The 126417-nt window shown below is 58.3% G+C and overlaps 38 protein-coding genes across 38 annotated transcripts; 14 read left to right on the top strand and 24 right to left on the bottom strand.

The window, feature by feature from the left end:
* Nucleotides 1-5438: 5438 nt before the first annotated feature.
* On the top strand, nucleotides 5439-8192 carry PLICBS_001286 (E3 ubiquitin-protein ligase hrd1; the record flags this gene model as incomplete). The annotated part of the gene is made up of 4 exons (XM_018317659.1): nucleotides 5439-5462; nucleotides 5538-5642; nucleotides 5696-6395; nucleotides 6448-8192. 4 exons carry the CDS (start codon nucleotides 5439-5441, stop codon nucleotides 8190-8192), a joined length of 2574 nt encoding a protein of 857 aa, XP_018183184.1.
* Nucleotides 8193-9378: 1186 nt separating this feature from the next.
* PLICBS_001285 (glycogenin glucosyltransferase) lies at nucleotides 9379-11527 on the bottom strand (the record flags this gene model as incomplete). Its single annotated transcript, XM_065599784.1, has 8 exons — nucleotides 9379-9386; nucleotides 9721-9995; nucleotides 10060-10159; nucleotides 10250-10454; nucleotides 10519-11103; nucleotides 11184-11290; nucleotides 11396-11423; nucleotides 11495-11527. The coding sequence occupies 8 exons, from the start codon at nucleotides 11525-11527 to the stop codon at nucleotides 9379-9381; spliced, it is 1341 nt and encodes a 446-aa protein (XP_065455856.1).
* Nucleotides 11528-12956: 1429 nt separating this feature from the next.
* On the bottom strand, nucleotides 12957-14354 carry PLICBS_001284 (uncharacterized protein; the record flags this gene model as incomplete). The annotated part of the gene is made up of 1 exon (XM_018317662.1): nucleotides 12957-14354. One exon carries the CDS (start codon nucleotides 14352-14354, stop codon nucleotides 12957-12959), a length of 1398 nt encoding a protein of 465 aa, XP_018183187.1.
* A 1976-nt stretch (nucleotides 14355-16330) lies between these two features.
* On the bottom strand, nucleotides 16331-17346 carry PLICBS_001283 (uncharacterized protein; the record flags this gene model as incomplete). Its single annotated transcript, XM_018317663.1, has 2 exons — nucleotides 16331-17209; nucleotides 17281-17346. The coding sequence occupies 2 exons, from the start codon at nucleotides 17344-17346 to the stop codon at nucleotides 16331-16333; spliced, it is 945 nt and encodes a 314-aa protein (XP_018183188.1).
* An 883-nt stretch (nucleotides 17347-18229) lies between these two features.
* Nucleotides 18230-20354, bottom strand: PLICBS_001282 (ATP-binding cassette permease mdl1; the record flags this gene model as incomplete). Its single annotated transcript, XM_065599783.1, has 2 exons — nucleotides 18230-20308; nucleotides 20352-20354. The coding sequence occupies 2 exons, from the start codon at nucleotides 20352-20354 to the stop codon at nucleotides 18230-18232; spliced, it is 2082 nt and encodes a 693-aa protein (XP_065455855.1).
* A 1096-nt stretch (nucleotides 20355-21450) lies between these two features.
* Nucleotides 21451-22743, bottom strand: PLICBS_001281 (uncharacterized protein; the record flags this gene model as incomplete). The annotated part of the gene is made up of 4 exons (XM_018317665.2): nucleotides 21451-22229; nucleotides 22285-22485; nucleotides 22574-22665; nucleotides 22733-22743. The coding sequence occupies 4 exons, from the start codon at nucleotides 22741-22743 to the stop codon at nucleotides 21451-21453; spliced, it is 1083 nt and encodes a 360-aa protein (XP_018183190.2).
* Nucleotides 22744-23601: 858 nt separating this feature from the next.
* Nucleotides 23602-24439, top strand: PLICBS_001280 (uncharacterized protein; the record flags this gene model as incomplete). Its single annotated transcript, XM_018317666.1, has 3 exons — nucleotides 23602-23644; nucleotides 23711-23922; nucleotides 23981-24439. 3 exons carry the CDS (start codon nucleotides 23602-23604, stop codon nucleotides 24437-24439), a joined length of 714 nt encoding a protein of 237 aa, XP_018183191.1.
* Nucleotides 24440-24839: 400 nt separating this feature from the next.
* PLICBS_001279 (uncharacterized protein) lies at nucleotides 24840-25301 on the bottom strand (the record flags this gene model as incomplete). Its single annotated transcript, XM_018317667.2, has 4 exons — nucleotides 24840-24901; nucleotides 24953-25013; nucleotides 25072-25156; nucleotides 25297-25301. 4 exons carry the CDS (start codon nucleotides 25299-25301, stop codon nucleotides 24840-24842), a joined length of 213 nt encoding a protein of 70 aa, XP_018183192.2.
* A 676-nt stretch (nucleotides 25302-25977) lies between these two features.
* On the top strand, nucleotides 25978-28492 carry PLICBS_001278 (uncharacterized protein; the record flags this gene model as incomplete). The annotated part of the gene is made up of 2 exons (XM_065599782.1): nucleotides 25978-26006; nucleotides 26059-28492. 2 exons carry the CDS (start codon nucleotides 25978-25980, stop codon nucleotides 28490-28492), a joined length of 2463 nt encoding a protein of 820 aa, XP_065455854.1.
* A 209-nt stretch (nucleotides 28493-28701) lies between these two features.
* Nucleotides 28702-29886, bottom strand: PLICBS_001277 (uncharacterized protein; the record flags this gene model as incomplete). Its single annotated transcript, XM_018317669.1, has 3 exons — nucleotides 28702-29168; nucleotides 29238-29791; nucleotides 29864-29886. 3 exons carry the CDS (start codon nucleotides 29884-29886, stop codon nucleotides 28702-28704), a joined length of 1044 nt encoding a protein of 347 aa, XP_018183194.1.
* Nucleotides 29887-31893: 2007 nt separating this feature from the next.
* On the top strand, nucleotides 31894-32946 carry PLICBS_001276 (uncharacterized protein; the record flags this gene model as incomplete). Its single annotated transcript, XM_065599781.1, has 7 exons — nucleotides 31894-31896; nucleotides 32058-32114; nucleotides 32177-32192; nucleotides 32382-32507; nucleotides 32579-32649; nucleotides 32712-32853; nucleotides 32912-32946. 7 exons carry the CDS (start codon nucleotides 31894-31896, stop codon nucleotides 32944-32946), a joined length of 450 nt encoding a protein of 149 aa, XP_065455853.1.
* A 1213-nt stretch (nucleotides 32947-34159) lies between these two features.
* Nucleotides 34160-36791, top strand: PLICBS_001275 (clathrin associated protein complex large subunit; the record flags this gene model as incomplete). Its single annotated transcript, XM_065599780.1, has 3 exons — nucleotides 34160-34169; nucleotides 34233-34356; nucleotides 34433-36791. 3 exons carry the CDS (start codon nucleotides 34160-34162, stop codon nucleotides 36789-36791), a joined length of 2493 nt encoding a protein of 830 aa, XP_065455852.1.
* A 753-nt stretch (nucleotides 36792-37544) lies between these two features.
* On the top strand, nucleotides 37545-38671 carry PLICBS_001274 (uncharacterized protein; the record flags this gene model as incomplete). The annotated part of the gene is made up of 3 exons (XM_018317672.1): nucleotides 37545-37604; nucleotides 37684-37773; nucleotides 37874-38671. The coding sequence occupies 3 exons, from the start codon at nucleotides 37545-37547 to the stop codon at nucleotides 38669-38671; spliced, it is 948 nt and encodes a 315-aa protein (XP_018183197.1).
* Nucleotides 38672-38936: 265 nt separating this feature from the next.
* Nucleotides 38937-40216, bottom strand: PLICBS_001273 (uncharacterized protein; the record flags this gene model as incomplete). The annotated part of the gene is made up of 2 exons (XM_065599779.1): nucleotides 38937-40070; nucleotides 40130-40216. The coding sequence occupies 2 exons, from the start codon at nucleotides 40214-40216 to the stop codon at nucleotides 38937-38939; spliced, it is 1221 nt and encodes a 406-aa protein (XP_065455851.1).
* A 2286-nt stretch (nucleotides 40217-42502) lies between these two features.
* Nucleotides 42503-44522, top strand: PLICBS_001272 (signal recognition particle core component; the record flags this gene model as incomplete). Its single annotated transcript, XM_018317674.1, has 2 exons — nucleotides 42503-43245; nucleotides 43322-44522. The coding sequence occupies 2 exons, from the start codon at nucleotides 42503-42505 to the stop codon at nucleotides 44520-44522; spliced, it is 1944 nt and encodes a 647-aa protein (XP_018183199.1).
* A 660-nt stretch (nucleotides 44523-45182) lies between these two features.
* Nucleotides 45183-49524, bottom strand: PLICBS_001271 (uncharacterized protein; the record flags this gene model as incomplete). Its single annotated transcript, XM_065599778.1, has 2 exons — nucleotides 45183-49045; nucleotides 49137-49524. The coding sequence occupies 2 exons, from the start codon at nucleotides 49522-49524 to the stop codon at nucleotides 45183-45185; spliced, it is 4251 nt and encodes a 1416-aa protein (XP_065455850.1).
* A 2004-nt stretch (nucleotides 49525-51528) lies between these two features.
* PLICBS_001270 (putative metallocarboxypeptidase ecm14) lies at nucleotides 51529-53190 on the top strand (the record flags this gene model as incomplete). The annotated part of the gene is made up of 1 exon (XM_018317676.1): nucleotides 51529-53190. One exon carries the CDS (start codon nucleotides 51529-51531, stop codon nucleotides 53188-53190), a length of 1662 nt encoding a protein of 553 aa, XP_018183201.1.
* A 169-nt stretch (nucleotides 53191-53359) lies between these two features.
* On the bottom strand, nucleotides 53360-54193 carry PLICBS_001269 (uncharacterized protein; the record flags this gene model as incomplete). The annotated part of the gene is made up of 4 exons (XM_018317677.1): nucleotides 53360-53447; nucleotides 53517-53691; nucleotides 53756-53913; nucleotides 54159-54193. 4 exons carry the CDS (start codon nucleotides 54191-54193, stop codon nucleotides 53360-53362), a joined length of 456 nt encoding a protein of 151 aa, XP_018183202.1.
* Nucleotides 54194-55819: 1626 nt separating this feature from the next.
* PLICBS_001268 (uncharacterized protein) lies at nucleotides 55820-57838 on the bottom strand (the record flags this gene model as incomplete). Its single annotated transcript, XM_018317678.1, has 3 exons — nucleotides 55820-56610; nucleotides 56682-56861; nucleotides 56938-57838. 3 exons carry the CDS (start codon nucleotides 57836-57838, stop codon nucleotides 55820-55822), a joined length of 1872 nt encoding a protein of 623 aa, XP_018183203.1.
* An 899-nt stretch (nucleotides 57839-58737) lies between these two features.
* PLICBS_001267 (uncharacterized protein) lies at nucleotides 58738-60205 on the bottom strand (the record flags this gene model as incomplete). The annotated part of the gene is made up of 3 exons (XM_065599777.1): nucleotides 58738-59869; nucleotides 59951-60046; nucleotides 60111-60205. The coding sequence occupies 3 exons, from the start codon at nucleotides 60203-60205 to the stop codon at nucleotides 58738-58740; spliced, it is 1323 nt and encodes a 440-aa protein (XP_065455849.1).
* A 987-nt stretch (nucleotides 60206-61192) lies between these two features.
* On the bottom strand, nucleotides 61193-65190 carry PLICBS_001266 (structural maintenance of chromosomes protein 1; the record flags this gene model as incomplete). The annotated part of the gene is made up of 5 exons (XM_018317679.1): nucleotides 61193-61210; nucleotides 61271-61948; nucleotides 62009-64949; nucleotides 65009-65102; nucleotides 65160-65190. 5 exons carry the CDS (start codon nucleotides 65188-65190, stop codon nucleotides 61193-61195), a joined length of 3762 nt encoding a protein of 1253 aa, XP_018183204.1.
* A 2166-nt stretch (nucleotides 65191-67356) lies between these two features.
* PLICBS_001265 (uncharacterized protein) lies at nucleotides 67357-69006 on the top strand (the record flags this gene model as incomplete). Its single annotated transcript, XM_018317680.1, has 1 exon — nucleotides 67357-69006. The coding sequence occupies one exon, from the start codon at nucleotides 67357-67359 to the stop codon at nucleotides 69004-69006; it is 1650 nt and encodes a 549-aa protein (XP_018183205.1).
* Nucleotides 69007-69755: 749 nt separating this feature from the next.
* PLICBS_001264 (substrate-specific activator of APC-dependent proteolysis) lies at nucleotides 69756-70898 on the bottom strand (the record flags this gene model as incomplete). Its single annotated transcript, XM_018317681.2, has 1 exon — nucleotides 69756-70898. The coding sequence occupies one exon, from the start codon at nucleotides 70896-70898 to the stop codon at nucleotides 69756-69758; it is 1143 nt and encodes a 380-aa protein (XP_018183206.2).
* A 4028-nt stretch (nucleotides 70899-74926) lies between these two features.
* On the bottom strand, nucleotides 74927-76157 carry PLICBS_001263 (uncharacterized protein; the record flags this gene model as incomplete). The annotated part of the gene is made up of 2 exons (XM_018317682.1): nucleotides 74927-75431; nucleotides 75490-76157. 2 exons carry the CDS (start codon nucleotides 76155-76157, stop codon nucleotides 74927-74929), a joined length of 1173 nt encoding a protein of 390 aa, XP_018183207.1.
* A 915-nt stretch (nucleotides 76158-77072) lies between these two features.
* On the top strand, nucleotides 77073-77704 carry PLICBS_001262 (N-terminal acetyltransferase; the record flags this gene model as incomplete). The annotated part of the gene is made up of 2 exons (XM_018317683.1): nucleotides 77073-77241; nucleotides 77301-77704. The coding sequence occupies 2 exons, from the start codon at nucleotides 77073-77075 to the stop codon at nucleotides 77702-77704; spliced, it is 573 nt and encodes a 190-aa protein (XP_018183208.1).
* A 1961-nt stretch (nucleotides 77705-79665) lies between these two features.
* PLICBS_001261 (uncharacterized protein) lies at nucleotides 79666-81201 on the top strand (the record flags this gene model as incomplete). The annotated part of the gene is made up of 1 exon (XM_018317684.2): nucleotides 79666-81201. The coding sequence occupies one exon, from the start codon at nucleotides 79666-79668 to the stop codon at nucleotides 81199-81201; it is 1536 nt and encodes a 511-aa protein (XP_018183209.2).
* A 1019-nt stretch (nucleotides 81202-82220) lies between these two features.
* On the top strand, nucleotides 82221-83525 carry PLICBS_001260 (uncharacterized protein; the record flags this gene model as incomplete). The annotated part of the gene is made up of 5 exons (XM_018317685.2): nucleotides 82221-82257; nucleotides 82438-82549; nucleotides 82609-82958; nucleotides 83013-83450; nucleotides 83503-83525. The coding sequence occupies 5 exons, from the start codon at nucleotides 82221-82223 to the stop codon at nucleotides 83523-83525; spliced, it is 960 nt and encodes a 319-aa protein (XP_018183210.2).
* Nucleotides 83526-84966: 1441 nt separating this feature from the next.
* Nucleotides 84967-87818, bottom strand: PLICBS_001259 (uncharacterized protein; the record flags this gene model as incomplete). The annotated part of the gene is made up of 4 exons (XM_065599776.1): nucleotides 84967-86026; nucleotides 86094-86123; nucleotides 86229-86250; nucleotides 86303-87818. The coding sequence occupies 4 exons, from the start codon at nucleotides 87816-87818 to the stop codon at nucleotides 84967-84969; spliced, it is 2628 nt and encodes an 875-aa protein (XP_065455848.1).
* Nucleotides 87819-88931: 1113 nt separating this feature from the next.
* Nucleotides 88932-89366, top strand: PLICBS_001258 (uncharacterized protein; the record flags this gene model as incomplete). The annotated part of the gene is made up of 3 exons (XM_018317687.1): nucleotides 88932-88959; nucleotides 89019-89158; nucleotides 89220-89366. The coding sequence occupies 3 exons, from the start codon at nucleotides 88932-88934 to the stop codon at nucleotides 89364-89366; spliced, it is 315 nt and encodes a 104-aa protein (XP_018183212.1).
* A 5839-nt stretch (nucleotides 89367-95205) lies between these two features.
* Nucleotides 95206-95658, bottom strand: PLICBS_001257 (uncharacterized protein; the record flags this gene model as incomplete). The annotated part of the gene is made up of 1 exon (XM_018317689.2): nucleotides 95206-95658. The coding sequence occupies one exon, from the start codon at nucleotides 95656-95658 to the stop codon at nucleotides 95206-95208; it is 453 nt and encodes a 150-aa protein (XP_018183214.2).
* Nucleotides 95659-100678: 5020 nt separating this feature from the next.
* PLICBS_001256 (uncharacterized protein) lies at nucleotides 100679-104101 on the bottom strand (the record flags this gene model as incomplete). The annotated part of the gene is made up of 4 exons (XM_065599775.1): nucleotides 100679-101317; nucleotides 101374-101896; nucleotides 102093-103934; nucleotides 104013-104101. 4 exons carry the CDS (start codon nucleotides 104099-104101, stop codon nucleotides 100679-100681), a joined length of 3093 nt encoding a protein of 1030 aa, XP_065455847.1.
* A 3311-nt stretch (nucleotides 104102-107412) lies between these two features.
* Nucleotides 107413-108154, bottom strand: PLICBS_001255 (60S ribosomal protein L12; the record flags this gene model as incomplete). The annotated part of the gene is made up of 5 exons (XM_065599774.1): nucleotides 107413-107426; nucleotides 107495-107819; nucleotides 107877-107997; nucleotides 108056-108089; nucleotides 108151-108154. 5 exons carry the CDS (start codon nucleotides 108152-108154, stop codon nucleotides 107413-107415), a joined length of 498 nt encoding a protein of 165 aa, XP_065455846.1.
* A 1024-nt stretch (nucleotides 108155-109178) lies between these two features.
* Nucleotides 109179-111561, bottom strand: PLICBS_001254 (GTPase-activating protein S23; the record flags this gene model as incomplete). Its single annotated transcript, XM_018317692.2, has 5 exons — nucleotides 109179-110312; nucleotides 110373-110849; nucleotides 110911-111205; nucleotides 111269-111399; nucleotides 111469-111561. The coding sequence occupies 5 exons, from the start codon at nucleotides 111559-111561 to the stop codon at nucleotides 109179-109181; spliced, it is 2130 nt and encodes a 709-aa protein (XP_018183217.2).
* A 1780-nt stretch (nucleotides 111562-113341) lies between these two features.
* Nucleotides 113342-113997, top strand: PLICBS_001253 (uncharacterized protein; the record flags this gene model as incomplete). The annotated part of the gene is made up of 3 exons (XM_018317693.2): nucleotides 113342-113521; nucleotides 113600-113903; nucleotides 113966-113997. 3 exons carry the CDS (start codon nucleotides 113342-113344, stop codon nucleotides 113995-113997), a joined length of 516 nt encoding a protein of 171 aa, XP_018183218.2.
* A 575-nt stretch (nucleotides 113998-114572) lies between these two features.
* Nucleotides 114573-115659, bottom strand: PLICBS_001252 (40S ribosomal protein eS1; the record flags this gene model as incomplete). The annotated part of the gene is made up of 5 exons (XM_018317694.1): nucleotides 114573-114716; nucleotides 114802-115303; nucleotides 115408-115433; nucleotides 115507-115591; nucleotides 115646-115659. 5 exons carry the CDS (start codon nucleotides 115657-115659, stop codon nucleotides 114573-114575), a joined length of 771 nt encoding a protein of 256 aa, XP_018183219.1.
* Nucleotides 115660-118175: 2516 nt separating this feature from the next.
* Nucleotides 118176-119118, bottom strand: PLICBS_001251 (uracil-regulated protein 1; the record flags this gene model as incomplete). Its single annotated transcript, XM_065599773.1, has 7 exons — nucleotides 118176-118249; nucleotides 118302-118387; nucleotides 118433-118462; nucleotides 118517-118679; nucleotides 118727-118754; nucleotides 118859-119014; nucleotides 119074-119118. The coding sequence occupies 7 exons, from the start codon at nucleotides 119116-119118 to the stop codon at nucleotides 118176-118178; spliced, it is 582 nt and encodes a 193-aa protein (XP_065455845.1).
* A 1361-nt stretch (nucleotides 119119-120479) lies between these two features.
* PLICBS_001250 (uncharacterized protein) lies at nucleotides 120480-120799 on the bottom strand (the record flags this gene model as incomplete). Its single annotated transcript, XM_018317696.2, has 1 exon — nucleotides 120480-120799. A coding segment is annotated over one exon (320 nt), but the record flags the coding sequence as incomplete, so codon positions are not given.
* A 2735-nt stretch (nucleotides 120800-123534) lies between these two features.
* Nucleotides 123535-124356, bottom strand: PLICBS_001249 (uracil phosphoribosyltransferase, synthesizes UMP from uracil; the record flags this gene model as incomplete). The annotated part of the gene is made up of 4 exons (XM_018317698.1): nucleotides 123535-123586; nucleotides 123636-123652; nucleotides 123714-123868; nucleotides 123999-124356. The coding sequence occupies 4 exons, from the start codon at nucleotides 124354-124356 to the stop codon at nucleotides 123535-123537; spliced, it is 582 nt and encodes a 193-aa protein (XP_018183223.1).
* Nucleotides 124357-126417: the final 2061 nt, after the last annotated feature.

Raw genomic sequence — 126417 nt, 5'->3', positions numbered from 1 at the left:
CAACCCCCCCCCCCCCCCCCTCCCTCCATCTTCCCTTCTCCCTGGGCAGGCCCCCCTCGCCGGCTTTAGCCTCCAACTCTGGTTGAAGTCGGAACGCAAGACCCCTAAAACGCCACTTCAAGAGAGCAACCCCCTCCCCAGCCCCGTAGGGCTTGGGAGCCTGTAATGGCGGTACGAGGCGCCTTTTTTTTTTTTGTTGTGGTGCCCATGCACACGCGTTCCCTGCACCCCCGCCCTTCCTCCTGGCATGCTTCAGGGCCGCATTCGTCGCCGGACGTGCGTCGATGACGGTCCAGGCTCTTGTGAGGCTTGCGGATTTCTCCGTGGGCCCCCAAAGCTCGACCAGAGTTATCGCCAACCGGGGCCAACGAGAGCATCGTTGAGAAGATGCGAAGCCACGATCCCTCTCGTCTGGGTCCCCACGGGCCTGCAATGCCCCAATCTCGTTTCTCGCTCAGGCGGGAAGAGTTCACAGGGGACCGCGCCCTCTATTCTAGCTGTCGGTGCTCCGAAACTCGGCCACTGAAACAAGTATCATCGGCGTCGTGCCGTTGCCTCGCGGTACGTCATGTCACATCGAAAGTGCCAAAAGAGCTGGCGCAGCCTCTTGATGCCAGGTGCGAGGCTCGCTGACTTCATGGCCCTTTCAACGATTCGGCATTTCCACCCACATGGCCTTGGCTCCTGGCACCTAGCATGACAGAGAGATCTACTAGGGAGGGTTGGCCGGGTGGTAGGCCAGCCACGTGTTCTGGGTCTCTTGCGTGACACCAGTGCTGTGGTGCCTGTCTGGTGAGACGACGCGATACCACGCCCATCGGAAAATGCGCCATAACCCACACTGGGCTTGCAGCACTCGTCCAATGTCCCCTCACGTCTTGAACCAGATGTAAGACTCGTTCGGTTTGAGTCTAGCCGCCGAGCTCCCCGGGTGACGTTGGCGCTGGGGTCTGCCTGGCATCGGGGGGGGCGTCGATGGTTCCGAGATTATTGGGCCATCCGAGATGAAGCCACCCGAGCCAGAGGGTGTGCGATATTGATAGAATTGGCCCATTTTGCTCGTATGTCGATGCAGAGTCAAGGGTTTCGGAAAGATGCTTGGGCCGAGTGGGCTTTCCTGCTACCTGGGACGGCACACCGGTGGGTGGCCAGTGGTCACGATGACAACCCTGCCCTTCCCGAGGGTGGAAGGGGGCGAACGCGATCGAGACCGTGCTTAGTTGATTTCGCAGCCCCAGAGGTGAGGTCATGCTGAGGCACAGGTGTTCTCATGGCGTGTGCTCGGAGCTGTCATATGCCTCTGTCAAAGTTTCAGGCTCTGATGTGAAGGGTCACGGGAAGCATGCTCCTGGTGGAAGTTGGCGATGCTGCTCGGCAGTTCCATTGTTGATCTGGCAGCTTGGGGGCCATTGCGCCTTGTTTCGCGGTCCGTTGTGGATTACATTTGGATAACGGAGCTCTCCGAGATGCAGGCAACGCGCTTGTGCATCCCAATTATGTGCCATTTGCAGATGGGCACCCAGAGGGCCTTCAGCAGGACAAGGGTCGGCAACACTCACAGACGACAGTGACCTGGAGAGGCAGGCAAACGCATAGCATGGTTAGGGACAACAGGCGGCTTCACCAAGACACGACGAACAAGCGCAGGTCTCCCGGCCCCCGCTTCAGTGTCGATTCCTCTTTTACTCTGGCTCATGTCACTGGCCATTCCTGTTTCTCTCCCCGTTGCAGACCCAGGCGTGTCAGATCCCTGGCGGAGAATTTGGGACGTGGTGGAGGGGGCCCAGCGGGCGGTCCGTTGGGGGCCGCAGGTCAACGTTGAACCTTGGGTATTTTGCGTGCCCAGTGGCCGGCCACGATCAGAAAAGGCAGAAAGTAAAGCCCGATGGAGCCCGCTTCGGGGACCTACCAGGACAGGGCCCCCTCCAAGGGTGGGCAAAGGGCAGCGAGGCAGCCCTGAGAAGTCTGCCTCGCGGGGCCCAAGTCTGCCATTGGGCGCCTGCGATCGAAGCAGTCTTTCAGGGTTGCCGTCCACTCTGGAACGAACTCATCCACTGTCGCGAGGCCCGCGATCGCTTGACGTGCGTGGGCTGCCCGCGTACCTGCACCACCCACCACTGCCACCCACCCACGGCGGTGCCAGCATCTGGGGACCACTGTGCACTTGATGAGTCCCCCTCCGACGCCAAGGCATGCGAGGAGGTCAGATCTGACGGGAGACAAGCCAGGGAGACACTCATACGGGTGCATACTGACTGGACACAGAAGCTGCGGTAGGCGGCCCCTGGGTGCCCCCCGCCACGGAGCGGTAAATTCGGTGACGATTGCGCGTCGCAGGCCGCGGCCGTCGGTCAATGACAATAGGTACAGTATATACACGCACGATGCTGTGCGACGCGGAGTCTCCAGGCGCACGGCTTGGGCGTCACGGGTTCTGGAGCGTCTTCCCTTCGGGCTGTCGGTGACGCCGGGGCAGACCTGTTCGCCTGCAGGACAGGCAGGGCTGGACTCTGGTGAGGTCCCATTTGGACATCCAGGGGGGGGGGGAGGGGAGCATGCATCTCGTTCTCGCAAAAAGCAGCGACCGAGTCGACTCGTTCCGGTCTGCTGGAAGGGCATGGGGGCGTGTGCAGCGGCGCCCGCACATGGCCAGGGGCCAGGGCCAGACGCGGAGGCAGCAAGCCTCGTGGATTCGTGGATTCGTGGATTCGTGGATTCGTGGATTCGTGACCACCATTGGCAACCTGTCCATCCACGAATTTGATGCAGCTCACGGGAGTTCTCGCAGCTATGCCGAGTGCCCCTCGCCAGCAGATCTCCTGGTCCCTGGCATGGTTACAAGCACACCGTGTCCATGAGAAGCAAAGCTCTCGCACCCAGGACCCTGCAATGCCATCGCGAACCCGGGACAGTCGAGGTACAAGGACTCGTTCTTGTGCATCGAGGCCACCATCAACCCTCGAAGCGCCCTCCCCAAGGGAGTTCAACCAGGACAAGGTGGTGGTAGACGGAGCAATCACGAGCCGGTGGTGACCTCCAGGCCTGGTGGGGAGACGGCGAGACGAGCGCCGTGCCGTGTCCGTGGCCGCTGTCAACAGACAGGCCCCCTTTCCGAACCTCCGTCAACAGGGGACATACCTCCGCAGACATGACAGCAAGTGTTTTGCAACTGTTGATTAGACTGTTCCGACGGACATCGCACTGCGCGTCCACCACCCCAGGCCTGACGTGCCGTGCGTGCCTGATTGCAGTGCTTTCGTGGGCAAGCACCTACAAGTCATGATCCCTGCAGCACATCATGGCGGCAGCCGGGCGCCTGCGACCACAGCACTGACCCAGGAGACGGCACGCCAAAACCCCCCCTCGCCGCGAGCTCGCTTAATTGCGGAATCGCTTCCGCGAGACCTGTGCTCCTCTCCCCCTGCTTTCCTGCCTTGCCTGCACGGCATTCGCGGCATTGCGGCACCGCGCCATCGCGGCATCGCGGCTCCCGAGCCAGCGGCGCCCAGGGCGGCCCTTCATCCATTCCTTCAACCACGAGTTCCTCGACAAAGGAAAGCGTCTTGAGGTTGCTTGGCGGTTGCACCACTGCCAAGACAGTATCGATCCGAGCCGCTGGCTGCCCCGGTCCTCATCACGTGTGTGCCGCGCGCGCGTTGCGACGCCATCGCGTCTGGAGGACCTCGAGCAGCCCGCTCGTCCGCCCCCGATTGACGGACCATTGATTCCATCTGTTCATTCCTTCACATTAGGCTCAACTTCACCGGCAGATGTGCTCCGCGTCCAGGCTTGCCCGTGGTTCGTCCCAGGTACGAAGGACGAGGCGCCGCCGTGCGATCTTCGGTGCGCGGGCGCCAGGGATGCCTCCATCGCTGCCAAATCCCCACGGCCCCGCTCCAGTCCATGTGCTAAGTCAACTGCTGCGTTGTGGTCGCTCCGTGCCGCGACGGCTTCTGGTGGCTCTGCTCGGCGGCCTCGCTGCAGCTGTCGCCGGGCGCGAGCATCATGTAACCGTCCGGTGAATGTCTGCTTGCAGGGTTTCGTCCGTGGCCGTGTTGCCTGCAGGCTGCTCCAGGCGGCCATGCGGCCGAGGCAGGTTGCGCCCGGATCGGGCGAGCCGTAAGAAAATCTCCATGCACGCTGTCGATGCCTGCCGGACTCTTCACCCCCATCTGGGGTTGCCTGATGCACTGCGTCGGTCGGTCGGGAGCAGCGGAGGCGATGCAACCACAGAATGCCCGTCGGCATGCGCGACGGAGAAAATATGCAGTGTTTCGGTGAATGACTGCCTCGCTGCCGTTTTGCTCAGGCAGCGATGTACCTTTGCACTTTCACACGGCGAAACAAGGCCGGGGGGCTGAGACGCATCGCGATGCCCGCTAGAGGTGCAAGGCGTACAGGGTAGGGTGCCAAAGCCGTGATACTTTGCGAGTCCTTCACTTCTGCGTGACGGAAAGGCTCGCTGCAGCTCGAGCCATTGCACGCCGAGGCTCTGCTGGTTCTGGATGACACTTTTCAAGCGGCGTAGGGGAAGTTTATCGGCCAGCGCGCCGATAATTTCTTGCCCATCTGTCAGGCGTGAGTCGATCATATTTAGTGTTCTGCATCTAGCATCGCACAAACACGGCGTGTATATGCACTTCCGGATCTGTTTCGACTTGCCCACTGAGGCTAGCTGAGACGATGCGTGTTACCATCAAGTCCTGCGTGGTGAATACTGGGAATGGGGCTTTGGGGTTTTACAAGGGAAAACTTCAATGGCGGGTGGTGGTCTTGACGCTGCTGGCGGGAGGTGAGCTTGTGTGGTCGGACGGACGCACCTGCAAGGGCCCACATCATCACTCTGATACAGCACAGAACAGGAAATGGAAAGTACTTGTAGAGCTTAGGATACCGCTGCCGGACCTGTTCATATCACAAGGGCCCGGTGGCCTCGGTAATGACTGACAAGGAATTTCGTTCGGGTATGGCTTCAATTGTTGCGCACGGCACGGTCTTAAAGGCCACCCAGATTGATAGCATAATGCGTCGTAGCTCAAATACTCCAATTGCGGCGTCGAAACGACCGTATTGGCTGCGTGATATCTCGCAACGCAGTTCATGTCATCGTTTTGTTGGTACCGTGGGCGACTTTCTCGGCGGGAAGCGGCGGCTAAATGCCGGACTGAAGTCCAGAAGTTGAAACGGCGCGGCGTCACGTGCCGGCAGCTGTCCACCCCTGCGTCATCGTCGGTTGGTCATCGTGGCGTACGTACCATAACGTGGCATCAAGATCGCGCCGAACCAACCCAAGGTACAGACGTTCAACCCTCCCCAAAGCAACCCATCCACGTACGGCTGCTCGGTGAAGCTTCCGCTCCGAAAAGATGGGCATCTAAGGGCAGAGCCCGATCGCTCTCCTTTCTCGCGAACCCTACCGGCTGCTTCCAATGCCCAAGATGCGGCTCGGCTGGTACGCCGGGGTACGTCCCTCGCCCAACGGAGCTACAGCTCGACTGTGGCTCTTTGCATCTCTGGGCGCTGACCGACTGCTCTAGGTCTCGACGGCCCTGGCCGGCGGAGTGATTGTGTCCGCCTTTCAGCAAAGAGCCAACTTCTACTCGGCCATGGTCTATCTGGCCCAGAGCAACTTCTGCCTGCTGGTCCGTACAGCACTGCCATATTGTGTCGCCCGAGCTAACACTGATAACACCAGGCCTTGGTCAACTTTACGCTGCTCCTCTACAGCAGCTTCATCTACGGCCTGACGCGACTATGTTATGGCACACTTCGAGCAGTCGAGGTCGAGCAGCTGACGGAGCGGGCTTGGTTCGCAATCACCGAGACGTGCCTCGCCATGACCATATTCAGGGAGGAGATAGGAGCTTGGTTCCTTGTCATGTTTACGGCCCTGGTGACAGGCAAGGTCTGGGGCTGGATAGGTGATGGACGAGTGGAATTTCTCGAGCAGCAACCGCCGCCGAACCCACGTCTCTTCCACCTTCGCCTCAGCGTCTCTCTCACCATGAGCTTCCTATACGACGTCTGGATCCTCCGATACACCATCAACAGCGTTATCCAGCAGGCACGTCCAAACATGATGGTCATGTTTCTCTTCGAGTTCGCTGTGCTGGCCACCTGTTCCTGGCGCACCGGAGCTCGATATATCCTCTCACTGGCGGAACAGAACATTATCCAGACGCAAACTCGTAAGAGGCTACTTGAGCGAAGACAAGAGGTTCGGGAGCGACGCGAAGCCCTCATACGGGATCGGGAACTGGCTGCTGCCGCCGGGCAAGACCCACCGACCGACCAGGAGCCACTCCCGAGCGAAGACGACATCGACGAGATGGACATTGAAGTTCCAGGATGGGCTGCCAAGGGAGAATGGGTCTTGTGGCTCGATCTTTTGACCGGTGTGTACTCCCGCCACCTGGCCACCCGCCGCCTGGCCGCTAACTGAGGCAGACATGATCAAACTGGGCATCTATGTCGCCTTCTTCGTCATGTTACTCACCTTCTATGGCCTGCCCATACACATCATGCGAGACTTGTTTATGACGTCGCGAGACTTTGTTAAGCGACTCAACGCGCTCTTGCGCTACAGGCGAGCGATTCAGGAGATGAATCGTTACCACGATGCAACTGCCGACGACCTTGCCCAGGAGAACACTTGCATAATTTGCAGGGAGGAGATGCGGCCCTGGGATCCGGCAAGCAATCCGGGTGCCATTGACCGAATACGCCCGAAGAAGTTGCCCTGCGGCCATATTCTACATCTGGGCTGCCTCAAGAGCTGGCTCGAGCGACAACAAGTGTGCCCGACCTGCAGGAGCCCCGTCACGGCGGATCGTCCACGTGGGCCTCAACAACGCGGAGCTGGTCTTCGGATACAGTTTGGAGGCCGGGCAGCGGCGAATGCTGCTCAACAGCCCGCCGGGGGTGCCCCGGCGCAGGATGGCCAGGGGCGTCCCAATGAAGCACCACAGCCACCAGGAGGGCAGGGCCCCAGAGTCTTCAATCTGGGCCCAATCCGACTCGGGTTCGGAGCCAACGGACAGCAAGTTCGAGAGCTTGCTCAACAGTTCGGCATGCCGCAGATTGCTGGTAACCAGGCAGCAGCGCAACCGACCCCGACTCCGACGCAGCAGCCCCAGGCTACGTTGGGAGACAACCTCCAGAGTATTGGCAGTCTCATCCAGCAGTCAGAACAGATGGTCCAAAGGGAAATGCAGCGCCTGCAAGTTGCCCAGCAAGAACTTCAGGTCGCTCACCTCCTTATGGCGGAGTTGCAGCGGTTGCAGCAGCGCCGGCAGCAACCCCCGGACCAGGCGCAGCCACACGGCTTGGCTCCGAACCTGCCTCCCAACTTCCCCTTCGCCGGCGCACCACAGTTTCACATGCCCACTCCGGGTGCTCCTGGGCAGTTTGTCGGGCTCCCACCCTTGCCAGGCATGCCGGCACGAACGGGTAGCCCGCTCTTGGCTCGATTTGCGGCCCCGTCTGCGAATCCAGTCGCTGTTCCAGCTGGCAGTCCAGACCTTCCCGAAGGATTAGCTCTACCGGCTGGATGGTCCTTGGTGCCTCTGCAACGGACGGACGTGGCGACGAGCCACACGCAGGCCGCTCCGCAGACCAGCGACCCTGCAATGACCGCGGAAGGCGTGGGCGCGAGTCGAGGTCCAGACGTCTCGTCTAACGAAGCAACCGTTGGGACGTCGATCTTGGCCCAAAGTAACGACTCTGGAAGCAATAATGGACCGGTAAACTCGATTCCAGGTCAGGATGTGCCTTCGACTGCGGCGACGGCCGGCTCATCACCTTCTCGCCCTCTACCTGATGATTCTGCCGCGTCCACGACTGACACGGGGACTCAGGCGACAGGGCAGACCTCTGGTGCCGGCTTGCAGACGCCTGTCGTGGCGCCAAGCCCTATGATGCCAAATTGGGGCGGCTCAGCACAGCTCTTTAACAATGCGAGATCTCTTGATCCAGGCGAGAACGCACACTCCCAGGCACCTGCCGGTGATGATATGGCTGGTCACAACGGACACGAGAAAGAGCGGTCCGATGGCGACGAGCCTGCGATAGCTTCTCCCGAGACCCGTGGCGATGTGGGCACTGCACTCGTGGAGGATCAATCCGCCGGCCCGTCTGTGAAGGGCAAGGCAAGGGCAGTCACGGTTGAGGAAGCCCAGGACGAACAGGAATGAGCATGTAGCGCACAAAAGACTTTCACTGCAGCATCGGGGGGAGGCATGTCTTTCTTTCACGGCATCAGATAGCGGCAAGCTTGTACGTGTCACTGTAGTATTATCATCACACTGCGAGGCGACGTTGCGTCCCTTTGGCGGACGCATGTATCTCCGCTGAGCCAGTATTTCCCGTGACACGCTCAGTCTCTTATGTGATACCTGCCCTGTTCTGCTATGCTCTCCATGTCCCCGCGATAGACGCAACGCTTGCGACAAGTCGGTGTTCGCTTCTGCATAATACCTTTGCACTTCCAAATAGGCCAGTCAGTCGCCTTGCCAGGGTACCTCGACCGACACCGGAACATCGCTTGATCCAGACACGTCAACAATCGCAAGGAAACGGGACGTAATGTTCAAAGATCAAAACATCGCTTCTTATATAGTACACCGCCACAACTAGTTGTTGGGCCTCGCTCGAATGCGAGCACCCTTGGCGTCTCCAAATGACGAGAACAACAAAACGTACAAGCGGAAGAGCAATGGCGGAAGAGCACAAAACTAAAGAAACGCAAAGAAGGCATACATGAAACAATCGGGCTGCGAAAACTCATCCGCGCGCTGCAAAACTTCGTAATGTGGCTCAAAAGGACATCAGCCTCAACTACCGTTACTTTCCTGATCTCCGCGTTCCGACTCCGCCTGCAGACTTGGCAAAACATCTGTGCCTGCCCCGCCTGCAGCCTCGGGTGCCCCGACGCCCTGCTCCAGGCTTGCCGGTGAAGCCCCTTTGACCGGGCGTGGGCTCAAGACGCTCGGCGGTGGTGCCTGTGCGACATAAGTAGGTGATTTGGCGGTCTCAGACCCGAAAGGTAGCGGCCTCGAGGGTATCTCGCGACTCACTTCGCCCTCGGGCCCTCCATCACTGCCAAGCTTGCGCAGCAGCGCCTCGGACTGCTGCTTCGCGAGCTTCTGAAGCTGCTCAGCTGGGTCCTTGTGGTGCGGTCTAGGTTAGTAAGGTTGCACGGGCAGTCTGCAGGACTCCATCGTCTTCCATGCACACATACCCATTCAGCCTGTGCCGGCACGCCAGGGGCCTCGGGGAGCTGCTGTTCCCTCGAGTCAGCGGCCCCCGACTCCGGCGCATCGTCACCCCAAAACGATGGGCGCCGGATGGGTGCCGGAGTCACAGGTAAGCTCGGCCGCTCTACTTCGCTGGGGAAGTCAGTCAGTTTGAAGGTGTGCGGTTTCGCTCCCCTGCGGCTAGTACCGCTAGAAACTGGACTGAGGATCCCGCCAGAAGTTGCGGCGGCGGCGCCTCCTTGGCTCCTCCCTCGGCGATGCTTCTGGAGACCTTCAACGTAGCGGCCGATCCCTGGAACATCATCCCATGCATTAAGCCGTGGAAACGAGGTCCAGGGATCTGCGGGTACAACGTTGGCAGCTGGGGCCAAGCCAGACTGTGACTCCCCTGGGGCTCCCGAAATAGAAGACACTGTAGAAGACGTCTCAGTTGAGGCGTAGACACCAGGAGCGGTGCCAGTCTCACCAGCGATGCCTTGCGACGATTCTTGTGTCGCCGGAGCAGTCTCCGGCTCTTCGCTCGCAAATGCCCTCGATGGCTTGGGCTGCTTAGTTTCCCAGGGGAAGATGGGCTGGAGTGGCTGTGTCTGTGGCGGCTCTTGAGGAACCTCGTACCACATGTTCTTAGGGGGACTTGGATACCGCGCGGGAGGGACAAAAGGCTTCACGTCCCTGGACATCTCATAATGAGTCGAGGGGAAGTTCAGAGCCTCAGGTCTCGAGTCCGCAGGAGGCGGTTGCCTGAGCAGGAAACCCATGTCAGCAGAAGCTCGCCAAAGGGGCAGATGGGCTCGAAAGGTCTAACCATTGAGCGTCCCAACTGTTCATGGGCACAGGGGCTGGCTCAGCCTTTGGCTGGGAAACGTGCGGAGTCACCTCAGATGACACCTGGGCCGGCTGTTGCTCTACGGGAGCCTCAGTAACGATCGTCCTGGCGTCGCCGGGAGGGTCGCACAAAGGGGGCAAAGGCTCTGTACTACCAGACGCGGACGCACCGTACGGACGTCCCGACGAGGGAGCCCGAGGGCTGCTAGTAGTGCCATGAGCCTGAGAGTAGTCAACGGTGCCCTGTCCCTTTGGTCCAGGGACGTCTTCGCTGGGGCTGGGCTGAGTAACTATAACCTTGGGCTGGAATTCACCCTTGGTGAAGTATTGCACAAACGTGGGTGACGGCTGTTGTGTCTGGTGCGAGGATGTCTCCTTGAAAGGGGCTAGTTAGCATTTGAGCGCAAAGTTGCATACTTGCGCTGGTGGGAATACTCACTGGCACTCTGTAATGACGGTCGTAGACGGCCCACCACCTGCCAACCATCTCGTCGTAAGGCGCATTGCCATGAGGAGCATTGCGGCCGGCGAGCCACGGCTTGTTGGCGCCGATAAAGTGCACCATGTTGATGGTTGACTGAAAGTGTCGATAAGCAGGCACGTACTGATAGTGAGCCGAGGGGGTGACATTGTACGTGAAGGACAGTCGGTTGTAGCCCCGTCCGAAATGCATGTTGAGCAGGCCCTGATCGGCACCGTCGAAGGAAATACCCCTGTCTGCCATGGCCATCATCGCGTACAAGTCGCCCATGTTGGGCGTCAGGACCATGACGCCTGTGTTGAAGAGGTCAGGCCAGCCGATATCGGGGGCAGCCGAGAAGGGGTGAGGCAAGTCGAAGAGCTCATCGGGGGCGCGGTAGGCGACGACATCGGAATCGAGGTAGACAATCTTGGAGAACTGCATCTGCTTCCAGAGGTTGATCTTGGTGAAGGCCGAGTGCAGGTCGGAGCGGTTCATGAGGTACAGATTGGCGGGCTGCTCGTTGCGTATCCGCGGCACGGGCAAGACATAATCGTAAACCGTCTATGGGAGGCGCGTGCGTGACCAATGTTAGCTGCGGTACGCCGTGAACCTTGCATGGCGGCGGACAGGGGCGTGCTCACTTGAAGCTGCGTTATTGCGTCGGCCGAGACCGCGTCGAGGGTGACGAGGACGGCGAGCTTCCTCGTGGTGCCAGCATCGCGGAGGGAGTGCGCGAGAACGAGAGCACCTACGAGCAGACCCCATGGTTAGAGACGCGAAAAGGATTTGCTTTGGCTGTTGGCGACTGCGAGCGCAGGGGCTACGTTGACATGCAGCGGCGACGACTACCCACCTGGGAGATACGAGTCGCTGAGGAGAAGCTGATTCGCGACGGTCAGCCTGGGTTTGCGAGACGGCGTCGGGAAAAGAGACGCGGCGTGGGACAACATACCGTCGCGTAGACCTGCTCCCCGCCGGCGGCCATCGTGGCCATTCCTGCTGCGGCCTTTTCGGCGCCGTTGTCCTCCCCGCAGAGTCCTGCCTGTATCACCTTTTGTCGAGGTCCATGGGTGGGCGCGGGGCGAATTGGGCGTCGCGACTGTCGAGGCTCCGTCAGCAGCGCAGCGAGGAAGAAGCAGCAGAGAAGCTAGAAGGGAGGCGGGCTCGGCGATGGTTGGCGGCGCCCCTGATCAAAGGCTCAATGGCGGGGGGCGGGAGAAAGTGGGCAGATGGCGGCGTGAGGGCGACGGAGAGGCTTGGAAGAGGAGATGAGGCAGGACTTCGAGGCGGCAGCGGCAGCAGCACCTCAGCAGCAGCAGCAGCTAGGTGCGCTGCGCTGCGGTGCAGCTACCCTGTCAATGGCACGCTATCGCTCTGCTACCCCACGACGTCACTGGGTGAAGCTCCCCGTTTTAGCGGCCTTGCCTGCTGTAGTTGCAGGGGTCAATCTGGCGGAGGTCCGTCCACGGGTCCGTCGACCTCTGAGGTGAGGGTGGGGACGGCCGGACCGTGCCAGTGCCCGGGCGTCACGCCGCACGCCCAGCTTGCGGCACAATAAACCTGGAACCTAGGATTGCAACGCAGAGCTGAACTTTGGCGTGTATCAATCTGGATGTGATGTTTTCTCACAGCCTGTGCAGCTACATCAACTCAAAGGTGTCACTGTTGAGCCCTGCGCCATTGAACATAGGCGGCAGATGGAGAGCGTCTCGACCTCGCCGGAACGAGACTCCCGTCGCCAGGCCAAGCCATCCATGGATGGATGCCGCCTTGGACAGAGGCGGGGGGATGGGCACCGCCAATCGCCACAGCGCAGGCTCGAAGCAACCCTCCTTCACCTGCAGATGCCCGTCATGGCTGGCAGCAGCCGGCGGTTCGTTTCAGAGAGCTCCAGTGGGGGCTGTCCCTCGCCCGCTCCCGCGTCCCGCGTCCCGCACTCGATTGCGCTGGCGGCCTTGATCCCGCGCACCGCATCTCCCCCACCTGGTCGCAAACAGGCCGGCCGACGACCGGACAGGCCAGGATCCGACACCTGGCTTGCTTGATCTTCGCCCCTTGTGATCGCAATGCCACCAAACACCCGCCGTCTGTGCACCAGACCCCGCAGCATGAAAGATCGACATCTACGACTCGGACCAGCCGCCATCTGCCTTGTGGCGTCATTGAATCGATCCGTCATGTTTTCGATCAACTCCCTAGACATTATTGCCTCTTCAGGCTGAGGTGGCCCAAGCCGGTCCTCGAGGGCCACGCATGGAGGACACGGGTGGCAACACCCTAAAAGAGCAGCAGAGACATCTCGGGTGTTTACCAGGTGCTCGTGTGCAAACAGTTGATTGTTCCCCAATAACGTTCGCTAACAAAACAAATGCGCGTCTCACGAGTCAGATCACTCGCCCGGCCCCTTGGCCGCCCTACAAATCCTTCTTATACGCGTGCTCCGGCTTGTGCGTGGTTTCGTAGTCGATATGCACGTACGCCCGCTCAATGTCCGGCAGGCTCTCGAGCTTGAACTGCAGCTCCTCGGCCACATCGTGCGTGTCTCGCAGCGTGCCCGAGGGGTCCATGACGATGTCTACCTCGGCAATGAGGCGCGGCCCAGAGTGGTAGACCCGGACCGTGTCGATGCCCTGCACCGCGGGTGAGTGCGTCAGGCACACGTACGTGATGAGCTGCTGCGTGTCCACCGAGGCCACCACGCCCACGAGCAGCATGAACTCGCCAAACGCCGTGTGCAGCCAAACCCCCGAGATGAGCAACGACAGCAGGATGGCGCCCATGGGATCGATCCACCACTCCAGCTTGGCGCCGCCCACTGACGTGAGGATACCGAAGCCGTTGACCAGGAGGTCATTGCGGTGGTCCTGCCACAGGATGTTGACCTGGCTGTACTTGTCCTTGATGGACCAGCAATACAGGAACAGGCTGAACTTGGTGAGGAACGCCACGCAGACGGAGATGATGGACGCCAGGTGCAATCCCTTGTCCCCGTGGCCGCCGGCGAGCTCCTGCGCCGCAAAGGCAATGATGATGAGCGACACCGACGTCATAAGAAAGCAAAAGACGATGTTTCCGACCGTCTCGAGACGGGCCTTGCCGGCGGGGAAGCGGCGAGGGTCGACCCGCTTGATGGCGCGGTTCGAGAAGATGAGCGTCAAGGTGCTGAGAGGGTCGAATATCGCGTCTGCCATGGTGGTGAACAGCGACAGTGAGCCAGATGAGATGGCAGCGTAGAGCTGGAGGCCTGCGAGGACGATGTTGGCGGCGAGCGAGCCATAGATGGCGATGCGGAACTTGAGCTGGTCGTCGCCCTGCTCCTGGCGGGCGTCGGCCCGATGCTCTTCTACCGACTTGAGCATGCGCTCGATGGCGGCATTCTGGTTCTCATAGAAGCCCCGGAGCTTCCGCGCGTCGCTCTTGGGCCCCGTGTTGCCCTTGTCTGAAGGCGGGAGAACCGAGGTAGGACCGCATCCCCGGGAGCCATCCCGCTTACGGGACGAGTTGGCCTTGATTTGGTCCAGGTCTGAGTCCGTCTTGTACGACGAGGACAGGCCGTAGGGGTCACTCTCGACGCTGAGACGCGGGATACGCGAGTTGAAGGCGGCCGTCACCTGGCTCTCGACGTCGGAAGCATGCGACGGGTGACGTTCGATGGCGTCGTGTGCTTCAGGTGACGGGGCCACAGCCTCTACTGCAGTGCTCGAGCCATTGCGGCGGGCGGGGGAGCGCGAGCTGCCGCGGCTTGGCGAGAGGTGCTGGAGATGGAAAACAGAAGGGTGGTGAGTGATGGTGTTGCTGGCGTCGGGCGTCATCTCGGACGGGCTGTGGCGAGTTGACTCGACCTGTCTGCGCGTGGAAACGAGGAGGTGGGCGGGAGGCCCTCGAGGAGGGAGCGCAGCAATATAAGCTTAAGCCTGGAGGTGAGAAGAAGAGTGAGTGAGTGGAGAACTGCGAGCTGGGATCCTCAGGTTGCATCGGGATACGCGTGGGAAGATGGGATGAAGACGAACCCCTGCTGGCCTAGAAGGTGGAGACTTGTTTGCGTCGAGCGAGACGATGGCAAGAGGAAGACGTTGAGAAGCTATCGTCGTAGGCGTTGACCGAGCAAAGTATTAATATGGCTGAGCGTTCCGTGCGAGCCCAAACCTGAAAGTCTCCAAACTCTCTGGTCAAGAAGACGTGAATTGAATTGGGACTTGGTTCCGGGATGGGGGTGCGTGGATGTTTGGGGGACCAGGTTAGGGGTCTGAGGCAGAAAGTCGGTGGGGAAGCGCTGGGGGGGGCTTCCGCGAGCGTGCCTTGCGCGCGTTGGCGACGGGCACCTCAGTGTAAAATGGACGAAGCGAAGTGGTAGGTGCGAAGGACTGCGGCGGCAGACAAGTACAGCATCACCCGGTTCGCGCAGGAGTGTCTCGCGGAAATGCGCCTGAGACAACGGCCGGATCTGATGCCGCGCGTCCGAAGATTCTGCAGGCGAGGGGTCAAAGGACGGCCCAGATTGATAAGAGCGAGCTGTGAGCAGCGCGGATAAGTTACGTCGGTGCAGCGCAATTACATTACAATGCGATGATAATTGCGGACAGTCATGACGACCCGGGCGGCGAATCAGAAACTGCACTGCTGACGACGAGCTAATAATGACGGACCCCGACTTGGGCGGATGTGAGCCCGCTGGCTCTTGGCTCCCGCAAGTGCCGTGGCCTTGGTCATTGGCAAAACCGGGGTTTCGCTGAGATGAGGGGGCGACACACACACACACACACACCGAGCTCAGCGCGCCAGCAGCGTGTAACGCGGCGAAAGCGCGCGCACAAAGAGGCCGGTCTCCGACGACGTCGGCGCTATCGGTGGGTTGGGTCGACGGAGGCCTCGCAGCGGCGCAGCCCATGCAAATCATGTCGACAGGGTCACTTGATTGCACCTCAAAGCTTCCTGGAAGGAGAGTTTTCGCAATGAACGATGACGAAAGAGTTGGCCCTTCAAAATTGTTCACGATCCTTTGTGGCCGCGTCACGCCCGCAGAGGGCCCAGCAGCAAGAAAGGTGGGGGGGGGGGGCTAAGTCGGTATATCCAGGATCAGAGAACCTCCAGGGAAGGGTATTTTTTCTGTAGCAGGGTGCTTTGAGGTGAGTGAAGGAAACACGCGCCGCGTTTATTTCCCAATTGAGTAGTTATTCTTCCATGGCGCCATTCCTGCCAATTCAAACCTTAGCAGGACCGTTTACAAGAGGTGAGCGGCAGCACCTGTCCCTCGCCCTCCACCTCACAAAGAAATTCGCTGCGGGGAAGACAGGACAAGAACAAAGGCCGGTACATTGCCGAGGACCCCAGTTCACTGAGCAAGCCAACCTGACGATGGATGCATGGGAAGCGGGAGGCAGCCAGGCCAAGCGAAACGGAGCCGTCTGGGGTGTGTGACATACCGTCCCTTCGCTTCTGCTCCAGTCAACCCGCTGTCGAGGTGCCGGCGGGTCTACCAACATTGGCTACCCGCGGGCTCTTATTATACTGCTGTTTCTCCGTGCTGCTGTATGGTGAGATGTCTCCGGCGTGCCGATCTACCAACCCTTCACGACGTCAAAAGTTCGCATCACGCCACAGCGCGAGAGGATCATATGCAAGCCAAAAGTACAGAAGGAGGTTAATTATGAATGCTTCAAAACGGCACTTCGGTATTAGTTGCGGTGTCGGGTCTCTCGACTCCAAAAAGTCAAGTCGCTCCGCGTTCACGCACTTTCTCTTCCAAGTCCTCGTCTCCTACGGCCACGCGGGCTGAGGGCCATCAGACTCACAGCTTTGACTCCAGCGGCGGCGCCTCCTCGCCTTGGGAGGGCTTCCCGTCGCACCGCGCAAGGATCCAGTCGACCACGTCCTTGGCGAACTCGTCCTTGCAGTGATCCGCGTGCAACTGGTGGTAGGCGCCCTCGTACGACTTGCAGGTCTTGTCCTCGACGCTGCGCTGCCGCTCCATGAACTGCATGGCCGCGTCGTAGCTGCAGGTCTGGTCGGCGGTGCCGTGTGCCAGCAGCACGCTGCGCACCTGCTTGCCCAGCTTGACCTGGCCCGACGACAGCAGCGCCGTCCGGTCCAGCAGCGAGGCGAGCCCCTCGAGCGTGCCCGTGTTGTGGCACAGCGGGTCGTTGCGCACCGACTCGACGATGGCCGGGTCCCGGCTGAGCTGCTCGGGCGGCACGACGTGCTTCATCTGCTGCTTGGGCAGCAGGCGGCCGACGAGGCGCCCGGCGAAGATCTTGATGCTGCTGGGCTCCTCGCCCTTGGTGAAGCCGATGAAGGGGCACTCGAGGATCCAGCCGCGCACCTGGCCGACCAGCTCGGCGTACTGCGCGTCGCCCGCCATGGTCAGCACCTCGCCGCCGCCCATGGAGTGGCCCATGACGAACAGCGGCGGCGGCTGCGCGCCCTCGCCCCCGGACCCGACGGCCAGCTTTTCGCGCACAAAGGCGGCAACGTCGCTGACGACCAGAGGCGTCGGCCCCGTCAGGCCGCGCTCCGACGGCTTGGTGACGGTACGGCCCCAGCCGCGCTGGTCCCACGAGAAGACCTGGATGCCGTGCGCCGCCAGCAGGGGGAAGAAGTCGTTGTAGCGGTTGATGTGCTCGCTGAAGCCATGCACGAAGACGAGCTTGGCCTTGATCGGGCCCTCGGGCTGAGGTGATGCAGCTGCGTGTCAGATGGCAGCTCGCGGACACACGGGGACACATGTCGAGGACAGCTCACCGTCCAGGTCTTGGCGTAGAAGCTGGCGTCGCCATGCTTGAACGACCCCTCGGTAGCTGTCGCCATGCTTGCTGTGGGCTCTCTGCGGGCTCTCGCCGACGATGATGATACTCGTCTGCTTGGCAGCGCGCGTCGCTGTCGCGGCAGTGAGTGTATGTAAAGCTGCGGTACCGCAGGTGACGCAAAGAGACAGGGCGCAGGTCCGTCACCACGAGGCTGATAAAGGCCCAACTAGTACGAAGTGGTTTCAGACAGCGCCACAGGCAGCTGCAATTGCCGACGACGATGAGGCTGCGAGCGACAGCGCGAGCAGGGCAGAGAAGACGGGGATTTGTTTTTTCAACGTGCTTTGTTTTTTGCGCATGGACGACCGGTCTCACGTCACCGTGTGTACTCGTAGTCTCGTACCTACTAATTCCCTACCTCACCAAGAGCGGGTTCTCCGGACCCGCGTCGGGTGCGTCTCACGGGGCGCGGAGAGGGGCCTTGGGGATGCGTCGCGTCACAGACATGTGATTGATCCTCCAGAGTTGGTCGACGCCGCACCGCACCGTCACCACCCGCCCTGCATGTGCCACAAGCTTACTTACAAGGTTGCGAACTGTCTTCGGAGTTTATGATTTTCTCCCGCCTCAGTCTATTCCGCCCCTTTTGCTCTAATCATACCACAGGCCCGCCCGCACAACATCCCCGTGGCTGGCTGCCTCGTGAACTCGGTCCGCTGCCCTGCGCATCGGGGCGTCAGTCCAGCCCTCATGCATCCATGCCGCGCCCCGCCCGCCACCGTCTATCAAATTCCGAGTGGAGTTGTCTGCACAATACTCAACTATGAGGTTGACAACCCGACCCATACTGTACCAAAGTATGACACTAAATATACAAATAAACATGGCATCGTTCCTGTACCGACGGCGCCGTCAGTCGTCGTGCTTGGGGCCCCGTCGTTCTCTCACGGACGACCTTGGTTGGCCGGCGCCTGCGACGCTTCTTTCTCGACGTCTTCGTGGTGCTCCTCCTGCGGCTCCGCGTCCTCTTCTTGTGCGAGGTCTTGCTCCAGCTCCTCGGCCTCGGTAATGTGAGCGCCCTTCTCCGAGCTCCTCTTTTCCGGGACCTCGCCGCCGCTCATCTGCCACTCCATGAGCCTGCTGAAGGCGCTCTCGGGGTCGGCCGCGAGCTGCGTGTAGCTGCCAATCTCGGCCACCTTGCCCTCGTTATTGAGGACAATGATCTGGTCCGAGCGCTTAATCGTCGACAGCCGGTGCGCAATCGAGATCGTGGTGTTGTGGCCTCGCAGCAGGCCCGCCAGCGCCTCGTTGACCAACGTCTCTGATTCGGCATCCAGGGCCGACGTGGCCTCGTCGAGTATCAGAATGTCCGGGTCCTTGAGCAGCGCCCGCGCGATGGCGATGCGTTGCTTCTGCCCGCCCGAAAGCTGCGACCCCCTTGCGCCAACCTGCGTCTCCAGGCCGTCAGGGAGATCGCTGATGAAGTTGCAGTTCGCTCTCCGCGCAGCCGAGATTATTTCCATGCGCGACGCGGCCGGCTTGCCATAGGCGATGTTCTCGGCAATGGTCCCCGAGAACAGCACCGGCTCCTGGGAGACCATGCCGATGCGTCTTCTCAGCGACTTGACATTCATCTCAGAGATGTCGACGCCGTTGATCGTAATGGAACCCGAAGTTGGGTTGTAGAACCGGAGCAGCAGCGACGCCACTGTTGACTTGCCTCCGCCAGATGGCCCCACGACGCACACGTTGCTTCCTGACGGGATTTCAAAGCTGAGCCCGTTGAAGATCTTGACGGCCGGCCGGGTCGGGTAGGCGAAGCTGACGTCGTCGAACCGAATGGGCCCTTGAGCAGACTTGACTGGCTTGCCCACGGTCTGGTGGATTCCGGGTCGGCGGTCCTGCAGCTCAAACAGGCGACTAGCCGCACCCACACCCTTCATGAGTTCCGAGTAGAACCCAGAGAGACCAAAGAGACTAGAGCCGGCAAAGGCTGTGTACATCATGAACGACGTCAGGTCTCCGAGGGACATGGCTCCGGATCGCACGAAACTGCCTCCAACGACGAGCATGGCCAGGATGGTCATGTTCCCCGCCCAGCCCGTTGAAGCAAAGAAGGTGGCGGCAATGAGCGACTCTTTCTTGCCCAAGGCAAAGATGCGCCGGATCTGCTTGTTGTACCGGCCGACTTCTTGAACCTCTCCGACGAAAACCTGGCTGGTCTTGATGTTGCCCAAGCGCTCCTCAGCAATCTTGGTCAACGTACCGAGGTTCTTCTGGATCGCTCTGCTGACGTTGCGGATGGCCCGTCCGTAGAAGACGGCACCGATTGCGATCGGAGGAAACATGAGGAGCAGAAGCCCAGTGAGCTTTGGGCTGGTCCAGACCATAATCGCGAATCCGGCGCCGCCGCTAAAGAGAGCTCGTAAACCGTCACTCAAGTTCTGGGTGACAGACTTGCCGACGATCACCGTGTCGGAGCTGAGTCGTGAGATGAGATCGCCGACGCGGTTCGCATCGAAAAACTCGGCGTCCTGGACATACGTGCGCCTGTAGAGCTGGGAGCGGAGCCGTGCGACAACCCTCTCGCCAACAATGCGCAGGAGGATGACTCGGCCAAAGTTGGCCATGGCGCCAAGGGTCAAGACTGCGGCCAAACCCATGAAGAACTGGTTCATCGTGAAGCCGAAAAGGCGGATATCTTCCGCTTCGCCTTTGGTGGCAAGATCGAGGATTCGGCCGACCGAGAACGGAATGGACATGGTGACACTGGAGGAGATGACGAGGAAGACGAATGCAATGCCGAGCCAGCGGATCTCGGGCCTCGCAACCTTGATGAGCCTCCATATCTCCGCGAACCCGGCTTTGCTCTGCTGCTTGCCCTCCTTGGACAGCTTGGCGGCAAGGTTGACCTGGGCGGCTTGGGTTGCCCGGTCACTCTTCTTGAATTCGTGCTCGGCAGTCTCATCGGGGGCTTCTTGCTTCGGTGACTGCTGTACCGGCTCCTTCGACTTCTCATCCGCCTTCGACCGAGCTTGTTGCGCTGCAAATCCTGTTTGGGAAAACCATCGCGCCGTCGTCGATGTTGGTCCGGCCGGGACGGCGCTGGACGTAAACGGCGGCGCTGTGTGTCGGAAGATCGAAAGGGAAAAGGCCGGCAGAGGCTGTCCACGGCCGGACGATGCGTGCCACAAGCTCCGAGAGTTCTGTAACGGTGATGGTTCGGTCCGGCCAGCCTGTGGACGGCAGCGAGCGACAAAAGGAGTTGCTACCGGCCGAGCGAAGGCTGGAGAGAGGCCCGAGAGTCGGGGCTGCAGCGCTCGGCGCGCCACGCCCGACACCATTTTGACTGATGATGCGCTAAGGGGCGAATGTCGAACGTCGCATCGTCGAGAGTCCCACGGATGGCGATTCGGGGGTGGTCGTGCGCGTGCGAGGTATGGAGGGTTCAAATTTGCGCAGCGTGGGATGAAGTCATCATCGCGGCATTTCCTCACGCACAAGCAAGAGATGGATGGGCGTGGGTGAAGGCTGCCGCCTGTTAGTGCTTTGCTGACTGCCCGCGAGCTGGTTGCAGCGGCCCAGAGAAAAATTGGGGGTGGGCCTCCAGGCGCCTCCACTCCCCGCGGTCGGCCTCGGGTCGGAACTACGGAGCGGCCCCCGATGCGAACACCACACCTCACCCGCATGTCCACTTCCGGCCGCCGAGCCGCCTGGGCTGCAACAACTGCTGCAGCCTGTCGCCCAGAAAGGGCGTTAACTCGTGTAGGCGCCACGCGCTTCAAACAAGTGCAAAAAAAGCGGCTTGCCATCCGTACCTTGGAGCATGCCGCGTGTTCCCCCACGCTGGCCTTGGGCCAGTCTACGTCGGCCCATGGATGTTGTCGCACCAAAGCCCCCGACACGCTGCCGCCAGGTCTTGCATGTGACGGTTTGCTCGTCCGGGCTGGTACGGATACAGCCAACAGCAACCGCTCGTAGACAGCGTGCAATCGTTATCAAATTTGCAGAAACAAGAAAATCATTACGATACAGCTTGTGAATTGGTACATCTGTGTCCGAACTGAGAGCTGAGCACATCCTGGCGCGTCGAGCAGCTCGAGGTATCATGGTTGATGAGACCCTCCTCCCTCCTCCTCCCGTCGCAAGTCCATCGTGAGCCTCACTAGTCCTTTAGCATCGCAGCGACATCAGGATCGATCTCATCGTCGCCACCGAGGTCGGGGAACTCTCCGGAATCATCCACTCGTCGCCTCTTGTTGGATCCGTTAGTCGACACGGGAATCGAGTGATACGACGGGGTTGTGTCCACGGCTGCGCCCTCCGACCCAGCCACTGCCGCCGGCGCAGACGAGCCGTCTTCTCCAGCAGATGGCTCTGCGTTTTCCGCAGACTCTTCATCCACTGAGGGCGGTGTCAAGGCCTCCATCTCTGGTCGGTCCGGCTCTGGTGGCGGGCTTGTAAAGCCACCCTCCTTGGGGGAGCCGTTGCCCTCTGCCGGTCCCAGCGCGCGCATAATGGCCACTTCAACCTGCTGCTTCTTTTCCTCAATCTCTGCCTTGCGCTGCTTGAATTCTTGGGCCGTAGACTTGTCGCTCTCCAGAGCCGCTCTGTTGGTTTCCAACAGCTTCTCCAGGCCAGAGACGAGTCCCTCGCGGGCCTTGACACATTCAGCCACCGCACTCTCGGCATTCGCGAGTGTCTTGAGGAGACCGTTCAGTCGAGCCGCGTACACCGGGGCGGAGGGGACAGCCGTGTTGGGGTCTGTCTGCTTGTCATACTCTTGCTTTGCGGCAGCAGTCGTCCCTTTCAGCGGACCGCCAAGCTTGGCTACCTTCTGATGAGCAGACACGAGAGGTGCGAACTCGCTCGGGATAGACGAGCCTCCCCCAAAGGGCGAACCTGAAAATCCTGGCTTCGCGGCACCACGCGATTTGTCAAGGTCTATATTTCCTGTCAGCAGAACTTCATGGCCAAAGGCGCAATGACGCTTCCGTACCATCGAGCCTGGATTCGATTGCGGCCTGGATAGGTGCTTCGAAAATAGTCCGGTCCTTCCAGACGTCAATCACGCGCCTGAGTTTGGCCTGTATCTCGGCGGGAGCACCCTTGTAGGCGATAGAGGTGGCTTCGGCAACGACAGGCGAGAACGCAATGACAAAGTCCTCTTTGTGCCGTATTCTCGACTGCTGGACGACCTCTGGTAACGCGACAAGTTAGAGAGGCAAGAGTTCAAACCGAATTGGTGAGTCGCGGAGGATAGCCCGCGCGCTGGAGGGCCGGCGTACCGTTTGCGAGATACACAAGGCTCAGGCGCTTGGTGCTAGATGAGTCTTTGAGGCGCTGCATCCACAGCTGCACTGTGCGGTCCGCGTGTCTCCTGGATGCCAACAAAGCTTTAGTTAGCGACAGCAGCGTCCCGCAGCCTCGAGCTCTAAGCTTCTTACCTATGGAACATGATCCATTGAGCTGCAGTGGCAATGCTGTCGTGGCTCTCATTCAAAGAAGAGAGCCGCGCCAACACAGAATCGTCATTGTAAGCCATGTTGAAGCAGGTGCCGGCAACCTAAGGCAGCGAAAACGACCACGGCTTTGAGGCGCTCTTCAGCGTCGACGTTTTGGCCTTGCCAGTCCCCTGGGGGCATAGACTGAGCGGATAGGCTCGAAGAGGTAAGGACTGGAGAAAACGCGGCGCGGACGTGACACGATGGCTCGGATTTCGTGAGTCTCACAGAGCTTAGCTTCGGGGCGTGGCCTTGCTGCGCTCAATCGTCTTGACCAGCCGCGAGGAATCGCGCCCGGCGGAAGGCCTTTAGGTACTGGCCGATGCGAGCCTTTCTACGATATCACCCAGTTGACAAATGTGTCGGTGCGACGTGAATCTCGAAAAGGCAGCGAGCAGAGCTCTTCCGGTTGACGAGGCTAAGGCTGTGCTGTGCATATGCATGTCGTGCAGCTCACGATTCAGGCAGTGAAGTGGAACCAGCCGCGCATGATTTATCGCTATATGCCGTGTTTATGCACTTGGCGCCTCGATAAAAGCATTCCGCGATTGAGCGCGAAGAGCTCCCAGTCAACAACTGGGAAGCTCGATGATGCCCGCTCAGGGGAACCTCGCTGACCGCCCGGCAAAATTCGAGGACCCACCGTAGGAGGTCGCGCGGCGTGGATACGTCGTCGCAGGCAACTGGCGGGCAGCGCTGTGCAACAACGACAACGGAACGTCTCCAGCCATCATCAGCGGCCCGTCTCTCTTTGCATCCCCCACGCCCTTGCACGCGCACTCCCACGCTCACCCAAACGGCACACAGTCACGATGGCCGACCGCTTCCCCTCGCTCGAGGATTTCGATTCCGGAGGTAAGCCCGCCTGCCGGCCCACTTGGTGACAACTTGGCCTCGGGTGCTGAATGAACCACCCGGCAGCGCAAACCGACATCAAGGACCCTTCGGCCGAGCCATCCGCAGACGACTTCCTTGCCCGCGAAAAGGCCGTTCTGGGCGACGATGCGCAGCAATTCGTGACGAGCGACGATGTTGCAGCGCTCGGCGAGCCTAGCGATGACCTCCTCGCTCAGGGAGATGCCGCCCAATCCACATTCGAGTCTCAGTTTCCTGATCTTGCCAGCCCGTCTGCCGTATGTATTGAGACATGGCCAGTTCTCGTGACATTATTCTGACCCGAGGCGCGCGCAGGGCACCGTGGGCGCTCCCGGCGCTACGTCCATTACAGGACCATCCGTGAGCTACAACTCGGGCTACCAAGCACACGCGGAGGATGAGGAAGAGCCCGAGGTCATCAAGGAATGGAGGGAGCGACGGGATGCGCAGATCGCCAAGAGAGCCGAGCAGTTTGCCGCGCAACGAGAAGAGACGATCAAGGAAGCGCAGCAAAACATCGACGACTTCTACGAAAACTACAACTCTAAGAAAGAGAAGGGCATTGCGCAGACACGCAAGGACGCAGAGCAGTTCTTGGCCAACCAAGACGATACGGTGTCCGGAGGAACGAGCTGGGATCGCATTGCCAAGCTCGTTGATGTCAGCGGCAAAGGCACCCGAGGCGGTGCGGCCGGTTCTGGAAAGGAACGCTTCCGCGAGATGCTGACTAGTCTGCGCAAGGACGAGAAGGCTCCTGGTGCCACGGGCTATTAAGTGGTATGGTTGCCGAATGTTGCAAGCGCGAACGCACAGGTGTTCTTGTGGATAAGAAGCCTCTGCTCCAGTGTCCCCAAGCTAGACGACCAGCGGATGCCCGGAGGTTCTGCCATGTATTGTATTGAAGACAACAGGGACACAAACAACGTTTTAATGCCATGATTGACTTGCCATGAGCGTCGTGATTCGATGATGCTTGTAGCTGCTCATGGGTACGCCACATATGGTCTCACTGCAAGAGAAGTCGCAGCTGGCCGCAACTGACCTGTATGTGATCGAACAAATGGAATAACCGCGAGGGGTTTTATTTTGTCCACTCTATAGAACAGTATAATCGCACATGTGCCGCAGTTTGTGCGGCACAGAGTACCTCGTCATCAGTTCGCTGCAGCCCAGCTTAGTCCTTGCCGAACCAGGTGTTGTGGCCCGTAACCTTGCGCCCAGCGGCGTACATGGCGGCTACCGACAAGTCAGCATGTTTGCACTCAGTTCCAGAAGCTATTCACGAACCTCCGAATCCACCCCAAAGAACGACGAGGTATGGCGTCATGTACCAGCGGCTGCGGGAGCCCTGCAGTCGAGTCAGTACGCGGGCCGGAACTTCTCGGGAGGCACCAATGCGATCGTACAATCTTCCAAAGGCGGGTGTGCGCCCTGTAGGCCTGCTGGTAGTAGCGCTGGTGCTCAGGCACCTTGTTCTTGGCGTCGACGAGACTGCAGATAGTGTCAGCTTCGAGCTCGCATGATGTGCTGTTGCCTCCAACGGCTGCTCGGGATTGCAGTTGAGGCGGCGCGGCGGCGCGGCGGCGCGTCCGGTCTGGTGCGGCTCGTCTGGCGATGCTTCTTCAACTTACCCCATCTTGACAGTTGTGCGCGGAGGCGTGCGTGGAGCTTCAGATGTCGTATGTGCGTGAGGGATTGACGAGATGTGGTGACCGAGGATGTCGAACGGCTTCGGATGCAGAAATGAGGCCATTCTGATTGGAGTTGGCGGAAGATGACTCAGCAGGCCATCTGTGGAAACTTTGTGCTGCTCCACCCTTCGTGTGTGAGCGCCAGGATGCCTCCAGTCTTATTAGCTGCAGGACCGCGCGCCGGCACCCATAACGCTGCGTCAGTCCCTCGCAAAACGGACGGCAGAACAACCACGCACACGGCCCGGCGAAAAGGTCCCAACATCCGGGCTTGAACTTTGACAAGACGCAACTTGGTGTCACGTCAAACTCGACCGACCGATCCAATGCGGTGAGACGGAATAGCACGGTGGCCATCACTGGCATATTTGGGATGCGCAAGACCCTGCAGCCTCTACGACGGCAACATCACTCGGCTCTGTTTGCCCTAGAGACTACAATACGCACAACACACGGCCTCCGCATATCGTTTGACCGTGGCGCCGCTGCCCTAGCACATTCTCGCGCTGCGCCCATTGCTTCGACTGCCCGACCGATATGCCACCAGCCATCATACCAAGATGCTGGCTCGCGAAGCCGGGAGTCGCCGAGCCATCGGGGCACGTCGGCACAGCCGTCAGCATGGCAAGCAGACGGGAGGCTAGGGCAGGGTAGCTCACGGGGAAATGAAGGTCCCATAACGGACGCAGCAAACATCGCAAGCACGGGTGATGCCAAAACGAGGCTGCCAGACCCTGGCGAAGTACATCCGGCAGATGTCGAACCTCGGGAAGCCAAGCTCGCCTTGCTTCGCTTGGACCTCAGTCATAACGGCGTTTGGAGCGAGTTCGAATCAATACGGGACCAGGGGCTGCTGAACCTCATCGCCAAGTCCGACGCCGATGCTCTTCGCGACGAGGTCTTGTCGGCTGCATTGCTGGATGACAAGCGCATTGCCGCATTGGTCAACGTGGCTCAGCAGTTATATCTCGAAAAGGGCTTTCAATGGCCAGATCTGTACATGAAGCTCATTCATTCTTTCCTCGATCAAGGGCGATATGACGACGCTGTACGATGGCACTTGCAACTGGCTTCGATACTACCTCCTGAAACAGAAGTTTTCGGTGCTTTGCTCTCAAGCTTCGTCATTGACCCTACTCCGCAGATGCAGAGCACCCTGACCACGATCTACGTCTTCAGCACAGAACGGCAACTGTACGATTTCATTATACCCGCCCTGTTTGCTTCTGGCCAGTCGAAGCTTGCTCGCACGTGGCGGAAGAAGCTCATCTTGTTCAAGGATTTTCCCGTTTCGACATCGGAATCACGGCAGTTTCTCCGATTCCTTGCCAGATACTACCCCTCGATTGAACTGACGGTCGAAGAGGTCGCCGCAGCAGGACTCGACAGCTCCGGTCGTCATGCGGTAGCAGTCGAAGCCGCCGAATCAGCGGCAAATGCGGACCACGACCACCGGTCAGGCCATTATAGTGATGCCCTGGTGGCCAGGTGGTTTGCCAGCACCTGGACGTCTGTTGAATTCGCCATCAACCTGGTCCATAGACTCGGTCTGAAGGTCGTCGGGCCAAGGTCACTTCAGTCACTTGCGCTGCGGGAGGCGAATGCAAAGGACGTTGCAGATCGCATCGCTCAGACCGAGAGACTTGGGATAGAAATATCTCCACAGGCGTACTGCAGAGCGCTGGTGTGTTTTGCCCGACAAGGAGAGGATGACCTGCTCAGCGATTTACTGTCGTGTGATATCCACCCTGACGAGTTTGACGACCTGGAGACACGGCAGCTGCTGATGGCCGCTGCCGTCCGCGAGGGCAATTGGCGGCGAGAAAGGCTATTCCAGCGTATCGAGTGGGCCATCGAAACTGGGCCATCTTCTCGGCGTCTCAACTCGTTGCTGCGAAGCGAGTTCTGTAAGCGCCGGATGGGCCAGACACGACTAGTCCTAGATCGCATGGAGGCATTGAGGGTACGAATGGCTCAGACCAATGCCACGCAGCTCTTGGAGCGTACCTTCGTCGGTCTGAGTCTGCATCCTCCCGAGCGTGCTCGCCAAAGACAGTTCAACGATCCCGTCAACCCCACCTCGCCTCTCAACCGAGCCATCGATATCACGCGTCGCATAGCTTGTCATGACGTCGCTATCCCGATACAGTATTGGAGAGTCCTTCTATACAATCTGGGGCGAACTGGTCGGTTTGAGGAATTGGAGCAGCTCTGCTTGGAAATCACCCAACTCTACCTACCACCCTACGGCGGCTTGATTCCGGTACATGAGAAGGATCTTCCCGCAGCGGCCATGGGTGAGGGAGCTTTTGCGAGCAAAAGGCTGTCGGGGCCACACACACTCCGAAGTGGCTCAGAGACAGTTCGTGGCACAGCAACGGCAAGGAAAACGCCGCTCAACGACGCGAGTGGTCGCGACTCGGTGGAGAGCTTGTTCATCCGGCAGGTTGAGAACATGGAGCGGCTGGACAGGAATTTGTCGCCAACCTCCGCATGGACCAATGGTCCCACCAATGATGTTACGGATGATCACATCGAGATGAAACCCAAGGAGAGCTTCAGCGATTGGATCTGCCGCCGGAGGCAGGGTCAAAGCAGCAAAGCGGAATCCAGTTCAACAGATAACGACGGCAAAGAGGACATACCCGCGGACCTGCCATTCTCGCATCGGGAGCATCCTGTGCAACTGATCTTCGACGCACAGTTGCAGCGTGCCATTGTGCGCTGGGGCTTTGACCACACTTTGGCCGGACGGCCCAACGCTCCCTCTTTGCTCGACATCGAGTGCCCAGGAACAGTGGACTTCGATGTTGCCTGCGGCGTGCATCTACTCGCACTTTTGCGGGATCAGGGGGTTCTAATCGACATGCAAGTCCTGCGGGCGACGGTTATATCCCGCATTGCACTCGGTCAGGTCCCTGGGCGGCGCAAGGACCGGTCCAGAGACGTCAATGAAATGTCACTCGAAAACTTGAAGAGACTGGTGGATGAGGCGTGGGGCGCGGAGATTATGCCAAGCTTGCCAGACATAAAGAGAGAGCTTGAGCGGCAAAAGCCCAAGCTGTGGAGTCGATACCCCAAATTGTTCGGCAAGATGTTTGACCAGAGACAAAGGGACGGGGAGGGAGGAGCATGATAGCACTATCGATCATAGCTGTCGCAGGGCGTACATGACCAGTATATGAACAGACACTCGTACATAATATGTATATATAGCAGATACCCAAACCCCCATGACTCCAAACTCCCGCGGCTAAGTCACGTTTTGTGACACGACATATGTACACTCTATAGCTACAGCCCCGTGGGCCGTGACACGGTTGTCGCTAGTAGTCCCGACCTGGCTCAAGAGTCGTGCTTTTTCGGCTTGATCAGAAGAAGAATAAAAAGCCCCACAATGATGAGAATCAAGAGCAGTATTATCTTCCTCTTGGTCGTTTTGCGTTGATACCCCGACGCAACCTTTAGCTCCTTGTCGGCCCCCTTGACGTCCTCGTTCATTCGTTCAACGTTATAGTCAATCCTGTCCAGCATGGTGCCTTGGTCGATGATCATTGTTTGCAGGTCTCGAAAGAGGTCAGACAGCTCGATGATGCCTTGCGCAATATCCTCGATTTCGCGTTCCCGTTGGGCAATGGCGGCGTCGTTAGAATGAAGCATCTTCTGCTGCGTTGCTGCCTGCAGCGTTGACTGGGAGAAGGAGCGATCGGCATCCGACTCTAGTAGTGATGGATCTAGGTACGACCCGGGTTGCGGTGTCGATGACCTCTCGGCGGGGCTAAACGTGCCGAGCCCTCCCATATCTCGAAGTTCTAGAGGACCCACGATGTCAGCAACTGGCATAACAGTTCGGCGTGCAGCTAGCCAGGGATAGAACACACTCTTCAGATAAGCACTCTGCTTCTTGCGAAAGTTGGCGCTTGCTTCCTGTACCCTTGTTGCCAGGGAGATCTGGATGTTCTTGGCCATGGTCTCTTCGGCTCTTGTGATGGTGCCGGACTGTTTGGACTCGCGCACCATCTGCTCGACGCGCTGGATACAGCGATGGCACTCATGGAAGCCCTTCGTTATCTGCTGGGTGAGCTTCTCGATCTGTGACTCCTCTGCCCTCTTGGCCTCGTCGTCGTTGAAGCCCGGGAGAACGTGCTTCTGATGCAGCTTCTCCAGCTTCTGGCCCTTTGTCGCAATGTCCGCAAGAAGCTCGGTGATCTCGTCCGAGACGTCGGCCCAGCGCGGCGGCAGCAGGTCCATCTCGATTACGGCGTCGCCATCGTCCTCAAAGGCGCCGCTCGAGAGCAGCCCGCGCCGGTCCTCGTGCGCATAGCTGCCGCTCGAGTAGGCGTCCGAGTAAGGGCCTGAGGCCGATGCGCCGCCTCCTCCGTACCCGCTGCGCTGTGTGGGATGATGCGCGTACGACTGTCGGTAGGAGATGTAGCTGCAGAGGTGGATCGAACGGTCAGTCAGGGCGCAAAGTCGACGGCCGAGGAAGCAATGGATGTAGACGTACAGGTTAGTGCGGTCCCGCCACATGGCGGACGCAAGAGAGGCGCGTCGCAGTAGTCAGGAGGGGAGCCGAGTGTCGACGTCAAGCCGAGAGCAAACGCTGGTCGAGGGTGCTAGTGGTTGCAGCTTCGCGCGAATCTGGGGGAAGCTGTTGTCGTTGTCCGGAGGTTGTGTGGAATAGGTAGATGGACGGGAGTGGGAACTGAAGCTCGGCCGGCGCACGTCGGCGGCGGGTACCTAGGTACCTTCACCTAAGGACGGGACCACCTAACTGTGAGGACCAGCAGCACCTGGGCAGGAAGCGCTGATGGGGGACCTTCCCTAGCGGGTGCGAGCTGAGGTGCCCTGGTGTCATTTCAGAAGGAGGAGTGCTAGGGGCACAACCACTTTTTGCTAGGTGCACAACCCGTCCCATAGACCGATGATTTCTAGCCAATCCCGTGCCGCACTGCCCGCCACATCGCAAGCATCAGTCACTACGGGAGCAACCGCAAAATACAGCAACAGCAGCAGCAGCAGCAGCAGCAGCAGCAGCAGCAGCAGCAGCAACAGCAGCATCAACTTATCGCGGCCGGCGCCAAAGCTAGGGACGGCATCGTAGACGGCATCGCAGGCGGCAGCGCAGGCGGTAGCGCAGGTAGTAGCGCAGACGGCAGCGCAGGCGGCGGCAGCGCAGGCAGTAACGCAGGCGGCAGCGCAGGCACGTTCGGCGCCCGGCACGCCTAAGACTGGATCGCAAACCTGATTTCCGAACATTGCTGCGAAACGGCGCAAATGCGTTTTTCGGGTGAATTGAGCCCTGCCGGCGCCGTAGTAGCGATATAACGATGAGATATCGGCGTGCGTTGCGACACGGCGCTGCTATCCCATGCCTGTACACCAAAATTGGCTGGCGCGGGCTGGTAGCGGGGCGCGGACCTAGAAATGGGGACGGGTTGTGCACCTAGCAAAAAGTGGTTGTGCCCCTAGCACTCCTCTTCAGAAGAGACGTTCGCCCGTTGCGGAGCTGACGTAGCCACTGTGGGCGTACGGTGCGCACATGGCTATCTCCATCGTTCGCACGTTAGACCTTTGAGCTATCGCTGGTTTGTTTACAGTGCACGATTGCCTCGGATGGCACCACTAGGTACCTAACGTAGTACTTACCTACCTAAGTACCTAGCAGTTACTGCTAGGCAGGTATCTTGGTGGGCGGGCCCAGTGGCCTACGTACCTGGCCTGGAAATGACAACCTTGGAAAGAACCCGGCCCGACCTCACCTACCTGGAGCTGGTGCCCAGCAGAGACCACCTGAAGCTGCCCGCGCTGTGTGCCCTGAAGTTCCCGGGCAGACTGTCTGGGCCCCGTCCTTCCCGTCTAGCACCTTGAGGTGCGGCCTCGAAGGAGTGCATGAAGCTCTCGGCGCCAGCTCATGCTGCTGGTGGACTCGACGCTCGGCAGATTCACAATCCAGCGCAATTCGTACACGAAAAAAGACGACAACCCGAAGCATGGCAATGCATTGACACAAAGTTCACGTGTTCCACTTCGGGGGTGATCTCCCACGGCAGCGCTGTGCGCCCCTGGCAGAGGCGCGGTGGCCGTCAGCCACTGGAATCAGCAGCAGCTGAAAGGACCTGCTTGCTATGTAGCAGGGTGGACGTGGCAGTCCAGCCCTGGAGATGGGAGGACGGGACTCAACGTGTTTCGACTCCAGGGGGCCCAGTGCGCAGCAACGGGCCCGATGGACGCCTCCCCAGTCTTCCAATATGGCCCGCCAGTAGGACAGGGGCCCGGACGCCTGCTGAGACCCAGTATTTCTGCCGCGCTGCCAGGTTTGTCCTCGAGCCTCCCCCTACCTTGCCCTTGGTACTCGGACCTTCAGGTTCTTATGACTGTGCTCCTCCCCCTCCCACCCCACGACGAAAAGCTGCCCACCGTTCGAGCCAAGACGCCACCAAAACCTCCCTCTACTATCGCACACGTCAACACCATCGCAATCAACCCTTGTGATCGTCACCGACTGCGATATTTGCTCCCAACCCTTTGCCCGCCATGGTGAGTGTCGCCCAATACTGCTGTCCCTTCTCGCTGGCTGCTCTGCTCGCTGGGGATTCTAGCGGTCGTCACTTCCCCAACCCCGCCATTCTTGTTCGGGAGGGGCTGTCCGACATCGTGATGTGGAACGGGATTGACGCTGACGCCCCGTGCTTGGACAGGCTGATTCCCTTACCGAAGAGCAGGTCTCCGAGTTCAAGGAGGCTTTCTCCCTGTTTGTAAGTTGATGGCCTCCGACCACCGCGCCCCGTCTCTTCAGCCGCTGACACAACCCCCCTAGGACAAGGACGGCGATGGTGAGTACCTAGTAGCTCGTCGACGACACGCAAGCCGCGCGCGAGCGTTTCCTTGCCACGACCCCTCCCCGACGTCGACAGTATACAGCGCCAGCGTCCATCTCTGAACGCGCCGCTGTGAATACGAATGTGGTCGAATGAATGCGATGCACGTGCGGCATGGGCTAATCGCTTCGTCGCGCAATGCAGGCCAGATCACCACCAAGGAGCTGGGCACCGTCATGCGCTCCCTGGGCCAGAACCCTTCCGAGTCGGAGCTCCAGGACATGATCAACGAGGTTGATGCCGACAACAACGGCACCATCGACTTCCCTGGTATGTCACCACGCACTCGTCGATTGACTGGAGCTTGCCAGGAACCGAGCGCTGACCGCATCGTCGCGTAGAGTTCTTGACCATGATGGCGCGGAAAATGAAGGACACCGATTCCGAGGAGGAGATTCGAGAGGCTTTCAAGGTTCGATTGACCACAGGTGATACGATGAGACAGCATCGCCCGCGGCTAACAGTGCGCCACAGGTCTTCGACCGGGACAACAACGGCTTCATCTCTGCTGCCGAGCTGCGCCACGTCATGACTTCGATTGGAGAGAAGCTTACCGACGACGAGGTCGACGAGATGATCCGCGAGGCTGACCAGGACGGCGATGGTCGGATTGACTGTGCGTGGCGTGAACCCTCCATCCTCCCCAAGCGCTCGGTTGCTAACGGCTGTAAAAGACAACGAGTTCGTCCAGCTCATGATGCAGAAGTAAAGAAAGATATCCTGGCTTTTCAACGTTTTTCGTGCCCGCCTGTGGCAGGAGCAGACAATGCAGAATACCTACGCAGCGTCGGGTATTCCATGTGTGTGCCGGCAATGGTTTGGCAGAGGCTTCGGGAGTATCTCTCTTCCTTTCATACTTGATACTGGCAAAATTTATGAACGCGGGGTGATCAATTGGTTGATATCATGAGGATTGGTCGTCACCCAACCCACTGGCAGCGGCGCCGTCGGGTATGGGGCCACTAGCGAGTCGAGCCGTCCTCCTCCTCGCGTTGCTTGCAACGTTCTCCTTCCAAGAGTGTGACAGTGCCCGTACTAGAGGCCTGTACGAGGAGCCTGCGCCGTGCGGGAGCGGGCATGGACCCATGCATGAACGTAGAGAGCAAGCCACAGCGTGTACATGGCCTAGCTCTACACCGCAACCCGAGGGCAGAGGTCCAAGTTGCGAAAGCTGAGCATGACGCAGTGATGGCATGATGCTGGCATGGGCGCTGACGTTGACCCTGACGAAATGGCGACACGGCGGCCGACAGAGTCCACAGCTAGATCGTAAGGGGCCCGCACGAGGTCATCCACTCCTTGGGTGAGGAGGAGCTTTGTTTTTGCCGTACGCAGGACCATATACTTTTTGAGCGATATCAGTCAAGATTGAAGAATACATATACAATACATATACCTCCTCCGAGGTGCCTCATATATATTTACGTGGTGTGCCTAGATGACATTGACAGGTTCCAGCACAAATGTTTGTCACTGGTCACCTTGGCTTGTTAGACAAGATGAGCTGCTCCAGGCGGGGAGCTGAAGTGCTGCCCTATGTCGGCCCGATGGTTTCGCCGGCAGCCTTGACAGGTGCTCCCCTCCACCGTCAGCGTCCTCATGCTGGCCAGGCCAATGGAGGTGGACGGGGTCCCGTTGCCCCACGTCGGCCGGTCAGTCGCAGCGGCCAGTGTGTCGCCAATATGCACTGAACAACGTAGAGGTATCAGGGCGTCCTTTTCCCACCAGCAGCTACCGACACACGCCCTCGTCCAGCCCGGAATCGCCCTGCTGCATCCGCAACACCTGCAGCGACGGGCTGGAAATCGCATTCAAGCTGTGCCAGGTGTCCGCTTTGTTCCGCTGCGTCTCGCTCCCCTTGCATCAATCCATCCCCTGCTCAGGCGACGACCAGTTCGCTGGGCCATCACCCCTTCCTCAAGATGAGCTCCTGTACGTGCCGTGCCCGCGCTCCCCGCGATCGCGACCCTGGTCTGACGAAGCATTTCTCTACAGTGAAACAATTTATACGCAATGTCCGCGCAGCCAAGACCATCGCAGACGAACGGGCGGTCATCCAAAAGGAGAGCGCTGCCATTCGCGCCAGCTTCCGCGAGGAGAGCGCTGACCACGGCGTCAGGTCGGTCCACCGCCACGCCTTCTACGAGGGCTGTTTGCGGCCTACTGAGCTTCAATCTCTGACATAGCCGTAATAGACGTAACAATGTTGCCAAACTCCTATACCTCTTCACCCTCGGCGAGCGCACGCATTTTGGCCAGATCGAGTGCCTGAAGCTCCTGGCATCCCCCCGCTTCGCCGACAAGCGGTTGGGTCACCTTGCCACGAGCTTGCTCCTCGACGAAAATCAGGAGGTACTCACCTTGGTGACGAACTCTTTGAAGAAGTACGTCGGTCTCGGGCGCGGAAGGCAGCTGGATCTCCTTGCTAACATCACCTGCAGTGATCTGGGGCATTCCAACCAATACATAGTCGGCCTCGCCCTCTGCACGCTCGGCAACATCGCGTCCGTCGAAATGTCCCGAGATCTTTTCCCCGAAATCGAGACACTCATCTCCACATCCAATCCGTACATTCGGAGAAAGGCGGCGCTCTGTGCCATGCGGATATGCCGCAAGGTCCCAGACCTGCAGGAGCACTTCCTGGAAAAGGCTGCCCACCTCCTGGCGGACAGAAACCATGGTGTGCTTCTCTGCGGACTTACCCTCGTAACAAGCCTTTGCGAGGCAGACGAAGAGGAAGGCGGAGAAGAGGGCATCGTCGAGAAGTTTAGACAATTCGTCCCCGGGTTGGTCAAGACCCTCAAGGGTCTGTCGACATCAGGCTACGCGCCGGAGCATGATGTCACAGGCATCACGGACCCCTTCCTCCAAGTCAAGATCCTTCGGTTGCTTCGCGTGCTCGCGGTCGGGGATGCTCACACGAGTGAGCAGATCAACGATATTCTTGCGCAGGTCGCAACGAACACGGATTCGTCCAAGAACGTTGGCAACTCTATCCTCTACGAGGCTGTTCTCACGATCCTCGACATTGAGGCCGACTCGGGTCTCCGGGTCCTCGGCGTGAACATTTTGGGCAAGTTCCTCACCAACAGAGACAACAATATCCGCTACGTCGCCCTCAATACACTCATCAAAGTCGTTGCGATCGAGCCCAACGCAGTCCAGAGGCACCGGAATACAATCCTGGAATGTCTGCGAGACCCTGACATCAGCATAAGAAGGAGAGCTCTTGAGCTCAGTTTCACGCTCATCAACGAGAGTAACGTCCGAGTGCTCATCCGGGAGCTACTAGCCTTCCTCGAGGTAGCAGACAACGAGTTCAAACCCACCATGACCAGCCAGATTGGCATTGCCGCGGACAAGTTTGCACCCAACAAGCGCTGGCACTTCGACACGATGCTCCGGGTCCTATCATTGGCGGGCAACTATGTCAAGGAGCAGATCCTGTCCTCCTTTGTTCGCTTGATTGCGACAACGCCGGAGCTCCAGACGTACGCCGTTCAGAAGCTGTACACCAATCTCAAGAAAGACATTACTCAGGAGAGTTTGACGCAGGCCGGGGCTTGGTGTGTAGGCGAGTACGCCGATGCCCTACTTAAAGGCGGGCAGTACGAGGAGGAGGAGCTCGTTCGAGAAGTCAAGGAGAGTGACGTTGTCGACTTGTTCACGCTCATCCTGAACAGCAGCTATGCCACGCAAGTCTCCACCGAGTATATCGTCACGGCGCTCATGAAACTCACCACGAGGATCACGGACGCGTCGCAGGTGGAGCGGGTCCGCCGTATCCTGCAGACGCACCAGACCAGCCTGGATGTTGAAGTGCAGCAGCGAGCCGTCGAGTATAGCAACCTCTTTTCGTTCGATCAGATTCGCCGCGGTGTGCTGGAGAAAATGCCGCCACCGCAGATCAAGGAGGAGTCCAGGGTCCTGGGTCCCGCGCCGACGAAGAAGGCGAAAGCGGCGAACCGAAAGTCCAGGGTCGTCAAGCCCACGGAGCAGGATCTGCTCGACATCATGGACGCCCCGGCGGCAGCTCAACCCACGAACGGCTCCCAGGCTACAAACTCTGACCTTCTCGCAGATATTCTTGGAGGTGGTGGTGCGCCGGCTCTGGGCTCGGGACCAGCCTCACCTGCGCCGCAGCAGTCGAATACGTCGTCTATCATGGACCTGTTCGGCCCAAGCCCGGGGCAGTCTTCGCCGTCTCCTTCTGGCGGCTCCGCTGGCCCTGATATCCTGGGCTCAGCCGCCTCACCCCCACCGCAACAGCAGCAGCACTCGACACCTCAGCCTAGCGGGATCCCTTGCTACGACTCCAACGGCCTGAACGTGACGTTCCAGGTTCAGCGTAACGCCGAGGGCACAATACAGGCCACGGCCAGGTTTCTGAACACGACGGGCTCCTCGACTTTGTCGAACGTGGGTCTCCAAGCTGCGGTGCCCAAGTCACAAAAGCTGCAGCTCCTCAGCATCTCGTCCACAGAACTGGCACCCGGTGCCGTGGCTACACAGATGATGCGGGTAACTGGTTGCAAAGGAGTAAGTGTTGCGTAGCATTTTGGGTCGAGGGCCGCTACTGATCGATGACACAGCCACTCCGATTGCGCCTGCGTATTGGATACACACACCCCACGGCGGGCCAGGTGTTGGACCAAGTGAACTGGACCGAGCCATCATGAGATGCCTCCGAGAGACAGACGATGCGACGAGAACATCGAGACGTGGCGAAGTAGCCTTGAGGGGCATCAAGGCTGTTGCGTGGAAGGGAAGCAAGGTGACGCGGGGTGACGCGGGTGTATTGGCCATGCAGCGTCAAGTTGCCTGTCCCCCCCTGTGAAGATGTGCCAGGCAGTGTCGTCCTTCCCAACCAGTACTGTTGCCGAATGGTGAAGGCTGCTTCGCGGAGTGCACACAGGGCACCCGAGTTTAGGAAAAGACTAGACGAAACAAGAATCCTATTCCCAAAATACCAAAGTGGCGTCGCCGCCATTGTGCTCGCATAGTTATGGGTTCCGGTAGTTGGGAAACAGGACGCATCTGAGTCAGTGCCGTGTGCATTGAAAAGGGGGCGTCCCACTCGTGGTATAAACCACCAGTACAGCAGAATCCCCTCATTCCCCATCATCAGCCACAACCATCTGCAAACCCACCATTGCTGCTTGGACGGAAAAGTAGAGTCCTTCGCTTTCTATGTTGATGAAAGCCCTGAGATCAAGCATCGGCATCTTGCAGCGCGGCGACACCCGCTCACTCGTCCATCTGGGTTCCGTGTCGTCATTCTGCGCCGGCCGTCACCCACAACGGACCATGGCCACCGCGGCCAGGACGGGGCATCTCGAGCGGACGGCAGAGGAGCCGCGGGATAGGGTAAGTTCTTGCGGAGTCTTCACCGAAAAGAACTCCATAGCTCTGTGCTTTATGAGTCGTGCGCTGAATCTCGGGACAGCGACTTCACGAGGTGAGGCTCAGTCGGGTCGATCAGGTTAACGAGCGGATACGGCAGTTTCGCCTCGAGCTCCAGTCCGGGCCAGCAAAGGTACGATGACCCCCAGATCGTGTGTCCCCGGAGCCCGTCAACTCCTCGGTACCTACTTGGATCAGATACCAGGCAAAGCTGACCCTTCCGCGCCGTGCAGTTCCTCCCGGGCCAGTGGCTAGACACGTACGTGCCCGGCATCGAGAAGGCAGGAGGGTTTACCATCACGTCCACCCCCTCCGCTGCTGCCGGCGAGGTTGTCGGTGCTGCGACGCCGCCATATCTTGAGCTTGCCGTGCAGGAGTCTCCCGGCAATGAGGTAGCGGCATGGCTCTGGAGGGCGCCCGATGAGATCGTGGGGGCGCTGCTGCTGGTGCGCATCGGCGGGAGCTTCGTGTTCCCACCCTTGGCGGCGCCATCAGACTCGGGTTCGGCTGCGCAGCAACAGCAGGACCTCAACAACGTCCGGAGCGTGTTCTTCGTCGCCGGCGGCGTTGGCATCAACCCGCTCGTGAGCATGCTAAGCGCTCTCGCCGAAACAAGTCCTCTTCATGGTGGCGGCGGCGGCGACGCGCTCCATGTCAGCGTTTTGTACGCGACCAAGATGCCCGCGAGCGGTAATCTAAGCGATGTGCTGTTCATGGAGAGGCTCGCGAAATTGTTTGGCGAGGGGCGCTTGAAGGGCCTGCTGAGGATCTACGCCACGGATGGTACAGGAGCACGTCTGCCGCCGGAGGGGACGTGTGAGCTGCACGGCGCCCAGGTCAAGATACGCCACGGCCGCATTTCCGAGGAGCAGGTCCGGACCATGGTCGGGGAGCGGGGCCCAGAAGCCAGTCTTGTGTATATCTGCGGCCCGCCGATGATGACGGATCAACTGGCCGCGGCGCTCACATCGGGGGTCGGGGGCAAGCCCTTCATGGAGCCGGGGCGCGTCTTGACAGAGAAATGGTGGTAATAGAGCATCGCATAGAGGCACCGCACATGATGAAAGTAAACTACGCAGGGGACGAGGCTAGGAGATGAATCAGGCACACGAGCAGGGGGTGGCCCGGGGAGCGCCAGTAACGCAGAGAGTGTGGTATCGTATGTATCTATCGTCAGACATGGCAACATGCAAGTCCTTGCGTCGCCTTTCCTCCCAACCTTTCACGGACCCTGGCTCAATCCACACCTCCTCCTTCTTGCCGCCGTTCGCCGATCCCAAGCCATACGGCCAACGCTCAAGAAAACAAGTCATGTGCTTTTTGCCGGCGTCTTGGTCGATTCGTATCCAACAGCTCCTTTCCGGCGTTGCTACCGCCAAGCTTCTCCGGGAAAAGCTCTCTCGCATTTGCCGCCGCACCCTTGATGGAAAATCCGCCGTCGCCGTCGTGCCGTTGGCTTGCGAGGCCGCGAATGTTGAAAGCGCCGCCTGCGGGGACGTCTGGGGTCGCCACAATCTTGGGCATGTCGCCTTCTGTCAGGCGGGCCGAGCCGATGGAGCGTTCCAGCTGATCAAGCTGCCCTCCCCTACCGGACTTCTTTGTCGGGAACAGCTCCTTGGCTTTGTTGTCGGACGTGAGGCGTCCCTTGATACTTCGAGCCTCGGCGCGGTTGTTGCGGGATGAGCTAGTCCTCCTATCCATGTACGCATCGCCATCACTGTCGCCATTCGCGTCCCGTCTAGGCGAAGCAGACCTGTCGCGTCTCGATGGGCGACCCGAGAACAGTTCCTTGCCCTTGTTCTCTGCAGCATATGACCTGGGATGGTCTTCCGAGTCTGAATGCCGCCGGGAGCGCGTCGGCCGTGGAGCATCGTCGTACATGCTAGCCTCGAACCGTACGTTCTCCTCGTCAGAGTCACGTCGCCTCCGTCCTCCTCTGCGGCTGTCGCCGTCCCTATCTCGGTATCTTGATCGCTGCTCCTGCTGCCGTCGTCGACGCTCCTCTGGGTCATGCTCGGGATGGAGGAGGTAATACCGACTTCGCAGAGCGGCACCTGCTTGTTTCCGGTCACCCTGGGTCGCAAAGCGGACGAGCAGAGATATCTCGGGCCTGCCGTCAAGGGGCTTGGCGGGGAGAGTCTCCCCAGGAGGTAGGGCAGTTGCGTCGGCAACCTCAATCGAGCTCAGAGCAACAATTGCTTCGCGGGCCGTGGATTCGGAGGCGAAGACGATGTTGGCCGAAGTGTCGTCGATCCATTCCACTTTTTCGAGAGGGCCAAAGTGCGACTTGACGTAGGCCTTGATATCGTCTGTGTGCAACGTGTCTAAGCCACGAACGTGGAGCTTTGTCGGGACTATGGAAGTGGCCTCATTGTCGTTCTGGGGTTCATCGTCGACCACCTCGCCCGGCTCCTCTGGCTCGTCGGGTTGCTGAGGTTGTCGAGGGTCAGCGTCGGGGGAGAGGCGGCTGCAAAGAGCGCCGGACTTACGAGGATGTCGTCGGCGGCTGGGAAGTCGGCGAGGGGTGCCTCGTGTGCGCCCTCGAGCGCGTCGCCCATTTCTATATCCAGATCCATTCTGTCGTCCTTGTGTGGTTGCTTCTCTAGGCAGGCCGGGGGCTGGGGCGGGACTGCGGCGCCGATGCTGCGCTCTAGAGGACACGGCAAAGTAGATGTGGCGGATGAGGTGCGTGACCGGGAGAGAGCGCGGGATCGAGAAGCAGTCGGGCTTGGTAAACAGGCCTCGTGTGAGTATCGGTATCAGGGGGGGGGGGGGGGCGTCCAGGACTGTTCGGGGCGTGGCAGGGTGTGCCAGCGCACAAGATGTTGCGAGAATGGAGTGAGTGTCTCGTGGCGACAGAGTTGCGTTGGAGATGCGGAACTTGAGACTGTGGTTGCCGCGGTGGAGCTACGCGCAAAGGGCAGTGGCTACCCTATAGGTGGATAAAGGTGAACTGCACGCGCGTTTCTGAGACCACAGCTGTGATGAGAGCAACGGACGCAGAATTTTGATGGTTTGAAGACGAAATCTTGTCCGGGATTCGAAGACGAGCCGACCGGGCAGTGCCCGTGTAATAATGCACGAGGTAGCACAGCGCGTGAGCTCAGCCTGCAGGAACCCCAGTCCACGTGCTCTGGTGCCGACAACCCATGCATGTAGTTCGTGGTGCGTCGCTGAGCGGGCGCTTAGAGCAGCTCACCAACCGTCACATCACGTCACATCACATTACGCCTGCTCTACCGCGACTTACGGAGCCAGATCCCCGCATCGTAGAGACGGGTGACTCGCAAGGACGTCGGTACCAACAAACATCACCCGCAGCGCGTCTGCTAGCAAGAAGTCACCATGGCTGGCTTCGGCGCTGCAGTGGAGTCGCTCGTTGAGACGTACACGCGATGCCTCAGACTCCTCGAGAAGCTGCACCTTGGGGGCGGCGACGAACAGAGCGCCCACGAGCAAAAGGCACGCCTCGGCAGCCAGGTGCGCTCTGATAGGTCCCTGATCAGGCGCACGTACCGGTCAAAGCTCTCGCGTCGAGGGAGCGCGTTCGAAGTGGGCGACGGTGAGTGTACTGTACAAGATGCACACAGCCCCAACAAGATCCGTCTTTGACGAGTTCGTCCCAACGCAGCGCCGGCGACTTCGTCGCTGAAGAGGGTAGCTAGGAAGCTCAGAGCAGCACTCACCGCGGCCATTGCCCTGCTCGCCCGCGACAGAGCCAGACCAAAGTCGCTCGACTATGCGTCACTCACGACAGTTTCGACCGACACCCGCAGAGATGCCCTTCGAACGATGACGAGCCTATCTGCGCGTCTGTCGTTACCAAAGGGCGACGTCGGATCACGCGCGAGCAGGGGCACCACGTCTTCAACAAGCAAAGGCTCTCGCCGGACTCGCCGGGGCGAAGGCGCGTCGTCGTCGCCGTCGGGCAAATCGAGGAGTAGGGAAAAGGTCGGACGGCCGCGCCAGAGCAGAGACCACCAGCGCGAGGCTCACCAACACTGCCTCGCAAGAGAAAAGAAGCGCAAACAAGGCAGCAAAAGGTTCTCGTCGACGACTTTTTCGTCGCAAAGCACCAAGCTCGGGGAGATCAGACCGAGACGCCGGGGAGGCGGCGAGCACGGCGACTCCTGGGGCTATCACGCTGAAGTGACATATCCTCTGCCATATCCATGGGTCGATGCGGTTGAGGCGCCTGGCAACGACAAGAGGAGCAAGGGACGCTTCTGGGGCCTATTTGGACGGAGATGAAGAAGAAAAAAAAAATCACTGGCAGTTGAGGATCTGAGGAGTAATGTCACGCCCAGACTGGTGTCGATGCCCTCTTGTGGATGTAGTGCTGAAGTCCTGCACTACCTAGGTACCTTGGCTGATGAGGCCGGGTGATGGGAGGCACCTGGGCGCACCGCACCGGTCGTGGCCTGGGAAGCCCTACCTAGAGGACGGGAGCCTTAACGCTGGAAGTCCCCGGTACAGCCCTCCAACTAGCTGTCGGCGACCGGGCTGCGAGGAGCCTCAAAGACAGCCCGCCCGAGCCTCTGACGCAGCGCCGGGCGCACAGGATCGGGCCACCTAAAGCAAGTACTCGCTACCTAGCAAGCCTAGGTAGGTACGTACCCACTTTGCCCCCCCTCCAAAAAATATCCCCACACAGGCTGTTGCCAGATGAGAAGCCTCAATCCGCCCGTCATCCACGAACAAACCACCGCACACTCACGCGCACGCACTCGGCAGGCCACGATCCCCTCCCCTCGCCACGCCTGCCAGGCCTACCCGATAAACGGCAGCGTCGGCTTCCACCGCGGCGAGACGGCACAAACACCCTCTCACGGCCCTCCCGCCTACGTCGGCCATCTCCCGCAATGCCTCAAGACCCCGCGACTATCCTCGCCGCCGTTTTGCGCGCTGCAACAATCGACGACCATGAAGAGGTGCTCAAGGCCGCCAATGCTGCCATCAAGGCCAACCGCGCCGACGAGGACGCCCAACACACCCGTGTAGTTGCCCTGCTCAAGCTCGACCGATTCGACGACGCCGTCCGAGCCATATCCGAAGGCGGAGTCAAGATCGAGTCTCGATGCGCCCTCGAGAAGGCGTACGCCCTCTACAAGCTTGGCCAGCTCGACGAAGCCGCCGCCCACCTCAAATCCTTCGGCCTGGGGAAGCGCAGCTTCAGCCATGTCGCCTCGCAGGTTGCTTACCGCGCCGAGAGATTCGGCGAGGCCGAGCTCATCTACAGGCGGCTGCTCACCGACGGTGATGCATCTCAGGAGGAAAACGACCTCCAAATCAACCTGAGGGCGACATTGGCCCAGGCTGAGTGGCAGGGAACCTCGACTGCCGCCAGCTCGACTACCGACCCCGCACAGGACACCTTTGAGCTGTGCTATAATGTTGCGTGCTCGCACATTGCCAAGGGATCTCTCGAAACGGCCGCAACCTTGCTCCAGCGCGCCGCCAAGCTGTGCGATGCGTCCGAGGACTTGACCGAAGACGACAAGAAGGCTGAGTTGAAGCCCATTCTTGCCCAGCAGGCATACGTCCACGCCAAGCTTGGAAACACCCAGCGGGCATTGGACCTGTACCGGTCGCTGGACGTCGATGAGTGAGTCTTGTTTCCTGCCTCGGGGCGCCACAAGCGCTCTGTATTTCATTAGCATCCGTTCCCTAACAAATTTCAGTGATGCGGATCCCGACTTTGTCATTGTGGCACAAAACAACAAGTCTGCGCTGGAGGCGAGGCCGTCCAACCCATACCTTCTCCAACGCCAAGCTGCTACGTGGATGTCCGGCGCTACCAACGCCAAACTATTCAGTTATCAATCCGGCGTACTGGCCAGGAATCAGTCTGTCGTTGACATCCTGGCGCAAAAGAGCGACGGAGTGCGAGAAAGGACACGCAAGATACTGGACCAAGCGCACCAGCCTACGACACGACAGGACGTCAACTCTACTGCAGCCATCAATGCCGCAGCCGAGACCCAGGGTGTTCCCGACAAGGAGGTTCTCCGAGAACTGGCGTCCCTATCCAAGAGACACCCAAACAACGTTGGTCTCGTGCTCATCACGGTCCAACTGCACCTGAAGCGCAAGAACCACGGCGCAGCGTTGTCGGCGTTAGAGTCTTTCTTCGTTCGACTCAACCAGAGCGACGACGACCAGGATCGAGAAGTCCGGTTCAGTCCTGGTCTGGTTGCCCTGGCAGTGTCCCTTATGCGCGCCCAAGGCAGGGACGCTTCTGCCAAGTCAGAGCTGGTCAAGGCCGCCACATACTGGCGAGATCGCCCTGTTGGCGCGTCATCTTCGCTTCTAAGAGAAGCTGGTGTGGAACTATCCAAGTCATCTAATGCGGACGACCTGTCGCTCGCCGCTGCAGCCTTCCAGAGACTCTACATGGAGAACAAAGACCACCCCGTGGTCACAGCCGGTTTGGTCGCCTCTTTGGCTGCATCTGATGTAGCCAAGGTCGAACGCTACGCCGCTGAACTGCCCCCAGTCGAGACCCTCGTCGACGGGATAGATACCGAAGCGCTCGTCCGAGCTGGGGTTGCAGGGGCTTCCAGCACCGCCGCGCCCGTCAAGAAGAGACCAGCGACGGAGGAAGCTGGCGACGAAAAGGCGGCCAAGAGGCGCCGAAGGAGGAGGCTCCCCAAGAACTACGTCGAAGGCAAGGCTCCCGATCCGGAGCGATGGCTGCCCCTCCGAGACCGCTCGTCATACCGGCCCAAAGGCAAAAAGGGAAAGAAGAAGGCTGGTGAGTCAACGCAGGGCGGAATAGTCAAGGAGGAGGAGACGCTGGACCTCGTTGGTGGGGGCGGTGTCAAGGTGGAGAAGGCGTCTGCTTCAAACCCATCCAAGAAGAAGAAGAAGGGCAAGAAATAGACAGGACCAGATAGTCACAATGCATGCCCGCTGGATGGTGAAGAAGTGCTGACACCAAGTTCCTGCATGCTTCACATCGCGGATGAAGTCGAGTCCCTGTTGCCAATAACACCCATGCCATAGCATATTCTACGTGCAGGATGTTATCGGAAGCAGGAGCATATGCCTGGCTAGACAAAATCTTGGAGAGCCTGGCCTGCTCGAGGAACAAAGGTGTCTTGAAATCAGCCGCGGCTACGGCCGCTTTCGCAGCGTATTTCATATACGCAGAGTCTCGAGCATCAAAGTAGGCAAAGCAACACCATAAGCCACGGAGAACCTTGCTCAAATCTCAAATCAACGCCCAGCCAGGGCGACTTTTACGTTACAGGACAGGGCTCTAAATAACGGGTGCTGCTGCTCCTCTTGCCCGGCCGCTGTGCGAGCGAGCAGTCTATCACAGAACGTTACCGTAAATTCGTAAAACTTTGCCTCCGAACTTGACGGAAGACGTCGGCCATTCTGGCGCGACATGGAGTGGACTCGCTCCCTCATAAAACGCCTCGCGCCCTCTTGGGTTTGCAGCATACCTGACCCCTCGCAGCGACTGAATCTACATCCATTTTGTGACATGATTTCAGATTTGTCAGTCTTCGCCCCTTACTCACTACATATGGTCCCTCACGCTGTCATTATCTCTGCCGGCAAGCTCGAGCGACGGCCTGAGCTGGTCGGTGGACCGACTTCATCGCTACCAACATGCTTGTCGCCTTTTGAGTCACGGGCTGTTGTGGCTTGTTGGCCCGACCTTTCGTTCTTCTTGGCGCCATCTTCGTCTTCCTCGCCTTCCGATTCCGAAGCCGTCTCGATCAGGGGAAGCGGCGATCGACGTCCGTCCGAGAAGCTCACGGCAGCCTCGCTTTCGCCATCAGATGGCACAGCTAGTCTCCCGCCCGCGGAAACGCTTCTAGCTGCCTGCGCAGAGGAGTACTTGCGATGGAGCTCCCTGAAGCTCCGTGCCGTGGTAGTGCTGACGCTGGCGACGGATTCCCGTCGGCCGTTCGACTCGTTCGACTCCGACGGTGTCTCCGGTGCGGAGTGATAGGCATCTTCGTGCTCCTCATCGAAGGAAGTCGGCGACACTACGTGTTCTTGTTGCTGGGGCTGCTGCTGCTGCTGCTGCTTTCGAGCGAGAATCTTTTCGTCTTGTGTCATGCTCTGGATCTCGGTCCCAATATTGATGACAGATGCCTTCTTGCCGTGCACGACGAAACTTCCGGTCCCGCGGGACAGTATGACTTCTTGCGGGGTATCCTCTGACGAGACACCAGGCGCAGGTTCCCTGCCTCTCCGACTGCGATGATGGGAAAGGTGGCCTGCGCTATCCCTAAGTGTGCGCTGGAGGCTCCGCCTGATCTTGCTCCTCTCGAGCCGGTCGCGCTCAGCAGGAGCGACGTGTTCGGCGCTCTCTGCCGAGGTGGAGATGGTGGCCTTGTCCACGGATCCCCTTGCATTTCTGGCCTCCCACAGTCCAGCTTGCTTCAAGAAGTCGCGCTCACTAGCATCGACATCGTCGTGGTTGGACTCGGCATTGTTGGATGCTGTGGAGTCCCCTCCTTCGCGAGACAGAGGACGTAATGATTGGGGGTTGGAAGCTGGGGGTTGGATGGGCGAGGCGGCAATGCTCGAAATGGATCCATGACGCGGACTCTTCATGTCGGGCATAGCATGGCCAACCTCTCGCGATGGCGGACGGTGTTTCGTGCTAGCCTGCGGTGTCGTCTGCAACGAGTCTCCGCCAGCTTCCTCTCCTGCTGCAGCGGCGCTGAGGGTGGGCGCGAGACTCGAGTCTGTGGGCGTCTGTGGGCTTCTATCGGTGGAGGTTTGCCTCTTTGCCTGTGACTCCAGCCGAGTAGACATCGGTCGCGGCGTCGGAGACGAAGCAGTCTCGGGATCTGTGTGAATTTTAGACGGCGACGTCGCCGCAGTCGATGCAGTTGCTGGCCGGTCGTCTGCGAGGTCTTGGACCAGGATGTCTCGATGGCACTTCTCCCTCCAGATCTCCATCCTCGTCCACTTCAGTTGGGCTGACTGGCGTGCGGCGGCCGACAGAAGCTGCTCTCTGGTCCTGGGCTGGATCGGAGCTAGTATCTGCAAATGACGGGCGTTTCGAAGTTGCTCGTCCAATTGCTTTTGAGCATCCTCCACTTTGTGCTCTGCTTCTGTAATCTTTTGCTGCATTCCGTCTCGTCGAGCCGTCTGAATGTCCTCTGCCATCTTGTGGTCAATCTTCCCTCGCGCGATCGACACAGGACCGGTCGGCGTCTGTACGAGCTGGGTGGCGTCAGAGCTGTCGAGACGTCGAATGCCCCGTCGGCCCTGGCCATCGTAGTTGCCTCCGACAACACCGCGCATCCGGATTCCAGACGTTCTGAATGCGGCGGCGTAGTTGAGTTTGGCCAGCCAGTCGTTCCGCTCTTCCTCAGTGTCTGCGAGGAGGACCTCGTCGAGCCCACCTTGCCGAACGTAAACAAAGGCGTTCTTGTGCTTCTTGTAGGTGGAATCCATCAACGCAACAGCACCGTGGGTAGACATCAACGCATCTGGCTTGAACTCCTCCAGCGGTGGCTTGAAGATTATGGGAATGCCGTCGTTGCCAACCTTGACGTGGTGTTCGTACTGATGCATCAGGTTCTTAACCCAGCTCGTGTTGCGGAAGAAGTACAGCTGAGCGCCCGTGAGGATGGCTCCCCATTCCTGCCACGGGGAACGGGTCTTTCTCTTCTTGGAGTCCTTGCGCCACAGCAAGCCCACCTTGGTTATCTTGATGTCCACAATGCCGGGATGAGCGTCCTCCGGGTTTGTGGCCGTCTTTTCCGACATGAATGCGTCGGGTCGAGAGCGGGCCGAGACGATCTGCAGCACGCCCGTCTTGAAAAAGGTATTCTGCAAATCTTTGAGGTTGAGGCAGGTTGCCGTGCCGAGATAGTTGTAGTGGTCGTCTAGGTGCATCGCGTCCTTGAGGTTTGGTCGCAGAGCATCGAGGTTACCATCCAGTATCAGCGTATAAGGGTCTATGGGTTCTTTGGCAGCGCGCTTTGCAGCATCTCCGGGGTTCCCCGGGAGGAGCTGCTTCTTCTTGGTCTTGCTCGAGGTGACACGCTCTTGGCTCAGGTCGAGATCATCTTCCACGTGAATAAAAGGCGTGTATGATATGTTGTCGTAGAAACATTCCAGGATGTCATCAAAAATGCCCTCGCCGCGCGTGTTCTTTAGGTAGTCCGACTTCTGCATCTTGTGCTTATTGTTCTTGTTGAAGACATCCGTGTGAAGGATAAGGAGCGAGAACGCAATGAAGTACGCTTGATCGGGGGAGTTGTAGATACCGGGGTTGCACTCATGGTACCGGTTCGCAAATGCCTGCAAGCAACGATCTATCTGCTGCGTTTCTTTGGGGAGCTCGGCTTCCATTAGCAACTTGCGGATTGCCATATCCATTGGATCTCCGAAGAAACCGAAGCTGCGCATATAGCTTCTCAGGACGGCGGCGGAGAACGGGTCAGTACCCTTTGACAAGGCTGAGGCAATAACCCTCCGACTAACAGTGTCCTCGAGACGGGTAAGATATTTGGCTGGCGACTCGTCCTCGAGTCTTTCAGGCAGCACAACTGAGCTTCTAGACAGTTGAAGAGAGTTGCTCTTGGATGTGATGGAGCCTGGGGTTACAGGAGTCAGGGACCCCTGTCGACTCAGCTCAGAATTCTGTCGTATGCGGCTCAAGCCAAGTAGATCTCCGAAACTTTTGCGACCTGTTGAAGTTGACGTCCGTGTGGTAGGGGGAAGAAGATGGTCGTCAGTCGAGTTCCGGCCCACGGAGCTCATGGTAGACGACCTGCCTCGTAGCAAGGTAGCTCGGGTCGGAGAGGAGTGGCCCGAGTGAGGGTCGTTCCCTCGAGGAAACAGGCTGGTGGCGGAAGATGCCTGAGCCCCTGAGCCATCTGCGCACCTATCAGTGTGAGCGCGCGGCGTGGTTGCGCTCTGTGCCGAGGCCGGACGAGGAGTCGAGCCGACCCCGAGGGAAGTCGAAGAACCAGCAGCCGAACGGGAAGAGTTCTGTTGTAAATGTGCGAAGGGGAAAAGCGGCTCGGGGGCCTTCTTCGTCCTGCGAAGCTTAAAGAAGGGGATGGATGGCTGCGACCTCTTGGGCGTGGTACTCGGGCTCGGGTGAGATATGCGATCAGTTGAGCTTGCGTCGGACCTCGACGACTCCGATTGGCGATGGTTAATTGTGGTGAGCGATGTGCCATTTGAGGCAGATATCGACTGCACCGACGGCCGGGGGGACGCAGGCTCGTCCAATGTAGCCAGCGACGGTCTGCCCCTGTCGTCCGTGAACGATTTCCTGAGAGAAGCCCCTGGCGTCTTGTGGCCATCACGTTGAACGTCATTAGACCGTCGAAATTTGGCCGCCAGATTCATGCGGGAGGACATCTTCTTCGGGCCTGTGATGTCGTTGGTCGGTGCAGTCGTGATGATGGCGGGAGCTAAGGGGCGCGCGTGTTAGCGTCACAAGTTCCCCAAAGCCGGCAGGCGCGTAGCCAGCCAGAAGAGAGGGTGCGGGGGAGGGGGCCATACGTCGAGGCAAGGGTGGAGGGTTCTCGGCCTGCTGCTTTGCCCTGAGGGAAAGCTGAGAGTCGGAGGCATTGCGGAAGCGCAAGACAGAGAAGCGTTTGTGTCTGCTAAGCTCGGGCTGCGGACTTGGGGGGGTATCGGGACGATTGGCGGTAGAGGCGGACTCGTGGCTCGGGTTGCGGGACAGGGAGGCGCTAGCATCATCGATGGCCGATTGTGTTGTGTGTTTCTTTTGCTTCGGAGCTTGCGTGGGATTGCTTTCGCAGGCGTCTAGTGCGGGCACGGCGACGGGGGCGACGGCATCACGGCGGGCAGCGTCGGTATCAGTGTCGTCGGAAGCGCTGGGTACGGCGGCGGCGGTGTGGCGTCGCATGTCGGTCTCGCTGGCCATGTTTGCTCGACGGCGAAGAAAAGGCATCTTGGCGGGCGATGGTCATGGCACGCGTCGGCGAAGGGCCGCGTGGATATGCGTGGCGGCGGGATGGATGGATGCACACGTTGGCGACGGCCGGCAGCGGCGGCAGCCGCGAGTGTGGCCGGTCCACGATGCTCGCAGTCGACGAGCGTGCCCTGGCCCGGAGAGGCGAGGTTCGGAGGGAGGCGATGGGATAACGGAACGAGGGACGGGATCCGGGACGGCCACGAGCCGGATAGCCTCCTAGTCGCGGACCATTACCATTTGCGAGGCAGAGTTGACGGTGCGTGCTGGAAAACGCAGACTCGACGACGACGGGGCTGAAGCAGACCCAATAGCTTCCGTGTTCGTACTTGTACGGCGCAGCGCCTTCGGTGTGTGCCCAGTGGATGGCAGTGTAGTGTCTGGTCGGGGTGCGTGTCGGTCGGTCTTTTGCAAACAAGGGTGTGGGCGTGAGGACTGGAAGGATGGGCCGGGTGGTTGGCACGAGTTGAGGTCGAGCAGGTAATACATGCAAGGAAGGCAAGCCAAGGCACGTACAAGTACAGTAGGCTGCCCGACCCCTGGCTGGAGAGCGCTGCCCGCGGGCACCCAACGTGCCAACGTCCGGGTCCCAGCCAGCGTCCTCACGCTGTCTGCGCGGGCTAAGCGGCGGCGGGGCGGTCGGTCCACGGGTCCACGGGTCTTTGCAGCTGGGGTGGAGTGCTCCAGGCTGGACGGCCAGGGGGGTGGCGGGCGGGTCGGGCCCAGGGGCGAACCTGGAAAGCTTCCAGCAGCAGGGACGAGGAGTATTCCACAGCGCCGTTGACCCTGTGCACTGCTGCGCAAGGGTCCGGGTGCCTCATCGGAGGAAAGGAAATTGTCTTTGCGACGCTGCAGAGGCACGCCTCATGCTTGTGCCTTTTCAATCAAAAACCTCTTCACAGCTGGCGGTCGTGCTTTTTTTTCGTCCTGGACCGTGACAGATGATTGGGAGCGAAGGGCGGTTCGGACTTCGACAGGTTCCTAGCGGCCGCTGACAGGTGGGCTGACACCTCCAGGTTCCAAGGCTGACTCTCGAGGGCATGAGATCCCGCCCTCGTCAGGGCGGTGCGCCTCGTGGTTCTTGCCTCCGTCTCTCCACTGGTACTGCATCCTGCGCACTTCGTAGATACAGTAGGTACTCCAACCGGCGCTTGACCCAGGCTCGGCTCGGGGTTCAGGTAGGAACTCCAACCAGGCTCGACACGCACGGGGCTATCTTGATTGTTTGGTACCATTCATGAGATGCCAAATTGTAAAGGATGCCCTTGCTGTGCACTTGTATGGGTGGGTGTCGTGGCCATTGAACGACTTCAAGTCGCAACGACCTGGCAGCTTACCTCATGTTACCTATCCGTCCTTCCAGGCTCCAAAGCCCCTGTGGTTGCCAATGGAAGTCGCCGAACAGGGGGTCCAGGCGGCGTAGGTGGAGGCTGTGTGACGAGTGGTAAGTAGCTGCGGCACGCGCTTCAACTTCCGAGAAGGAGCACAAGCAACGGTCCATGCTAATTATGAGGCAACACCATTCCGGCGCTGCCAGTCCGCTAGGTATGGACCTGTACCTCCACGACAGTGCCTTTACCTACTAGTACTTAGGTACCTACATAATAGGTAGCTCACTGAGGTGAATGCATCCAACGGCGCGACCTGCTGCTCGCACCCACGCCGCCGCCCACACACACCAAACCCCCAACGCTTCCACGAGGCGCCTTTCCCGGTTAGGTTCCGTCGGGTCCCTCAGTCCACGGCTCCCAACCTGGAAGTCGAACGCCGCCGCCGCCGCCGCCGCCGCCGTCTCTGGAGGCCGCTTTCTCGCCTCAACATCCGTCAGTCATTCCATATCATCACACCGACGCCGACGCCGACGCCGACACTGACGCCCATCTCCATCCGCGACCCCTTCGCGTCATCGCCCTCCACGCCGGCCGACGATTGTCCCGTGCGCAGCCTCGTAACACGATGAAGGCCAAGGCGGCCGCTCTCGCGGTGTCGTCAATCGCGCTGCTGCTGCTGTCGCCCCCGGCAGCGGCAGCGGGCATCGGGTCGTATCACGGCCATCCCTCGCCGCACAGCGAGAGTCGCCACGCCCGACTGTTTCCCCTCCTCACCAAGCTTCGCGACGGCACCGTCGAGTTCTTCTTTGGCCGCCATCCGACAAAGGCCGCCAAGCCCGCCGCCGTCGTCCCCGGCTCTGTGCGCGCCAAGTATACAGACGAGCTTGTCCTGCGCTTCAACGTCAGCACCACGGACGAGGAAGCCGCCCTCGCTGACGCCGCCGCGCGACTCTTTCTCGACGTATGGGCTTTCACGCGTGACTATGTCGACATTCGTCTGCACGCCGACGAGGTCGGCCCGTTACTGGGCCTCCTTCCCACAGCCCTTCAGTCGTCTCATTCAACCCTGATACCCGACTTGGCCTCGGCTGTGTACCGGTCACTGTCGTCGTCGGTCGATCGCGCCGCGACAGAGGCCGATGGTCTTCTCTGGGCGCCAGCGGCACCACTCCACAGCGGCGACAATCTGTTCTTCCAAGACTACCAGCCGCTGCCCGTTGTCGTCCGCTGGATGCGCCTCCTCGAGGCCATGTTCCCCTCTTACGTCAAATATACTGTCATTGGCAAATCGTTTGAAGGTCGGGAAATCCCTGCGTTGCGCGTCGGGCTACCAGCAGCGCCAGACGCCAAGGAGCCTCGAAAGACCATCGTGGTTACCGGCGGCCTGCACGCGCGGGAGTGGATCTCGACGAGCACGGTCAACTATCTGGCTTGGTCTTTCATTACTTCGTTTGGCAAGGAGCGCATGATCACCAAGCTCCTGGAACATTACGACATTGTCTTCGTGCCCGCCGTCAACCCAGATGGGGTCGAGTACACGTGGCAGGTCGATCGCCTTTGGCGCAAGTCCCGCCAGGAGACCAGCATCCGCTTCTGTCGCGGGCTGGACCTGGATCATGCTTTCGGGTACGAGTGGGACGGGTCGCAGGCCCAAAACGACCCTTGCTCCGAGAGCTATGGCGGCGAGCAGCCATTCCAAGCTGTCGAGGCCATCCAGCTGGCTACGTGGGCGCGCAACGAGACTCTCAACAATGTGCAGTTTGTCGGCCTCCTCGACCTCCACTCGTACTCGCAGCAGGTTCTCTTTCCCTACTCATTTTCGTGCGCGATTGACCCCCCAAACCTGGAGAACCTGCAAGAGGTTGCGACGGGAATCTCCAAGGCCATACGGATATCCAACGGGGAGTCGTACTCGGTCACATCGGCGTGCGAGGGAGCAGTGGCTGCGGACGAGTCGCAACGTGACAAGTTTCGGCAACGCGTCGAATCGGGCGGCGGTTCTGCCATCGACTGGTTCTACCACGAAATGCGTGCGCATTTCAGTTATCAGATCAAGCTGCGCGATACCGGTTCCTACGGATTTCTGCTTCCCAAAGAGCAAATCATCCCGACGGGCGAGGAAATGTTCAACGCGATGAAGTACTTTGGAGACTACTTGCTGGGCAACAACGGGATCGAGAGATTCGATGGTCACGAGGCGGACAGCGGAGTCCATTTCTCCACGTCAGATCGAGGGGACGACAGCATGAGCAACCACGAACTCAGAAGGCGACGCGCACGCAGATGATGAAGGGAGCAAAACCGCACTCCCGAGACAGACCCAGCGATTGGGCCAACCAAGGCATCGTGTATGAGCAAACGAAAAGCAAATGAAGATTTGACGACTGAATTACTACCAACGGAACTATTTCCAAGATACGAAAAGCGAATTTGCCGGGCAGCGCCAGACGAATGGTCTAATTGCCGCTCATAACGAACATGGCCGAGGTGTAGGCCGCGGTGAGCTTGAGCAAAGTGTCGCACAGGAACGAGCCTACAGCACCGCTGGAATCGGCATCAGTATAAAGGGGGGAAATCAACAACGGAGGGGGCAAGGAAGGGGCTGTAACGCACATTTCGCGGCCCTTGGGACCAGCAGAGCTGGTGTAGCCGAACAGGTAGAGAACTCTCGACAGGCCCCAGCCGGCTCCAAGGACGGCAGCAGGGAAAGGGTAGCGGAGGCCGGCGACGAGCAGGGCGCCGAGGAAGGAGGTCTGGTTCTCGGTAAAGTTGGCATGGGCGCGCTGAGCTGCATTCGAGCGGCGTTAGCACGGGCAGGACGAAGGGGAGAAAGGGGACGGGCTGGCGTGTACCGCAGTTGAAGCGATAGGCGTTGGGGTCCTTGTCGGCCTGCTCGGCGGAGGCGTAGGCGTTGGGATACTTGACGCCGCTGGCCTTGCGGAACTTGCTGGTGCGGGTGACGTGGATGGTGTTGATGAAGAAGGTGGCGGTCGCGGCGGCGAGAACGAGACTGTCGGGGTCAGCGGGTTCTCATGGCATGAACGGGTAGAGGAAACGGCGAAGCCAAAGCGAAGAGGAGAGCGTCGCGTTGCGACAGACGGGTGGGCACTTTTGCGCCGTGCTTTGCGCCACCGGGTGCTTTGCGCAAGACGAACGACACAGCACCGGGTACCAGCGAATAGGTAGCTGATTGCGTCGCGACAGCGCAAAAGGTAGAATAATGACAAGGTGACACGTGGATACTGCAGCACTTACCCGTACTGGTCCGGGAGCTCGAGGATGAAAGGCATGGCTGCGATTTGACACGCGGGCAGGGCGGAGACGGGTCGGAGGCGGGTCGTCGCGACGGGGAGTCGGAGGCGAGCTGGCGATGCAACAAGGCTTTGCTTGCTTTGGGCTTGTGTATCCGTGGATGGCGAGCGACGATGGATGGAGAGACTTGGGGAGTAGTTGAAGAAGAAGTCGAGGCGCGCGGGAGCACTTGGTAGTTGTACAAATATGTACGCAAGGTACTGTACGCAAGGTACTGTACGGCAAGTGGGCAACAAACGTTTTGGGGGGGGGGGGGGGGATCCGGTTCGGTCGACGATGTCCGGGGCGCGGTTTCACCCTGCTCTGCGCCGGACCTCCACTGATGGACGGGGCCGCGCCAGCGCGCCAAAGCTACCTACTCCCTTCCAGGTTGGTAGGTAGCTGCTAACTCTCGTCGCTCAATCCACCGCGAGCGGACTTTTGGCGCCTTGCTGGTGCTGCTTCATGATGGCGCCCGCCGCCGGTCAATTGGTGTCTCACGGAGTTGCCAATTCAAAAAAGCCATGTTGTCCTCCCCTTGCTGCTGCCAGCAAGTGCGTCACCCTGGTCGCAGCCTTGATGCATGCCATGCAGGGCCTGGCGACGGCCCGGGATTCGCCTCGCCATTGCCCTTGGACCCCGACGCGTGCCGCCACTCGAGCGCCGCCGATCGAGGAGGGATGGAGGGCAGCGCTTGGCATGGCATGGCGTGGCATGGCATGGCAGGCAGGCGACTGCTTGGGCGGGACAGGTACCTGCGGAGAAGGCGGAGAATACGCGACGACAAATGTGCGGCCCCTCCCAAGTTCCCGCCCGCAGGCCCCCCTTTTCGATGGAGATGAAATGACACGCACCGACGACCCACGGCCAGCAACTACCTCAATCCAGTCTCCTCGGACCAGCTGCCTGTCGAGCTGGCGCAGTGGGGGGCGGACGGGCGCCCCCAGAGTTTTGGTTTCTACGGAGCGCGTTGTTATGTGTTTGTTGTTGGGCAGTTGTCGACAGCAGCCGCCCATGCCCGACATCATCGTCATCATCATCATCGTCATCATCATCGGCGCTCTCGGCGGCCACACACCTCCTCCGGGTCGTCGGCGTGCATCGCTCGCAGCAGCCACCGGCACGACCCCACGCAGACCGGCATCCTCAGTGTTGGCCCGCAAGCCCCCGGTGTTGACTACGTAGTACATTCGCGCACCTTTTGCCAGGCACCAACTCCGCTGACGAAACGAACCCAGCGAGCACCGGGGGGGCAGCTTCCACTCCCTGGCCCGCGGCGGGACGTTTGGGCTGCCGGTCGGGCAGTCGGGTCCCTCCGACGGGCGTGGCGTTTTGCCAGGCGGCACGGGTTTCGGAACTCGCACCACGGCTAACGCGACGACTGCTGGTGGACGCGGCTCGACGGCCTCACCAGTGCTTTGATGTCTTCTAACCATGCATTGGTCGTGACGTCGTATTGGTACTGCTACAGGAAACCCCCGTCTTTCACGGCCGCCGCCCGGGCGTAAGCGTCCTGGGCGTCATCATGGCCCACGGCGCCGAGCAAGCACTTGCGCCCGGCCACACGACGGCAGCAAGAGGAAACGCGTCCAGCCCGCCCGTCGCCTCGACGTACTTCCAGGTTATTAGCCCGTGCACCTCTCCTCGGGCGGCCGCCACACCAGCCCCAGGCCCTCAAAGACCCGCTTCTCGGCCGTCTCCATGTCCGGCGCCGGCTCCGCGGGGCCGGAGCCTCCGCGCCGGCGGCTCTCGAGGTCCATCCACTCGCCGTCGGCGCGCCTCCGGATCCCGCTGCTGTCAAACTTGAGGCCCCTCTCCCGCTTGCAGTACCGCCGCAGGTCGCGCTGGAACGTCGTGCCCCCGCTCCACCCCAGCAGTGCGCAGCCCACCGTCTTCCACGGGCTGACGATGATGTCCACGCGCCGGTGCGGCGGCGGCGGCTCCGTGCCCCCCTCGCCGTTGGCCTTCAGGCGCGCCACGTCCTGCCACACGACCATGGCCTTGTCGAGCGTGTCGAATCCTCCTCCGCGCCCTGCCGCCTGCCCTTGCCACGGCAGCGGGAGTTGGCCGCGCTCGCTGTTTCTCGTCCACAGGCTGAGCGTGTGCGTGATGAAATTGTCCTCCATGCTCCGGACGATCTTGTCCACCGCGTTGAGCGTCTTCTCCTCGTCCCGATGGCTGATGACCACGTCCACGTCGCCGCTCTGTTTCTTGCCCCGCCTGTACCCGCCCACAATCGCCAGTTCGAACCCGGCATCGATCTGCCTCGCGTGCGACAGGATCACGCCTGCAATAGTCTCGACTTCCTGCCGCGGGATCTTGAGGAGCAGCTCGTCGTAAAACTTGACCCCTATCTGCTGCACCCTGCTCAGTGAGTCCCAGCCGTACGTGATGATGTCGTCCAGGTCTCTCCACCCTGTGTCCGGTCAGCGCCTTGGTGTGTTCCCCTTTCCGCAACGCACCCATCCCCGGAGACAAGCCTCGAACCTTTGCGGTAGAATTCGCGGGCGGTGGTATCACCCACGCCCCAGATGTCGTAAAAGAGTTTGAGAACGGTCAGTCTGGGGTCCAAGGCCGCGTCGGCCGTTTCCTTGGTCTGCCCAGTCTGCCGCCACTCCCCGTACAGTCCGGCGAACTTAGCACCGCACCCGGGCAGCCTCTCAATTTCTGCAGTCCGCGTGCGCGCGTCTCAGCTTAGGGGCGCTGCGAGAGCGGCATCGGGTTTCCGCGGCATGGCGCTTACCTTGCGGGACCTGGAGCTCATAGGGATAGGCGGCCAGTGTGGCAACGGCTGTCGAGTACGCGCGAACGCCAATCTGGTCGCCCTGGAGCAGGCGTAGGGTCCGGATGTTTTTCAGCTCCTCTATAAAGGGCCCATTGAGTGAGTTGAAGGGTGTTGGGCGCTGACACGAGTATGTCGAGTGCAGGTAGTCAGGTATCGGCGGTAGCGGGACGTCGTGCTCGGACGTCGTCTGACGGACGAGAGACGGCGGATTGTGCGGATGGCCATGGCTGCTGGGAGGTCGCCCTCCGCCTGCTGCTCTTTGATCCCCGGCGGCGCGTCTGAGGATGTCCTTGGTCGCGGCTGCGGGCGATGGCCTCGGGGACTTTACCGTCGTCGTCGCCGTCGCCGTCTTGCGTTGTCCTCCGACAGACGCGAGCTTGCGCCCTCGGTAGACCATGTAACTGTCCTTTGGTAGCAAACGATTCTGCTTCACACTGTCTTCGAACCACGCGAGCCGCAGCACGTAAATGATTTCACCCTGGGCTTTGCCGCCGTGGCTGCGGCTCGGTTGGCCATGCGACACGGACAGCTTGCGCCGCTTGGGACTCGGCTCGCCATGCTGGGCGTGAGCCGTAGCACCAGCAGCGCCACTCGTCTCTGGAAACGGCTCTGAAGCTATGGCCCGTCCTGTGCCGTCGCCGTCGCCGTCGCCAGCCCCTGCGTCCTCGACCGTCTCCGTGTCAACCTTGAGCCGTCTCAGCTCAAACCGGGCGCGCTGGGTCCGCGATATGTTGCCGAGGACCACCTGGGCCTCGTGGATGTCGTACGTCAGGGAGGGTATGCTGGCCTCTAGGCGGTGGAGGTCGTCGGGCTGCAGGTGAGTGGGGAGGAGGAATATCGGCGGGAAGTCGAGAGGCATCCTTGCGGGCGGCGAAGTTCACGCCGTGAGGTGGTGACCGAAGCGGGGCCGTTGACGCGTGCCGAGAAGGCAGCTGCGCAGCGGCCTCATGTCTGGGGTCGGAAACAGAGGATGGGGGGCGAGTTCCGAGCCGGCGGCGCCCAGGTCGATTTCGCGAGTCGCGACGATGGACCTGACCGCGCGGGCTCGAGACAGCCAACCTGCGTTGGCGAATGGCCTAAGCGCCCACAATGTCCTCTGGGCTCAATCGAGGCCGTGTGGCGATGGGCTTTCGGTGAGGCCAGGTTACGTAGTCGAGTGCAGGGTCGAGGCTATTCGGAGGCTGAGGAATTTGGTTCGCGAGAGCAGATTTGGCCCGACGACGTTTCGGCGTGTGGACACTGTCATCCGGACGCCTTACGGACCGGACAGTGCCAGGTGGTGCTGTGTGACAACAGCGAGGCATGGGGTCTTGCCCTCTGTGCCGTTCAGTACGAAGTACGAGAAGGTTGCCAACGTGCGTTTGCTAGTAGCGGCCGGTCTTGACGGTGGCGCCTCCATCGTTCGTCATTCACCGTCACGTCGCACGAATTACGAGGCGCGTCTGGTCAGCACCTCCCTCGCAACCCGTCCGCCGAACGGGGCCACAGCCAGGCAGACGTTTGCCGTCAATCGTAGGTATGGCTGTATTTGCGACGCGGCAAAGGGCCGGCCGCCCCCAAGGGTTATCCAAAATGTACAGCTCCTCTGTACCCGACATACCGCGACACTTGGCCATGTGGCAGATTGATTCTATCTCAAGGACCTCCTCCAAAGGCCGGTCGACGAGCACCACGTTCTCGTCTGAAGGACGGCAAGAAGACACAGCCGATGCGCCAAACCAGAGCCGAGCGGTGTCGTGAATCCTCCTTGATCGAGGCCTAGACATCCTCAAACTCAAGCTCTTCCTCATCCTCTGCACCATCCCCTTCGTCGTCCTCATCGCCAGCCTTGCTGTCCCCTGTTCCCGCCTTGGCACCCCCCACCACACCCTGGCCGGCCTCTCCCTGCGTCTCAACCTTGACCCTCTTGGACATCCTCTCCTCAGCGCTGTCCTGTTCGCTCGAGATGCCGTCCGACGCCTCCCGCTTCAGACCGACCAGCCCCGGTGTGCCCAGGCCTGAGTTGTTGCCCGTCGGCGGTACGTCCTCGAATTCGTCTTCGCCGTCTTCCTCCGAGCCGAACTCGTCGTCTTCGTCATCATCCACCACTCTTGCCAGCTCAGCCTCCTGCTCTGCCTTGAGTTTTGCGAAAATGTCGTCGATACGAGCGCTGGTGTTGCCGTCCTCTGCCTTGCCCGCAGCAGCGTCTTCGGCCACCTCTCTCTTGATGGCCGCTGTGTCCGTCGCCACGGTGCCCGAGAAGGACTCGCCCGTGACTGTGCTGTTGGACATCCACGACGGCAGCGCGTTCTGCTGCGCGATCTTCTCCTTGCGAAGCCGCTCCGCCTCCTTCTCGACCTCCGACGGACCGGCTGACGTGGAGATGTTTACGGCGATGGACTGCGGGCCTGTGTTTGTTAGGCCCTTGACAGCCATGGGTCTGTTTGCACCGACGTCGACGGGTATCGTCGCCGCGCGTTGATGTGTTGCGTCCCGAATCACCGGGCGCGCCTTGGACAACGCTCGGTCGAAGTCGCAGACAGGGATGTGTACTGCGTCGATCTTGGGCAGCAGCTCGCTGATGAACTTGAACTGGTCATTGAGGCGGGTCGACTGCTCGTGGCCTCCCGAGTTGCGGTCCGCCTCGAACGTTAGGATGTGGCCGCAGCGATGGCATTTGAAGCCCTCGGGCCCGACGCTGTCGAGCACCTCCATGGCAGTCCACTCGGCTTTGCAAAAGGTGCAGAAGTATTCCTTTTTCTCGTTGGCCGGCATCGTGCTCCCCTGGACCTCCTTATCGATGTTGTATACCCGCCATTTTATGGCGTCGATAGTGTGTCGGTAGTTAATGTAGTACCATGTTCGGTTGCTCGGCCGCGGATTGCCTTCGCGCAGTTCTTGCCTCGTGTGTCTGCCACCCGGTCAGTTCAATCTGCAGGCGACAAGGGCAAGGTACGCCGCCGGGAGCCAAAGAGGAGCATGGGACACGTACACTGCAAGGAAACGGTCCTCCCGTAGCTTGCCACAGATCTTGTGAAGATCCTTTGTGTTGATGGCCATGAGGTAGGCCAGGTCGTCGTCGCGAAGGCTGCGCTCGCGCCAGTCAGCATGTCTCGAGACCTGAACCCAACACCATGGATCGTGAACCGTACGCCTCGTGAAGAATCAGAGCATCGACTACAAGAATGTCGCGCGTCTGGTAGAAGGCCCGCATGACCGACTTTATCAACGTTACGGCGAGATCCATGGCGACGAAGCCTCCGCAGGGGACGCGAGACCTGCCCCTTCAGGACGCTCGATCAAGAGCAGCGCCGCTCCCAGGCCACTGGCGCGTCGGGCGAAGCTGTCTATGGCGTAGAGCAGGATACTGGTCTCGCCGTCTCGCGGGAAGGCGTTTTATTTGCAGAGAGCAGTAAGGGGCTGCTGTTCAGCGACGACGCGAGCCAAGCATCGCATCAGGCTGCAGCCTCGTCACCGGTCGAACATGCAGGGTATATCGGCGTCCTTTGCCTGCCGCTGAGCGCTTGCGTTGTGGCGCGGCCAATCTCGTGCACGGTTCGTCGGAGTCGCCGTAGAGTCGCAGCCCAAGCTTCACCCTGTTCCAGAGCGAGGCACAATGTCGAGGTTGAACGCGCAGGGGAAAATTTGTTGGTGAGAGGAGGACGGGCGAAGTGGTCTGGCGAGCCGGAGCAAACCTTACGGTCGCGCCGCAAGTGCCAAATCCGCTTTATTACCTAAGGCGGGAAATCGGCACTTACAATGGCATCCGGACCACGCTTTCAACGCCCATGAGAAGAATACATTGAAATCCGCGTCGCAGGCACCGACAGGTGTCACAAGCTGAAGAGGGTGAACCTTCACGACAATGGCCTCATTTTCCTTGGGTGCCATGCCCCTGCTTTCCCAGATCGCCTGAACTTCACAACACAATCTCGTGACGGACGAAGCAAAAACGCCGCGACGCAGCAACGAGTTCGCCAGCGATACCGAGTTTCCTAAGCTATGGCGGTCAATCAAATCTAAAGCACATCCCAGTCCTCGAGGCAAGGCGCCTCGACCATCGTGCGCCGCCCTAAACAATGCCTGCGCCCATTGCCACCCAACCACGAAGAGACCTTCGCTATACGCGTTACAACATCCCATGGGCGAACCATCACCCCCATCCCGTTCCGCCATCATCTACCGTCATACGTCGCTTTATGTCTCAGCACCAAGCAACGCCATCATGAGACCCTCAGGCATATTTGCGTAGCTGTGGATACTTTGTTAGCACAAATGACAAAGACGACTGCTCGAATGTGGCGGGACTTACGTCGAGTGTTAGCGTCCTCGAGCTGTTCACTTCTTGATCCCGGTAGACTCCAACCAGGCTTTCCGAGTCTTGGAACAAGCCTGTCTTGAGGCTGATGACAATGAATTGCATCCCAGGACCCGCGTGCTCGCGGATGTACTTCTTGATCTTGTCCACATTGGCGTTGTCGAGAGCAGCATCAACCTCATCCAGCACAAAAAAAGGGCTGGGCTGATAGCTGTGGATCGCGAAGAGGAGCGCCAGCGCCGCCATCGTCTTCTCTCCTCCGGACAGGTGCTCCATGTCCCGGAAACGCTTCAGCGGAGGCATGGCGTGGTATTTGATGCCCGACAGGTATGGCATGTCCGTGTCCTCCTCGATGTCCAGGTAGGCCTGGCCACCCAAGGGGTATGCCTCGGAGCGGGTAAGATCCTTGTAGACATGCGATATCTGGTCCTGGATGTGCGTGAATGCTTTGTTGAACAGATCGTACCTCCGCTGCTTGATGTTGTTGAATGCCTCCTTGGCAGCGTGCGCCGCTGTCTTGGAGTCCTCGTACTCCTGATCAGTTTGCTTCAGCCGCGTTTCGACGCTCTCCAGTCGCTCCATTGCTCGCATGTTGGGGTTGAGCTTCTCCAGCTCCGCAGTCAGGGCCGCGATTTTCTCCATCAAGCTGTCCTCGACGCTCGCGTCATCGGACTGCACCACGTCAGCACCCGGTTGGGGAAAGGTACCCAAGTCCCGCTGTAGATTACTTACCTCTTTCAGGTCGTCGCCCAGGCCGTCGAAGTCGATCTCGATGCCGTGGTCGTCAAGAGCAATGTCCATCATCTCCTCGTCCTCGCCGTCCACATCCATCGCGTCGGGGTCTTGTCGAAGCAAGTCATCCTCGTTGGGCAGGTTATCGAGTGTACCCTCAACAAGGGGAATCTGAATCTGCTCCAACCGACATCTCCGCAGCAGACCTGACTTGCTGGCGCTATTCTTCTGGACTGTCGTCTCCAGAGCATTGATGTCCCGCTGTCGCGCTTCGATGTCTTTGCTGCGCCTCTGGAGCTCGGCTCGCGCTTCGCTGACGGCCTGATTCCTCTCCACCAGATCAGCCTTATGCTCCTCCAGCGTTTCACGGAGTGCCTCCAGTTCGTCTTGTTCTTGGCGCATCGCTGCCTCGATGTTCGACTTCTCCTTGACGTAGGACCTGATGTCCTGCTTGAGTCGCCGAATTTGCTCCTGCATCCGTCGAATTCGCGCCTCCGTGTCATTGTGGCGTGCAACCTCCCATTTGAGGCGGCTCTCCAACCGCTGCTTCTGGACCTCGAACTGGCTTCGCCGCTCCGACACCTCTTGCTCAAATTTGCCCTGGGATGCTTCGTACGCACGGATATCACTGTATCCAAGTCGTCTGCAAAAGTCAACGAACACCTGGTCCTCCACGCGCGCAATGGCATCCTGGAACTCCTGCACCGTCTCTCTCGTGCTGTCCAGCTGGGACGTCTGCTCCTTGTACTTTGGCTGGAGCTCCCGAAGCTGCTTCTTGTGGCTGTCCAGTTCACGTTTCTTGCTAGTCCAGTTATGGTTGAACGCGGCCGCTTCCTCCTTTGTCGCGGCCAGACGGCGCTCCAAGCCTGCCAAGTCGATCTGCAGAGACTCCTCCACCGTGCCACGTCTATCCGCCTTTGGCAGCCGATCTATTTCGTCTCTCAGTTTCGCGGCCATGCGCTGCAGGTTCTGGACATCAGCTTCCTCGAACCGCCGTTTACCCCCCTTGGGCTCTGGACCTCGGCCACCCGTCATGAGTCCGGCCTTGTGGATGACATATCCCTCGAGAGTCACGGCTTTGACGTGAATTTTTCTCTCGTAGCAGATGTGCTTTGCAATGTCGAGCGTGTCGCACACGACGGAGCTCCCGCAAGCATACGAGACAGCTCTCTCCACAGAGGCTTCAAAGTTGACCGTGTCAATGGTCAGCCTGGCGCCGGAGATGCCCTTCACGGCAGAGTTGACAGCGTTGACCTTGACGTTGTCGAGCGGGATGAAGGTCATGGGTGCGAAGCGCTGCTCCTTCAGGTACTGGACGCAGTCGACCGCGGCCTTCTCGGTGTCCACGACGACCGAGTCAAAGTCCCTCCCAAGGGCAACGATGACAGCTTCGTCGTACTTTTTCTGCTTCGGCGTACACAAATCGCCGATGCGGCCGCGGACACCAGGGAAGATGCGTTTCAGGGACGTGACCATCTCCTTCATGCGAGTCTCGCGGTCGTTTTGGCGTCGGCCATCGTCGGCCTCTCGGAGCTTCCGGGCCACGTCCTCGAGCTTCTCCTCGAGCTCGGTTCGCTTTTGATTGGTCCGCACTCGCTCCGATTGGAGCTGGTTGAACTCCTTCTTCTTGCCGGCAATCTCATTTGCGATCTCTTTGGCTGCCGCATCAGCGGCGCTGCGCCTCTCGCCGGTGCTAGCCAGCTCGGCCTCGCATTTCTCGATAGAAGCCGATATGCTATCCACCTTGCCTTTGAGATTGTTCACTGTAACTTCGTCTGCCTTGCGCTGCCGTTCGAGGTTCTCGAGTTTCGCTTGATTGGCACCGGCCCGAGACATTACTTGAGTCCGTAGCAAGTTGTATTCCCTGCGGTCGGCGTCGCTGATGTCTCTGCCCTGCTTCTTCATCTGCTCCTTGATGTCCTTCTCAAAGACCTCCTGAGCTTTTCCGACGCTTTCGATATCTTTCTGTACTTTTTGAACAATGTCGGCTTGCTCGTCGAGTTCCTTGGACACCTTCTGGCTCTGAGACTGCAGCCGGTCGACCTGCTGCGACGATTCGTGGACTTTTTCGTCAAATGGAACGAGTGCATTCTCCCTGTCTTCGATTGTCCTCTCTTTGAGCTTGATTTCTTTCTCGGTTCGGGCCACGACGCGTCCAGCCGCGTTCTGCTCCTTCCGAGCCGCGTCGAGACGAAGCTCAAAGGATTCAATATTGCGTCGAAGTTCTTTGAGGTCCTCTTGGTGGTCTTGAATGGCAGCACTGGACTCATCCATGGCCCTCTGGAAATGATAGAGCTTCCAGAGACACTGAGTGATGATGGCAGCGTCCTTTTCGTCCGTCTTCCTCTGGAAACTGTCGGCCTCCTTCTTCTGTTCGCGATACTGCTTGATCTCGGAGTTGATGCCGCGGCGTCTGTGCAGCTGGAAGTTTTGATTGTCGGCGGCCTGCTCAGCCTCTACTTGTAGTTTCTCGTACTCGGCCTTGTACTCCAGGCTGCCGGAGATCTGCTCAATGAGGCGGGTCAGGTCCTGGGGAGACTGGGAAGCAATCGCTTCCACATCGCCTTGGAAGACCAAAAAGTTGCGGGCCTTGATCAAGATATTCTCCGTCTCCAGGGCCTCGTTATACTGCAGCGCGGTGACGACGCGGTCGTTGATGCGGTATTCGCTAGCTCCCTGGTTGGTGATGGCGCGCTTCCACTTCTGCTCCTCGCCCGCGTCGTCTTCGTATACAGCCATGACCCATGCCGTCTTCGGATCGCCTCTGGATGCCTTGTCGTCGGTGTCTGCCAGCCCGTTCGCATCTCCATTCGCCTCGGCAGACCCGTCGTCGTTGATCTTGGATGTCTTCAGCACACGGCCACGATATACGAGGTCCTTGAGATGAGCGGAGCGTAGATGAGACGACTTGATGCCCAAAACGAAGGATATGGCATCCATGCTGGAGCGGACGGGTCAGCGCGCACGCGACACGGACGGCCAAGAGGGGCCGGGACTTACGAATTCGACTTGCCGGATCCATTTGGACCAATGATGGAGGTGAAGTATGAGTCGCCGAAGAGGAGGGTATGGTGGCCCTTGTACGACTTGAAGTCTGGGCCGGAGTTAGCAGAGGATGACGCTTGGAGCGAAGGGTTGGACAAAGACGCACTGAAGAGCTCAAGGCGGATGAGCTTGCCCATGGTCGCGGCAGCACAGCGACTCCACGCCTTCGGGCGCGAAGTCTAGCGTTGGACGTGATCGGTCGAGGGGGTTCGGTGAATGCACCGCGAGGCCAGAGGGGGCGGGCCGCGATGGACAGCGGTGGTGTGTCAACGTTGTTGGCGCCACCCTCGGAAGGCTGCGCGACCGTTGTCGGCTCGGCTGTCGGGTTGGAACGCGACAGCGCAGTCACTGTCCGCGTCGGAGTGCTTCGAATGAAACGCGCTCAATGTCGAGACCGCAGTCGCAATGGGGCATAATACCACTTCAAGGGGGCGGGGTGATGGCCGTCGGTGGTTTGAAGGCGCACCTGTGCATCAAGAAACGCGTCGCGCGTGCTTGGTGAGAGACTGGCCGCCCAGGGTGGGGAATTATTTCGCAGATGAGGTTGCCCGGTCTGGGGTGGTGCCATGGGTGCTTCGTAGCCGGGTACTCAGGTGTTACAGGCTGGCCGGGCGGGTGCCCACTGAGAGAGCGACGCGTGAGTTGATGCGCCGGAGCTTGGAGCCTCCGAGTTCCAGCACGTGCATGATAACGTGACCCGTCTGCTCGATGAAGTACCTTGAACACGGAGTCGGATGCCCCCATTTACTACTACTAGGTACGGAGCATGGCCAACAACACACTGCAATAGGTAGCTCAGTTGCGGAATATGGACGTCAACAACCAAACACGAAGCTACAGGTAGGAGAGTCACACCAGCAAAAGAATCCGAAGCACGTGGATTACGGCACGACGGCTACAGCCCAAGCGGTCAGCTGGCGGTTGATGAAAGCTGCTCTGCCATGAAGGGTTAGGCCGATCACCACACGCTCCTGTAGGCCCTGAGGCACTCCTTGAAAAGCACATACAGCCGGCGCAGAATTTCATGTGCCTGTTGGGCGACATTCCCTCATCATGCAAACACCCACCAAATTCAGCAACTGGTCGAAAAGAGACGACTTCGCACCGGAGTGCGCGTGCGGAGAGAAAATGGGCTGACGAGAGCTGTCCAACCAGAGGGCAGAATGTGGCCACCTGCGTGGCTGGCTGTGGAGGAACAGACGCTGGCGACGGCGCTGGCGTGAGGTTTGCACGTGGCCTTGCGACTGGAAGTACTTGTAGGTACCTATGTAGTTACAGCACTGTTAGAGTCTGTTTGCAACTCATGATGTGCGTCTGCGGGCATGGAACGAAGTGTACCTAGGGTCCTCGGATGCATGAGCCCCAAGAGCACCACGACTTGCCATGGCTCTGGTACAGTACGAGTCCCGTGAATGTGTAGAGTTTTCTGTCGCGTCCTGAATATGACTGTGACCTGTCATGATGCTTGAGGGCTGAAGGTCAAGGTTGCCCGGGCAGGCGTCAGTGCGTGGGGCAGCACAAGGGCAGCTCTGGTCACTACTAATTGACCTGCGAGACCTAAGCATGGAGCCTCTGGGCCCGCTCCACCTACCTACCTAAGCATACCTAGGGAGGGGCGGTGCGGCGGCTTGGGCGGCACGCGGGTGCCGGGCCCCAGAGCTCCGGTCCAGGGCTGGGCGGCCAACCCACTGGCCTCCAGGGCTCCATGCCCGGGCTGGCGCCTGGAGGACGACGGGCCCCCCAGCACTGGGGCAGCCCAAGACACGGCCTAAATAGGCAACCAACTCCTGCAGCTTGGCCAGGTGATGCCATCGACGCAATCGTGATTCGTGACCTGCCCGCCTGGCCTTTTGCTCCTGTTCTCTTTCCTTCTCAACACAAATCGCGTTGCCTTCGTCCCTTGTGAACGTCGAGCCCCTTCTGTCCCTTTCACCGACAGTTTGTATTGGCAGCAGTGCGTCCAACATCTTTTGGCAACCTCAAATGCACGCACATGCCAGCTCCCGAGCTCAATGCTAACCTGTCTTGCGCACAGAATCGGAACGTTTGGTCACCTTGGTTGCCGCTCATCAGACTGCTGTCGTCCCTTGGCATCAAGCCTCGCGATCTTTCGACGTCCACATTTGTGCCTCTTCGACGGCGCACTCGCGTTCCCCTTCGTGCACGCGCTGCGGAAGCTTCGCGTTGCAGAGCTGTACACGCGCGTGGTCAAGGCTCCGGTCCATCGAGCTACATGAAGCAAAGACTAGTCTGACAGGGCCAAATATTGCCGTCGTGGTTGCCCGGTACTCTAGACGGCAGCCATGGATGAAGATCCCGCAGAAGCTCACGTGGGGAGCGTCCCCGATCAAGATGTATCCTCCCTCCTCAGCTCGTCGCCGCCCGAGGGCGCTATACTCGAATCCCCTGCTCTCAGCGCCACGACACCCAAAAGCCCCAGGCTTTCGCGGAATCCATCCTTCTCTGGTAGCAGCTCCTACCAGGATGACTGGGACCCCTTGCCGCCCCTCGACCGCCTGACCGTTCTCGACCTGCTCGACAACTTTGCCCTACCACATCAGCTGGAGAAGCTTCAAAAGGGCATCTCGGCGCAGACAAACAAGGTGCGCCGCTCCAGAGACGCCTTCAAGTCCAAGACTCAGCTGGCACGCGATCGCATGGTGGAAGAGTGGCGTCGCCGCGTCCCGTCGGCCGATGAGCAACTTGATCGATACAGGAAGCGCATGCGCCAGCGCGTCGACAAGCTCGGCAGGCAGTGGAACGACACCAAGGCCATCAGCTTGCGGGAGAAAATATCCTTCATATGCGGTGTCATGAATATCTTCATCAGCGGATACCTCATCGGCGGCTTCCCGCAGTACTTTCACATCTGGTACACGGCACAGCTTGTATATTTCATGCCCATCAGGTTCTTCACGTACCACCGGCGTGGCTATCACTACTTCCTGGCCGATCTCTGCTATTTTGTCAATGTGCTCCTGAGTCTCAGCATATGGATTTTCCCGGGCTCGAAGCGGCTCTTCACCTCTGCTTACTGCCTGGCGTTCGGCAACAATGCCGTCGCCATCATCATGTGGCGCAACTCGCTCGTGTTTCACAGCTTCGACAAGGTCACTTCTCTCTTCATTCACATCATGCCGTGCGCCACCTTGCACTGTATTGTTCATCTATATCCCGAGGCGCTACAGAAGGAACGGTTCCCGGCCATCTGGACCATCAAACACTCGCCCCCGGGCTCGCCCACAGCGTATGCCAACGTCGTTTCCATGTTGGCTTGGAGCACCTTGCCATACGCCTTCTGGCAGCTAAGCTACTACTTTTTCATCACCGTCCGCCGTAGGGAGAAGATTGCCGCAGGTCGGCCCACCTCGTTCACCTGGCTGCGCCGCTCGTACTCCAAGACTTGGATTGGCAGGGTCGTCTTGTCCCTCCCAGATGCTCTACAAGAGTCGGCCTTCATGCTGATACAGTACTGCTATGCAGTGCTTACCATGCTCCCCTGTCCCTTGTGGTTCATGAGCCGATACGCCTCTTCCGCATTCCTCCTGGTGGTCTTCGCGTGGAGTATTTACAACGGCTCAACCTACTACATTGACGTCTTTGGCAAGCGTTTTCAGAAGGAGCTGGAGGCTATGAAAGCGGAGGTGCTGAAATGGCAGACGACACCGGAGCTCATGCTTCAGTCGCCGCTCATCACGCCACACCCCGATGCGCCTTCGGCCCAAGCGGCCGCCGGACTGGCCACACAGTCCGTCGATGCGGTTGCGGACACCAGCCACGAAACCCCTGCTGGAAACAAAACACCTGGCTGGGACAGCGTTAAGGGTCGCAACCCAACTCTTGACAACATTCCGCTTCTGGACGAAACCATCTCCGTTTCAGCGACTGGCGTGGATGGCGGAGCCAGAGACGTCGCTCGTGAGCGGAGAGCGGGGGATGGACTTGATTCTTGATACCTCGACGTTGACGACAACAACGGTGGCTTCTTGGGAGTGTCAGTCGTGGCTGGAAGCTCGTATCGACACACGGAGAGTCGATCGGCTGCGCCGACGTGCGATCGACCTGTTTCGCGTTTTGGTAGCTCGGCGACTAGTATCCTTGGGCGAGAGGTGTTCCGGTGTTGTCGTTTCTGGCCCCTGTTGGACGAAATATCTTCGTTTTCTGCATGATTGATTTGGTATGCACTTGGTCTCTTGAGCGCGTGAATGCATCTACCGCCCATAGGAAAGCGCCGGCAACCGATCACGAGCTGCCTTCGTGGAGTCTTCTGTAGAGTTCGGCGTCTGCAATGTACGTAGACTTCATGATGCGTTCAAATGCAGTGATCAAGATGTAAAGAGTAGATTGATTCTTGCGTTGAGAAGCGTAATCTGCTCTGGGACTGCGCTATGCCCGGATAAAATGCCAACAATAATCGCTACACAGACGCTATTTGCCCCGTGCAGTCCCCAAAACCCCTTTCCTAGCCCGCAGTATCCCAATCGCCCGACACTCAGTCAACACTGAAGTTCTCCGGGCCACCTCGGGTGCCTCCGTCTAGCCCACACTGTCCGAGCGAAGGGTAAAATGTAGGCTCTGCGCTGTTCTGCGCTTCTCGGCCTGGATCAGTGGGCACTGAGGGCGTCCACTGTGCCAAACATCTGCTGAACCCGGTGTGCCATTTGCCCTTGAATAGTGGTGTCGATAAGAACGGATACGGCCTTCATCGAATGATGCCCCAGTCCGCCAGTCGTCCACCACCATTCTCCCCTTCTTCTCGGGCCCCTGGCCGACGGCCAAAGACGGACCAGAAGCGCAGCGTCTCATCCCCGGCCCCAGTCACCACCACGCGGCCGTCTGGGCTCATAGCCAGGTACAAAACACGATACGTGTGTCCTGTCAAGCTCGCAACCTGCGTCATCGAAGGATACTTCCACACGACAATCTGGTTCTGACTGTACCCGTGTGTGGACACAATCTCGTTCGAGTTCTTGGACCAGGCAATGTTGCAAACCTGGCTACCCGTGTCAATCTCGTTAATGACAGACCCCTTGACCGTGTCATGGAAGATGATGCGTCGATCAGCCGTGCCTCCGCCGGAAGCGAGTAGCCCTCGTTGGTGCGGAGACCACGAGATGGCCTTTACGGCTGCGGTGTGATCCGAAAATTTCCACAACGGTGTGTCCGAGAGCTTATCCCAGACCATCAGCTTGTTGTCGTTTCCGCCGCTCGCAAGCTGGCCATCCTCGCAGTTCCATTTGAGTCCACAGACTTCCTGCTTGTGTCCAACAAGCTTCCTGAGCCACTGATCGGGAGCCCGGACGTCTCGATGATATATCAGTCTGTCACGAGATCCTGACGTCAGGATATGTGTGTTCCAGGCCAGCGACCCGACGCGTCCCGTGTGCCCGGTCATCGTGCGTAATCGCCTCGTCTTCTCGGCATCCCAAATCTGGACCAGACCCTTCCCGGTGCCTATGGCCAGGTGGGTACCCTTCTGAATCCACGAGACGCTGGTGACAGTATCGTCCTCGAGTGTGCATAGTTTGTTGACCTTGCTTGTCTGGGCGTTCCACATGTAGACGCTGGACCCCAGGCCTACACCCAGCACATTCGCGCTTCCCCAGTCCACAAGGTTCAAGTAGAAGTCGTCGGCGAGCTCGGGGGCATCCAAAACCTTGTATGGTACCTTGCTCACTGCCCGAGGCTGTCTTCGGGGGCTCAGAAGCAGCTGCTGGCTACCAAAACGGACTGGCGATAGGCTGTATATTTCGGCTCTGGTGTCCAGATTAGGCCCGTGACGACTTTGGGGTGTTTTGGTGGGCGTAGGGTGGCCTGCCACGTGGTTGTGGTGGCGTGGGGACATGTATGAGAAGAGGTTCTTGTGAGGCGTAGACGGGGTCAAGGAAGAAGGAAGCGACGGGGCCGAGCTGTTGATAGGCGGCGTGTGCGCGCGTGTGCCATTATTCGTATGTGTCTGGACGGACGCCGGAAGCGCGTTGTCAGAAGTCAACGCTGGGGATGACGCTTGAGGTACCGAACTGTCGAAGAGCTCAGCCCGAAGCAGGGTGGAAAACGTGCGGTTTGCTTCCTCGGCTAATCATGGCAATTAGCTTCCGCCGTCTTTGATGGGGACTCGGGGTTAGTAAACTCACTCTTCTGAAAATGAAGTTCGCCATGTGGGGTACGCTTCTTCTGTCTTGAGGGTGTAGCTGGTGACCCGTCGTCGTGAAGTAGACTGAAGCTGGCTTGGAGGTCTTGTCCGGCTCGAGAGGGAATGAATCTGGTGATTTGTCAGTGTTTGATTCGCTTCATATGCTCGATGACAAAGGGCCTGTACCGGTCACCGTTTATTCTTTGGCGTTTGCGATGGGGGCTAGCGCCCGGCGTGCTCTCTCGATGGGGGCGTTGAAGCTCCCTCAACAAAGCGCTATCGACGGCTTGCGCGTCGATAGCGGCTGACCTCCCAGCAGCATCACTGGCCCTTGTACGGCTGCGTATTCTCCTGGAGCTGTCGACATCGCCGCTTTGTCTAGCTTCAGAGGGAAAGTGGTCGGAGGGAGGAGGGGGCGTGGCCGGCCTGACTGGGCTCGGCATGGTTGGTGTCCTGGTATCGCTAATACTCCGCTTGGAGGAGGCGCCTGCTGCCAACGGACCCGCGGTTTCTGGCTGCATTGCCACGGGCAGGGCCGGGATGGTGAGTCGGGGATTGGGGTGGCTGGCGTCGAGATATGGGGAGGAGCAGTCGGTGTGGGCGGGCTGCTCAGAATGGAACCAGGCTCGTGCGCCGAGGTGGCTGTCGATCGAGAAAAGGCGGGCGTGCGGTGAAGTCGTAGCGGAATTAGATGGTAGATGGCTCTAGGCTTTGCCGTTGGGTGCTTGTGGATGCCTTCCAGAGACGTGGTGAGGTGGGCTTGGGTACGCCAGAAGCTCTCTGCGTCTCCTGCGCAGTACCCTCGTGGACCGCGTGGCACTATTGTCGAGGTCGGAAGCGCATTCCCTAATGGTAGAAGCTCGGTGGCTCGGGGTTCGTGGCAGGGGAAAGCGTGCTGTGGGAGTTCACGATGCGAAACGGGCGAGTCGAGCGAGGCGGTATGGGTGACGGCAGCCAAGGGCGAGCCGGAGCCGATGTGCAGGGGCAGTGGCTGGTGAAGCAGGAGGACTGCGACGGTGGCCAAGGCGGCGGAAACAGCAGCTTTTCGGTCGCGCGGCAGGTTGGAGGATACGTCGGGCGGGGACGGCACCGTGAGGAGAACCGGGATGAGCGAGGCGTGAAGTGGTTGACGACGTTGTGGTTGACGGTCGAGGGAGGTTGAATGAATGGATTGCTTGGGGGGTGGCGTCGGCGGCGACGGCAGCGGGCGGGCGGCGCGCTAAGGAGACCAGGCGGGATTTGGCCCAATTAGGGCGGGCGGGACGTGCCTGTGAGCCACGGGCTTGGGGGGGGGGGGGGGGCGCAGGGCAGGGGACGCCTGGTAGGTACCTGCCTCGCTGCAGCGTTCGAGGGGTGACAGCATGTCGCTCAAGGCGCGGCAGCTGTGCCAGCGGCCGCGCCGCGTCCGTGCTGTTGTTGTTTGACGCCTATAGCTCGTTGTCAGCTGGCGCCGCGATAGGGCGCTGCTGAGAGAGAGGTGTTTCCCGCGGCGGGTTCCAGCCACGATCAATGGAAGCACCGACTGACGGCGTCCATATTTCAATCCGGGCAGCCTTGCTACCTAACTACAAGAAGGGGCCACAAGCCTTGAGTCCCAACTAGATAGGTAGTACTAGTAGACTATTGCTGCAGATGTTTTAACGATACCACTTAGGTACGAAGGTAAGGCGAGTACCTTAACAATCACTACCACGAAGTACCTCACCTTACCTGTAGGTACCTATCTACCTAGTAGTAGTCGCAGCGAGGAAATGGCATTGTCAGATTCCTTCATCACACACCAGACCAGGTAGAATCAGCCGTTGCCAATCGCCATTTTGTCGTATCGACATTGCACGGCCATGAATACAGATACAGAAGCGCCGACATGGTGGAATGAGGAGATTGAGCCAGCGCACAATCATTGACCATGACCGATCTCATCACTGCTGCCAAAGGCGGCCGCACAGTGGTTGTGGCCTCGCCGGCAGCAATGATGACCAAGGACGACAGGCAACTTGGGCACAGGTGAAGCTCGCCCATCAAGGCGCCAACGTATAGTAGAGCGTAGACAAACGCTGCCAAACCGCCACGTTCCCTAGGCCGGGGGAAGGGGGGCTTCTCGATGCTAAATCATAATCCAATGGCAGTCTTGCCGGCATGTGAACGAAGCGTTCAAATTAGCACAGTTTGCTTCACGCCCACCAAATCTCGCACAGCCGTGGCATTGCTCTGCGACATCATCGATCAAGCAGCAACCAGGCCCGGACGTGTAGGCGCTGTGAGTGCCAGACTACGACCACCCGTAGAGACGGGTGCATACAGCCGTCTGTAGTTGTTGTTGTTGGTGGCTGTCTTCGACCGCTGATCTCGCAGGTGCTTGCTGCATTTTTTGCGCAAGCGTGTGTACGACGCCGGCGAGGCGGGCCAGCCGCTGTGTTTGTTTTTGCTTTGTTATTGTTTATATCTCCTCCTGTGACGAGGGAGGTGCGCGCGGCGCCACTACCTTGTGCCAGGTTGGTACTTCGGTCCGTCTAGCTACTGTAGGCATCACGCCTGGCCACCCATTGCGGACGCGTGGGGCACGCGCCAAGCTGAACGGTTGGCCGCCGCCACCCTGTCGCTGAGACGAGTCGGGGGCTTCTGCAGCTGTCTTCCTCCCTTGCCTTATTTCCGCTCCTCGCTGAGTCCATCTCTTGTGCGAGACACGGCGAACCTAATGCCCAAGAGTCCGAACACTACAGCTCCAATTGTGCCTGCAAACTGCCGAACAAGTGCGGATAAGTGCCTACGTAACAGTTCGTGGCTTTCTTCCATTCGAAGCGATACTGTACATATGCGTCACTTTATTACAGCGTGTACATACTAAGTACGAAGGAGCATCACACGCCGGCCAACTACCAACCTTGCAGAGTACCACGACAACCAACCTGTTCGGGTAATGTACAACTATGCAGATGCAACCAACTAACCCACAGGAGTGTGCTTGTGGGTACGAAGTATGTTCGCAGAATCCGTGATGCTCTGCGGGACGCTGTCTGGAGGTACGTAGCGCCCTCGCAGCCCAAAATGTCGACGCGCACATTGCCATCATGGCCCCGCAAACTTCCCCCACTCCTCCTCCCTTCGTGGCGTCGCGGCCTGACCACTCGGACGAGACGCGTCAGTTTCGCGTCGCGCGTTTAAGTGCTGTCCACCACAACCGCCACGAATGCGACTGGGGACGATGCAATGACAGCCAACATCCTTCGTACAGGCCCATTCACACTTACTGTACAACTTGTGCGGGGTATTTGTTCGTGGTATTCTGGGCTATTAGTGCAAAGCAAACCGGGCACTCCGTCCAGCCGACCAAAATCTCGACCGCTTCGCGAGTCGCCAGACCTCGTCCGTATCTACGTGAGCTGCCTACCCAAACCCAAACATCCTGGTGCTAGCCAGGTAGGCCCCTCTACGAAGTACCTTAGCTATCGCCACATCCATGGGCGCCTCACCCAACCCTCTTCGTCTCCTCGGGCAGCCTGCTGGTCTATCAAGCGCCAGACTTCGTCATCCCAGCCCCCAACGCCCTTCTTCTTCTTCGTCCCCTTCTTCTCCTTCTCCTCCGTCTTCGCCAAATGCTCGTCTCTGTGCAATTGTATCTCTGCCAAAGTCTTTCGGTCTAGCGGCAACAAAGGAAAATTCCCATCGCTCGTGGAGCTTGGCAGAAAACAAAGAAAAATCCAACGGTAAGCCGATCCAGTCTATGTCTCTTGTTGGCATCACGCCTTTGGTTCGGCTTGCGCCAAGAGTCGCTGTCGCCAGCCGTTGCAGACGTCTTCAAAGCCCCCAATGACCTCGCCGCACACTCCAGCGCATTCTCTCTTCTGTAGCCTCTCCCCCCAGTTGCCCCGGCTGAGCCACAGCTCGCCCTCCTCTCGCAGCTCGTCTTCTCGTCGCATCTCGGCCACCAGTTCCTTGGCGCTCTTGAGTTTCCGCGTCGCAGTCGAAGTGGTTTGGCGCGACATGTGCAGTGTGTCCGAGAGATAACTCAGTGTCTGTATCAACTCTGCTGTGACGGAGTGAAGCGCTGCGAGCGAGTTGAACGCTGATGTTGATGGTCGGGGCATGGCGTCTGACAGAGATAGTAGCAGTGGAACGACATCATCTACGGTGTCAGCGTCTGGCGGAGGCGCCAAAGGCGACAGCAACGGGTACGTAAGGCTGTGAAGCTGTCGCGTCTGGTGGGCAAGGTGTGTAGTCAGCGCCGTATGGGCTGTTATCAGCCTATGTTTCAACGAGCGTCAATTGTGCGTCGGTGCAAGTCAGTGGACAGGCGGCTCACCTCGAGGCACTCCCCTCCACCGTCGATTGCGATCCTAGGTCCCGCAGGCCATCCGTGACTCGTTGTAACACGTCGTCTGCAGGCCCACCGAAGCTCCCCGTTCCGCGCCTAGCCAGAGATTCTACGGCGTCGATCTTGGCTATCAACGTAGGCGGCATCCCGGCGGCGTCCAGATCAGATTCTGAACCATATTCACTGCCGTCGTACTCGCTTCCCTTTCGCTGGTGGACCCGTTTGTAGGGTGAGGGTATGCCAAGTGTGCCGTCCTTGCCTTGCGCGCCACCATCACCTACCGAGCTGCCGCCTGTGGTCGTGCCTTTGGGTCGTTCCGTCGCTGCAGCATCGACCGGATTGGGTTGACCATCAGTGTTCTCGCCCGTCTCTCCATGACGCGGCAGCCCCTCCTTCTCGTCGTTTCCGGCTTCATCGTCCTCTCCGTCTTCGGAGTCGGTAAACGCATCGGCAAGTTCGTCCGCCAGGTTCCCCATGCCATTACCTGAAGCAGTGACACCGCCAAGCATATGAAGCTCTAGCGAGTCCTGGTGGATGATGCTGCTTTCATCTTGCATGGAGGACTTGGAGAGGCGTCGCGCCTGCGGAGACGCCTGAATACTGTCGATGGCCGACGAGTTGCGCGAGTGTCGCGGCGTGCGTGGTGAGGACGGCATTGCCAATATTCCGGTGGCGTGGTAGGGGTAGTTGAAGGAGAATTTGGGACGCGAGAGCGAGAGTGAGAGCAGCAACGCAGCAACGATTGCGGAGGCGCCCTTCCGTCACGGCCGCCGGCGGCGCGAGTCCAGCCCGTGGGCCAACCAACAAAGCAAGAACTGAATGATGCGCCCCCTTTGTGAACTCGACGCTCGAAGCGGTGGACTCTCCTTTCGGAGGGACGCTGTTGTTGAGTCGTTCGGGTCGGCGGTCACTCGAATAAGAACCTCAGGACTACGGCGGCACTCGCCAGGTGGATGCCCGTCTGCGTCTGTCCACCGGGCTCGGGTCGGTTTTCGCCTCGGTCCGAGAGTTGATGGTGATGCGGCGGCGTGCTCGTTTGCATCAGCAGAAGTTGGCGGGATTGCGTTCCAAACCCGGGGGGGGGCCTGCTCATGATGAGGATACCTTGGCTTTGGCAGGGGTCCAGTCGAGTACCAGGTACTGCAATATCAAGCATTCGGGATCTTGGCGTGCGTAGGCCAGTGCGCCACTGGCATTGATCAAAAGGTGCAAGCCCACTCGTGCCTGACGTCCAAGCTCGGGTCGGTAAGTACAGGTACGAGCGGGTCAGTGACGAACAAATCATGGGCGCCTCCCATCTGGTGCCCACGGACGGGAGGTACCTCAGCCTCTTTGTCTACACCTGTGGCTTGTGGGGTTGCGCCGCGCGACCACGCCCATTAGCTAAGCTTCAAGACGTCCCATTCTTGCGTGCAGGCCACCCGCCAAAGCCTTCCTACCACCAGACAGCCATCCAGCACCGTCGCCGCCACCCAAACCACCGTCGCGACACGGAACCACCGCGGGAGCTGAGGCAGTCGCGTAGCCATTCAATTCTGCATCCGCAAGCCCGGCGTCACGGCGCGCACACCATGGCGAGCTTCCGGCGGTTCAGGCCTGACGACGTCAACAAGTTCTCTAAATGCAACCTCGACCCGTTGACTGAGACATACGAGCTTGGCTTCTACCTTCAGTACTACACCAAATGGCCATCGCTTTTTCAGGTTTGCGAAGACATGGACGGCAACATTGTCGGGTACAGTGAGCAGCGCCTGATCTTTGCCACGCAACAGAGGCAGATGGCTAACCGTTTGCGCCAGTCATGGGCAAGGTCGAGTCGTCTCCGGATGCTTACAAGTATTCGGAGCATTATCTACCGTGGCATGCGCACATCACAGCGCTCACGGTGGCCCCCGAAGCCCGCCGCTTGGGTGTTGGCAGAATCCTGACGGAACAGCTCGAGGCCGCAGCCGACGCCAATGACGCCTGGTTTGTCGATCTCTTTGTTCGCAAGAGCAACCACCGGGCCATCGCCTTCTATGAGAGCTTAGGCTACAGCGTCTTCCGCGTTGTCAAGGACTACTACGGGGATCATGCCACTGATCCGGACAAGGACAGCGAGGACGCCTTTGACATGCGCAAGTCAATGCGCCGGGATCAACAACGCCAACATGTCAGGGACGACGGCAAGAACCACATGGTCGACCCAGAAGATGTCTGGTAGCGCCCGGCCATGGTGCAGCTGGATTTCAACCTCGTCGCTCGAGGAACACGCCGCCTCAAGGCCAAGCTGTAGCGTCGTTGGATAGGCGACCAGGGTTCCAGGGTTGGAAACCTTGCAGGCAGCAACGTACTTGGGCGGCGACCGATATCATGCGTGTTGCTCTTTGGCCCCGGGTTGTGGCGGAGCCGCGACTGTGATATCCTCGTATCCGATCCTTGTCGACGTCTTGTTCGAGACAGCAGTTGTGGGGCAAGAACGACAATACCTGGCTTTGCGAGGGGAGACAGGTGGGATTGTACCGATACGGGCAGAGGGCACTCTCGCAGGGTACGTGTTTCCGGATAAGCGCACGTATCCCATCAGACGTCGAAGGCCGCTGCAAAGGGGCAAGGCCCGGGTATGGGTAAACCGGCCTGCGCGTAGCAAGGGGCGATGGCATGCCAACGCCTGGATGTATGCCGGACCAAATACTTGCATGATAGCTTGATGCGGCACTCTTATCCATCAGCTGCCTTGCAGGCAATCGCCTGCCGAGCTCCCGTCTCCATGTGTGGCGCATGGTGATGAGATTCATACACAACTCCGATGCTAGCGTGGCAATGTGTGAGGAAATTGCGGGCGGCCGAGGGACTGCCAACCGCCGTGATGGCGCACTCGTGAGTTTCACCGCCCGTTTGTCGTCGCAGCCCCACCTTGTCCAATCCGGGATGCATATTATGTACGAGTAGAGTGATGTCACACCCAAACCCAAAGTCTCATTGCGCGTCGTTTCACGTCGCCGATTTTGCTTCAAGAAGCTCCGCGTTTCCCGTGTTGGCGATACGGATTTCATTGTCGACTGTCATCTATGCCACTTGAGCACGCCGTCGAGTCACCACCCATCTCATTTAGCCTGACCAGGTTCACCTCAAGCCCGTTGAAGGCCCTGGAACTAGGCGCCTCTCATCGCTGAGACTCGGTCGCTGGCCCATTTCTCATCTCGGATCGCAAGAGTCCCCCGTGGCCGTGCATTGCAGCCACCACGGTCTGCTCCATCCGCAAGGCTGCAGCGTGAACAATCTCGACAGTGTCTGCGCGTGTGCGCCTAGCCTGCTCTCCGGTGGCCGTTACCACTGTATCATTATCATCTTTCCATGGCCACAGTAGTGTGGTCCTTGTTGACTGTCGCTGCCACGATCACGGCTGTGGCAGCAACGCTAAACCCACCTGTTCTCCCGCTCGTCGTCCGCAATCCCTATCTGAGTACATGGCTGGCGAGCGCCAGAGACCCCCCATGGGAACACTGGCCCATCTTCTGGACGGGCCAGGAGGTACGGCAACTCGTGGCTACCCCCGTCCGCGTGTAAGACTGTGAGCTGACGGACAGGGCGGAATTGATACCAGATTGGCCTGTCGCTGATGGCCTTTCTGCCTCAGACAAAGACCGTGTATCCCCTGCTCGGCAGATCGCACGATGATCTCCCACAGTCACAAGCGCAAAGGTCGGACTTTTTGTCCAGTCATGCCTGGCAGACGCTGACCGTCGCGGCAGGTATTCGGTCTCCTTGCCCACTTACCACGGGCCAAGTTTCGACGCCTCCACAACCAACCTCACTTACACGCTGGGTGTAGAGAACTCATCTCACGGCGCTGTTGATCTTACCTTGTCTTTCGTGTCTCCACTAACTCCCTCCTCCACTCTTCGTCAATCCATTCCAGCAGCATACTTGGCAGTTTATGTCCGGGGCTCCGTGGATATCAGCGTCTATACCGAGGTGAATGGGCAATGGGTCAGTGGCACGGAAGACGCCGCGCTTAAATGGCAACTCCATGAGCCGCGTGCAATCATTGCAAAAGACAAGAAAACGCTTGGAATAAAGACCTGGAGCGTATCTCGCCGCACGCAGCTCCTCTTCACCGAAACTTCGGACCAGGCCGAGTGGGGAACGTTCCATTTCAGCGCCGCCTCTGATGTTCAGCATATGTCCGGCCCAGCAACAGATGTTCGCCATCGCTTCGCGCACCGTGGATGCCTCACCGGCAACGTGGACAGTGAATACCGTCCTATGAATGAGTCCGAGCCAGTGTTCGCCTTCTCCAAGATCTTCCGGTTGTCTGACAAGGCTAATCGCGGACGCCCGCCGTCATTGAATACCATGAGCACTTTGTTTACTTTTGCTTTCGTGCAGGACCCTGTTGTCCAGTTTGCCGCTGCTCGAGGGCTGACGTTCATGCGTCCTCTATGGGCGTCTTACTTTGCGACGTCACACGACTTGATCGGTTACCACTACGCAGACTTTGACATCGCTTCCAGATTCGCCAACGACTTCTCCCGGAAGTTGGACGAGGATGCCGAAGCCTCCGGCCCTCCCGATTATCGTAGCATCGTTTCCTTGTCGGCTCGACAGGTTCTGGGAGCGACCCAGTTTTCCGGAACGCCTGAGAACCCAATGCTCTTTCTCAAGGAAATCTCGTCCAACGGCAACTTCCAGACAGTCGACGTGATTTTCCCCGCGTTTCCCTTTTTCATCTATACCAATCCGAGGTGGCTAGGATACCTCCTTGAACCGCTCCTGGAGCACCAGCTGAGCGGCCAGTACCCGAACGACTACAGCATGCATGACATTGGATCACACTTTCCCAACGCGACAGGTCATGCGGATGGCAAAGACGAGTACATGCCCGTGGAGGAGTGTGGTAATATGTTGATAATGGGTCTTGCTTTCGTCAACTCGATGCGACAAGGCTCCCACCCAGCATGGGCCTCGTCAGTCGTCGGCCAGCCTGGCCGCGATGAACTGCAACACAGCCTTGGCCTGTTGCAGGTTGACGGCCTCGGCGTTGACAACCCCCCAACAGTGGGCGACGGAGCAAGCCGGGATCTCGCGGCGGACTGGGTCCAGAGATCCTACCAACTATGGGAGCGATGGGCTGGCTATCTCGTCCGCGAATGCCTCATTCCTCGGAACCAGCTGAGTACCGATGACTTTGCGGGCTGGCTCGCCAACCAGACAAACCTAGCCCTCAAAGGCATCATCGGCATCAGAGCCATGGCAGAGATGGCGCTGGTGGTTGGGGAGAAGGAAGTTGCCCAGCACTACAAGGATACTTCACGCGCCTATATTGACAAATGGCTGGAGTATGGTATATCACGGGACGGGACTCACGCGAAGCTGGCCTACACCTGGTATGGCTCCTGGACGACTCTTTACAACCTCTTTGCCGATTCACTGCTCTGCTTCCGCGTCTCGGGCAACGCCGCTTCAATCGCCCCAGGGCCGCAGAAGCCGCTCAGCCGGCGCGCAGCCGACGCCTTGGTCCCGGACCGGGTGTACCGCATGCAGAGTCAGTGGTACAAGTCAGTCCTCCAGCGGTACGGCTTGCCGCTTGATGGCAGGCATCTGTATGCGAAAAGCGACTGGGAACTCTTCGCAGCGGCGGTGGCAAGCAGGGAGACGCGCAAAGCCGTGGTGAAGAGCATGGCTCTATGGGTCAACGAGACAGTGACTGGTGAGTGAGAATGCACACCCATCTCAATTGGCAAGGCACCGGCCCTGGCCCCAGCTTCGACTCACGTTTGTGGGCCATGCGTCTGGCTCTGGTCATTGACGTACATTCAGATCGCCCCCTGACCGACTTGTACGACACCGAAGGCCAGGGCGATTACTCGCCGACGAGATTCATGGCGCGACCGGTGGTAGGCGGACATTTTGCGAGGCTCGCATTGGAGCAAGCTTGCAACGGAAAGGCGACGCAAGCGTTGGAGTTTCTCGAGACGGGGGACGAGGTACGCATTGACGCAAAGGGCGCGTTGCAGGCGGACGCTGCTACCGGGCATCACGTCTATCCGGCGATGGACCTGTGAAACGCTCCACAGCTCGTCCAGTGCGCTTCGTCAGCGTCAAGGCGTGGCAGAGACGGGCGGGATTGGGGTCAACTTGGACGTTGCTGGCTGGCGCCTTTGTCCAACGAGTCCGGCGGGAGCAACGATGTCTGGAAATGGTTGCGTTGCGGCGCGGGCACAGGGCGTCGTGGCAACCTGGCGGCGCTGCTCCTTTGTCCTCGGCCGCTTCGCACTGCATCGGGAACAAAGACAGAGGGCCTCTATGCCTCTTTGTACGACGTACGAAGGCCTGGCATGCAAGTGACGGATTCCTTTGGTTGGTCTGCCTTGCCGTGTCGTCGTGGTGTCGTCGCCGGACCTGTGGTTGGCCAGCAGCGACTGACTCAGCCATTGCGGCCTCAGGCGCCCACCCGCTCGCCCTGATCCAAAACGTGCGCTCCGGCCGTGGCGCCAGTGCCTGCCTCCCTCGCCTTCATGTCGCCTCGCGCGTGCCCATTTTTTCCCTCTCCCCGTCACCTACCCCATCAACCCCAGCACACCGTTTAATCTCTTCTCCTCCACCAACCCATCGCCAACACGCCACAGGCTCTCCGGCATCAAAACAGGGCTTCAGAAAGCCAGCAGGACATCACGTAACGCATCCTCGCCGTCACCATACGCCTTCTCTAGTCGCCTGCCATGGCAACCACCGCGATGGACTACGAAGCCGCAGGTGGCGATCGGTATGACGGTACGAGAACACCCCACGCGCCCCCGATTGCGCATCACCGCCCCTAATATCGGTGTCGTGCGCGCCGCGGCGGAGCGACGATGCCATGTGCGAGCTAGTCGCTCATCATGATGGTCGACATGCCGCCTGCCAGGATATGTCCCAGGCGTGGTGAACAAGATTGCTTACGCGACTCCGCAGATGAGCCCCCTCGGTATGAGCGTGACAACCGAAGCGCCTCCCCCCGACCCATTCGCGATGACAATGATGGCGGCCGTCGCCGCTCTGCTTCGCCTAATGGAAACGCGGACAAGTAAGCTCCAAATCGTCCTTGCTATTCGAGTGCTCAAAAAGCTAACCACTCGCCCTCAGTGGCCCTAAGACCTCGTCTGGCCCTCGGGATGACGACGACGACGGCGCCATCAACCCTGGCTCCAATCTCTTCGTCACGGGTATTCATCCTCGTCTCACGGAAGCCGAGGTGTCCAAGATGTTCGAGAAGTACGGCGATGTCGAGAAATGCCAGATCATGCGTGACCCGCACACCAAGGAGTCGCGTGGCTTTGGCTTTGTCAAGATGGTCACTTCTGAGCAGGCCGAGGCCGCCAAGGAAGGCCTGCAGGGAGAGCAGATTGAAGGCCGCACTCTGAGCATCGAGAAGGCTCGACGTGCTCGGCCACGCACCCCTACGCCTGGCAAGTACTTTGGACCACCAAAGCGAGGTTCGTATTTCCTAAAGTGCCCCATTGCCTGTCAGTCTGCTAACTGTTTGCCAGACCCTCGTCCTCGCTTCGATGACCGTCGGCGAGGCGGCTACGGTGGAGGTCCAGGCGGATCTGGCCGCGATGATTACCGCTACCGCGGAGATCGTGGCCAAGAGCGTCGATACGATGACCGCCGCTACGATGACAGCAGAGGTGGCTACGACCGCGGCTACCGCGAGGAACGACGCTACGATGACCGCAGCTACGGACGTGACTACGAGCGTGGCTACGAACGTCGCGAGCGCGGTGACGACTACTATGGTCGCGAGCGATACGGTGGTCGCGAAGACCGCGATCGCTACGCTCAGCGCGGTGGACCTGGCGGTTATGACCGCGAACGATATGATCGCCAGGGCGAACGCGACCCTGCTCGCTCCCGAGAGCCTGCTGCAGGCGGCTCTGGCTATGGCGAGTCCGGCTCGCGATCCGACGCCCGTGAGGCGTACACAGGTTCGCAATATTAATGCGCATCACTTCCTCTCGTCCCTGCTAATCAGTCCAGGTCCTGAGGCCTCGGCACGATAATCGCATGAATGGCGAGAATCGACTGTCTCTTGCACCAAGCCGTTGCAGACCCTTGGTGCCTGGCTCATGCTTTCACTCCTGGGCCGTTTGTGTTTCTATCTGCTTTCCCTGTCTCTTGTTATTGCTCAGTCGCTCTCTCCACCGATCGAAGTGGACTCCCTTGTCGTCAGCTCAATCAGGAGTTTGTGCGATGCGCACCAGTGTCGTTGAGGATTCAAGGGGGACGGTATCGAGATCTCGGCCTGCGCCTATGGAGTTTTCTTTCTTTTTCTTGCGTGTCGATCTTGAAGCGACAGGGCTTCGGAAGGACCACGTATGGAAACTTCCGGATCTCGCAGTTTCAAATCACTTCGTCAACCTGGTCTCGTTGCACGACAGCACCTTTGGTAGCAATGGCAGCACAGCAAACGCAACAGACACCGACCTCGGTTCGTCTTTGACCAGTGTAAACCTGGATCAATAATCACAACAACGGCTGCATCAACTCGCTGCTCCAGCCTCATGTATCAAATATCACATCTGAATCCGACCGCGGCTAGCTTTAAGCGCAGCATCGACGATGACGACGATTTTCTCGCCATTGACTAATCTCGCTTGTCCATCCGGGATTGACTGTGTACATGTCACCCACAAGGGAATCAGCATGCTTCTCGCCGTAAACGCCACATCGCCATCTCATCAACTCGTGCCGACGCTCCCAGCTCGCTAGATCTGGATCAGAGCTATGCATCTTGCGATGGCAACGGCAACAGCTGCCGCCGCTTTGTCACCCTTCTGCGGTCCGAATGCGCCCAGCACGGGCAGGTAAGGCATCGCGCCATGTCTGGCGTTGCCTCTTGAGGCTGCAAGCTCTCATCCACTCTTTCAAATCCAAAGTCGCGCTAATTGGACAGGAAAGCGCACAAACTATCAGGCCAGATGCAATTGCTGGGCCACCAGCTTGGCCGGCCATCATTTATCGCAGGGCATAGTCTTGCGCCTGATGGGTCGAGCCGCGGCGGGACAGGGTCAGCTTTGCCAGCCCCGGAGCTCAAGCTATGGTGCTCAAGCCGTCGTCTCTGAACAGGTTTCCACCTACCATAACAACAATTTCGGCCAGATGCAAGCACTGCCGGGATGCATCTACATGGTGTAATTTTATCCACCGTAGTCCCTGGCTGGTGTCCCGTTGGCACCCCCTCCCACTTGGGGCCACAACCTGACGCCTAGTCATGTAGTACAAATTAAGCCCAAAAGCATCATGTTGAGCATGGTAGATTCAAGATTAGCTACATCAAAATCCGACGCCCACTGGTATTTGTTTTGAAGACGAAAACCGGCGTCAAATTACACAGGCCGTCCGCTGACGTTGGTACCCGTCAAAGGGAAATCTATTGCTGCTTCCAAGCGGTACCTCAGAGCAGGAGCTGCGGCACACGCTGTCCCTCCCTGGCCAGCAACATCAACCACCTTCCTTCGTGCCTTGATGCACATTGGCTCCAATCAGCCATCCAACGCCCGACACGAGCGTCCCGGCTGCCGCGTCCCTCAACTGATCCCGTTTGCGGACGCGAGGTTGGCTGGAGTTGTCTGCCTCCGGCTTGCCGCCGACGGTCATGCCTTGCAGGCTCGGGAGCCCGGTAAAGCTGCGCTGAGCAACTCTAGCTGTTGCGCGCGATAGATCAAAGAGGGACATCGGGGCTTCCTCTGCCTGTCGCGCAGCTGCGGCGGCAGTGATGTTGCGTGGTGGGTGCAGACTTTCTGTTCTGGGGATATCGAAGGCACCTGGAAGATATGCCACGTTGCCCGCAGCATCCCAGGCCGCTTCATTGGCCGCCTCTTCTTTGATGGCGGAGTCGAGCTGCTCTTCGCACCGCCGGAAGCTCTTAAGCACTTCCTGGAGCTCGCTTGTCGGGGCAACTCGCAGAGCTGTCGCCAGACACTCTATTCGCTGTTCCAGATGTCGGATCTCGAGGTTACCGCTGGCGGTACCCAGGTGAGTCGGCTGCTGCGACCGCTCCGTTCGGACGTATTGCCCGGCCCTCAGAGCTGCTTGCCACGACCACCCATCGTAGGGAACGGGAATATCCCCCGGGTCAGGTGCCCCAAGCCGACTAACCACGTACGAGTACGCGGTCTCAAAGTCGTCTTCTCGCAGGGCGGCCTCGACACACATTGCAATAATACGCTTCTCGGCCACGAACATGTCAGTGCCGAGGCGCTCATTTGTCGGCTCTCGAGGCTTGTCCGACCCGCCCTGAGACGGCAAACCCGCCCGCACCATGTTAAATCCCATCTCAAGAAACTCCTGGAGGCGGGTGTATGCCTTGTCGTTCTGCTCTAGGACCTTCCCAATCACAGCAATGGGGTCTGAGTGGACTCGCAGAACCACCGGGCTGAATGGCTCACCCTGTTTGAGGACAAGGCGATAATCGCTCAAAGCATGTGTTGCCTTCAACAGGGCTTGGAGGCGAATGGCGCCTGGAAGTTTCGGGCCCATGGTTTTGGGAAATGCACGAATGCTAGTGAGAACCTGTCAGCTGCGGCAGCCCCGTGGCAAACTATGGCGGATGGCCCAGATAGCCTTACATATCATCGCATCTCTTGAGCCCTCCTCGGCTTCGATTAGGGTTAGAAGCATTATCGAAAGCATTCAAAGCTGCCTGATACACGGCGTCTTGTACCATATCTGTGGCCAACGGCAGGTCTGCGCTGTCTTCGTACACGGACCGCGCAAGATTGTAACCTGAAGCGAAGTCAGCTGTTGATGGAGGCGAGATGCAAACAAGACAACATACATGACTTCGCAAGGAAAAGTTTGAGAATCTCGCCTTCCACGAAGGACCTGGGAACGGCTGCAATGGGCCCAGTTGGGGTACAGGCGTCATGGGTCGGTGGCTTGCACCAGTTCCTTAGCCATAAAATCTGAAGTCTGGCCCGAATCCAATACTGCTCGTCCTCGCCATGGGGCGCATTGGAGGACACTGCCCGAACCAAATTTGCGACCTGCGCCTTCTGCTCTCGCACGTCTCTTAGGAAGACCAAGTCTGCCGCTCCCCTCACAGAACAAGGGACCCCAGTATTGGTGAAAATGAGCGCGCTTAGGGCCAGCATCAGCACGAGACTGGTGGACGAGGCCGTGGGCGATGTCAGGGGGTTCCATCCTTGCAGCAGGTCGTTTCGGGTGTGAGATGCAGACTTGGCGTCAAGCAGGGCCACGGACTCGGCGTTAAGCCCGGTAGGCAGAAGAGCAAGTGCGTCTTCCAGTGGCACGTCTTCGTCGCCTAGCCCCTGAATGGATCGAATCTTGAGAACAGCTCGGTACAGGCCGGCGAGGCACTCCTGGGACGCATCCGGTATTAGAAATAACGCTGCAACCACAGTCCTGGCATAGGTCTGGAGGAGATATTGCCGGTGCGGGATTTGCAGCAACAGGTCGTCGACACCATGCCCAAGATCGACGTCGGCGGGCCCATCCCAGTGATCGACAGCGCTGACGAACACCTGCCACGAGTCGACGGCTTGCGTCGTCAACCAGATCATGGCCTGCTGCCATCCCGAGCAATTGGGGTCAGAGACTGCGGGTTCGTCGTTGGGAGTCCGGGACCCCTGGTCACCGAGAGTCCAGCGGGATCGGTCCAGCAACCATGGCATCAGCAGACCCCTGAGATCACGAGCGACGTAAGTAGGGTTCTCTGGCGCACCATGACCGGTTCGTGACAGTAGGTAGCCGACAGCATGGGGCCCGGGAAGCTTTTGGAAGTCATATAGTGAGTATGCCACGTGTGCTTCTGCATAGTACTCGGCATTCCTCCGAACAAAGGGGAGGACGGTGGAGACTACCCAAGCCCGGAGGTTGGGGCTGTGACGGAGGAAGGGCATGAGCAGGTCCGGGATCCGGGAGAGCATGCCAGTCTCTGAGTCCATCCTGAGGCTCCGATGAAAGAGGAAGCAGGCGAGGTCGTCGTCGTCGCCCTGTACAGGGGCATCAGCGTGGGGCAGCTGGGCGAGGTGAAGCCTCTTAGCCCTCTGCGCCGCTTCATGTTCGGGGATTGCGCTGACTGGGGAGCAGTCGAGCTCATCCACAGTAGAGTCCTGAAAGCGTCCGGCCTCGATCTCTTGCAGCAGTCCAACGTACGACGCAGGGTCTGCTGTCTCGGGGAGGGCGGTGAGTAGAATGCGCAGCAGCAAATGCTTCCGCAGTACCGCTGGGTGGCGGGTTGCAAGGAGGCGCAGGGCGTCAATGTCGGCGTGGGCTGCCAGGTGTACGGCTAGCAGCAGCGCCTTGGCAGGCGACAGCAAGGTGCAAGACATGGCGTTGGCGAGGGCGCGTGGTGGAGAGACGTGAGCGTCGCCTCGCTGGTGCCTCTGGCGGATGGACACAGGCAGTCTATCTCGGCGGCATCTACTCTGCGCGAAGCAAGGCCCGGAGGTCGCGAGCAGGGCCTGGTGCGCGCCTCGTTACCCCGAAAGGAAGAAGTGGACGGGTGAGTGCGTTACCGAGGTCGACGAGGTGACGTTGAGTCAAGGTTGCCGCTGCAATGGTGGTTGTGGTTGTGGCTGTAGCTACGAAGTAGAAAATGAGCTAAGGTGAGGTGAGGGCGCCGTGATGTAAGGCGGGCACTCGGCAGGTACCTCAGGTAATAAGTAGGCGGTGACCAAGTAGCTGGTCTGGGTCATCGGTTGCGATGCCGCTCAACTCCAACTCCAAGGTCCAGCTCCCTACTGCATCTCGTGTACGTCGCGGAGGTCAGGACCAAGGAAGTAGGGGCCCAGGTGATACCTCTGTTCCACGCAAACCTGCCGGGAGAGGGGAAATAAACAAAAAAAAGGGGGGGGGAATGTCCCTCGGCCTATACCGCCCGCCGGGGAGAGTGACAGTCGTCAGCCAGTCTGGTGTGGTTTCGTGGCGGGCAGGCAGGCAGCTTGTGCCGTTCAGCAGTCGTCGTCGGGCCAAGGTGTCACGACAATACGTTATATGTTAGTGCGTGGGTGCATCACTGCATCCTCTCTCGAGCGTTGCTCTACTATCGGGGTGCGGTGTGGTCGCCGCGTCTCGCATTCATGCAATAATATGCGCTATGCGGGTTCATGCACCAATTGCGTCGCGGCGGATTGAGCCCCGGCCCATCGCCCAATCGTGGAGGGTGCAATTGCCATAATAACGCAAGGTACTTGGGGCCTGCGGACCCCAGAGGAGCAAATCCGCGTACTGAGTGCTAGCCGGTCGCCCACCCGCCGCGCTCCCGTGTCACGCAGGCGCAACCCGACAAGCACAATCCTCTCAACCAACTCTCAAGTCTCGACGGCCACGACGACGACATCCGCAGCAAGCCCATCCAGCAACGCACTCCGCCGACGAGCAGCGCCCAATCTCGACGCCAAATTAGCTGCACACAAGAAAGCGAGCTTCCGCATCGGTCTGCGATGGCGTCCGGATATGGAATGCACGGTGGTGAGTCCCGCGACTGGCCGCAACATTGATTTGACAACTGACCACCTCGTCTCTGCCAGGCGTTGGCCGCTGCTTTCCCTTTTGGCAAGAGGTCATGGCCTGCTATGTCGTCAACACATCTGCAGAGGACGACTCGGGCAAGAAAAAGTGCTCGCCTGTGCTAGAAGATTACTACGAGTGCCTTCACCACAAGAAGGAGGTCCGTCAAGTCACCCGGGCGAGATACCTGATACAACGCTAACTCGCTTCTGGTTGTGCAGCACGCCAGAGCGCTGGCCATGCAGGCGGCATACGCGCGATCTGAGTCGGCGACGCCCCGAGACGATGCCCCGAGCGCCAGGCAAATACGGAACCTGGGCCTGCTGGGCAAGGAGGAAGATTCTAAGAAGGTCATTGGGAGCAGCTGAGCAGCGCCCCGTCCTACCGATGGTGCGGAATTCGGGAGATTACGATCAGGTGTACATTACCTGCTGGTTTGCAGCGCAATTCGAGGAGATATATTTCATTGTTCCCCTTCGTTCGCAGCTTGGGGACCAGGCGCCGACGTCGACTCACGATACCTTTGGAACGTGGCTTCAAGTCATATTCCTCCCACCCGGGTAACGGCAGCTGGGGGAGAGGGGGCTTTGCCACTCCGAGACTTGGTCCAAGGCCCGCCGGATGTCCCGTAGCATCCATGGCCCGCGAGTCGCCGGTGTTGCCCGGTACATATCCTGGGGTTGCGGCACGTCTTCACATGTGTTGATGCCTTCGGCCGAGGGGTATAATGTGCCGGCCGCGGGTGGCGTGAATTTTCCTGTCATCCAGCAGGTGGCCTGTTTCTACATAATACTTGGTCTGGGATATGCAAGAGCAGGACACTGGGCATCCCAGCCCATTGAAGCAGGGTGGCCTGAAGGCCTGCCTCGTACGTAAGCGCTTTTCGGGCCAGCAGGGTGGCTTTTCGGTATGCTTTCCGTGGCCCGAATACGCCATGCCAGAGTTGTGTAACGTGTTGTATGTCGTGGCATCTGTTGAGCACAGCAGCCCAGGAACTGTCGACGCAACGTTCGTGGCAAACTGGCTTACGTGCCGACCGCCCCTTATACAATGATGCCCGAGTTTGCCGAGGTGTCGCTTGCGCAGACTGTCGGCCTTGAGTCGGCCGCCGATGGCCTGCTCTCTAGCGGGCCGTCGTGCTCCATGGTGCGCGGTGGCGTAGGCTGTCGTTGGGTGCCCTAGCCGTGATCATGGCATGGGTGCGATGCCGCCCCGAGAACCTACGTCTGGACTGGCGCGGAAACCGGCAGATTTTGTCGGCAAGGACATTCGGGCCGCCGAAGTCGGTACAGCCCCTCGGATCACAGGTGCGCGTCGCACGTAGTCTAGGACTGGGCATCACGGATTCCCGATCGTGCTGTGTAAGATGAGCTACAGGGTAACCTCAGGAGCATGGCCCAGAGTCTGGACGCTCGTTGCAGCGGCACGACGAAGACGCACATCGGGGTCAGGGGAGCAGGCACTCTGCCGGCCTCGGACGCAAACGGGGGGCGGATGCGTGGCACCCGGGATTCCCTTCCGTCACAAGCCAGTTCCCCAGCAAACTGGAAGTCAATGGCGCGACAAGGGCGCCGTGACGACCGGAACGTGCAGGAGACGACCTTTCGCTTGCGAAACACGCTGTGCTGCGCCTCTCTTCCGCACAGAGAAGCAAGCCTGACTTGCCTCGCTGGATTCCGGGCAGCGACTGTCGATATTGAAATCGCCACCGGTCGACAGCGGCCGATAAGCGAGGAGGATCGACAGGTTCCCCAGAGGTCGGGACGGAGCGCAACCGAGCATGTAAACATGCACCCAGTGGCAGCTCCGCAGCTCCTGCAGACAAGCAAGCCAAGCAAGCCAAGGCAAGGATTCCAAGGAAGGTATCATGCACTCCTGCCCCCCCCTGGCCGCACCACACCAAGCGCCGAGAGCGTGACTCTCAAGTATCAGAGGGTGCCCAGCACCGACTTCAGTAGCGGCGCAGACATGTACGCGTTACGAAAGTACTACACCTAAGTAGGCGCCCGTAGCTACCTTGTCGTACGAAGTCGGTGCGAATATCCTGGGCGACAGTACTCTATCCACGAAACCCGTCACCGCAGCCGCGGACCCAAGCTTGCCAGCACAAGACGGATGCTTCATGGAGCGAGCGCTGGGTGCCAAGGCCCACAAACATTCAAGGCACGGACGACTTGCGGGCCCCGGCAGGGCGCACGTCTCACGCATTTCCTGGTTCGCGTCCTTTCGCGGCTGCCCAGACTTGCCAACATGCTGGCAACGGGACTGTGCATCCACCCGATCGGACTGGTACGCGGGCCCTCTGTGCCTGCCACGGTGTGTCTCGGCGAGGGCGGCCCTGAGGTCGATATTGCCGCGTCCTTTGGTTCCCTGCAGGGCCAGAGCTCGTTGTCAGCCGAAGATACCAAACCTGGGGGCAGGCCAATTGATCGCCGCCAATGGTTCGTATCCAAGCAAATCAGGCGAAGGCGAGCGGCCGTTCGGCGCTTCCGACTTGCCAGCCAGCGAAAGTGTACCTGCCGCCGATCGCAGTGGCTCAACAAGCGTCTGCATGAATCGACAAGTACCCACTTTTGCTGCCCTGGCTTGCCTGGCTTGACGTAGCTCTGCGACGAGGTCGACTTCGTACCGAGAACCAGGTAGACGGGATGGCGGGCTGCTTCTCGCGCCCTTGTTGGCCCCGTGTCCCGGGGGCGCCACTCGGAACGGTCGACGGATGGGCGGTCAGTGCTGACACCCGCGTGTCTTCCCACCTGGTGGCCTTTGCCAGCACCAGTGCATTTTACGTGCGTGCGATCCGCCCCCATTGGGCCATTGGGCCAGTGCCGATACGACTTCGCGATGCAAGGCCCGGCTCTGTGTCTAATCACGCGACTGCTGCATACCGTGGCCGACCGTCTATACCAGCTGGATCCATGAAGGAGCATTTGAGAAGCGGCTGTTATTATTAGCTGTTGTGAGACTGACGGTGACCGCAGCTCGCAGCGACCCAACTGCATCGGTAGCACTGCAGTTGCGCCGTGGGCAGCCGTCGGGCCTGGTGTGATGCGTCGCCTCTGTGACCGTGACCCCTGCACGATATGATGCCAGCAAGGCTGCAGTAGGGTGTGGCAGACCCGAAATTCGTCGGTTCTGCTGGCCCGGGAGCATGGGCGCGGGTCATGCTGGCCCCCCCCTTTTGGCTGCTGCTTGGCCATGTCTCGCCGCCGGTTGACACGTGCCTTTCAGCTCAGACAGGATGCTGAGCAACGACACGCTGCCGCCGACTAGCAGCCTCGTGAGGCTCTGAAAGGAACAGGGCGAGCAGACTGACACAGCGAGGCCACCAGAATGCCCAACTGAGCTGCGCGAGATGCTGAGGCGGCGGAGAGAAGGGCGGACGCGCTGACGCTGAGCTGGGTCTGGAATTGGAGCCGTGGCCGGAGCTGGACTTGGCTGCACCACGGAGGCCTTCGTCGTGCCGCTATCACTAATCAGCAAGAGCGCAGGTTGCACGAACAGGAGCAGCCACGATGGTTGTTGGTACCTGCCATCCACAAACCCACGCCACTGTCCCATGATCCACAGAATCCATACCTTCGGCCCCCCCCCCCCCCCCCCCCCCCCCCCCCCCCCCCCTCCCCCCCCCCCCTGGACCCCAGGCTGTCCCGATCCGGCTTAGATGAGGCCGACCCAAGGGGTTGCCGGGATTCGGCGGCGTCACAAACGGCTCGACATCAGCCCCAGCCGCCGCTCCCGCCCGTTGTGTCCGACCCCGTGGAATGGTGGAAGGGCCCGCAGGGGTGGGTGCTTGCCGAGCTGGTCCCTGTGCGAGGACTTGCGTTCGTGCATGCGAGCGAGCGCATACTCGTACGCACTTACATGCCCTGTACGCGGCGAGCCGGCACGCTGTGAGCGTCCGTGCGTCCTGTTCCCTGTGTGAACTCTCCGCGCGCGCGGGGGGTCGTCGCATGCCTGGGGTTCTCGTCCTTGGAGACACAGGGCCGTTGCTCCGACTGCGTGTGTGCGTGTGCCTGCGGCCGTGAGCGCGACGCGGCGCTCGTGTGTTGGCCCACGCCGCCCCACGATGTAGCGTGGTGCCAACGGCGACGGCCAAGCTTGAGCGTGAGCACTGTATGTACGTACGGACTGACTTACTACGTACGTACTCAGTCCGCACCCCGCAGAAACAGAGACGTTGCCCAACGGGCCGATGGAAGGGTTCCGAGATGTGGCAGATGCGGGCTTGTCCTTTTCCATGGGCTGTGGCGTGGGCGTATCGACGAGGTCGCGCAACGGCTGTGGAGCAGACGAGTCCGAAACAGAGGGTCTTTTTTGCTCTTGGGGAATGGCGCGTGTGCTGATGGGCCCGGGAGGTTGACGGGCGGCGGACGGGACGTTATGACACCTGCCGTGGAGATGTGATTTGTCGTGTGGGTGCGTCAACAAGATGCGTGGAGCCCAGCCCAACGTCCGGAGAGAGCAGAGGTCAGGGCAAGGCAGGTACGGGCTACCTTGTCCTGGATACCGCTGGCCGTGCGCTCCATGGGTCCCCGATACCTGGGGCTGCTAAAGGCCTTCGGCCCGCTGGCGCTGGCAGCGCTGGCAGCAGGATGCCTGGCACTAACGCATTCACTGTTCGCAGCCCAAAGAGGGGGATAAACACCGCTGCTACAGTAGGTAGTAGATACCCCAACGGCAACGGGAACGGCAAGTGCAACGGTGAGGGGCGGTTGGTTCGAGGTTCCAAACCTCTTCGGAACCCTGCCGCCGTTTGGGGTGGGTTTTTGCACGGTTCGTGCCACCCGACCGTGGGAACCCTCCCGCCCACCAGGTCGCCCGGGGGTCGTTGATTAGTATTGATGGATGGGTGCCGTCTCGCCGTTTCGTGCGCGTCTCGTCGGAGGAGCGAGCCGCGTCGACACATCGCAACGCGTCGCCGGGACAGGCAGCCAACCGCCATTGCCGGTGCCCTGGCTTGGTCACCCATTAGTAGAACTGTCAGTCGGCGGAAGTTTCCTGGTTTCCAAGTTGCTCTTTGGCTGGAGACACGGGGCGCTGGCCGGCTGACCCTCAACGGCCTGCGGAAACGATGGCGTCCCCGCGAAAAGCAAACCCACATCTGCCAGCGCTCAGGCAGGGGGGAGGGCACCACGAAGAGCAGGGTGAGAGGTACTTCCCGGTACCCTGGGTGTCTAGCCGCCTTTCCAACCCAAGGTGGTGCCGAGAAGTTGTGGGTAGCTCCTGTCCTAGGTATCTTGCCATGCATGGCCCCCAATCGAGATTCATCTGGGACACGCTCATCATCCCCCGCGGGCCCTGGCAAGGGCTCAACGCTCCTGTCGGTCCCTGCAGGGTACCGGCGCCGTACCCCTACGCAGCCTTCGCCGCGCCAGACTACGCGCAGCATACCCTGCCGCGACCTGGCCCCCGTCGACAGCGGAAGCCAATGGAGGGGGCGTGTACTGGCGAGCCGCCAACCTTGGCACCAAGACAGGCAGGCAACACAACGTCGCGACTCAGACATTGTCATGGCCACACCCTTCTCTCCTGCCCGTCCCTTCATCCCATCTCATCATTCCAATTCCAAATCCATCCTCGTTGCCCAACCCCCGACCCGCCCTGACTCGACATCCCGCAACGGCCGCCGCCTTTCCGAATCAAGACGATGGTGGCCATCCATGCGCCGCTCTGTCACATCGCCTTTCGCCAGTGCCTTTGAGCCAGGTGCGGGAGGCTCTGCTTCTGCCTTGCTCGGCAGAGCAAGAGCGTCGTGAACATCGCCGTCACGGGTAAGATGATGGGAAATCGCTTCATCATAATCAGGTGCATTAAAGTGGCATTTCCAATTACCAGACAGTACCAAGTACAGTAAAGAAAGATCTAGCAAAATCGCTGTGCTGGAGCTGCTTGCTAAGGGGTATCGCGCTCCAGGAATAGCCCCAAACGCCGTTCGTGTCCGTCCGTGGTATCGCATCCGTCTCTTCCCCCTTTCTTGCTTTCGCTGCCCAGTACACCCAAAATCGCAAGAGCGAGAAGAACATACTTATACATATAGTACGTCGAGCCAGTGGCATCGCCATGCCGTGTTAGGCCGAGTCTCGGGCCAAAACCCCAGCTGTGTGTGAATTACCGTCTTGCGCCGACGGCCTAGTGATCCCTGTGAAGGCAACGTTTCATAGTTAATGCTCCCTTGAACCCGACAGCGAGAGCCCGAACGAGGCGGAGCTAACTGAGGACCTTGGACAGGTGCATCCGCGGGTCCTTGACGCTCTTCGACTCGTCGACCCGTTGCTGTTGCTGCTCCGGTCGCTGTGGCGCTTGCGGCACGGGACCCTCACGGGGAATCCGAGCATAAGATTGTGCACCGTGCTCCTGACCGTAAGCAGGCGAGCCAGGGGCCGTTGGCAGCTGCGCCTCATCAGGGCGACTTGGCGGAGACAGGCGACGGGAGGGCATGGCCGCGCCCGAGCGGGATGATGTGAACGTCAAGCAGTGGACGCCAGGAAGAGGGGTGCGCGGGACGTTGCGGACCCCGTCCTGATCCTCCGGGGGCCAGTCCTGGAGCGGCGGGAGGGCGACGCGCAGCCGAGAATGCTCTTGTGTGTTATAACGCTGCGACATGACATAGTTTGCGGCTCCGGCATCAGCCTCGAGCTCTGCCTCGTGGGGCGAAAGCATGGATGGGCGTCCACTGGGAAAGGCGGACCGAGGGCTGGCGTAGCCGTCGGCCACGAGAGAAGGCTGTCGTTGAGTAAAAGTCATGGACGGGCGCTCCATCATGGCCGTGGAAGCTGCTGGCCGTGGCGACGGAGCAAACGCGCTCCTTGGAATACTGTTGTCTGGGTAAAGGCCCCGAGGTGGCGGTAGGATGTAAGTATTGGACGGGCCGTGGGGAAGTTGCGGGGGCTGTAGTCGTTGCATGGCCGATGGTGGTGCCAGTTCCACTTCCGCTGCAGCGGAAGCAGTGCGTCCTGCCAGACGTTTCTTCTCGCGGTTGTGGCTCCCGTTATACCAGTTCTTGATGGCATTGTCGCTACGGCCAGGGAGTCGGCGAGAAAACTCGGCCCATTTCGTCCCTTCTTTCTCCACCCATTCTCGGATTAACTCGCCCTCTTTCGGTGTGATTGGAGCGTGATTGAGCTTGGGGTCGAGGTTTTGGGACCAGCGCTCGCGGCATTGTTTAGCGGTGCGTCTTCCCTGCATGTTGTTCGAGATCTCAACCCAGTTGTTAGGACCGCTGAGATCGATGAGACGGAGGAGCTCGTTGTCCTCAGCCGTGGTCCACGGGCCTCTTCGGTGGGTGCGATGAGCATCATGATGGTCGCGAGAACTCGAGGAACGACCAGCACCGCGATTACCGTGCCCGGCACCGGCACCGGCACCGTCTCCGTCCATTACACAAGTTTGTGCCAAGGCAGAATGAAGATGATGGACGGATAGAGCCCTCGGTGGGGGAGAGAAGTTGCAGGATGTTGCACGGAGAGAGCTGAAGGGAGAATAACGCAGCGGACCGGAGGGGGGGTTTCCAGGAAGAGGGGGAGGAGGGAGAACGGGTCGTTGAAATAGTCGAGCCCCGGGCGGGTTGGGAGGGTCGGCGGGTGCAGTCAGGCAGTACGTACCTTGCTTGGCTGGTCGACTGGCCTCACAAGACTGACTGCCAGCCATTTTCGTACTACTTCTACGGCCGATTCTACCAGTAACCCATAAACCTTGCTTGCCTACCTTGGGCTTAGCATGGTGGGCGAGGCAGGTGGAAACTCGTCTCGTCTGTCAAGTAACGTTTATGCCTACCTCGGGTCGTGCTGCGTTGCTTCGCTAACCCCGCCTCTTACCTCGAGCCTTGCGTAGAGGAGGCAGGCAAGCAGACAAGCGCAAAGCTAGGTGCCTTGAGTACCTGTCCAGCGGATCAGGTAGTAACCTCGCGCGCCGTAGTCGATGCGCTCACTCTGGCATGAAAAAGATTTTTCGGGTGCAAGATGCCCTGCCAGCCAAGGCACCTGCGGCACCAAGCAGCACGTCGTGTAAGAAATCGTGAGCCGGCAGCGTGACGCGAGTTGAGGTCTGAGTAGTGGTGACCGGCCTGGCCTAACTCGCCCAGGCCCAAGTCAAAATCGTTCCGTGGCGCGGGTGGGCTAAAGGCGCGCGAAAGTGACGAGGAAGACTCTGCGTCTGCGTCTGGCCAAGGCTGACTGTGACCAGTCGATATGGCGTCGCGCGCAGCTACTTGGGAGGCCTTCAATGGGCTCCACTTGGGCCCATCATGCAGACGCGTTGGCGGTTCGCCATGCGAGGGCGGAAGTTAAAGTACAGCGAGAAAGGCCTGGCGGATCAAGGACAGATGAACTGAGATCTGCGGCCGGGATGAGCGGCGGCCCTTTCTCTGGGAGAAGCCCCCGAGGAGGGAGGGGGGGTGGGTGGGTGGGTGGCTACTGCTTTTCGCAAAGTGAAGTCAGTTCCTGCCTTGCTTGAGTTTCAAGTTTGCCCGTAAAACACGCCTACTTAGTTTAGTACTGTACCATGATGGAGTGGAGGAGTACAAAGCACCAAGTCATGTGTACTCGAAGGCAAGCATCAATAATATAGTATTGATTTTCGCCCGCCAGGGGGGGGGACTTAGGTATGGCCCCTTGCCGGGGGGGATCGACCCGTGTGGGGACGTACCCTGCGGGTACGTACGTAGTTGCAGTACAAGCCTGAGGTCCCGTCGGGCTGCCGTCGATCCGTCCGTCATCCTTGCTGACGGTTGGACCGCACAGGACAGGGGTCCACGGGTCGCGGGGTCTTCCCACCCTCGGGTGGCCCTATCAGCGACAGCCACTGCGTACCGATACCTGCGCCGAGCCGCCATCGCTCCCGCACAGTGCAGCCGCCGCCGTCTGGCGCAAGTTCCGGTACCTCTGGCACCTGTGTCTCTCTCTCTCTCTCTCTCTCTCTCTCTCCCCTCCACGACGACGACGACGACGACAACGACGACTACGACGACGGTACCTTGGATACCCCAGTGCAGCGCCGTAGGTAATAGAACCTATTTCCTCTTCGTTCCCGGGGAGGGAGGGCAAGGCGCCGCCGACCAGGTCGGTCCACGCGACCAGCGACGTGCTTCGTACCTTACTTACCGAGTAGCTACGAATACCTCAGGGACCCATTGAACTCAAGGTTGGCGGCCGCCTCAGGTCCGCCTCCAAGCATCATTAACGCGTCGCAGCCGCAAGCCGCCCCTTCCATCTTGCTGAACAACCCAGGCGCCGCATCCCGGACCTGTCCGCACCACCCGACAATGCTCGGCCGGTGCCTCAGACTTGCCTCCCCGTCCACACGGCCTCACGTCGAGCCTGCCGATGTGGCCCTGCCCTCAGTTGAGGCGCCTGCCATGTTTGCCGAGAGCCCTGACGGGGCGGGTGCCACATCCACCGGTAACGGCGCCCGTCGGGACTGCCTTGTTGCCTGCCTACCTACTCGAGCAGGTTCGAAAACTCAAGTTGGCTTAGCATAAGATCTAACTTAGTACTTGACAAACCGAGTGCCCACCTATTAGGCCTGCCTGTATGTACGAAGTAAGGCAGTACTTACCTATCCTCGTACGTACGCGACCGACGCTGTTGTTGAAACAACCTACGACATCCAACGCCGCAGCCAACCGCCGCACGAGCAACAAACTTCAGGTTTGTGCGTCTCGCGCCTGGTGCCTTTTTCTTCTTGGCACAAAGTATAGGCCCCTCTCCCCGCCCCGGCACTCGCCCATCTGCGCCGGCCTGCCTGCTCCCTGCGAGCCGCCGTCTTGGTGCAGCAACCCCGCTCGCTCATGGACCGGGCTGGGCAATCGGCCCGTCCAACACCCCAACGTGCATATGTCGACTCGGCGTCGCAAACAATCCCCCCAATACACGCCCTACACTGACCAACTCTCTGGGAAGCTGTGCCCTGCAAGCCGGCAAGCCAGCCCTCGAGATCCTGCCCCCTGCTCGCACCAAGAACGGCCTTGGCGTCCCGGCCACGTGAAGCGCAGCCACTTGGCTGGCCCAAACAATGCAGGAGCCGCGGGACAAGTGAGCTGTTCCGCTGTATGGGGGTGTCCCACCAAAGCGCAACGGCAGCCGCCAACGGGGAGATGTACGAAGTAGCCTCTGTCCTCAACGTCCAGGTCTCGTACAACGGACAAGGCCTCTGCAACCCCATGGCAGGCGTGCTACGCCTGTGAGGAAACGGTGGCTGCGCAGAGCTCAGTCCGAAAAGTCTGCACCTCCAGGCTTCGGCTGTGCAGCCGCCACAGCGCCTTGCAACCCAGTTGGGTTCAGGCGGCCGTGTCAGACCTGCAAGTCTTGACCATCCGCAGCAGGACTTGGGATGATTTTGACTTTGAAGGCAAGCCAGCCTGTGGATCCGCGGTGGAGGTTTGCGGCCCTTGCCGTCCCGACTCCCGATCCCGCCCATCTGCCGAGTGACTTGGTACCTACATTATGTACTTACGTACTTACTGCTTAGAGTTTTCCCATCTACGGTAGGCGGGGATTTACCACTTGCGCCGTCGAGTCAGGTACATAACCTTAAAGAGCGAGGGCGCTCAAGGTACCTCGAGGCTGCCTCACCCTCGTAGCTCCAGCATGTTCCTTCTCCCCACCCAAGGAGTACCTCGGCAAGTAACTGGAACTGCTCGAGACGACTTCGCATGAGGTAGTTCACTGGTCACTGACCTCCGTCGCGACAGCCGGACTTGCCCGAGTGCCTTTGACGCCACACCGTTCCAGCGATGGGCGGCGATGGCTTGGTCGCGGAAAAGTGCATATCGTATGCCTGCCTCCCTCGACTTACACGAGGTCATGTCGGTGCCGACCTGCGTAGTCCAGCGTGGCGCGCCCCAGCCTCTTCCTTGAATCAAGGGCCGATGCTGTCCGATTCGACAGCCACCTGCTTGCATCCTCAGTGCCATCATAGGCCGGCCCACCTTGCCTGCCCGCTTACTCACTCATCTCGAGGCAAAACCAGTCTTGTTTTTGGTGTGAGCATCACACACCCAAATTTAAACTTCTTGGGGACGCCGTGTTTCTCCAGAGCCGCCGTTCCCGGCGTGGTTTTGTCCCTGCCATCCTGGGATTGAAGTTTGTGCGGTCATGTCCGGCTGGCGGTCATGGGTCTTGTGGGATGAGGACAAAGGCTGCCAGGTCCCCCCTCGCGGCACGCGAAGATCCGGGCCTGAGGCTTGAGGTAGTCTAACGAGCCAGCCATTGCCGACACAGCATGGTTTTCGCAAATGTGAGAACAATTGATCCTTACCTCGAGTCGCGGCGCTGTGTGCACCCGTCCTAGGCTTCTGTATAGCTATGATCGGCAGGGGCTACCGGGTCTGCTTGCACGAGGCCCTTGGCCCGGTCGGCGTTACGCAAGACGCTGGAACGCCTTCTCCTCCGCTCCCTTTCCAAGTGCCGTCAGGGATTTTCGGAACAAGGTGCGAGGATTTGCTCCCAAGCGAAGCCAAACCCAGCCACACTTTGTTTCCTGGACATCATATCACAAGGGACTAGCTTGGGGCTTAATTCGTCTCTTGTAAACGCAGCAGCCGGGCCGGCCATCATCAGTCATAGTCATTGTCGTCGTCATCACCCGAAGCGGACAACCTCACAATTGCCTCTCCCCCCCCTCTCAGACAGCCGACAGTCCACAGCGTCTCGCATCGGGTACCTGCATCGTCACCATCTCCAGGTCAGAGATATATGTCACCCCCGACCCCGTCGACCCACCGCCGCCAAGCCTCCTCGTAAGCAGACTCAACGTCATCTACCCAGCGCCGAGTGTTGAACAATCCGCAGCGCCACTTGCTATCCCAAAGTAGCTTCCGAAGCTCTGCTAGTCTGCCGCCGCCGTCACAGTAGCCAGCCTCCCCCGGCTCCCCGTACGAGAGTCCGCTGGCAAGAGCCACCGCTGCCTGTTCGTATCCAGTCTCGCTCTCGGCAATCAGTTCGCCTGCCGCGCGTTGTCCGTCGGCTGTCCTGGGCAATGCACCGCGCAGGATTGAAGCCGCCATGCGGGAGCACATCTTGTACGGGTACCGTGGGAGCGTCAGCAACGGTGTGCTGGACCAGAGAACATCCGCTGCCGTGGTATGGGCGTTGCACTCCGGCGTGTCTAAGAAGAGATCGCACACCCTGGCGCGAGCGATATGCTGGCTCTTGGGTGCAACGTCGGTGAATATCAGACGACTCGCCACGTCCGGCCCAGCCCATGCCCTCGCCGTCGCTCGCAAATTGCCCTCGCCTGGCTCCGGAAACCGGAGGAGCCAGAGGACAGCCTTTGGCACACGGGCGAGGATCCGCAGCCAAGATCGGAAAGTCGTAGGTTCGATCTGGTCCAGAACTTTAGCAAGACGCATCCTTCTGCTTGGCAACGGGGGCTGCTTACCTTGTATAGCTGGTTGAAGTTGCCGAGGATGACCACATCGTCCGCCATGTCGGGAAAAAGCTGCTTCCGCATGGCCCATCGGCGTTGCTTCTCATCCTCCCAAGACATGCCCCTCTCGCCACTGTCGCAGGACTGGGCGTGGTCGCAGCAAAAGAACGTATCACGGCAGAAAATGATATTTTCCGCATACACCCAGTCGCCCTCACTGCTCTCTGACTCGTCCCGTGTGATGTCCTCGATGTCGACATTGCGGCGCCACGGCCGGAGCGTACTCGGGGGTATTGCTGTCGTGTCGGCGAGGATGTAGTCGCACCACTCCGCCCCAAGACTGCCAGCGAAGCCCATGAAGGACATCTGAATTGGAGCAGGCCTAGCAGCAAAGATGTCATTCCTTGCACCCCGCGTATAGCCGTTGAGATTGACCAAGATGTGAATACCGTCTCGGACAATCTGCTCAATCAGCTTCTCCGGCGCCCAGGCGCTGACGTCTCGGAACACTGGCGCCTCTCTTTCTATTTGCTGTCTGTGAATGGAGCTATCGCTTGGGGTTGTCGCGTAGCAAAAAGCCCTGGCTCGAGTTGGGTTATGGAAACCAAATACGGACTGCATCCTGAAGACATGTACTGTTAGTATACGGAGTCGCCGTCTCGGCCGAGCCCAGGCCTTTCTAGCAAGGACAAGCGAGGAAAGTAACTTGGGCGTGCAGTTGGGTCGCTTACAAGTGAGCAAGCGGATGGTTGTTGAAATCCGACGAGATATATCCAATATTCAGGTGAGGATCGGGCGGACGCGGCGGCGGGTAGACCGAGGAGGGAAGCCACGGCGCCCGCAGAGTAGAACAAGATATGCGCATGGCATTGCGCTGGGAGATCGCCCGAATGTCGCTGGCAGTCAAGGGGCATGTGAATGTGTGGAAGGGGAGGACGGTCGGGGCCGAGGGAACCGTCAGGCTTGGGGGAAGACGCGGCCGAGGATATGATGATCTGACCTCTCGCTTGGCGATGTAGCGGTCCAGGTACCACTCGCGGAGTATCACCCGCGTGGAACGCTCAATGAGTCGCACGACACGGGATCCCTCCCAGGGACGGTCCGCCCATGAGCTCAAGGCCACCCGCAGCTTGAACGTAGGATCGCTGCAGTGGCGCTGAAGCTCGCTTGCCAGAGCAGAGGCGGCGGACCCCTGAAGTGTGTGCCTACCCCAGCACGCCGAGTCCCTGAGTTGTTGCTTCACGATGTCAACAACCCGTTTCGTCAAGCCAAACCCTCGGCCGCCTGCGCTAGCAGCAAGCAGTTTCCCCTCGTCGTCGACATGCCAACGGTCGTACTTTCCGCCATCCAGGATGACACCGCCGCGACCGCGCCAGTTGCAGACAGAATTCAAGGCTGTCAAAAGGCCACAAACAGCCTCTGCGAAATTTGGGTTGGACGCCACCGCTCTCCTGTAATACGCGATTGCGTCATTGATGCGGCCCTTGTCCTTGACAGCATTTGCGAGGTTTGTCAAGGCAATGTCAAACGTCCCGTCACAAGACACGGCGCGCTCGTACATCTGTATGGCGAGATCCAACTGACCAATGTCCTTCAACAGGCTTCCCAGGTTGGTGTGCAGATGGACATGCTTTGGATCCAAACGGAGCCCGTAGTTGTAGTATGCCAGGGCAAGAGCCATGCCACTTCCCGGACTGATCCCCGGCAGCCCTGGAAGTGAGTGCTCTCTGGTCGACGCTCTTGAGGAAGGCACTGCAACCTGCTGGACGCCCGCAAGCAGGATTCCGACATTATTGGCGGTCGAAGGGCTCTCTTGAAGGGAGAGCGAGAGATAGTACAGCGCCAAGATATCGCCAACACTGGAAGACCTCCGAAGAATGCCTGGAACTGCGCTGCCGCTCGACATGGCGTCCTGGAAGATCTTAGCGAGGGAGAGCAGCGAATTGCTTGTTGTCTGCACCGCAGCGCGTCGGGCAGGTCCATTTCGCATCAATGCCAGTCCGGGTAACTCGCCACCTCCAGAAAACACGAGCTGCGCCGTGTGCCGGGCCCGTTCCGGTGGCAGCATCAGTGGACGGAGTGATTGGTCGACTTGTCTTGCAGTCAGTGAGCCGCCTGCGCCTGACGACAGAGAGGACTGCACTCTTCGTATCAGATCTTGGATGCCGCTCAGGTTCCTGCCCGCGCTGATCAACACAGCTTCCTCGAATGCCTCGGCGGCCTTTTCGACGTCCTTGAGGCTGTATAGCATCGTGCCCTTGGCATGAACCAGTGCAAGAATGCGTCCATTCTCGGCACCCGGCAACGCATATCCGCTGGACCCATAGCCTTGGCCCCATGAGCTAGCCTTGTCGCCGGCTCTGGGCGAAACCAGCCTCAGGGCGCGTTGCACGTGAGTTATGATCTCCACAGCCTCCTCGCTACGTTTCTTGTACAGCAGCCCGACTAAATGCTCGGTGGCCTCCAAGTAACTGGGACGCAACTCCACCGCTTTCAGCCAGTGCCTTTCTGCCTCGTCTTGCCTGTTGAGGCAGTACAGCGTGGCGGCGGTGTTTGTAATGGCTTCAACGTGACTGCGAGAGCTGGAGTTAGGTAATTGTCCAAAGACCGCTCAAGAACAAACGATTCGAGATGGGCCGGTTCAAACAAACCTTGGATTTGTGGCAATGATTCGTGAGAACCACGCCAGTGCCTCCTCATACCGCTCCAAGCCATAGTGGAGGCAGCCGCCGAGCAGCATGCCATCTAGCCATTTCCAACCACTCTGTTCACACAAGCTCTCAAGGACCTCTGCTGACGCTCTGGCGTTCTCCGCTGGTGATGCCCTGGTGAAGGCAGGATAGTACGCCGCTGGGTTCTGGTGCCCAGGGAGGAACAACCGCGTTCCATCAGCAAGATCGACGTTAGAGGGGATCCCGCCCTGCCCGCCCGATGGGTTTGATCCAGAGTCAGGTTGTAGCGTTGGTGTGAGGTGGTCCCCAGGCGTGCTGCTACCGGCGATACTATCCGAAGTAGGAAACGCGTGTGGACTGGCGGTGGTGCCGCTCAACCGATGATTCCAGGACGAGCTGATGACCGGTTTCCTGGGCCTTGGATACACAGAGAACCTGTGTGGGGCACCGTGGCCAGAAGTCGTTTTCAGAGGATTCGCCCGTCCACTCGCCTGGAGGAATGCCAGCAGATCCACGTAGCTTTGGTGTGCATGCGATAGCGCCTTCTCTTTGAACCCAGGGGCATGATCTGGAGCTGCACTGGGCGGTGGTCGCGCCACAAATGGCGTCTGGTTGGCGTTCCAAGACCTGGCGTCATAGACGATGGGTTCGGACCCACGATGAGGGTTGCCGGGACCAGCCCAACAGCCCGGGGCCGAGTGACCTGTCAAGTCGTAGAGGACGGGTCGTCCATCAGAGACAAGTTCTGACGGCCCATGGCTAAGCGTCATGGCTTGGGACTGGTCGAAGCCCCGGTAGACCCAAGGTGATGATCCAGGCTGCCACGCTATATGACCAAAAGGAAATGACCCGTTTATAGGAAATGGAGGAGGGCATATGGCTCGGACGTTGTACTCGTTTGCTCTTAAAACAGGCTGTTGCACGTCCATACCGAATTGCGCTGGAATGTGATTGAGGCTGAGTTGCGTGGGCAGATGATCCATCCCTTGAACCTGCGAGAAAGCGAACTGTGCTTGCGGGATGTTCATGGGCCACGGCGGAATGGTTGGATCATGCTCATGAGCACGCGGCACATGTGCTGCAGTCCAGGCCTGCCGGGAAGTATATTGTCCGGCCTCAGCTGAGGCTTGTTGTCGTGCAGTCCCGGTGACGGGCAGTATCATGTGTTTGAATGGAGGCGGTCCAGGCACCGGGGGCACCAGGGAGCCATCATACGCCGCGTCGACGGTGCCACTCGGTGTCTTCCTCCGAAGCTTGTACTCTGGAAGCTGCAGGGCGGCAAGCGGCTTGGCGCTCTGATGGTCGTGCGGGTAGGGGTGCAGATGCGGCTGCATTATTCGGATAGGAAAGGAGCGTCGGTGTGGCGGTGCAACACCCCCAAGGGGACGTAGGTCGTGTTCGTGGGCATCGTGGTCACGTATGGGAATTGTCCCGGAGAAGGCATCGAAGGCTGGGGGCGGCGGTTCCGGGAGAGAATGCATCTGAAGCGCAGCAGGCAACATGTCTAAAGGCAGCAGGTAAAAAGGTTATGGCGGAGAACGGTCGGCGAGGAGGGATGCAGGCGGCAGAGACAAGCTGAGAGGTCAGCAACCACTCTTTGCCTACCGCTCAACGCATGGCCATGGACGGGGGAGGGGCGGCAGGCATTTGGAGCCAGAGGGCTACGCCAATCTGCGTGTGAGGCGCCTGCTGAAGCCGACGTTCAGCCTTCACTGCCGGTGACTCTCAGCGAAGGATCAGGCTGGCCGGTCTGTCGTGCCCCGGAACACGACTCCGTGCAGGAGCTGAGGTCGCGGCGACACCAAGTCCTAGCTGGGCTCCTGATATTGCAGCCGCAGCCGGCGTGCAGTCTTGCCGTCTGTTTTCGCGGGGCTGGGCGAGGCCTTGTCTCCCGACGGCGGATGTTCCTCAAAGCTTTGTGACACCGACGGCGATGGGCTGGCGGGTGATGACGACAGCGGGAGCAGCGTTCGGCGATCCGGCGACAGACGAGATGAAAATCGTGGGCGGCTAAGGGAGCACCCGTTGCTTCGGGAGGCTGAAGTTGATGAGGGTAGTCGTCGGGTGGTCCGGGTACCGATGGCGATTGTGTGAAGCTGATTGTCGTCGACGAGGCACGTACGTTGGCTGCTGGGATAGGCCGAGCGAGCTTCAGTGGATGACACTTCAGCCAACGGTCCCCAACGCGTCTGGCGGCACTGGGGTAGGTACTCTATATGTACCTGGGCGCAACTTGAGATTTGATTGCTTATGGTGTGGATAGAGGCTTGGCGTGCAGTACTCTCTTAGTACTGTTCAGGTACATACGGGGGCTCCTCAGCCAGACAGAGCTCCCGCGCGAAGGTAAAGAGGTGGCAGCAGGGGCTATATTCTACCACCGAAGAGGCCTTGCCTAACATCACCTCTCCAAGCAGGCGCTTTCCAGGGTGCGGTGCTAGTACATAATACAAGCTACCTACCTAGTAGTACTGTCCGTCTGTCATTACCGAGGCATTTCAAAGCAAGTAGCGCCCAGTCGCATGAGCACCGAGTCTCAAGCCGTTAGTCGTCATTCTTGAGCGGCGACACGTGGGTCGCCTGTCATCCACCTGTGACACTTGCCTCCGTGGCCGGAGTACCAAGTTACTGGCAGGGTATGAGGTAGTAGACAATTCCAAGACGCCCGATGGATCCTGGAAAAGATGTGGTCACGGTCGCAGCAATCATCCCTTCATCACTGCTCCAGGACATGAGAGTGCTCAGCTGCTACAGAATCCCTTTTTCGCATTAATATGAAGACAGAAAGAACTACTGTGTGAGAGCTGAAGACAGATCTATATCTAAATACGTCCACTCAGCCCAGAAGAGGGCCGAAGCCTCGTACAAGCACACACGCAAGCGCGAGACTAGTCTTCGCCCGCAACCACATATGCATGCGCCATTGGGCTGATAGGCCACCAACGCGGCCGCGCATGGCCACGGAGCACACAAGATCAGGAGCATTGCAGTAGAGACAAGAGATCGCATGTGGGCTAGGTTAATGGACCCCTACACCCACGGGCATCAGTGCCAGAGTGTTGGGGTGAGTATCGAGCCTTCAAGTATTCTTCCTTGAACAAAAATTGAAAAATACCATTGCGGAGATGGGTATATTTCAGAGTGTAGCCAAGGGCGTTCAGTGCTGCTCACCAGCAGTGGAACATCGGAGCGCGATAATGTGTTGATGGGAATACTATGTTCCGCAGAACGAAGTCATCACGATGCGAACAGACGAGCAGGCACGCAAGCCCCACGGGGTTGGTATTTCGGTTCCTCAAGGAAGGCATCTACCCTTGCAGTATATGCCTAAAGCTGCCACCTTTTAGTGCTCGCGGGTCTGTGAAGACAGCTTTACGCTCGTCTATTCCTCCGGGACTGCAGCGATGCGTTAGCTGGGACACAAATGACGGGACAGATCAACTCTGGGACATGTTTCTTCTTACTGTCAATGTCTCCGCTGTCGATGCCCTCAATGATGACCTTGGGCGCCTTGCCGTCGACCTGGCAACCGACACTGTAAGCGGTGCCGAGGATCTCCTTCACGGTGCCCTTGAGCTCCTTGGAAAAGGACTTGTAGCGCATGGTGCGGGCAATCTCGATGATCTCGTCGAGGCTGACAGACTTGTTGTGCTTGATGTTCTTCTCCTTCTTCCGGTCGCGAGGGGGCTCCTTCAGCGCCTTGATGATAAGGGAGGAAGCAGTCGGGACGACAGAGACAGCCGCCTGACGGTTCTGGATGGTGAGCTTGACGGTCACGCGCAAGCCTTTCTGTATCTTGTTGTCAGAGACCGCCTCAGATGCGATTTCTCCTCTGGTTGTGCTTACCCAGTCGCCAGTAGCCTTCGCGATGTCCTCACCAACCTTCTTGGGCGACAAACCCAGAGGGCCGATCTTGGGAGCGAGAGCCGAAGAGGCACCCACCTCACCGCCAGTGGCACGGAGGTGGCTAAGGACGTGTGTCAGCTGGACAGAACAGAGCTGGGATCGGCTTCTGGAATACCAACATGATCTTGATCTCGTTGGGGTCGAACTTGGGAGCTGAAGGCAAAGGTCAGCGTCGCGCCCTAGACAAAAGGAGTCACGGAATATGGTGTCTTACGCATATTGTCGGTGTTGGAGGTGGCAGAGGCTCGTGGTTTGCTTGCCAGAGAAGTGCTTGGAGAAATGTAGAAGTTGAAATCTATGTCAGAGTCCGGCAAGTCCAAGCCCACCACCAGAAAATCTTGTGTGTGCCCCAGTTCACTGCCCTAACAGGCCATCAAGTGGAGCTGGAAATTGGCCAATCAACCTGGTGTCGTGGTGGCCCCGTGTGCCACGGCAGTGTAGTCACGTGCTAGGTCTGCCGATTGCCCTGCCCGTTGATCTTCGTCAAGCAGAGTCAGTCTCCACTCCGAAGTCCACCCCAGAATAGCCAGCCGCGCAGGGGAGGACGACCAGACACAGAGCCGAATGCAATACGTGCTACAATTCAAGCCTGTTCCATGAATACCTTTGTTAAGCAGCGATGCAACCGTACCTGCGAGTATGCTGCGCCACCAACACTTGTGAGTATCACGTGTGCCGGATTGCAATCGTGACCATTTATTTTGCTATACACGACGTGATACACGTTGGGCGCCAGACGACCATGGTCCATAGGGCCCAGGCGGCAGTGGTATCCACGCACACTACGCCCTTCTCAAGAGAGCTGTGCACATGTTCCCAGTCGGCAGACCTCGTTTCCCAGTCCAGTCGCCATGCAACGCTACTATACTCGAAATAGTCCCCGTGTCCGCCATCAACTCCAAATAGGCGGTCCAGATGGGGCCGAGTGTGTAAGCGTTCAGTTCGTACCACTCACAGCAAGCCTGCAGACGCGCTTCGAGTCAGCAGGGGTCGATCAAACGAATACAAGACCGGGTCAGGGAATGGGCATACTTCATCAAATGGTCCATGAAGGTCTGCAGCGAAACATCGTCTGTGAAGATGGTCTGGGCGGACGTCGCTCCAGTGCCGCCGTACGGGCCTGTCGTGTGGGTCGTAGATGGATTCAGCTTGGACAGCAGGAACCGGGCTTGAGAGCCGCCAGCATCGCATACGACAAAGCGAGGCAGCGGGAAGCGGTCCGTAATGAGATCCTGTATCCCGTCAGTGTCGTTCAATGGAAGAGCTGTCTTGGGACCATACCCTGGCATCTTCCTTCGGTTGCTCCAACAACGCCGCAAAATTCTCGTAGCCTTCCTGATCCTGATATCCGGCCTTACGCCATTCGGCAATCGTCTCACCGTGAAAGATGAGAATATGGAAGAAGGTGTCTAACAGCAGAATGTGGGTTGGCTGGATGGAAGCGGAATCCAGTAAGACAGGAACGCCACCGTCTTGATCGAACGTGTAGGAGTCGAGGGTGGGCTGAATCATGACGAGCGAATTGCTCACGTCTTCGTGATTCAGCACGTGCCGATCGAAGGCCGTCTCGTCAGGAGAGTTGTTGAAAACCTGCAAAAATTGGCTTCGACGCAAGTGGAACATGAACTGGGGATAGAGTGTGAAGTTCTTCTCCAATCGGAAAGACGAAGGGTCATCCTTTCGATAGTCGGCAAATCGCGAGCAGAGGCGGATGAGCATCCTGTCTACCCATCGCAGCACGTCTGGGCCGTCATCGACTTCGGATTTGAAGACCGCTATCCTGGACATGAGGACTGCAGCTGCCTCTTGATCGAAGGACTGCGCGATCGCTGGGTCGCCGGCTGGACCGCTGAGATTTCGGGCCACCGTCGTCACGCGCAGGTGGAACTGACCCGAAGAGTGTTGGTAGTACGTCAGGAATTGCATCATACCTTTCTGAGGGGCTTGCTGGTGGGACACGGGCCCCTGGCTGGCGACCTCGAAATAGATGCCATAGCTGGCCTTCGGATCAATACCGCACATCTTCCAAGAGCACGTATTCCCGATGCCGCATTCCGTTTCACCAACCGAGACAGATTTTTTGTTGAGAGACACCGCGTGCCCGATGAGCCCGGTGACCTTGAGCTCCTTAGTAGTGAGTACTTCGAGCACGGCGTTGAACCCCATGAGAAGATTGTCGTCACCGTCCTTCTCAAACACTCGAATGAAGGACTGTCTGAACATGGAAGCTGTGAAGCTGTCGGTCAGGATCATGTGTCCGCCTGTCGAGTTGCAGAGGCCCTTCATCTCCAGGAGGCCAACCTGGTCCAGGCAGCCAGCGAATATGTCTATGACGTGGCCATTATGAGCTGTACGCTTCGCCAGGTTGTCATAAAACTACACCCAAGATCCGTCAGCCTCAAATTAATGTCAATGCCGCAAGGGTTGAGGGCTTACTTTCAACGCCTTCTTGTAATATTTCACATTATCTCGGTCGATGTCGTGATGGGAACGAATGGGCTCTCTGAGCTCGGGTCCTACAACCATGCCTGGACCTTCGGTAGCGGGGCCTCCGGCGAACAACATGATGCGGCCTCCGGCATTCTGGAAGGATGATTCCATTAGACCGACTGCCACACTCAGGGCCACACCGGTGCAACGCAGGCTGCGCCGGTCGTTGGCCGTGGGCCAAGGGTCCTTTTGAAGAGTCTCCAGTGCCTTGGTGAGCTGGAACTCAGCCTGCTGTACGGGCAGGAGAAATCGCGCTGCCGGGCCCATGGGCATCTGGCGTCCCGGTTGGGGCTGCATGCCTGGGCGCATGCCTGTGGACGTGAGGCCTAGCATCTCTTGAACCTGTTTGGCTGAGTAGTCCTTGCTTCCCCGGAAGACGTAGGACTTGGCACACCCCTCATAGCCAATCTCGTGTACTTGGGCCTATCTCGCCACGTTAGTCACGTATGTTCCAGTGCTAGTCGTTGACAGGGACGCGGCTCACCATCGTCCCAAAGGTAATGAGGCCAACGAGGGCGTTCTCTGGAAGCAGGCTCAAGCTCATGACAAGTGACTCTTTCAGAGACGCGAGAGCATCATCCTCCTGGCACAAATCGACGACATAGAGGAAAATCGGCGGTGCGGGAGCAGGTCGAGACAGTCGATACTCAATCGTGGTGTTGGCTGGATGGAGTTCGGGAGGGATAGCATTGGCCGTAATGTCTTTGTAGTGGGGGGGAAGCTGGTTCCTCGAGAGGCAGAAAGGGCAAATCCAGACCCGGGCGCGAACGTCGACTTGGCTGACGGCCTGTCAGCAACTCCCGTGGACCATGTCTGACAATCGATGTCCGCCGGCCACTCACCAGAAGGGATTCAGTACAGCTCGGCAAGGCTGCTTGCACGTTACAGGCTCGAACTGCAACAGCGGTGTATCTGGCTTCTCCTTCAAGGGCGTGTACAGGGCGCCAATGGGTACGACGAGTCTCGAGGCTTCCTTCATGGGTTTGCGTAGTCATTAGCATGGGTACAAGACTGACGATGATGTTACGGTCGGGGAACTCACCATGCGCGAGCTGGGGAATACGTTCCAGCTCAGGCGCACGCCATCACGGTCCTCCACTTCGCTCCACTGCTCCTTGAGTGCTTCGTAGTCCATTGTGTCGACTGTCGAGGGTGAGAAAGACGGGTACAGTATCTGGCGACGCCGGGGGGAAGCTGTGGCACGTTGACTGGTGGCTGGCCGGCAATGTTCGCGTCGTTGAGTTTCGGTGGCAGATGCGAGCGACAGAGGAGGTCGGATGTACCGCGTCTTAAGAGCTCCGATGCCGAAGTGCACGGGTGAGTCGCGCAATCGATGGAGGTGTCCGTGGACGCAAAGTCGAGGGACAGGGTGGCCAAGGCCAGGAGGTTTGGGATGGTGTGCGGAATGGTAGCAGAGATGCCTGCACCCTGGGGAAGCAAAGGACACTTTCCAGCTTGACCAAGGACCAGGTTCAAGCCACTGGCGAGCAGGTACGGGATACTTTCTGATCGCGCATAGCAAGCACGGGATCCAAGGTACTGGGTACTAGCAGATGTCCAGCTGCCACTGAGGTAAGGCGGTAGGTACTTGTCGGTAGCTCCACAGCGGATTTGAGCGTCAAAAATACTTGTCCAGTACCTAGATCGGCCAATCTGCACCCACCCGTTGCAGGCGCAATCCCTGTAGTACCTCGTACCTAGTAGGTAGGCGTTTCTGCTGGCTTTCTGATGTTTCGGTAGGTACCCAGATACCTGGTACCTGATCTCCTTGGTGCATGCGCCAGGTACCTGACCCAAAGTCTTGTCAACCGGCACCTCGACCTGCTCAGGAACAGGACGGATGGTGCCTGCGTAGTCCAGAGTCACGCAATTCACCGTAACACCGTCACTAGCTCCTTACAGTGCTTTCGTCTATGAAATATTACATCTATTGAAGTACTTGGGTCCTGCATCTGCCACCTTAATAAGTTATTATGGTAAGGTACCTAGTCCTCTGTATGAACTAGTACTCTACAAAATGTACCTCAGGACTGCAATCTAGACATGATAGCCCAGCACAGAGATAAAGTGGGACCTGGGCTCGACAAAAACACCAAAGAATAAGCTCCAAACTTCAAAGCGTCAACAACGTCTGCCACCTTATTGTCTTGGTCTGCTTTTCTAGTCGGATATAGATGCCGACAACTCATGGGAGACCTGTAGCGCTGGTATTCGGGTTGTGTCAAAGAAAGCAAATACAGGGCTGGTGGCTGCCCGGTTTTGAGGCCCCCCCAACCCTTTCCGCTCTCAGCCATGAGCTTCCCCCTCGCAGCCCGGCAACGCACGCTTTGGCGTAGCATCCCCGCGCCTGCTCGACAGATTCGAGCGGCCTCCCAGGGTTCAATCGCTGAAGCCGTGCGCCCTCTGGTCTACGACTTGCATGAACCATCTCGGCCTAAGACAGACAACCAGCGAGCCCCCATCATCTTCCTCCATGGTCTGTTTGGTTCCAAGAAGAATAACAGGGGCATCAGCAAGTACGCTCGAACGCCCGCACCTGGGATGGGACAGTCCATGAGAGTTTTACTTGTATCTAACAACGGCTATAGGGCTCTCGCTCGCGATCTGGGCCGATATGTGTACGCTCTAGTGAGTGTGCCTTCGCACCTGGGCCGATAGCCGACAGCTTCCAAGGTTGTACTCACAGAATCCAGGACCTCAGGAATCATGGCGAGTCACCTCAAAACCCCCGGCACGACTATCCAGCCATGGCCGAGGACGTGTCAGCATTCATCAAAGATCATGGCCTCACTGACACGACAATCATTGGACACTCCATGTACGACGCACCGGTCCCCTAGCTTGCCTCCCCTCCTCTCGTCCTCTACCACAGCCAGTTTACGAACATCTAATTGTTTAGGGGAGCAAAGACCGCCATGACGCTTGCCCTGCGTTCGCCCGACGCTGTTGCCAACATAGTTGCTGTCGACAATGCTCCTGTCGATGCTGCTCTTAGGAATGATTTCGCGCATTACATCCGGGGTATGGAGAAGATCCAATCGGCAGGCATCACACGGCAAGCTGAGGCGGACCAGATATTGCAGAAATACGAGGAGGTACGCTCGCCGACAGGACCGGGGAATATATTACTGGTTCAAAGACAAAACAGAGGCCCTCGCTGACGTGTGTTGCAGTCGCTGCCAATCCGCCAGTTCCTGCTGGGGAACCTTTATCGCCCGCCGGGGGGGCAATTTCAGCAGTTCCGCATCCCACTCGACATTCTCGCACGTTCACTGGGCCACCTAGGTGATTTCCCCTACAAGGATCCGGGCGAGCGTCGATTCCAGAAGCCCGCCCTGTTTGTTCGCGGCACGAAGAGCACGTATGTGCCGGATGACGTGCTGCCCGCGATTGGGCAGTTCTTCCCTCTATTCCGGGTAGCAGATATCGATGCTGGCCACTGGCTGATTTCGGAACAACCTGAGGCTTTTCGACAAGGTATGTAGCACTCGACCCCGCAAATTCCCGGATGTTGAGAGACTGACTGCATGAAACGAAAGCCGTGGTTGACTTTTTGCGCGACGTTGAATAGCCATTGCTCAGCCATTTCCGAATTAGATGTACAAACAAGCCCAAAAAGACGTATCAGCGTACACCTTGGCAATTCACAACATCTGGCTTTGGAATTTGAGCGTGTGCCGGGAGAGTTTAGATAGCTGGGCGTAAGATCGACGTAGGTAGCCCGTGAGGAGTACATTTTAGGAGCAGCAGCTCTGGCATTGGCGCACCCGGGTCAGGACCTGGCTTCCAACACTGCCGAAGTGCGCCCATCTATACATGTGTGGATTCATTCCAGAAGACGGCTGATCAACTGGGGTCGCCGGGGCGAAGTTCGCATTGACGTGCATCGATACTGGGACAGGCGCCGGAGGGGTTATCGTTGCCTCAGGAGTGTCTGCAGCAACCCGTACCAATCTGCAAACCGAGTCACAGGCACAGCGAAATGGAGCAGTGTAGAACCCTTTTTTGCCATTTCATGGGGACATTACCGTAGCCCCCAACCGCCTTAGATGCTACGCCATTTGCGATGACCGAAACAATGCCAAGGATGAGTGTATCACCCGCGAGGGTCCCTGTTCCCCCGCGCCTGTTCACAGAAAGCGCCCTTTAAACCTGCTCCAAGACTCGCTCCTTGAACTCTCTCTCAACCTTCTGGCCCTGGTCATCCGTCCCCGACTCTCCATGAAGCGCCATCAGGGCACCGAGGTCGAACTTGGGTGCCTTGAGCAGCTTGACCTTTCGGATGTGCACCTATCGTGAATGTATCAGCCCCGGTTCTGGAGAAAGGATTGCCGCTGGTTTTATTTGTTGCAGGGGGCTCAAGATGCCGGCTTACATTCTGCAGAGGGTAGATGCCCTGGGTCGACTTCTCAATCTCGCGGCCGATGACCTCGGGGATGAGCTTGGAGGTGAGCTGGGTGAGGGTGCAGCTGGACGCCTCGCGCTGGATGATGTCGGTCATCTTGCGCCGGATAGCCCGGATCTGCGAAGACGCCGCGTACGTTGTCTTCTTGATCTGATTGGGTCGCCGCTTGGTGAAGGCAATGGCGAAGAGACGAATGAGGTAGTCATCGGTGGTCTTGACGGTGACGTTGGCCTCAATCAGGGTCTGCCACTTGCGCACAAGAGATCGCAGCTTGTCGGAGGTGAAATCGAGCCCGTGGAAGTTGGTGAGGCAGTTCTTGCCCTGCACCTCATCCACGCGAAGGCGGACCTTGCGGAACGCGTGGTCCTCATCCTTCTGCAGATCGGCCAACGAGACCTCGACGATGCGGCCCTTGAGGGCGTCGTTCGCGTTCTTCAGACCGGTGGTACGGTTGACGAGAGTCTTGCCGACACTGGATTTCAGCATTAGCGAGCCGTCTGGTTACTCGAGGGGGGATTAACCGTCGCCAGGTTTGCCAGCGCCGTGATCGGTCGGGATTCGTTCGGATGCACTCACTCTCGCACATTGAAGGGGCTGGGAGCCTGCAAGGAGTGTCTGTAAGCACATGCTGGGAATGCGAGTGGGAAACGTCGCGGTTTTTCTTGAGCGGCGCACCTTGATCGAGTACCAGTCCTTGCGGGAGAAGGGGTCGACGGTCTTCTTCTTGAGACCCTTCTTGCCCTTGGAGAGCCTCTTGTTCCTATAGCTGGTCAGCCTCCGATGTAGGTTTGTTCGTTGCTGCGAAACAACTCACTTTCCAACAGCCATGATTGCTGGCCAACTTGATGATCAGTTGGAGAATCAAAGGTGCCAGAAGTATGGGTGGTGGAGGGGCGAGAATAATTTCAATTCTTGTGTGCAGCGACTAGGTCTAAGCGAGCCCAGTGTGAAAAAAACACGGGCCATCTATTTTCCCGGGTCCACAACAACTCCAGATTTGCCTGGGGACTTGCCATGCATCACGTGATCAAGGCACTATTTCAGCCACAAGCCACTCCAGTGAACAATCCTGGCGCCACACGGGGAGGATGGGTGGCGACACACACGAATTTCCCGAAGCTTCATCATGCAAGGAACAGCCTGCGCAGTGGCACCCACAACCTTGTCGCAACAGCGTGCGCATTGCGCTTGCCAATTCTCCAGCCCATCCAATGTACGAGACGCCTCTCATTGTTGACCTTCGTCTGGGAAGCAAAACCCAGCCGCGACGAGAACACAACTGCGCCGGTTGCCTGCTTGTGGGACGACATCACGCCTAATGCGCGCCTCGAGACTGTTCACTCTAACGATGGACCGCGCTGTGTATTTGCCGAGTGCTTGCTCGTTCTCCTGTCAATTGGCACGCCAATGGACACCTAGGTACCTAGTAGGTAGTTCGTCGCTCGTAGAGCACCAGAAGGATGGAAAAAGATGATCGCTCGATGGATTACCCTCCCCTCTTCGTCGGTTACCTTACATGCCACCTGTCCTGCCTTTCGCTGTTCTTCCACTGACAACGGTGCCGGTGCCTTGCCCACTGAATGAGAAAGAGACGGCGGAGGTCCTTCGCGCTCACACGCGAAAATGCTTTCTGAGCTTTGTTACCCTCACGGGGTGCAAGCTAATCCAAGGCGTGTCTCCTGAACCGGTCGCGACGTGTTCGATCGGGCCGAGCCCTCAGAAAACAATTCGGAGTGTGGGCGCAATCTTGCCTCAATGCTTTGTCGCTCAACTACCTTGTATCGGCGCCATCGTGCCATGCCGCTTTGAACCGCTACATCGCCCGAGCTCTCTCGAGACGCCGTCGATGCTGCTATCCAACTGCCACTACTCCTCTGTGACAGCCTGGGCAGCCACCGAACGGCCGGGCCGGCGATGTGACGTCAGAAACACCTCTCTCTCTGCCTATCCTCGCTCAGTTGGGCTCATCTTTCGCGCTACGGGGCTCTGGCACGGCCCACTGATCGAAGTTGGGAAAACTGAAGTAACAATCTAGCAGCTCAAGTTAGATGTTAGAATTCTGATGCCATCTCCGCCCCCAAATACCATCACGCCACCTGCCTGATTGAGACTCGTCTAGCAAGTCATGAATACCATATTTGCCAGCATGTGCGACAGTGTGGAGCTGCTCCCGGCGAGGGACCGTTACTGGGGCCGGCTGTCGTAGTCGCTCGGACGAGCCGTTCGACCCGATGACCTGCCTCGCGACAGGGTAGATCCAGGCCTTGCTGAGCATCTCGGCTGCCTTCTCGGGGGAAGCTGGGTTGACAAGCGAACCGCGAAGGGCATTGTGTGTTGTGATTGACGGCTCGGTAATGCTTGACCGGAGCAGCCTTGGCCGTCTCGGCCCGGTCGCCGCGATACAGTCCCCGTGGTCAAGGTTTAGCTGAGCGCCAGCCGAAACCCCTCGAGGCAAAGATGCCATCATACCATGGGACAAATACATTGCCTTGTGCCCACGCTTTGTTTATACCTGTCGCAGCCAGTCGGAGCAGCATGTGCGTCCCACACACCGCGTCGCAAGTCAGGAAAACGTAGCTCTCGAGGCATCACAACGTTGCCCGTTGGGGTGGATTTCAGGCTTCAAATACTCGGGATCAATCGACTCCGTGCAAGACGTCGCCGGAGTCGGGTATCGAGGACCGTGCCACTTGTCGTGCCAGTGCCAAGTTGGGTGCCAACATTCACTTGCAGCCAATTGATGTTCCCAGGGGTGATGTAGGTTGAGCCAGTGGCATTTGCCGGCTGAGCGCTGCCAACTCGTCAACAAGGGTCGGTGCTGCCCAACGACAGGGGTGACAAGCCCCAACGTTGAAACAACCTGCATGCTCATTGCTTACCGACACTCGGTTTCCGTCGTAGCGCATCCAGGCCACCGACACCTCAGCATGCGAATATGCCATCGATAAGGCTCGGACATGTGACATAATAGTTCCAATACTACTGTGAGTCTGTAGGACCAGCCCCCCACCCCTTGCGGGTTTGTGACATTCTTTTCTCGGCTGCGACGTCGGGAGGCCCCTGGTACGGGCGGCCAGTGGGTCATCGCTGCGTCAAATCAACAGCAGATACGAAGTAGATCACAAGCCTTCCTAGCTTCAAACTCTAGGTGTGCGTGAGCCTCCGTAGTACGCACCAGAAGACTCTGGCCTGACTTCTGCAACCATCCCCATGCAGATGCCCGCCAGCAGAATCCTCGTCTCATCCAGGCCGCCACTCGGTGTGCAGCTCAGTGATCGATACTTAGAGGTCGTGTTAGCGGCGGGGTCGCTGGTCATGAGTTTCGGTTCTTGAGCAGGGGCCGCTTACTCCTCCCACATTCGTCCCTGCACTGACTGCAGCTCCTCTGCCGTGAGGCGCTTCCCAGCAGTGAAGTAGCCTAGCGCTGTTCAGTATAATGACCGTGGGTAACGAGGCGCCGTCAATCTTACCGGCAGTGATCTTCGCATCGATTTCAACTCTCGAGTCCGCTGGGATGAGCTCATCCGGCAACTCGACCCTCTCGTGGATTGGAATGCTGCAATTGTCAGACGCGCATATCGGGGCCGACGCTTCCACTCACCCTTGGCCGACGATTGCATCGTGCTTCATGCTATTGCGCCGTCAACGCCTGACACACACGCTGCAGAAGTGCTTGAAAACTAACTTGCTCATGCTCAACATCCTGTCAATCTTTTGAATGCCAAGCCAATGAAGGATGTCTGGCATCAAGGCTTGAAAGCGCATGTCCTTGACACCGGCGATGTTTTCCGTCCTCGTGAAATAGTCTGACGCTCGATCCGCGCCTCGTTTTCGTGCATTGTAGACGACTACCGCAGGTTAGCATTGCTGCGTACCTCATTGCGTTCGAATTCACTTCTCGGGCGGTCGTACGGTACTGTGGCCTAGGTTAGCACTCTTGGACTGCCGGACATTACGCGGAACAAGTCTTGGTGTCAGGAGGAAGGGCTTGCGAGGAGGATTCCGCTTGGCCATTCGGGCACAGTACCTTGGTGACTTCGCCCAGAGCCCTGCCCTCCTTCCTGAAATAAATAACGACGCCGCTCCCGCCATTTTGCGCCTCCTTGACAGCCTCTTCGATGCCGAAGATGAGGTAGGGCCTGCATGTGCAGATATCGGAACCAAATACGTCACTGCCGTTACACTGCGGATGGGGTGTCAACAACAGATCAGCGTCCGTGCAAGACAAGCAGCCAGACCGACCTCGTCATGAATGCGGAGAGACAGCCGAGCAGATGGGTCAGACATTTTGGCAGGATCTCCAAAACAATACACCGTCAAGCCACCTGCACATAGTCAGTCGCTGGTACGCCCACTCTACCCTCACCGCGTAAAAGGGTTACGTGCCAATGGGGGGCAAAAAGATCTTGATGTCGCCGCGAGTAATCAGCTGGTTTTCCCCCTCCGTCAGCTTGGTGCAACCGAGGCAGGCAACCCAGTCTGAAGTACCTCGGGATAACTACCGCCGGTATGTTCAAAGAGAGAACGTCGCAGCGTGCCCTCATCTGGGATACTGTCAGGAGAAGCCAGAGTGGCGGGTGCCTCAAGCAAACCCACCAATGCCAAATCTTTCTGCAACCCCAGGAAGATACCAAACCTGGGAGACTCTTAGCAAGTCACCGTAGGCCCTCACAAGGCGACCAGCCTTACTGGTTCGACGGCAAATTTTGTCACTGCAAGCTCGCCAAGCTTGTTCAGACAGACCTTGCCATCAGGGACCCTGCCAGACGTTAGCCAGAGGCTCAGTTTCCAGACATCACCATGCGGGATCCAGACAGTCTTCCGCGCTTCACACTTTCTTCTAATTCGGGCAGCTGACATGTCTGTCAGTACTTCCAGCGCTTTCAGGATATGGGAAAATTTTGACCTTCATATGAGCCTTGGTGATGGCGATTGTTGGGCGCAGATCAACTGAATCCATGATGAGTCACAAAGAATTCTGGAAGAGTCCTGGACAGGGACGGCAACCTTTTTCCCGCTCAATGATGTCAGCAAAAGTCCAAGGGGCCAGGTGACCCCAGGGATCCATGGCAACGATCTTGCGCCGGTCGCCCCATTGTGGAAATGGCCCAATTCGGGTGGCCGGTTCGGTGTTCGTAAAGTCGGGCCTACACGCACGCCACTTAAGCGTTGATCACCCGAGAAGGCCTAGAGACCGGACTGACCTGTGGTCTACGTCCAACTCCTTGCTTGCCACTGCAAGCGCGTAGTAAATGGAGTACGAGCCGCCGCTGGAGGCACGCAGCGAGTCAGCTCTCGATCCCATCGCCTCGTAGGTCAAAGTTCTTACTGGGCTGCGTGGCGATGCCTGGTTAGCACTGGCAGAGGATGAGATGCTTGGGTAGGACTGCTCACCTCCAATGGCTGATGTTAGATGGGTGCCTGGGTCAGCCTGTCTGAAGTCATACGCCCCTTAAAGTGTCGGCTTGAACAAACCGTTTCGGCGTCTTATGGTAGAGGGCGATCTAGCTACCGCAACCGGACCACGCTTCATAGGATCAGGGTTGCCCCAGTCCATCGGGAGGGGGTCAATGCCAATCTGCTTGGGATATGTGCTGCGCGTATGTGTCAGTAGATGGTTCTTGCTACATAGCCTGGGCCAAACACACGTGAGAATGATCCGAGATGTAAAGCCCGACCGCGGAGGGGCCGCTTTCACAACCGGTGAGTCTTCTGCGACACCATCCGGTGAGTTATCGGTCAAGCTCGACTGTCCTTCGACACCCGTGGCGTCCGGGGCCTGAGCAATAGAAGAAGCGCCCGAAAATTTGGCATCCGAAGCAACGGGTCCAGGTGGAGCGGAGGCGGCAGGATCGCCAGACTCGAGCCTCTCGGACAAAGATTCAATGGCAGCCGCTAGTTGCGACTGTCCCCGGCGGATATCGCGCAAGGCGCTGATGATATCAGAGCTTGAAGCGTGCCCTTCCATGTTGGACTACCGGCTCGAAGCTTCGCAGGGGACCGGGGGTGTGGCTTGTTCAAGATCAGCAGCAGATCTGAAGACCTACCTGAAGTATGGCGTTAGCAGGGAGGATGCGATACTTGGTTGGTAGCTTGTGGACTTGGCAACTCGGGCGTGAAGAGGCGACTGGAAGGAGTGCGGCAGGATCAGGAACTGATGGGTTACGGGGAGAAACGAGCAGGGCAGCGTGAATGCAGCGATGGAAGGTGAAGGGACGGGCGGCGGGGCCTGGGTGAGCGTCGGCAGTCGGCAGCACGGGCAGGTGAGCTCCCTGAGCAGCCTGAGGTCAGGTTGGGGTGCGGTCGGACCGGTACATGAATGGAAGCTGATCCCATGACTGCCTCAGAGCCATCGAATCCTGGCGGGTACCTCACGGCACCGTACAGAATACCTCTGGTACCTGAGGTACCTCGCCAGATAGCACGAGACAGCCAGGGCCCCCTCATGGTTTCCATCCTTCCAAGTTCCATTGCCAGGCATTGGCAGGCAGAGGCTTGCGCAAGGTGACGGGACACACCTAGGTTCCTTTAGTACTGCTTAGCCGGGTTTAGAGGGGTACCCTCTGTAAGACAGGGGAGTCCCGGAGCTCCTGACAACGATAAGACAAGCCACCTCGGCCGGCGCGGTGCCCGAGTGCCCAGGTGCTCCTCTGGGAACTTGGGCACCACCCCGACAACCGGTGCGGGGTCCTGCGTCCATGTCCAGGTGCATTCCATTGGAGAGAAGCGGAAAGATTGCACAGCGCACCCCGTACGTGTTACCTCCACTGCAAACCTGTTGCACAGACCTCGTGCGCTTCGTGTGTCTGCAAAGCAAGGCACAAAGCACGCGAGAAGGCCTGGGAAATGGCCTTGGACCACTGTCATCGCCTGCAAAGGCCAATCGAAGCAAGGCACGAGTTCCTAGTGGTAGGGCCCAATGCACATCCCATGTGGCCCCGAGTTTGTGAGCGAGGCTCGAAACGTCGCTCCCGTTACCGGCCGGCACCTCGAGATAACGTTAGTACGAGGTAGCTAGGTATGGCGTCGGTGCCATTCAATGGTGCTTCGCGCTTGCCCACCTGCAATCTGATCGCCGTGCCGTGGGTGCGGGGAATCAGCCCCGCCCCATCTCGGTGCGGGATGGGCGGGGGCCCTACTTCGGTATCACGGCATGGATCCATGGATGGCTTCCAAGGGCCCCTGCCTGCTCCATCCTGCCTGCCTGCCAGCAGGGACCAGCCAGGCTTGCTCGGCAGCATCTTGGGCGCGGCGAAGCTGAGGGCGCCTCGCTACCTTAGGTAAGGTACCTGCTCGGCCTGGCGAGGTCGCCTTATCTGCCCGGCCCAGTACCCGCAGCTCGACGAAAGTACTGGGTGCTGGGTCCAGCCACCTAATGCTACCTATGTGCTCCCCGAGGGGTGCGTACGTCTTTACCTCTACCTGGTACTGTGCGAAGTACCTCAAGGTGCGACCTGCCCCGTTCCCTGCTCCTATGAGCCATTCGCGCCAAGCGCCGGGCAACGGCTTCACTTCGCAGCAACACAGATGGAGATTGCATCATCGCACACACCAACCCCGGAGGAATTCTTGTTACCCTTTTTTGAAGACACGTACACCTATTGCCCACAGCCCTGCGCAAGAGCCCAAGTACTGCCTCCTACTTAGTACCTCAGGTAGGCACCAAGGCTAAAGTGGTTACCTCCAGCTTGCACAAGCCTCCCCACAGCGATGGACAGTAAGGGGCTAGTTCACCTTATCGATAACGAGCCCCCCCCCCCCCCTTTTTTCCCCACACACCCCTTGCTGCTGGCATGCTCAGCACGCCATGGTTCAGTCGCAGAATTTCTGACGTCGCCTTCGACGACATCACGCAGACCCTCCATGGTGTTCACGGCTGCCGCACGAACAATCCTCTGCAACCCCGGCGCGTTCGTTTGGCAGCATGGGGAAGCGCAAGAAGTCGTCGAGGAAGCCCATGGGGCCCAAAAAGGCACGTCGCTCGCTTTAGCCATCTCGATTGCAAACGGCGCAGGGCTAACGCATTCATGACCAGTCCGACCCTCTGCCAACCACATTCACATGCCTCTTCTGCAATCACGAGAAGTCGGTTACCGTCAAGCTCGATAGGAAAGCCGGTATCGGGCAGCTTGATTGCCGGGTTTGTGGACAAAAGTTCCAATGCGCCGTCAACTGTATGCCCCGACTTTTGGTAACGATCCGGTCCACGAACTGCTCGCGTGCCCTGTCTACACTGCACCTTCGCCCTGTTTGCGGATTCGGTACTTTCCTTCGTCGCCCACTGACAGCTTAAAACAGACCTGTCCGCCGCCGTCGATGTTTATGGGGAGTGGGTTGATGCTGCCGGTGAGTCCACCTCGTATGCCCCGTGTGTTTTCGACAAATTCCACAACTTCAGACACGATGACTGATGATGCGTTATAACAGATGCAGTTGCCAAGGAAAACACGGCGGAATCGGGCTACGGAGGGACCGCCAGACCATCAGCGAGAGACGGCCGAGGAGCCGAGCCCTCCGCGGCTCGCGACGACGATGACGATGACGAAAGGCGCTACGAAGGCGATGGCATTGTGGCGGATGATGAGTACTGAGCAACGTTTGCTTCGCAAGAGCTTCGTTTCTGTACCAGGTCGGCGGCCGCAGGACAATAGCGCATGGCTCCGTCCCACTACGCGAGCGGCAGTGTCGAGCTCAAGGCGATCCTTAGATGGTGTAGAACCTATCGCCAAAGTCGCCCAGGCCAGGGACTATGTAGCTGCTACGTCGTTAGCCCAGGATTGTTCACGTCGGATATTGCATCTCACTTCTTTTCATCAAGGCCCTGTGAAGTCCGTTAGCGACACAGCAATAACAAACACCGAGCGGCCGAGGCTGTTACAAACCTCGTCAATGAAGGCGGTGACAACTTTGAGCCGAGGAAATTTCGTGGCGAAATTTCCCACTCCTTCAGGGCTCGCGATCAAGTTGAGAAACAGGATGCGGTCCTCTGGCACACCTCGTGCCTTCAATACCTCAACAGCCATGATGGCCGAGCCACCTATTCGTGCGACACTGTCAGCTGTGCAACCCTGCTCACTGACAACGCCCTCGAGCCCCCGACCATCCGGTCCTTCGCCTGAACCGTAGTGGACAAGGGGAGGTCATTCTGGCGTGCCAGTAAGACTAACCTGTCGCAAACATTGGGTCGAGTAGAAGCACCCATCGTTCCGCGATGTCCTCCGGGAGTTTGTCGTAGAAGAGTTTAGGCTGCGCCGTGTCCTCATCCCTCTGGATGAGAATCTTGCCGATACGGACGGACCGACAACAGTCTCGAAGACCCTGCTCCATTGCCTCTCCAGCTCTCATGATAGACACGCCGCAGATTTTCCCCTGGAACATAAGTCCATTGTACGTGCGTCCAACGGGGGTTGTGATGTCATGCTCGATGACGGGAAGGTGATTCAGGCCTTCCTCGACAAGGAGACGGATAATGCGATTTGAGTAAAAGATAAAGTCTGCCCTGTCCGTATCCTTATTTCGAATCATCCTGTTGGCGGCAGGATTGGCTCAGTTCATGTTCTCTTCCCATGGAGGTTATAGTGCAGGGTGTGAGAAAGCACCGGTTGCTGTGTCTGATAGATGCAAGACAAGCCGGCCTAAGATAGCATCATAAAGAACTGCAACTTACGACAGAAGGGCAATGAGCTGCGGTGTCTGCGATAAGACGTGTACGTTATCGAATGGCACCTTAGCGGACACAGTAGCACTAGGCTTCTGTTCCTGCGATAGGTGGCTGGGGCCGACACACTCTTTCGGAGCCGTCGCCATCTCGAGTTGATCTTTAATGCTGCAAGTGAAATGTAGAGTCCCGTGGACTCTTATCCACTCGCTGGCGAGGGGAGCCACTCGATATACGGGGTCCTGTGTATATTATATAATCACCGCCCGCGCATTAATAAAACTACGTATTAATAGTAGATTATATACTAGGTTATTTACCTTATAGGAATTAATATATTACTTTAAAATATTTTATTTAATAAAAAGTATTAATAATATTATTATTAATCTTTAATAAGCTTAAATAAAGTATTTAAATATAAGAATTTATTAAAAAAATCTTTAAAAAGAATTAATAAAAAAAGATTATATTATAAAATAAAATTATATTAAAATAAGACTTAATTTTATTAATAATATTATAAAATAATAATAAAATAAAATAAAGTAATTAATTTTAAAAAAATATATTATAAATTTAATATTAAAATTTAATAAAATTAAATAAATTAAATAATAAATATTAAAATAAAATATAATTATATATAAATATTATATATTAAAAAGTTTAAAATAAAATTTATAAATTAATTTATTTTATATTATTTAAATTTTAAAATATTTAAATAATAATATATTAAATAATTTTATATAAATTTAAATAATTATTTAATTTTTATAATTAAATTAAATTTAATAATTATAATAATTTAAATTAAATTTAAAAATATAAATAAATATTATTATATAATTTAATATTTATAATTATATTATTTTATTATTATATAATTAAAAAAAGATTATATAATAAATAAAATAATATTAAAAAGTATTTTATAATATAATTCTTATTTTTATTAATAAAGATTTTATAATTATTTTAATTAAAATTTTAATAATTATTATTAAAGAATAATTAAATTATATTTTTTTAATTTTAAAAAAATATTAAAAATTTATATTAATATTATAATAATATATCTTTTTAATTAAATTAAGCTTTAAATATATTATTATAATTTTTAAACTTTATAAATACTTTAATTATATTATATTAATATTTTTAATTTATATAATATAATTAATATATAATTATATAAATTATATATAAATATATTATTATAAATATATATTTTATATATATATATATATTATAATTATTTATTTAAAAAATAATTTTTTTAAATATAATAAAAAAATTTATAAAATATTTAATATATATTTATTTCTATTTATATTAAATAAATATTTAATTAAAAGTTTTATTTTAATAAATAATTTATAAAATTAATTTTAATTATTTTAATTAAATTTAAAGTTTTTAATTTTATATAAAAATTAAATAATTTATATAATTAATCTTAATTATTTTAATTAAATTTAAAGTTTTTAATTTTATATAAAATTAATTAAATTATATAAAGCTATATTTAATTATATTTTTATATTAAATTAAATTAAATAATTATATTTAATTATATTAAATTTAATTTTTTTAATTATAAAAATTAATATTAAATTAATATTAAAATTATTAAATTAAAATTTTAATTTATTTAATTATATAAAAAATTTCTTTATTTTAATATAAAGAAAATAAATAATTAAATAATTTAATATTAATACTTTTTATTTTATTTTTTAAGAAATAAAATAATTATATTTTATATAAAAATTTATATATTTTTTATATATTTAATAAAGCTATTTTAAAAGGTATTATATAATTTATTATAATTAAGCTATTTTTAATTAATTTTTTAATTAATAATTAATAATTAAATTAATTAATATTAATATTTATAAAGTTAATTAATTAATTATAAA

Source organism: Purpureocillium lilacinum (genome assembly GCF_023168085.1).
Source record: "Purpureocillium lilacinum CBS 284.36 DNA, scaffold_1, whole genome shotgun sequence".
Lineage (NCBI taxonomy): Eukaryota > Fungi > Ascomycota > Sordariomycetes > Hypocreales > Ophiocordycipitaceae > Purpureocillium > Purpureocillium lilacinum.
Note: the sequence above shows the minus strand (reverse complement) of the source record. Positions and strands in the feature narration are given on the sequence as shown.